The sequence below is a fragment of the Pieris rapae genome, chromosome 19 (genome assembly GCF_905147795.1).
Source record: "Pieris rapae chromosome 19, ilPieRapa1.1, whole genome shotgun sequence".
Taxonomy (NCBI): Eukaryota; Metazoa; Arthropoda; class Insecta; order Lepidoptera; family Pieridae; genus Pieris; species Pieris rapae.
Window position 1 is genome coordinate 1,259,223 of NC_059527.1, and position 123,760 is coordinate 1,382,982.

Sequence of the window (123,760 nt, forward strand, 5' to 3'; positions counted from 1 at the left end):
TTAGGTGGTCATAAATTATAACAGGGGTTGCGATAAGAATTGACCTTAACGAATAAAATTGAACAGAATATTGCGTGAAATACTCGAGTTCAGTGAACTTATATTCCACAACATTTTAATTGAATATTTTATGTTATGAACGCAGCCTTATCACTCTCGTGAAAATTAATAAACGTGACATTGTGTTTCTAATAGAGGCTAACCTGTAGACTATAGAAGATAATGGAAAAACCAACGGTGTGTATCCCGGATATTTCATCGGTTTTCTAAGACGAGGCGAGCTTGTGTTTCTACCAATCGTAAAATAATTTTAGGGGTTTCTAAACCCAATCCGAGAAACTCCGATAAGACAGCAAGCGACGCAAGCGAAAATCCATAGGTCAAACTGTCCGAAGCGATTCCAATTATACCCCCAAGCAGGCTTGATTGGAACCCGAAGGTAAATGAAAGCGGGGCTATCCCAAGCAAACCTGGAGTCCTACCGTTGCAGATGAGGCAAAGCAAAAAGACTTAGAGCGAGTTGAAATACGAGACTCAAAACCGAAAGCAAAGGAGAGCTACTGTAGACGCCCTCTGACTCATCCAGGGATTATCTAGAACGCTGGTCTAGAACAAATAGCTGGTCTAGAAATCGAAGAGGTATAGATTTGTGTCTCTGAATGATGGATGATCAGCCTCCTGTTCTTGACTTTTAGGTTGGGCAACCCGGTTTCCTCACGATGTATTCTTCAACAATCGAACGAAGGTTAAATGTGTAATTCAAAAGAAAGTCCGTTGGTGCATACTATACAGCCGGGGATCGAATCTACGACCTCAGGGATGAGACTCTCACGCTGAAGCCACTAGGCCAAGACTGCTCTTTAATAATAGTATGTACAAGACGTGATGTTCAGAATGATATCATTTGTATGAAACGTGTACCGATCAATATTTTCATGGAAGTCCATTTTATGTAATTTTATTGTCGCATGCGAGATATTTATCAATTAATTATAGCTGCAATACTTGTTATTATCTATTTTACTATTGTATTTTGCGTTTACTTTGAAAACAAATAGATAACTTCTTCAAAACAATTACGGATTTGACTAAATAAAAATTACCCGAAAATAGGAAAATCAAAATTATGTACCCTGTTTTTGGGTTTTGGGATTTTGGAATCTAAATTATCTAACAACACGTTGAACACGTGTTGCCCTGGATAAATCCAATTTTTACTACTAGAGATTGATATTTCGGTCCATTTCTTAATAACTACTTTTCAATCTGTTTATGTGAACAATCTTTAGGAAGACTGATTAGAATTTTAGATTGATTTTGCTTTCTATAAATAATTTTTGAATTAGACAATCGAATTTTGACAGTATATTAAAATTATAAAGAAATAATTAATCTAAATATATAAATATATTATATATTGAAGTTATTTAAAATTACGATTTTCCTGACCGAATTTGTAAAATTCTGCTGATTTTAAACCTTGGGAATAATTGTTACCATCGACTAATAGATGACGTTAAATGTCTTGTATGTTTAACACCGTTTACTGAAACTTGATCGCTTCAATTACAGCCTTTTCATTACAATGCCCTACATTGCCTAAGGTCATGGATATTGAGCAGTTCAAGAATCCTATTTTCTGAAGAAGTTTCGTAGTCATACAGGGCAAACATTACTACTACACACACACATACACACACCAAATTTATTTTTACGGCTCCGTTTGCAATGTTTTCTTTTAGCACTTACTTATTTTCTTCTATAATTAGGGCATTGTTACAATATACAATATCTTAAGACCTAATAATACAGAGATGAGAGGCTGGCTATCAGTCACTCAGGTCTCTTGTTACAGAGACTAGTCTCTCACTAACACTTCCAAATGTTATCATCTTAGTTTAATCATAATAACCTTGTATGTATATATGAGACGAGAAATAAAGATTATTTATTACTATTATATTATCTGCTAAATTAGTGAGGGGGTAACGATGAATCCCAAAAAAAACAAAATATATTTAAATATAATATATATATATATATATATATATATGATATAAGATATAAGGAATTGACCGGTCCAATATGAGGTATTCCATCAAAGTCGATGTTTTTTGTCCGGTTCCTTTAGTAATGCTGTTGCGTCAGGGGGTGCATGGATTGCTTATGCGAGGCAAAATGGGGGCATAGGTTACGTAACAAGCTATGGCTTACAAACAGTTTGTAAAACAAGAACTTGGGACATGGATAAGCACCAAGATTTACGTTTTGTTTTATACGCGACAGAGGCGTAGCGGGAATTTTCATTTCTCGCGATAAGATACTTCCTAATCGTCGAATTCTGGCTTTAACAGCATTAAACACATTATTTATATATTTTACAGCCTTTGTAGTTCTAACAGCACGCAGCCGCCCCGATCTTTTCTTCGACAGACGGATTTTCAAGGCGTAATATTGTAGTCTATAATGAACTCGAAAAATGTGTGAAATGGCACAAAATCGAACAAAGTTTTTAAAATAATATACGTGTTCCAAATTCAAAATAATTAAAAAGTTGAAAAAAAGAAAAGTTTTTATGTAACAGTATTTATGAATAGACTACAAAGACGTGACAGACATGTTATATACCGCGTTATTAAAATGTTATTTTTATTACCTATCCATAGTAGTTTATTTTTCTCTCAGTATTGCGCTAGGACAGTTTGTTTGTAAGCCGTTGTCATCGCAACGGTATCGTCGCATCTTAATTTTGCGTGCCTACATTTATTTAGAATATGGTCAATGAACTTTCAGTAATGTCAGAGATATTTGGTATAAGACTTGTGCGAAAGAAAATTGTTTTTGGACAACTTGTTTATTGTCTCTGGACTGAGACCTAATTATTATATTTATTTTAGGTTCTGTGGCCTTTAACGAGCTCAGACTACGCCGAGAACTGGCGCTTAATAAATATACCTGTTAAATTTTTTAAATGTTTTATATCGACAGTGATTCAGCTGTACTGCAGTGCTCTGTGTGCCTGATGGGTACATCAGGAGACTTACTTCATCGTCCTCACTAACTGTGTTCTCATAGCTAGAACTAATTCAATGTATTACAGTTTATTGTCCGTTGAGTGAACTGAAAAAAATTCTAATGCATTTTTTAAAGCTTGTTTGTTAAATATAAGAATATATGATTAGATTTTCTTTGTTGTTTAAGGATGTTCTGTTAAAACAGTGTGACGTGTCCAACTCAACTTATGACTTTTCGCTTTTGATTTACATTAGATTTCTTGTAACAGTGATAATGTAAACATGTATATATTAAAATGTATTTAACATTTATTTTGCATTGATTTTTTCCATTTCGTCATTTCCATAAAAGCATCTTAAAATAATTATTTATTTTGTAAATGTGGATGGGATATCGATATATGTTTTAGTAGTAGTGATATATGAAAACCAATTTTTGGCTTAAATATTGGAGAATTACCACTACTACAACTAAGAAACAAGTTTTAATTTTCATCTCAACGACGCTACTGAACGCTAGATGGCGCTAAATAAAAATACAGTTTCAAAATATCGTTTATTACTCAATAATTTAAAACACAAACATTAGAATCATACATTATCATGATTTACACATTATCGACAAAATCTCACAGTTTTATGATAGTATTGTAAAATTAATATTTAAAAAACAGGGCACGTAATACTGTTAGGCTTAAATAAGAGACTAGGTTTTGACGTTTTGATTTGTTAATTTACGGATGTTTTTAAAATCCATCGCTACTAAAATCGTCCCGGGTATGTAAAGTATTGATTCTAATGTAAAACTAAACCTACTATTCAGATCAGAAATAAAATAAAAAAATATAAATTAACCCTATAACAATAAACAAGTCTAATCATACCATTTTATATAAATTTTGTCTCCTCATCACTTAAATATTACAAAAAGAGACAAAAGTGTACTTGAGTTAAAATAGTGCAATTAGACTAATTTGTATTATATGAATTTTGTATTTATTGGAATTTATAAAATTAAAGCAAGCTTTGTGCTTGGAGTACAGACCTTGTTCTAAGATTAACAAATCAATAGACAGAGATTTTTTTGACGTTTCTAGAAATGATACATTTTACCGTAATGGCTGTTGTATACAATAGACAAGACTTCAAAAGACCGATAGCGCATGCGTACAGCCACCACGACTCTGTTATATGACTGACATTGACAATTGACTTGTGTCTGACATTGACATATGACGTGTAACAGCCGGTTTATAATTATTGTAATGTCGTGGATACGCATTTTGGTAATGAATACGTAGAATCATGAATTATTTTATTAGTTTTAATTAAATGCGAGGATTACTATTGGCACTAAACTTACAATTTTATACTTATCATTATAATTATGGAACGTATAATTAAAATTAATAAGTACTTATTTTTAGTGAAAATGCCAATATAATGTACGACTCATTTTTAAATACATTTAAAAAGCAAAAGTATTAGTTAGCGTATAAACTAAATAAAGTATGTTAATTTAATTTCGAAACTTATTCACTAAACACTATTGAAAAAATATTAATTGTTATACAAACTTAATATCTATTTAATCAGATATTGGATACTATTTAAAGGTGGTTCAAATCAATTTTATTTCTTAATATCTAAGAGTACATTTCTATTTAAACAGTCTAAGACTAAGCACACTCAAAACATTGGTCGTTAAGTTTTTTAATAAATAGGTCGTCGTTCTGACTGCTCTAGCGATTGAAGAGTAGAAGAACTAAGCAAAGAAGCAAAAGAATTTAATCGAAACTTAAATATTTTTACAATACCCTACTTGACACTAGATGGCGTTGTTTCTAAACTAGCGCAAAATGTAACTGGTATGGGAAATCGCTTCGTAAACTTAAAGCTAGTCAAGTTTTTAAAACAAAATTCATCCAAACTAGTTAAAGATAGTTTTATAAGAGTATTAAGGTTTTAATCGCGATCCTCCTGTCACCAAATATTGCGTACTGGTCGTGGGATGACAGCTGGTGGCGGCGGTGGTAACATGTCAAACTCTTCCACTATCGTCTTCGGATGGAGAGCACTAATCTTATTGTCTACTGTATACGTCCTAGCGTGAGTGTGGACAATCGCCGGTGGATCGTTTACCAGCCAGTCATCATTTTCTCTAAGGCGTTTCTGTCTGGCTAATTGCCTGTCTCGCAGGTGTTCTAGTCTAGACAGGTGGACTTTGATTTGTTGTGGACTTAGCCCAGTCCGTCCTGACAGCAGAATGTCAGCGTTTTGCTTGTAAGAGCCTTCGGGGTCGCGTCGGTTCCATTGGTAACTGTAAAAAATTGTCCAGAATAAATAAGTCTTATCTTATTTCACTCTTTCGTTCCTTTGTCAAAAACCATCGATAAAAGGATAACCACAGACTATTTTCGTCCCGAAAGAAGATGGGATGATTATGGTTTAACCACATGTTAATGGATGGGTTCATAAAATAATATTGACGAAGATCAGCAAGTACATTATCTAAAACAGGATGGCTTTTTGTTTTGTTTATATTTTGTACTTTATTAACAGAAATCTGAGTGATGGTTACGATTAAGATTCAGGCAATTTCTTTCTTCTTTAGATTATTAAGTCGTATTAAAGTTTAATTTCAGTTTTCTTCTTATCAATTATATTATTTATTTATTAAATTCCACTTATCAGCAAAAGTAAGCTGAGCTCTCAACAATAAAAGTACTTAAACATATTAATGTTTTGTAATTTATATTAACTCCTACTTTTTTACATATAAGCTGTGTAAAAAAGTAAAAAGGTAATGTTAACGAAATCACCAAATAAGAATGCAATACACACAATACTCGTCGAGCGATTTTGCTTATTTTGCCGAAGCCGCGTACAAATTATTTGAAGAAGTCTATTAGGTATGAGAGTTTGCAATTATTTAATCAATTACAATAAATTTGCAATATTGGCGCGTTTCACAAATTCAAAAATACATAAAAGATGCATTTTAGAGTGTACATAGTAGACTAAAATTGGGACGGCTAATGGCGACGTGTATCTCGCTCGTATATACATTAAGTTTCTTATGTAAATAAAAGCCCCCTCCATGGGGGGAAACTATTGTATTCCCATAGGGTGTTTACTTGACCGGCCACTATTATCAAAATAGTAAATTGTCATTTTTGAAAATTTTAATATACATAGAGCATTTTTTTTATAGTACAGGGGGCAAACGGGCAGGAAGCTCACCTGATGTTAAGTGATACCGCCGCCTATGGACACTCTCAATGCCAGAGGGCTCGCGAGTGCGTTGCCGGCCTTTTAATAATTTTCCTACTTACCCAGGGAATGGTCTTGTGAGTCTTCGCTGCGCGTCGGGCCGTGATCGCTTCCTCACCTCGTTCGGTCTCATGTCATACGGTCTCATGTTATTCCTTAGCTTATGCTGGCGTCGTTTCGGCAGTTTTCTTAGAGGGCTGGGTCTTAAATCGTATGACTTTGGGTTTTTGACAGGATTACTGGTGACGTCATTGATTCGCGGGTCGTCGACCTCTCTGCTAACGCTCGGTGCGGTTATTTCGTTGATTTTACCCATTCGTTGGTAACGTCGTCGTAGTTCTTTGAGTTTAGATTTGGGTACTTTTTTGAGTTTCGTCTGGCAGATGAATTGGCGCGGCTCGTAGCAAGTGCGGGCGGCCCAACTGAAATAATTGTAATTATATTATTAATACTTATATAATTATATTCTACATAATTATATTCAAGAGTTGGTGAACATATGTTTAATAATATTAAGGTCATCGATGCTGAATTAAGATAATATTGTATAACATAACTTGTCATAACAAATTATTTAAAACTTCAAAGTCAAAGTCAAATCGTTTATTTGCTAGAATAGTCTTACAATTAGTTACATAAATTACAAAAATCCGCCACATATGAATAGGCATGCAAATGTCATCTTATATTTTATTTATTTATTTATTTATTTGATCTATTGAGTAACAAGGCTAGTTATTACATCTTACATTCCTGACAAATCTTCTGTATGTGTGTTTGTCCTCCTCATCCTTCGGAGCAAATTTAATGATTTTTTACGTGTTAAAGTGATTTCGAAAACAGATAGATTATTTTGGTTCAATTTGTACGCGCCATCCTCTGTCGGGAAGTGGCCCACCAGATGTTACATGATACCGCCGCCCATGGACATTGCCAGGAGGCTCGCAAGTACGTTGCCGGCCTTTAAGAAACTGGTACGCTAATGACGAATATGCCTAGAATTTGTAATGGTCTGAATATGTAACCACTACAGATCAGAGTATTTTATTCGGAGAGGCACTAAACGATGTGTTCAAATACATAAAATTCATTTTCCGATTTGTGAAGGCATACTTTATCGATTGATCGACTCTTTATAAGTGTCACGTATCGTAAAACGTTCATTAGGATGTCGCGATGCATTGTAAGTTGCAAGGACCACACCAGGCGTTGCATTCAAAGTACCGACAGCCATTAAAATTGCATTCACATTGTTAAATGTCGTGCTGAGAAATTCGGCCATAGTAGAAAGTTTAAATACTTCGAAACAGTTAAGCAATTAATAATTTTTAGCATACACTAAATTAGTGTTATAGCTCTGATTAACCTTATAGTAATTTTGTATCACAAAGAACGGTTCGCTGGCCGTCGATACATAAAACAAAAAAAAGATAGTTCATGGTAAATACTTGCAACCTTAATTACTAATTTGAATTAATTAATGTATATATATATTTTCTTTTCTTTTTTTTGTTAAAGAGACTTCGGAGGGCCTCCTTGTACTAGCAAACGTACGAATCGTACTTCCATTTACTGCTATGCATATAGATTTATTACGTTTTTTTTTCCGGGCGACGAGAAGCAAAAAGTTATATCTTTTAAGATTGACAAAGTATTGAACTTCCCGCTTAAAATTTTTAAGTCTGGGTCTTATGACTTAAGCGTCCTAGGTATATGCAAATATACGTATACGCATCAATGCTTTGTGAAACTTATAATACAGGCAAATTTCTGTAAGCCCGCGCATGGGTCACCCGACGGCGCCTTTTAGCCTTGAATTCCCCACGTTTCTGTCATTATATGGATATTTATTCACTCACACCCGCTTTCAACTGTCAAATTGTATTTCCACGTTTGTATAGGGAATATTTCATCGATTTAATATCGACCCTTATAAATCACTTTACACTTATCGAAAACAAGAATAAATGTCGGCAGTTACTTAGATTGCCACATAAGAAATATGTAAAGAAAACGACACTATATACATGTTTTGAGACACTGGGTTCATATACATGCCCATGTACCTGATGTCTCGAATTAACGTAGATTTATGAATTAAATGTTTTAATAATTTTGCTAACATAGTTATACGTATTACTCTACTAACAGTAATTATGAATTCATAACAGTCTGAATTAAATGATTTTTATTTTTATATACAAATGAAAATGAGGTGATTTATGGAATTATAAAGTAAATGATGCTTTTAATAATTAATATATTTTAACAGTTTACTGTAATTTAAAGTTCGTGTTCTAAAGCGTAATTGTGAGTGCTGAAACTATATAACTATTAGCTAAAATGACAGCTCACTAGTGTTTAATTTTGAAGTAGTTCTCTCAACGCCATGAGCTGATGTTGCAACCTTTCGCAAACCCGCTGTACAAAAAGAGAACAATGTGACGCTATTAGGAGTTACCAAGTACCGAAGCAGTTCCGGGGTCTCCATAGGGTCTTCCAGCCGGGTTAATACGCGCAGTCAAAGCTTCGCTACTTTATGGAACCAGCTGCCGTTCCAGGTATTTTGCGAACTGTAACGACTACGGGGCCCAACGGAAGAGGAACCTCAGCCATGGGCTGCGTTAAGCCCTTTAATCTGAAGTTAAAGCCTCCTCGTTTATCTAATACAAAAAGATATTTACCGGTAGAGTAATTCGGGCGTCATAGCAATGCAGTGGAACTGTAGTTCTTCTGGTGTCATCTTCTTCATCTTGCTAAAAGATTGATAATGCATCTCCCTCAATTCGCCGCCCCACTTCCAAGCTTTTGACACGTAGTCATAAATACCGCCGATCCATCGACTTGCTTTCTCTGAAAAGGGTATTTTAAAACATTTAAATTTTCGTATAATAGACTGTTTTAATATACATTCGTCTCTTTTTGACAAATTGTATTTATGAGATGAAAAGTATTTCTGTTGTTCTTATCGCCCCTAGGTGACAAGGGGTTTCCACACGGAAAAAAAAATTGTATGTTAAAAAAAAAAATTAACGATACAGCATTATAAAAAATACATCCCTTTATCGTCATTCCTCTACGATTAACCCCAATTCTATATTTGTTCTTAAAAAACTTATGACATGAACTCTAAGTTTATATAGAAAAAAATTCCCAAATAATAACCAAATTGTTTTCATTCCATAAAACCGAAGTCTCTGGGGTAGTCTAGCTAGCTAGCTAGAGGTACCAAAAAATAGGCTAGTCATTAAGGAGAAACGGAGTTCGCAGGGGCAGCTATCTATATTAGAAAATAAATATTTGTATATGTCAATGACGTAAAACGTTCACAGATTTTTCGATAAACGTTTAATGGTATAGTGGTGCGGTTTGGCGGCTTAGTAAATTAAAAAAAAATCTGTTTTTTTTTAAATATTTTTCTAACTTAAAAGATATATAAGTTGGTTTCATAGTGACTAATGTATAAACATAAAAAGAAAACAATAAAAATACTTACCGATACCAGGTCTGTTCAGATAGTTGCGTAGATTTCTGTCCTCCCAACGCGCTGGTACTGATAAATTTCCACCTCGGTCCTGTAAAAAATATATCGTATTTATTGAACTGTGGCTGGACAATAAAGAAAAACATCGTAAGGAAAACGCATGCCTTAGACCAACAAACTGACAACGATTTGGACAGAGATATAGAAACTTGAATTTCATAATATTTGACAGTAACTCTTATTAAATAAACACGTTTGAATTTAATACCATTATATTAAAATGTACACAGAACCACCAGTATAAAACTCAAAACAAAACTAATTTAAGCGTACAACCAACCAGGCTCTGGACGAAAAACCACTCCTTACATAAAGTGTATTCGTTTTTTACAACAAATTTCCAAGCGAAATTAAAGAATTATCATTAAATAAATTCAAAGTTCTCGATAAACGTAAATTAATCAATAAAGCCTTTATAAATTTGATGAATATTTAAATGATCCTAATCCTTGGGATTGATTTGCTCCAGCTCAAACAATTTTTATGACTCATAACTTAGCGATAGAGAAGAGTGGCGGAAAGTTTCTTGCCAGTTCTTCTTGATCGCCTGCTGACATGCGAACTGGTATTAAATGTAAATTTAGAATTAATTTAAGTTATTTTTCGACTTCAAAAGTTTACTTGTAAAATATATAAATAAAGTTATTTTGAATTTTGACTTTGAACACAGATCATTTTACTTGACATGTTTTAAAATAATATGATTCACTAGTGTTGTAATATGATTCAACATTTTCATATATTTTTAATTTATGTTGTTAACGGCTATTGATTGATTGGTGTCAATACCGTCGTCCGACATTATTTAAACAGTCAAAGCGCACGTCCGGCGCAGTCGTCGATCGAAAAGCAACTCAAGACTCAAGTACTCGTACTCCACGTGCGATTCTACGCACTACTGACATATTGACTTTGACAATTGACACATTGCCATGTAGAACCTGTAAGAAGTCTATGATATTGCGTGGTGTTACAATTCTAATAAAACAAATGACATCGTGTTCTTTTATAACAATATGATCCTGACATGTTTTACAACATTTTGTTGACATGAACGGTGTTGCGTTACCCGTATAAATAAATTATTTTTTAATAAATTTAATTTACAAAACGACACTAATGAATGGTAATAAGAAATGTTCTTATATGCATTTTGTTTAATAATAATTATAATAAATCGTTTATTTGCAAATAAAGAAAGACTGATCGATTATAAAAAATCAGGACAATGAGCCATATAAAAATAAGTATGCGAATGTCATATCATAATGTCATAAATAAGTTATTTAAGGTCTAAATACACTTTGCCTTTACAAATTTATTAGTTTTTGTATTTTTTACTCATAAGATGAGATTTAATCGCAATTAAGTGTTTAGTGACTTTCATGTAAAGGCCTTCAAAAATTGCCTTGTAAAATCCTTCTGGCAATGTGTTAAAGGCGGCGGCGGTATCGTTTGCCTCTCAATTCATGAAAAAGGATTATATTAGCTGTTAGTCTCTTAATGAATCTAAATTTGAGAATGGAACAAAATAATCCTAATGCTATCGTAAAACCTTTTTCAGAAAATAAATTTTGTCGACATTTATCTTTATCTAACTAAAGACCATTTGCAAGATATGGGCACCTAAGGATATTATTTTAAAAGGAATTAAAGTTAGTGAAAAAGTCTTTACTACCGACTACTGGCCGACTACATTTTAAAGAATTCATCAAAAATTTAAAAAGAAATTACCAGAATTCACTTCACGCGTACACGATTATAAGTTACAGACTACATCAAACAATCAACTTTCATTTAATTAACTGAAATCGATCTTACAACGAAAAAGGTGCCCATTTTGCAAAAAGCTTATGTATTTTGCTTATATTCTCATACATTTTGCTATCACGAAATATATAGATTAATCACATATAGGTTATTTCGTTGCACCTGTAAAAAGTAAAAAGGGCACAATTTTTTTTGAGCCAACCCTACTAAGGGTAAACAAGCCGTATTCCGAAACGCGATATCGATGACTTTAACATTCGTACGTAGTGTTTGTGATGTCATCGCTAGGCGGGTGTTTCATTGGCAATTGTTCCCAATTTACGACTTCTTAGAAACCAATATTATATACAATATATTACTATTTGGGTGGCATTGACTTTAAATGATATACACGCGTTATTTCTGATAGTTGCCTGAAAGAGATAGATAGAAACCGATAAGGCAACGTACAGGTTATATTCACCAAAATCAAAGGTCCCGGCTGAATTCTATTGTCTGAATACAACTCCTTTTTTCAGAAATTCTTAATAACAACGTCATCAGCTGTCACCACTATTGGTTTTTACGACCAAATATGAGTAGTTTCTTCGATATCATAACAGATTTCGACTGTAATTTATTACTGTATTCTTTGCAAGGAAATATAAAGTAAAAACTTAAACATTTCATTATGTTTCATAACCTTTATTTTTTCCATGCCCCTGATAATTTTTAATATCCAATAATGAATTGTTTACTACAATAACTAAATTAAAAGTTTGATAAATAAATAACCAGGAAATTGTTAACAAAACAAAGTATGATTTAAACACAATGCAAAACTGAAATTCAACTTCCAAGTATTTATAATAAATGCGAGTAGCCCAGTTCAACAATCAAATTGCCTTTGGTGATACCGACAGTTATTCTGGTCTGATAATGAGTGTTTGGTTCGCGATCCCAAGATTAGCGCCAGCGCTACGAATATTAAACGAACTATTTCGAAATAGTAGACAAAAACATCGGAATCGTTGTTACTATTGGAAGCTACATAGAAAGGGAGTTGTGGATGTAGCTATGATATTATTAATAATTGTTCCGAAGTTATAGTATTATAGTGTGTATAGGAGGGAGGAAAGGATGGAGGAAGCTAAGAACAGATCTGTTCAGATTTCACGTGAATATTCACCTACGGCTGACGCGTAGATGTGTAGTACCTACGAGGCATGTAAAAAAGTAAATAAAATTAAATTAAAATAAGAATAATTTTATAGATACTCCTGACATTTAATACATATAAATTTAACCCCACATTTATAGTCCACTGGCTGGCAATTATACAAGATCCAAATGGAAAATTTAAGACCTTTACCCAAAAAGGGTCCATGATGAAGAACACAAAGAAACCGAAATAACAAAAACTAACGTCGATTAAGTGTACAATGTGTATTGTGTGTATATATATATGAATCATTTGATTTGTATAAATTAATAATATCCTTTTATTATTGCCTTAAGGCTAATATGTTAAACTTATGACAAAAGTTTAAACAATCCATAAAAGTTTAGTAGACAATAAAAAGCAGGAAATTGTGTTATTAACCCAATTTGAATCTAGCATTCTAATGTTTTAACAATGATTCATAGTAGTAAAAAATCGTATTAATCTTTTTATGGGAATGCATAGTTCCCATTTGTAAAACTTTACGCTAGCGAAAATTTTGTTGAAGACTGTAAGAATATGTATTATGGAACAGCAATTTTTAGTTCCTAATTGTGTCACGAGAGGTCCTTTATTACTTCTATCGTTTACCTCGAAACAGCTGTAAAGTTTGACATTGAGAATCACATATTATATATATTTGGTAAGTGTTCACAGATTCAACTGTAGGTTAAAAGACTAAGGGCCTGTTTCACAATGTCCGGATAAGTTCCAAAAAAGCTATTTATTACTTATTGGTAGGATAAATAGTATTTTTGCGTTTCACAACTGTCAGATAGCGCTATACGTCATGAAATGCGAAGAATCTTATTTGGAACTTTTATCTTTCGAATAATTTGTGTTGCATAGCTATTTGGCACTTTATCCATACATTGTGAAATAGGCCCTTAGTATCAATAATAATCAAGTAAGGACACTATACACGCGTATATTAATAATAATTATTGTGTTGGTATCTTTTCCTAAATATTTAGTAGGATAGTGTGACTGCACCCATCATTTAGATGTAGTCCATTGCATGTAACGGCAAGCCTTCCCGCTATGACTATCAGGATTTAATGGAATATATTTGAATGAATAAATGGGTATGAATACATCTAATACATGTGTAATAAATTTAAACACCCATAACCTGTCTAGGAAAATGAGATTTTTAAAGCGATAAAATTTTCTCGTTTAATATTTTAGAAAGTATTTTATAAGGTAATAAATCTGTATAAACTCTCATTGCGTTCTCAGAATCCTTATCGTACGTGGTTTATGATGATTGCGATTTCGATAAGAACTTCGGAATACAAGGTTATGTGAATTTTGGTGTCAATATTTACATGTAAGCGATGACATACAGATCTATAATAGTGCAGTCTTTATGTCACTGTCAAAATTTAAGGATGATAGCCACAGAGTTCAATTTATTTATTTTTAATCATTGTTTAAAACGCTTGTGTGTGCATATAATATAACCTTTATGGTTCTCTAACCCAGAGGTCAAACGCTTGAATCCTATGCACTATTGTTTTTTTTTTTTATTTACAAACGGGCACCTGAATTTAAATGATAGTGTCGCCCATGGACACACTTAATGTCATGCCAGAGCGCCGCTCGCAAGTGCGATGCCGGCCTTTAGAAGAATTAATACGCTCATCTTGAAGGATGCCAAGTCAAATTGGTTCGAAAATACTAACGTGGGCAGATGGTGCCACACAGTGATAGGTACGCGACAAAAACTGCCTTAAAAACACTCAGTTGTGGAATGACGGATGTCGAGGCGATACGGATTATGCCTCGACGACCGGCAGACTTCGTGAAGACAAGGGCGCTTTGGCTATCCAGCTTTCAGGAGGGGGTAACATAGTCATTTACGTTTGCTATCATACAAAGTTGTTATAATATATTTATCAAATATTGAAGGTATTTAAGTTACATAAAATTGTGACAGAAGACGTTACAGAGGCTCCAGGGTCGCTGTCGCATTCTACCGGGAACTCAACCTTCGGTGCATACACTGATAGGACGTAGGAGATGGGCATATTTTTCCTTGTTTACTTCTTCTACCCCTAGGATTTGTCCTACAGCGCTCCCTCTCTGTTTTCCCTGTCCTACCAGGGAGACAGCTCGATGATTTATGAGATTGCAGTTTGCAACCATATGCTTGAAATATATATATATACAAAAAAATAATATTCGAGTTAACCAAAGACAGAAGACGAATTTGCTCATAAAACAAAAGAATAACACATCTGCTAAAAACGTGAAGTGCTACTGGATATATTCTGAAATCTTAATAGATTTCTTAATGAATCCGTAGGAATATCGTTTGACCGTAGACAAAAGTCTAGACTAAAGTAATTTTTAAATCTGCTTCAAAGATACCGCATCTATCACTATCGTTTTGGCGTTGACATCTGTTTATTTTCTTTTACAACGCCGATAAAGTATGAAGAAGTGGTCCCATATGTTACAAGGCGCCAGTAGTTTGTTATAATAATACCTATGCGTGTGATGAAAATGTTTTTTTTCTACTTTTAACTATAAAGTCTACAAAATACTACAAAAATTATAGTAATGTATAAGGGATGTTAGGCAAATATTTTAATATTTATTTTTAGTAAATTTATTTGTAGTAGTATTTAAAGGGTTAGTTAGTGTAAAAGTCACATTACGAAAACGTGAACCGTCCAAATTTCATGAAAATTGCTTCAGTAGTGTTTGAGATACGGGCGAATTTCTGCAGGGTATATATACATATAGGTAAATAGTGATTTATGGTATTTAATAAGTTTATTAAAAAAAACTTCTTTGTAAATTAATTATTATTAAGGTAAAAGCCCCAATAGATTTTCATGGACTTACCAGTCAGTATATGATTACTCCAAGTATTTGTATATCTATATTCACACTATTAACAAAATTTATAATTGCTAATGATAATATAAATAAATAAAAATTAATAAAATGCGACATAATTGCCATCTAAAGTTCTAATATGTAATTACTAATCGAATACATCAACCAATAGCGAGTAATTTTTCTCGATCTATTTTTCTCACTCTCTCTCAATCGCTCTCTCCCTTTTCATCGACAAAAATGCTGCACATCTTCGTGACGTTTTATCCGTAAAAAAAATTTATCCTCATGCGCCTAAAGCAGTTACACTTCAAAAAATGTTTTATTTGCAAAAAGATGCATTTAATTGAAATACAACTAAAATTAATTATAATAAATCACTCTCTAGATTTCCATTATAAAATATATTTATTTCAGATGCAAATACATTAATGGCTGAACTAGACCGTGCGCAAAACTGCGAAAAGAATTAACTGCATTGCAATGATTCAGAGCAATAAATCTAGTATCTTCTAAAGAAATCCTCCCAAGCGTGCCGTTAACCAGTGGCGCTAAAAATTTTTTTAGGTCTGGTCCTCATAAGTCTGCATCTGTTTCATGATACATGCCTTCGACTTGGCTCTGAGGCATGCCATTATTCACGATGCTTTCCTTCACAGTTCGTGCGAATGTTATAAATATACAGCATATGTCGAATGAAACACTTGAGAGCATGGTAAAAAAAAAATCTCTTGCTAGCTGTCTAATATTCTGATACATGTAATTGATATGTATGTGTATGTTGTAATCACATATTATCTTGTATTGTATGCGTACACCTTGTTTTAGAACATAAAAATAAACAAAAAAATTTAATCAAAATCCCTTTTAACCGATATTGCGTGGTACTTACATGGAACGTAGTCGTCTATACGGCATGGAGCGTACATCGTTTGATAAATTATCACAGAATTCAAGTCTTTGAGATTCACAAGATATTGCTCGAAATTATGTCAGGTTACGAACTTTTTCGTCCACCAATACTATACGATTTCTGTTTAAAAAATCGTTTCGCCACATTAAACGATTATACCATCGTGTTTCCACCAAAACCCAAGATTGTGTTAATAGCAATAAATCAACTGTATGTATCAATCAATTGGTTTTAAATACTTGTGTTTTTATAGTTCGGAACATTAAACGTAAGCGGTCTATTTTTGTATGGAATCTCTGCCGCGTAAATATTTTGACGTACACGAATAAAGATCACCACAGATTATAGTAACAATATATTGTATAGTCTCTAGTTAGTATCGATTTTAAAGCAGATATTGCTTTTTTTTAATATGACAGGAATGTTAATTCGTAATTTAATATAAGGCAATAGCACAAACAAAAACAAAAACTCTGTACTGATATAATAAAGAGAAAATATATAGTGTATTTATGTTAAAACTTGCTTACTTCCTACATATATTTTTTCCTGATGTCTGATACTTTCAAAATATATAAGAAAAATTGTCTCGCCGTAGGAAGCCGACAGAATTCGAAAAATTACTAAACAAAGCTTAGTTTTAAAGCCATTGAAAAAAAAACACAATTTTCCGAAGCATCTTCAATTTGATAAACGGCGTGTTTAGTAGAAACCTCTGACTTTGTTAGTGGGTTTTTCAGCTCATAAATCTATAAAGAGCTACATACAGTAAACAGTTGCCATGTAATTCCCGCGTAGAAGTCGCTATGAAAGTGTAAATGTATGTCTCGTCTTCAAACGGTCTGATCATCAAAGTTGTCTAATAAATAATCTTTATGCATTCAATAATACAACATTTTCTCCCGGAGAGTGTAATGTGTATGAATGTGTAACGACATGTTAGGTCTCAGTATCATCATAAACTCTGCGTAAGGTGTGTTCAGAAGCGAGGCCTTTCACCTTTTTCATTATGGGCGGTGAGCGGGTAGAGCTTATTCAATTTATTGTACATGTAGTCTGCATATTGCGTCTGGCGAAGTCAGTCCCTACTGTCTGACCGTATTTTTAAGAAACAGCCTACAATCAAATCAAACATCCTTTGTTTACTTACAAGAGGCAACGCTAGTTTGCGAGTACTAACAACTTTTTTTGCTGGACCTTTGCAATTTAATAAACATAGATAAAAATATGTAATTGTTATTATTAAGTACATAATTATCAGGCATACATTATATATGTCTTTCATAGCTCTGTGATTTATTAAATATTGCTTTTTTTTGTATATACGATTTTATTTTTATCGATTTAGCGTTGTTGTTGTAATGGGCGAAATAAAGATTAAAATCAATTTAAAAAAAATGTTCTACCAATAAAGAGGTTTACAAATTCTTCAATAAGTATTTAGTTTAGTAAGTACCAAAATAATGAATCTTTAGTATCTGAAAACGTATTTTGAGAAATTTATATCTTAGCTTAAATTAATCGGGTTTTATAATAAGCAACTGCTTAAAGTAATCTGTGTAGCCCTTAAGATACATAGCAACATTAATGTCACGAAGGTGATCGTAAACATAAAATGTTGAAGAAGACATTGTAACATATAACTTATTTAATACGTCGCTCACGAAAAATAGATTTCCCGTTTAAATAAAAAAATCGTATAAAATAATAACGAATCTTATAAATTCTTTAATACTGTTTTATTTCAATAATTTGTTTATTTAGTAGTTAAGTAAATAAATATTAAAAAAAGAGTTATTAGAAGATATAAGAATTAACGTGTGTACTTATGTACACACGTTATGATTTTATGATTTTTGGGTCCAAAACAAGCCTGTTTTCGCGAGATGTTTTCCTTCACCGTTAGAGCTAATGTTAAACGCACACATAGAAATATAAGACGTCCATTGATGAACAGCTAACGATCAAACCTATGACCTCAGGGATGAGAGTCGCACGCCGAAGCCACACTTCTCACACGTAAGAAATAGCCGACACGCTTTTCTTAATATGCAGTCTATAAGTAGGTCTAAGTACGTGAAAAAGATTTCTGTTCCAATTTTATAATTTCAATTTTAAAATAGCATTTTCCAGCTATTTCAAATGACGAAGCGGTCCAACGATGTTTACATTACACAGAGCGTGGGAATGCGATTATAATTTTCGCTCTGAATTTTTCAGCCAACTGGGTTAGTCAGGCGAGATGTATCTATCATTGCCAAACGGCTGTTTTGTTTCCATTATGTATATTCGGATATTGTTTCAATATGAATTGCCTTAGGATTATTTTCGGAGTCCTAACGAAAACGGAAATTCGCGGCAAGAAGTGTCTTACACCCGAAGCCAATAATTAATCCACAATCTGAATCCAAATCAGACCGTGACTGTCGATCGATCTCCTATCTGCATCCCAATAACCAAACCCTAAGAAGTCAATCCATTTTTGGTGATGCATAGAATGCAACCTCTTCGCTCTTTACACTCATATTTAATAATTAATACATATAAACCTAGTCTATTCCCATAACAACGATCCTACCTACCACGGATAACTTGTATATACAGAAGGCTATTATAATCCGTCGATTGGTTATTGGCACACTTTTATGAATATGAATTGTAAAAATGGATTAATGTAGGTTATTGGGTTTGGGCGTTAAGCGGAACGCCAGACGTCAAGGTGACAATGATGGAAGATTTATATCTTTCAAAAGAATTTTAAACTATTTTTGTACAATATCGCACACGTTTAAGGCGGAACTAAATTATATACAATTGTTTTATGATGTCAGACTTTTATATAATGAACGTCACATTTGCATCATAGCCAATTTTTTCGACCTATTAACCTTATAACCAATAGACAAAATCGTCTAAATAAGGTCAATCAGGAATGACCCGGTTGCTATATTTCACTATTCAGTAACCTAGAGCTGTCATTCTAATTATCCTACGTGTCCTATTTATTACAAACAGTATTATTACAACACTGATGGCGTCAATAATGGCGCCAGCTTGACGTTGACAGTTATGACAGTCTATGGTTTGAGTTAAATGCGACTTACTCTTTGACGCGTGTAGTGTGTATACAAAAATATTTTTTTAAAGTCTTGTATTTAATTTTATTTAGGTACTTTCATTTTGTCTATTGTAAGTGGTGTGCTATACTTACAATAAAAATTACAGATAAGAACTTCGTTTTTAGATACGGTTGTCAAATCATCTTACAGAATGATATGTGTTTCTTGATATTCAATCCTGGAACGATTCTCTTCAATAACAATTAGTTTTTAATATTAAATATGTTCTTCAACTAATAAAGGCTTATAAGTAAGAAATTTAATTTGTTCGTTAATGATAAAAATTGTACATAAAGGGATCTTATTGATATTTGTAGGTGATAAACGCTTCATAAGCTTTTAACTTGCACCAATTCATCTTGACATTGCTCTTAAATTTCATTGAACGAGGCGGTTACTTCATTGCATCGAAATGTTACGTGATGTATGACGTCATGGTATATAATCTTGTATATAATGAGATTTATTGCATATATCCAATGTTTGATTTAATAATTTTAATTCATATTATATAATATATAATCTAATATAATCATAGGTGACACAACAAATGACATTTTATAGTATAGTATTCTTTAGGTTTACTTTTAAAATTTTAATTATTGCATTACATTTTCAATTAACTTAGAACACAAAAACACCAAAAAACCACTAAGGCCTAACCTTGGTGCTTGAAAGGCACTTGGTCACATCACTATAAAAATATTTATACATATTTAAAAATCAAGGAGTTAATAGAAAAAAAATGTATTGTTTCTACTTATGCATTCAAATGCATACAGAAGCGAAACGAAAACATTAAATAAACAGAGATAAATAACGTTTTTATACTATATACATAACATCAACTATAAATTTGTGGAGCTAAGTATTTTATTTTAGTATTTTTATTAGTTATCGTTTTCTCTAAATATATAAGGTTGCTGATATAGAATTAATATCATAGCGGTTGAATAGAATTTATACTGTTAAAACTGTTATTTTTAAGGTTTCATTACTTACTTTATTGCCATGTATTTTTCACATCATTAAATTCACGGCCATGAAACAAGATTAACCATACTTTTCACGGTTGCCATATTTGGTGGTTTATTCGATGTATTGAATATATATAAATTGTTTTTGCTGGCGTATAATTGACTTACCACCCTTGGGACAAAGTGAAATTGTTAAATATCTCGTTACACGTATGTTAATCAATATATTTTTTAATAAATTTATTATTATTTAAACGATCCTAATCCTTGGGCTTGATTTGCCATTCAAATATGTATGCCTTACAAACAATTTGTATAACGCAAACCTTGGTGTATAAATGAGTGGTCAGTTCTTGGCAGTTCTTGTTGCCCGCTCTACGCCCTTGATTTGCGAACTGATAGTAAATGTTAATGTTCTTATGAACACAAACATAAAATAAGTCAATTTAACATCTTTTCTGTTGACATTCATAAGTGTACTTGGTTATCTATATGAATTAAATTATTTTGAGTTTGAGATTGGTAATGATTTTGAAGTTAATATTGATAAAAACGGTATAGGTAAGAAACGAAATTAATAAAACGCACTTGCGAGCCTACTAGCACTGGGAGTGCCCCATGGGCGGCGGTATTACTTAACATCAGGTGAGCCTTCTGCCTCCTCCTGGAATAATTTGAGATATAAGTGTAATTTGCTTTATAGTCTCTTTTTATACCTACCTCTTTTACTACCTATACTAACGGAGGATTTAAATAAAAAACTAGTTTTAATTTAGTGTATATATTGTGGTTAAAAGCTTATTTATTTTTAATATTTAAATCAGTATCAACGTGAAAGCCTTTTAGCCTCGATTTATGTTACTGCCAGCTAGTCTTACCTAAAATAGCAAAGGACTCTTGTAATATGACGTCAACTCCATTGTCTTGTCAGTCATATAGATTGTTGATATAAGTAAAAGTTATAATTTATAGTAGCAGTACTAGCTGATCCGTTTGAAAAATCCTCTAGTTCGACCTAGATTTCTTTTAATGCATACAAAATTTTACATTTAATTTTCTGTCTCTAACACATTAAATTTAAAAAAATGTTAGTCTTAATTAAATTCCGTTTTAATTTGTTTTTAATAGATTGCAATAAATTAGAATTCGCCGTGTGACAGATTCAAAAGCAATGTCGTCAGAAGATATTAGGCAATCAAATTTTTTTTTACCATATACCTAACCTATATAGTAATAATAATAATTAAAAATTAATTAATTAAATCAATTTTAAGGTTAGTTATTAGGTATATTATAGGCCCACTGGTGAAATAACCTGTGAAAGAGGTTATTTCACCAGTGCAATCAGTCAACCCCCTTCCTAGTGGGAGTGCCATGCTGTTGCTTTCGGGCTTCAGCCAAATGGGCAGGCACGACCGGGGCAGTACCACTGTCTCACAGAAAACCGGCGTGAAGTGATGCAATAGGTTTATCTTATTGTACTCGCGTTTCGTTCGGTGAGTGAGACTCCCGGAGCCCATCCCCCCCCCCCCTTCCCCAGAGTATGACGGTGCAGTTTAAAGAAAGATTACCCCAGGGGGGTACCACACGTGGAGAATCCCCCTCTGGGCGTCCATCATCGGAACAATCAGTATCCGGTGGTGGATGCACAGGCTGCCCTTCGTATTCTGGGGTGGGCAAAAACTGCGCTCTAAACAAAACATCCAGTTCTAGTTTCAGGTTTCGATCTCGGGGCAAACGGAAGAATTCGCCGAAGGCAACCCCTTCCACGCTCACAGTGGACTTCACCAATGTTAGGGGGCTCAACTCAAACCTAAGCGCGGTTCACTTTCACCTTGAATCTGCGAAGCCGGCCTTATTCTTCCTCACTGAGACTCAGATATCCTCCCCGGCTGATACTTCTTACCTCTCCTACCCGGGGTACAAATTGGAACATTCATTTGTGCCGCGGGCGGGAGTTTGCGTGTACGTCAGAGAGGATATCTGTTCTCGTCGCCTCGGGACGCTTGAAGGAAGGGACCTATCTAACCTCTGGCTCCGCATAGACTGCGATGACCATCCGCGATTCTATGCGTGCCTGTATAGGTCCCATAGCGGAAATGACGAAACTGACCGACTCATCGAGCACATCCAAATGGCTACAGATTCCCTGCTTGAAAGGGTTCCTACCGCCGAAATCGTGATACTTGGCGATTTTAACGCCCACCATGCCGATTGGCTCGGCTCTGAAACCACCGATCACGCGGGAAGATCCTTTCACGACTTTGCTTTAGCCTACGACCTGACACAAATGGTCCCTGCGATTACGCGAATACCAGATGTGGACGGTCATAAACCCTCTTTGTTGGACCTTCTGCTGACTTCGCATCCGGAGAACTATCAAGTCTCCGTTGACCCGCCATTGGGTTCATCGGATCATTGTGTGGTCCGGAGTACTGTGCCATCTACGCGCCCTTCGCGGTCGCGCTTTTTGGGTTTTCGCCGTATTTGGCACTACAAGTCAGCAGATTGGGACGGGATGCGGTCTTTCTTTGCGTCCTACCCTTGGGGGCCTATTTGCTTTTCGTCTGAAGCTCCAGATTCCGTCGCTGCCTCTGTCGCCGAAGTGGTTCTGCAGGGAATGGAACTCTTTATTCCTTTTTCTGCGGTGCCGATCGGTGGCAAGTCTCAGCCCTGGTTTAAGCGTTCTTGCAAGACAGCCTCGCGTCGAAAGCGAGAATGCTTTAAGGCATGGGCAGAAGCGGCGAAATCTCGTGATGCTAATACCAGCGAACTCAAAAAAGCATATAACTCAGCCTCCAGGTCCTTCAAACGGGAAATCACTAAAGCAAAGTCAGAGCACATTGCCAGATTTGGCGAGAGATTGGCCCAACTCCCTTCGGGGACTCGAGCCTTCTGGTCTCTAGCCAAAGCTGTCCAAGGGAATTTTTGTCAGCCCTCCATTCCACCATTGCACAGGGAGGATGACTCGCTGGCCCACACTGCGAAGGAGAAGGCCGACCTTTTAGGCTGTCTCTTCGCGTCCAACTCGACTTTGGATGACCGAGGGAGATCACCACCGAGCATTTCACGGTGTGATTCTTCGATGCCGGAAGTTACATTCCGGCAACGTGCTGTCCGTAAAGCATTATCTTGCTTGGACATACATAAGTCGAGCGGGCCGGATGGTATTCCTCCAATTGTGCTGCGTACTTGTGCTCCTGAGTTGGCTCCGGTCTTAACGCGCCTTTTCCGGTACCTGTACTCGCTTGGCACTGTCCCGGAGTGCTGGAAGATCGCATCGATACATCCGATCCCTAAAAAAGGCGATCGCTCCGATCCGTCCAACTATCGCCCAATAGCGATAACCTCCTTGTTCTCCAAAATAATGGAATCCATTATTAATTGCCAGCTCCTGGAGTATCTGGAGGGCCACCAGCTGATAAGTGACTCTCAGTACGGCTTTCGTCGTGGTCGTTCGGCTGGTGACCTTCTTGTATACCTTACGCATAGATGGGCGGAGGCAATTGAGTCCAAGGGGGAGGCTCTAGCGGTTAGTTTGGACATAGCGAAAGCCTTCGATCGGGTGTGGCACAGAGCACTGCTCTCGAAGCTTCCAGCCTATGGGCTTCCCGAGAAATTATGCGATTGGATCTCCAGCTTTCTGGCCGATCGGAGCATCAAGGTCGTCATCGACGGAGCATGTTCCGACCTTAAACCCGTGAACGCTGGGGTCCCACAAGGCTGTGTTTTATCCCCGACCCTGTTTCTTCTGCATATCAATGATATGTTGCAACTTAGCAACATTCACTGCTATGCGGATGACAGCACTGGGGACACTCTTTACACTGGCCGGGCAAGTATTTCTCGGGCAGATGTCGATGAGTACCGGAACAAACTTGTGTCTGAAGTAGAAACCCTACTACGTGGAGTCTCTGACTGGGGCAGACTAAACCTAGTCCAATTTAACCCCAAAAAGACACAAGTTTGCGCGTTTTCCGCTAAAAAAACACCCTTTGTCGCTACTCCTCTTTTCGAAAACACTCTCCTTAAAGCCACAGCCAGCATTGGAATACTTGGCGTTGACATATCGAACGACGTTCAGTTTCGCGGTCACTTGGAGGGAAAGGCAAAATTAGCCTCCAAAAAGCTCGGTGTGCTCAGCAGGGCGAGACGGTACTTCACTCCGGGCCACCGCTTGCAACTATATAAAGCGCAAATTCGGCCCCACATGGAGTACTGTTCCCACCTTTGGGCGGGTGCTCCCCAGTACCAGCTTCTTCCACTTGACCGTATTCAACGAAGAGCGGTTCGAATCGTTGACGACCAAAATCTCTCCAAGCGGCTTGATCCTTTGGCGTTGCGTAGAGATGTGGGGTCTCTCTGCATCTTCTACCGCATTTACCATGGAGAGTGTTCAGAGGAGTTGTTCGGATTAATACCTGCAGCTGAGTTTCATCATCGGACGTCGAGGCAGAATACGAAATTCCACCCGTATCACCTCGACGTCCGCCGTTCCACAACTGCGCGTTTTTCCAGGCAGTTTTTGCCGCGCACCACCACTCTGTGGAACCAGCTGCCAACTGAAGTATTTCCGAACCAATTCGACTTAGGGTCCTTCAAGAAAAGAGCGTACCAATTCTTAAAAGGCCGGCAACGCACTCGCGAGCCCTCTGGCATTGAGGGTGTCCATGGGCGGCGGTATCACTTAACATCAGGTGAGCCTCCTGCCCGTTTGCCCCCTGTTCTATAAAAAAAAAAAAAAAAATATTAGAATTAATATGTATGTGTAAATTAATATGTACAATTTGTTCAAATAATATTATATATGTTTATATCAAATGTATAATTGGTAACATGAAGTTACAAAGCTTGTGAGTCATCGGCTTTTTTAGTTTTTGTCTAATATATTCACTTCAATTAAATATGGATGAATAGAAAATTATAACAAATTTAAAAGTTTAGTCTCTGGCAGTGTACCGTTAATGCTGGCAGCATTTACTTGCTGTATTGCTATACTTATTCGTTGAGCGAGGAAAACACCAGATCTGGAGTCACGGGTTCTATCTAGTAGCCAACTTATATCTTTAATGAACGCCTATGCACTCGAACACAACGGGCTAAGAGTCTCCAACTCCAAAGGGAACAAAATACATTTTCAAATAATTTAACTGGTTTACTCTTAGTATTGTCTTTTATTAACATAACTTTTACACATTTATATACCAACTCCGGGGAAATAAATACAGATAATACAACATTTTCTACAGCTGTGATACTTTTTTGACATTCAACACCTTTTGTCTTCAGTCACCGTGGCCACGCACGCTGTAAAGCACGCGAAACGTCGGTTAAATTTAAAATTATGTTTAAATAATTATAAGTTTACAATAATACAGAACTTCAATCCGTTAAAAAAGTGTTTTCCTTTAAATGGTTAACTCTTTAGGTGCTTGTAAGTCAACCTGTAGATATCCTCTATTTGTGTAACGTTGAAATGATTTTCTTAGACGATTACAGTCGTTAGTGGTGTTATTTTAAACCCATCAAGATCACGGCCTCTAGTTGTATCAAGCTGTACTCATTTTGTCTGCACTTAAATAGATTTGTATCTTTGTCATACAATAATTTTCAAATAGCTTTCTTGTTTTTCAAGAAATTAAAGATATCAGGTCATGTGAAAAGATTCTAATTTGATATGTTTTTATTAATTTTTTAAAGGTTTTTTTTATATCTTTGAAGACAAAGACAACCTTCACAAGGAGTTGGCACTATATGAAGAAGAGGGCAAAAATAAACATTATTTCCTTTATATTTTTTATTATTAAGAGCCTATGTATACATTTATTTATATACGTAACAGTGAACACTTATTATCAATATTAAAAAAAGACCATGAAGTAAACTTTGATACTGTTTCGTTTAACAAATATAAAAAGCTTCCTGTCCTGACTGATCTGTCATCTATAAAATAATTACCCATCAAAGGAGACATGTCAACACTCAACACACTAATAAGCGGTCATCAACGTCCATCAATTTGTCAAAATTTTTGACAGATGTCACGCCCGAATTAAGCACCAGTTTGCTCATTAATTAATTTATGGTGGCTGTCAGCTGTCATTCAATTAGTTGAATTTTTGAACATCTTAATTTCATCGTATGTTTCCTTAAAATGCTTGTGCGTGGAATTGTTATCCTTGAGGTCGTGGGTTTGGGCCCAGGCTGTGCATGAATGGACTTCTATGTGCAATTTTCCTTTCAAAGGAAGAAAGACTTCATGCCATAGACAGAAAACTTAACGGCGTGTGTCAGGCACGAGACTGATGAGCTACTAGCCCATTAAAAACAAAAACGAAGCAGACATAGATCAAATAAACGTGAGGCCATGATAAAAGGTTATAGCGCCACTGGGTTTTGTGTTAACAAGTACATGTCTTCATAAACCTTCATATATATATATTCCATATATATTTCTAGCGAAATGTCGCTGTTTCGTTTCTGTTCGCCCGTTTTATACAATACAATAGTATTCGTGGGGAAACGGGAAAGTAAAATATCATTGACAATCAAATGTATCATTGTGGTAAATTTACTCAAATTATAATAAGCCCAGAGACTAATTCTGTCATTATTTTACCTGAATGTTTAAATACATATTCAAAGAATAATTTAACTAATACGGGTTATTTCCTTAATGTACAGCAGATCGTGTTAGTAGGTATATACTAATTGAAATAACACGCGAAAATACTACAACCCAGCTAATTCCGCTAATACACTTGACCCGAAATGATAACTTCCAAAAATATTCTAAGTGCCAAAGATACCACTTACTTACTGTGCATAGATGCTATCTTTTTAGGATTGCGGATATAATTATAGCAATTTAACTACGCAAGTGCACAGTGTGTATGCTTGATTACGATACATGTACTAGGAATTCTGACATCTCGAATAGTGCCAATGTTTATAATTCATCCCGTACGTTGGCACGCTGCGCGTGTCTTCTTAGAACGGGGCGAATAAGTCAAAGGAATTTGCGTTTTTTTCTCTTTGATTTTGAAGTGATTCAGCCATAGACAATTTACAAAGCGAGCCAATTTTTTCATTTATCTCTTTTTATAGTGTAGTTGTTTTTTCATAAATAAGAGAGAAATATGTACTTCAAAATTTGGTCGTAAATTTTGGAGTAGTTATGGGTTACTACTGTCCTAGCGAATTTCTCTTGCTCTGGGGTGTGCATACTTTTCAACAATGGCTATTAAAATGGTTAATGAAACAAATTTATCATTTTAATCTCATATGTCAGATAAAAAACTCACTTTAAAATATTACTTTATTGGGTTTTCCACTCACACACTGTGGAAATCTCTTTTTTATAGTACAGGGGACAATCGGGCAGGACGCTCTCCTGATGTTAAGTGATACCGCTGCCCATGGACACTCAAAGTCAGAGAGCTCGCGAGTGTGTTGCCGGCCTCTTTTCTTCACCAACACTGCCTTTTGTCCAAATATATTAATTAGTTGTTTTAATTGTACTACCTTCTCTCTTTACTCTTGATACTTAACCCACTGCAATCAGACATTTGTCGCAGACTAATATTTGCATTACGTGATCTTGAGTAATGAGCCAGCTAATATATTATAATATTTTATGTATCGTTAAATTTAACGCCCCGTCAATTACACAACTGGCTTTTACCGTTAACGAGTTGCTAAAAACAAGATACAAGCCACAGATAATTTCCAGCGCTTTTCTAGTCTGTGGTTTTTAGCAATTTTAAAGCAAACAATAAAAACGTATAGAAAGGTAAAACAATGATTTCAAATACATAACTAAGAAACAGAGGAAAGATCTGAAACTGTATTGCAAGTAATAACATTAATACTTGTGTAGGCAGCTAGTCTCTCCCATTTGACATTTTAATTATTTAAGCTACTTGTGATTATTTCTACATAACACCTACAATTTTATTAATAAACTTCTGTTGCACAAGAATATTTTCCGTTTCGACATAGGACATCAGATGTTTTTGAGGTTATACTTCTTTTGGCGCGATGGAGAAAAATGATGAGAGTAAATTTTTACGATGCGCGCGCACACCAACACCCGAATTTAGGTGTTTGTGTGCGCGCGGTTCGTAAAGTTAGGTCTAGATGGCATGGAAATCGATAACTGTGTTCAAGATGTATATTCTAGTATATTTATATTTAGAACACGTGTTTCGTAACAGTAAAATTAAACAATGTGAATAAATAAATATTATTTTGGTGTTTTTAAATCAATTTCATATACGACGGTGATAGTATTTACTCATAATTTATTTATTTATATAAAGTCTTTTTGGTTAATTTTAATATTTATCGTTAATCACTACTGCATTTTAGTTATTTTTTTTCCAAACGCCAAAGAAGTATACCTTCTGACGCGTGAACGTAAGTACACACAGTATTTTTTTATATTTAATTACACTTTGTTACCATAATATGCATATTGAAAAAAAAAAAAACAAAAATAAGCAGGATACATTAGTTACTAAGCAACGGGCGGCCTTATCGCTAACAAGCGATTTCTTCCAACCCTAATATGGAACAATAAAAAAAGAAACACCTACAGAAGGCAAAGTACAAGAATTGCATAAATAATTAACAAAAAGAAACATATTATGTATGTATAATTTGAATCGTCACCAGATTGTAACATAACACAGAAAATTATATATGATGTGAGTTTAATAAAAATATACTATTAAGAAACACGACAATTGCTCTGGGAAGCATTTAATAATCGTATAATTAATCAATAAACTGAAGGTTTCAGTTCAATGTCTTCGAGTTAATTTAATTGACACTCTCTAAGTGGATCGCTTCTCTATTTTTGTTTTATTTGTTACGACTAATTTTATCTTAAGCTTTCGTCGACCTTGAGTGTCTAATAAATTCAGTGTGACTAACCACAGACAGTTAAATATAACAATAGACTACAGCCAGCGAATCTGAACCCTGAAGTTCAGCTTTCAAACTTCTGTACTTGGCTTAACACTTTTTTGTTTATTATTTTACTACGCGAATTAAGAAAAAAAAAAATTATAAAAATGTATGTAAGTTAAAAGGGTCAGCAAATACAGGGCTTTTATTATTATTACTTGCCTCAACATACTCTGCATGATAGACAGATGCATTGCATCGATACGCCTTTTTGTCGATGTTCCTTTTTTCGACCGAATTTAAATTTATTTGTATGTTTTTTTTTTATTTTTTATAGTTCACATTGGGAAGTACTTATTTACACTGCAAGAAACATAATTTAATACTATTTACGACGATACGACCTTTTCGTTTTTGAGCGATCTCAGGTAACCAAGTTAGGAAAAAATAACATAAGATATACAATTATATAGACAAAGAATTGAGAAAAAAATATACATATAGAGAATGAAAAAGGACACATGATTAACAATTTTAATATCATTTAACATAAACAAGAGGATATATACAAATGAAAAGTTACAAAATCTTGTACTTGATTAGAAAATTATAAATATAATTATATCTTTTGTACTGTTATTTGAAATATTCGTCATACGCCATTGCCTACGATTATGTAACGTTTAATAATATTGGAAAACATTTTCAAGAGCGAAGATAAACTAAAAACACTTGATCGGACATTTTCAATGTTACTTTTTTTAGGTAATGTTTGTTTATCGTATTGCAACTGTGTAATCTTCTTTGACCTTTAAGAGGCGTTACTAATCAAAATTTTACATTCAGTTCCTATAAATTATCATGATGATAAATAATAATTTTTCAGACTTGATATACAGCGAGAAGCCTATAGTCTATGATTTCTGATCCGATCCGATCCGATTCCGATCCGATTCCGATCTATATATATATGATTCCTGCCGTATAACTGCCTGCCTGGCTAATCTGGTTATATTTTTCAGATATTATTGTTATTATTCTTGAAAGATTCTATAATATTAATTGAAAAATAAAAAAACCGACCTAAAGTTTTGAATTTATTAGTTTAAAAAAAAAGTGAATTTTCCGGTCTGTTTGTTTTAGGCCCCTAATTTATTTATTTGAGTAATTATCTATGGAGCAAGGATTTTGCACTGCTGGCACCGTTTGTACGTGTCTTTACTACATGTAACCAAATTATCAAAGCTGTTTGTATCGGCTCGTTATTAAATTTATGTGTTATACGCTTTTCTAATTTTAGCCTCAATAGATAGATGTGCGACTCATGTTATAATTAAAAAAATATATATCTGAGAATCACTTCAAAGATACTGAATTATAACTTGAATTATTTGTAATATATATCTTGTATTTGTCATGTATCTTTTGATTCCTTATTGACACATTATTTTTAATAAATAAGTCAGCGTCTAACGATCGGCATTTGTTGATGATGGAGATTGCCCTATCATCATCTTATCATCATCATATCTCATCAGTTGGAGGCCCTTCCGAGCTACAGCTAAACTTTCGGGTAGGTACATACTTTTTTAATGTTTCCCTATTTAAAAAAAATATTTGCTACTACGTCATTTCGTCGTTTGTTGTCATGAAATCGCAATTTTAATTTAAAATTTAAAACTATCTTTTTAATTTAAAGGCATATAATTTTTTGTTGAACATTTTAGATTTGTTTTTCAATAGTAAAAATGTATGTATATAATTGTGTAATAAATAATTTAAACATGTCGGTAGGTAAGCGATTCCTTTTACTCATTCGGTAAATACGATGTAAATTCACATAAACCCTATTTACATACTGTGTCACTGTGTTTAACTGAGTCATAAAACGTGACTTCTATACAATATGTAAAATCCCAAGAAGGATTTGAACCAGAATTACAAATCTATTTGAACGTAGATTTAACTAGAGTAATTCAAATTTATTATTATATATTTAATATAATTATCGTTATGATTACAATGATCATGAAACAGATAGAAATCTGATATTTAAATTTTTATTTTATACAATGTATAACATCAATCGATATTATAAACTGTATAAAAAACAAATCAAATAAAAAAATATCGGTGATCTGTCTTGATTATTGTGAAGTACCAATTCATTTTTGATTTTTTTCTCACTTTATGAGTTTCTTAAAATACTTGAAATAATTTAGAACGTATATAGTATTCTACAAACACAAATAATTTATCTTTACTAAATATTATAAAAAATATGCGGGATAATTTAATGAAACCTCCTGAGAATATGTTGAGACCTTCCTTCAATAAGTATGTTTTGGAACGAGGATAGAACATGAGAAACTAGAGCTGAAGTTACATAATACACACATAAACATTGCTTGATCGCAGTCATAAAATTATACACCTTGGAATTACAAATGATACAATCACTATTTAGCATTTATTACCTATGACTATGTAAGCTACATTGAAAATTCGTAACATATGTACAATATATAAAACGTAATTTATTTTATTTGTAAGTTTTTTTATTAAATTTAAAGTTAGCGTTTTATTTATATTGTCTATCTTTGACCCAAAAATTTAATTTTTCTGTACACTTTAGATATCACAAGCATCTCATCATCCCATTTGTTCTTCCTTACCGTCCCATCAGAAATCGCATTTTAGCCAAACCACTCCAGATTAAGCATTGTGATAAACGAGATCCGTAATTGCTCAGTTTGAGGTCAATTATTATGGTTCGGTTCTTTTAATTTATTATTTTTATGTGTCATTAAAAATTGTATATTTTATTTTGCTTGCTAAGTATGTATCAGTGTGCCGAGCGTTGGCAAGCTTTAATATATAAATAAAAAATGTATTTAATTTAATATTTTTCTCGTCACAATTGCCCTTCTTTTTATTTAATTATTTAAAACTGCCAAAATATGTTCTATATATAAATGGGTTTATAATTAAATAATACTGGTATAAGGAATAACAACAACATGTCAATCACGACCACGTTGTCATGATTGACATGATATTGGCCTGTTTACCTGCTTGCGGTGATTATCAATTTTGAGATGGCGCGTTCGAACTTTAGCACAAAAAAAATCTTTCTAAGTGCTCGTAGAAAGTAACATATCTCGACCCATGTTTTTTCTATCATTATGGGTCCAAAATTGAAGCAGTGTAGCAATCACAGCTACTATTTGTTTACAGAAATGAAATGAAAATTGAATGAAACAGATTTAGAAATGTGTCAGGCCCGAACTTATTTGCGAACATGTTATAAGTCACGTACGATTTTCCATGTTTTATTATTAACAATATACTCAACAATTGTGTCATTGATATTGGTTTTGCTATAAATCCGTGATGACATCACAGCAGGAAAACATCTTCAATTGACAGGAAGGGCTCATGACATTAACTGTCATCTGTCATATGTCATCAGTTGATCCCAATCAGTCAAGTTCAAGCCTTCAAATATTAATTTTATGAGTTTTATAAATAAATCGTTCAACTACCCGAACTCCCACGATCGGCAACTTCTGCATGTATGTCTAAAGTGTATTGCATTTTGACATACGGGAGTCTCGGTAGGACTGTATCTAACTTTTATATCTTCTTCCTGGTATTCATCGTTACTGAAGGTCATGCCTGTTTTGAAAAGCATTAACCGATAAGTAAACTTGCTGCCTTTACACCTCTCTATCTCCATCTTGTCTTTGTACATTAGGGATATAATTGTTTTTATTTGGTCAGACCGACGGATAGGCGCTCGACCAGAACTTCTCCTGCCAGTGCCCCTCCATTACTAACTTGTCGACTATTCGGCTCAATATGGCCAAAGTAGCTAAGCATCTGTTTGTAAATAATACGACATTTGTCAACCCTGAAATAACTGGAGCGATTTAGTTGTTCTTTTTGTATAATGTCCACGCTATGAAATCTACGTTGTGCGACTCATAAATATATCTAAAACCTTAAACATTAAAAAGAAAACTTTTTTGTATACAAGTAGGCAAGGCAGAAAGCTCACTGGACAAGTCATACAGTTGTCAATAAACTAAGAAATCTGAAGTTGCATTTAGAATAATTCTTTAGCGTAGAAGATGTCTAAATAGAAGTGCTGGAACAACGGACATTAATCAAATAACTAAATCTCTAATCATAAATTTGTTTTTATTAATGCAAGGCGAATACTTTTAAATGAAACGTAAAAAATATTAAACCTTTTAAACATTTCAGTAACTCAATATTGTTCTAATAAGATAATTTTTAAGTGTGTTTTTTACATTTTTGGGTTGTTAAAAAATTGTCTTCTGTTTACCGCCCACTGTTGTCTTTTTTGACTATTGTAATATACAATCAATTATTATATATATAAACGTAATATAAATTTATATTTTTGTTGTTTCTTTTTAAAAGTTATTCTGTTTTTTGAGTTGTGTAACTATTAAAGAAAAAATAATTGCTTATTTTTATCTAATATTTCTTCTGTTTCTAGCAAACTGGTGTAATTTTTCATTATTTTAATATACAAATAATTAATAAGCATAATATATAATTGTAGTAGTATATTTTCTAATGTCGGTGAATGTTACGTTTTATTGAAATGTTATGTTTTTTTTTGGTTTCAGGACTCCAATTATAAAGCATTAGTATAAAGATGAAAATATTGTACTAGGCTGGTATAATTAGAAAGTGATGACTCGGGAGAGAAAATCAGAAACGGATTAGCACCAATGTTCCACGTTCATTGCATGCACCGTTTAAGTACTGGTGACAAGATAATCCCGTTGACTCACAACCAAGTGTCACTTGTTATTATTAACTTTCATTTGTATACCTTTTTTGGTTGGAGAATATATAGAACTGTGTATATTTGTCATATGTGTAATTCATATACGCATATGACATGTGGTTGCGTTTGTTCTTTAACGCATTAAAATTAATTAAAACATTTACCCCGATGTCATTCAGTGGGAACTAAATTTTTCGTAAAATTAGAAATAAAGAAAAAAATAAAATACGTTAATTTTGGAACATAAGATTATCATGGTATCACTTATTCCATGTCATTAAATTTGAACCTGTAGGCATCCATACTCATCGGCAAAGATAACAGAGGGTGTAGGCCGAGAGAATAAGACGGCGTAAAAAACTCTCGGTACTCTTTTAAAAAAGCAAATCATCAAACAATACTTATGTTAAAACAAATATGGCTTATTAATTAGAAGTACCTGCCCAGTACTAGTCCCAGGCCCTTTTATCAACAAGATAATCGCTAACATTATAGTAAGCCTTTTTAGACAGATTTTTTTAAATACATTTCTTACATTTATTTAAAGGCAGATATAAAAGTGTATCTGGGATTTTATTAGAATATCATCAACTCATCAACTATTACCCACTTACCAACATATTGAACATTGTGCTATTCTATCCCATAGAGACTGCTTAAATATCCCGAAGAAAAAGCTAAGTACTTAATAAAACTAAAATATGTTCTAATTGTTCGTTATCTTTGATATTTAAATTTCGAATCAGCGAAAATAAAAATTATACCGAAGTTTTGTTAATATATGAATTAGTAGATTCAAAATGTTTAATATGGAAGTTCACAAGTTAAAAACTCTTGTACAGAAATGATTTTAAAACCAATAATTCAATATTAAATAAATATGTATGGATGTTGCTATTCCAAGAATACATCGGTTACGAAGGCCGGCTGAGTAACACTCAAAAATACCTCTTATTACAATACACAACTAGTTATTTATTAACAGTTACTATTGGCAGCTGTAATAATACATAAGAATATGCAATGGTTGCGAAATCAGCTATTCTCGCAACATATAAAAACGATAGGGTGTGTGAATTCCGCGTTGGTACTATGTAACTTCCAATCCACCGATTCCAAATTTTTGTATTCAGATACGTTGTAGTTCTCTTAATATATCGCTGATCATGTCATATTGGTTTCCCCGTACTCAATATGAAGTCGGGACCGCTTGCTGGCTCTCCCGATGTTAAGTGATATCGCCCATGACCCATTGCCAAGGCCCGCAAGTGAACATTTTAAGAATAAGTACAATCTTTTCTTGAAAAACCCTTAGTTTAATTGGTTTGGATATACTTCAGTGGGCAGCTGGTTCCTCATAGTGGAGTTTCGTATTATGACGACGTATGGGGAAACTCAGCTGTAGGCAGAAGAATATCCATAGTAGATGGAAAAGAAGAAGAGAATACCGATGCAGGTTTATTTTGATTAAGTAAGCTTTTTCATTGGCCTTAGATTGAATCTTTGATCTAAAGGCTACTGATCTACCGTATTTGACAAACGTTTATATATGATCAATCGCGGTACATGCAAGGGTTGGTTATATAAAGAAATATCCATTTGTTCACGGGTTTGAACGCACGACTTCAAGATAGCTATGACCAAGGTTATGATATATTATACAAATCTTTACAGAGTGTAAACAATCCGACAGTGTTTAACATTTAAAACCGATCGGGTTTCATCAATATACTTACATTACGCGTAAATGTTTACACAAGGCCCTTAAAATGTTATTCATTAGATTGAAGATATATATACCTAATTTCTGCGTCAGAACGAAAATCGATGTAAGTTATTCGGATATATCAGTACAAATTCTCATATCAATTGTAGTCGAAACTATTGGAACATACAGAGTACGCTGCTTGTATCATGATTTATATTCCCAAATACAATTTTTTTATTTTTGTACACACAAATATACAGTATTTAGAATATTTTTAGCTTAGTAATAATAATTATACATGGATAGAGAGAAATCTTAAATTCAAAAGGTTTGTTTCCTGTGGCACTTTTAATGCTTACTGTACGAAACTTATTCGCTGAGCTTGGAAAACTCTAGCTCTGGGGTCACCGATATTTACCAAAGGTTTTTTTATAGAACAGGGGGCAAACGGGCAGGAGGCTCACCTGATGTTAAGTGATACCGCCGCCCATGGACACTCTCAATGCCAGAGGGCTCGCGAGTGCGTTGCTGGACTTTTAAGTTGGAAGAACAACTTATATTTATTTTGAGCTTGTTCTTCCTTCCCAAATTCACTTCGTCATCAGCGACGATTCAAGTTAATCATTGTGGTTTAAATGTTTCTTTGATTTTTGTACAACCTTGCGAAATGAAGAATACGACTAAAAAAACCTGTATTACCATGTAGTAATCAACAACTGTCATAATTGCTGAAACAATTTAATTAAAGCTGAATCTGTAAAAGTTTATTTTAGTCAAATCACCTGCGTTTTTTGGATATACTTTAAAAATTTTAAACACACTTTGGTTCTATTTAAGACAAGGTAATGATCTAGTTAAATAAATTCTCGATGTTCTTGAGTAGTTTTCGGCGAATTCTTTTATACTCTTGATTCAAAATATAATTTACGAGCACTGTCGTGAATTATATCATCATAAAGTACGGAACAAAGTCAGGATTTCACGTCAAACTAATAAACCGTATAATTATATTTATTTAAAATGAACAGATAGCGAGTGTTCCCGAATAAAAAGCCACTAGTCGGACTTGCTAAGGGAGTGTTTAAGTATTACGTCACACAATTTTTTGGAGATTCTTGCCCCCCCCCCCCCCCCTCAAGTAATGAGCAGTAACGTTTTTCTGCACCCAATAGTAAAGCATTTCGATACCACTCAGTGACTTATTATACCTAAAACTTACCAATCAAATGGTGTATGGGAGAGTCGAAAATAATATTAACAATAACGCATTATTAATATTTTAAAATTTAATGATAATTTTATAACAATCACTTAATTGTATTAAAATGTAGTAAAAATTGGTATACATACGTAAGCCCTAAAAAACATAAATGCTATGCACATAATTCATTGTTATATATAAATAATAATTATAGAAAGACACTCGATGAGCAATAGTTAATACCCGGTAATAGCTTATACCCGGTGATTTTTCTGATAGAAAGTTCCGTTCGTTTGGTTGAAATTGGATTTGGGATCGGCCAAACTATAATCGGTGCGATCGACAGCTCAAATGAGTGACGTGCCAATAATAACTTACCTGGAACTGTGAATGTTTGGCGTAAACTGAGTCTTGATTTTTGACTTTCGCACCGAGGAAATATTTAATCAATGAATAATTAATAATAATATTTACGGACATAGTCGGCAATATTTTCCAAATTACTTCTGCCAAAACCAACCTAGGAGTTCAGGCATCTCTCGTACGATAGTATTGTCTTTTATTAACATAACTTTTACACATTTAAAGAAAAAACTTTTTTACGGATTATAGTTATGTATTATTGTATTTAAACTTATAATTATTTAGACATAATTTTAAATTTAAACCGACGTTTCGCGTGCTTTACAGCGTGCGTGGTCACGGTGACTGAAAACAAAGGTGTTAAATGTCAAAAAGTATTACAGCTGCAGAAAATGTTGTGTTATCTGTATTTATTTCCCCGGAGTTGGTATCGACTAAAAGATGTAGGGTTTTTGCAGAAATTGCTCACGGTGTCCTCCATTTTCGCGGATTGTTTATTTTGAGATTTTAATTTGGATATTATTGGATCCCAGGTGTTTGATAATTTTAGTCTCTCGTACGAATTCTTGGCGATTTTAATGGATTAATCACAGCTTATCCGGAGCTGGATATATTCGGTAGTGGGCTGATCGGTTTTCGAGAGAGCATTGTTGGGTGCCCTCTCGAGCCTAATTCGCTGTTTTGCCGATGATTTTGCATTCTGCTTTAAGTAACAAAAAAAATCTGGTAATTTTATTTTGTTTTATTGTGTACTTATCTCATGTTATATAATATGTTTTATTTTCTATTTTCATCTAATAAATAAATATACGATCCGATACGATACGATAGCCTGCCTATTTTGATATTAGGTTCGTGTTGGTGTAGCACAGTGAATAATAAAACGTTTCATTCATTATATAGCAAAGAAAGAAGATAATATTAAAACGCTATCACTCTTATCAAAAAATGGGGCCATCTCATATTCGTCAATAAGAAGTTTGATATAACAATAGAAGCTGCTATGATTAAAGATACACTATAAGCTGGATAATCATAAATGCTTTAAAGACCAAATCCACTTCTGTCTCATCTCGGATATGGAAGCCAAATATGAACGTCAATAATCACGTTTTTAAATATAAAGAAAAATGTTTATTAAAAATAAATTAGTGAAATTCAAAAATCGGTCCACTGCATTTTGACGTAGGCTGATCGATAAAGTTTTACGATCCTTCCTGTTCTGAACCAGGTCGATTCAACTTCGCTGCAACAAATAATTGGAACGATATATTTAATGTGAAGGGAATGTGGGTCATCCCTTGACCTATTGACAATTTATTTTGATCCATTGCTGTTATTAAAACTTTATATTACGAACATAATATTATTTTGGTAAGGTAGCTGAAAATATGAAGAGAAGTGATAGCTTAAGCCTCTATTAGACGGGTTGAGTTTAGATTACGGTTGTGCACTGGACAACCAAGAGAAAGAAGGAGAGGGCGCCCCAAGAGAAGGTGGACAGAAAAATTGAAGCGGTTACAGGAAGCGAATAAAAAAAGAAACCCATGGACAGCGTCAAATAGAAAAAGTTGGAGGTCTTTACCCGCGAACAGTTCCGATCGACGGTACCAAATTTAACTAAGATGTAGGATATAAAACATGTATAAAATAATAAATAAAATAATGTATACAATGTGAAAAATATAAGCTGTATGTATCTAACATGAAAAAGTAAAAATTAAAAATAAATTAGTTGTTAATTAATTAATTACTATTAATTGCAGCAGGCTTATGATGGCAGAGGTCGTTTTATTCTCTGGTTGGAGGTCTGTTTATTATATTGAAATAAGCTTGTAAAAAATTGTTTTATCTAAATAACAGATGAGGGTATATTTTTCTAATCCCGGCTCTTAGACTATTATGTCAACTGGATTATATCTGCAACGATGTTTTGATAAATACCCAACTTCTAAGCAAATAATTTTACAGTATGTGTTTTTGCTTCAAAACAAGTCTGGATATCATTTTAATAGTCAATATAAAAATAATAATTATCGAACAGTTGAATCGTTCATCCAAAAGAATTCCAAGGTTCCAAATAAAATGCTTAAAATTGCATAGCAGTGACCGATTAATGAGATGGTGGTTTGATAAATCGTCTCCAAGAATCGCCAACTGGTTGAGACGGTCAGAGGATTGCTTATATTACAAAATGCTTTTTTGCCTTTTCATTATATTAGTATATATTTGAATTATTACAAATGATTATAGTATTTTAAACAATACATATTTAGGTTTTAAATTACTGTCCTTATTTTTTCACAAAATTATGAATATGTATGTAATTTAATAGATTTTTTTTCCTTCACTCACAGTGGTTGCCTAGAAGAGATTGCTCAAAAGTGATAAGACCAGTTGCTTTCCTTTTCATTTAAATTCAATTCAATTTTTAAATTGTACTATAACGAAGTGTTAATAAATAAACAAAAATAAATAAATATTTTTAAGTGAACGGGAATGGACTATTCTCGAAGTAGACATGGGGAGAAATTGGCTTTGCCAAAAATTGGAAAACCATCTTTTGTATAACAATTAAGGTTTTTAATAATTTTACAAAAATATGAAAACAAACAAGAGTTTTTAAAAATGGACTTAAATTATTATTTTATTTTTGGAAAAAGAATATTATTCTATTAGTGATTATTTGCATAGAAATTGTAAGCAATATTAATTTAATAAACTTATAAATATACTTTAATAATGTGAAGAGTGACTATAATTTTATATCTTTGTAAAATTCCTTTTAAGACATATTTGCACGAAATTAAGTGTTTCAGAAAATGCGAACTTAGATTATACAACGATAAAATTTTTGCAACATATTCTTGCAAATACATTATTATCATTAACACAAATTTAAATATGTTGCCACACTGGAGTTAGTGCATATGAATTATCGCAGAATAAATAATTTAATTAAAAAAAAAATTTTTGAATTATATCTTGCTATTGGCCTTAAGGGCCTTTGGCGAGGTTGAGTTTGGGAGCTTGACCTCGACTCAGACCTTGGCTTGGGCCGCCCTTCAATCGCCCCAAGGGCAGGACGTAAGGTCAAATCAGGCGCCAGAGAAGGCGGTTCTTTACTCTTGTCTAAATAGGAAAATATTAATAAATAATCTAATGTTGGCTTTGGAAAGTAATCAATGGACTAGTGGATATTTCAATATAAATGTTGGGGTTTCCCCTATATAATAGAATTGATAGTTCAACCGTATACCCCCCCCCCCCCGCTTTAGTCTCTCTAGGTACGTCCCACTTTAAAAATCAGCATTAGGAGATACATGGAAGAGCAAGAAGGAAGCGTTCTGTATTGGTTAGAATACGCAAGAATATTTATCATTTGATTGGTTATTGAAATATTGAATTTACTATTTCTTTTTATTTCTGTTATCTTAATAATAATACGTATATAATATACATTTATTCATAATAAGTAAGCGGTCTCAGTGGTTTTCGACTTTATACTAGCTTTATAGTTAAAAACTAAAGTTATTTAAAGTGTCAATACATTAATTTGTACAGTTCATGGTTTGTTTGCACGCCCAATTATTATTTGACAAATATGAAAACGCTATATTTAGCCATTTAATCGAGGTAAATACTTTTCCTTTAGTAGAAAAGTGTTTCTATAATTTATTATAGGAAAAGGATTATATATAAAATATTTGTAATGAATAAAGTCAAAACTACTGGAGTAATTGCAAAGATCACCATTAAAGCCTTTCTCCCTGAGTAACATTGTTTTATTTCCGAAATAATAAAAGTAAATTCCATATTACGCCGGGCTGTTTCCATTATAGTCAACATCATAAATTGTGAAAGAATTTAATTCTAAGCCGGAATTGATTTATAGTATCTCGACTTTGTATAACATGTGGCCACTATCATTGTGTAATATATTGTCTTCCATATGACATAATAAACGTGTTTTGTAAGTGTACTATATATAAAAAGGTTACATTAAATAGAATCAGTGATTATTCTTCCACATCTTACTGTTTTCAATGGAGGACTTGCATAAGCGGTCCAAAACGTAACTGACAGTCTAACGAGAACTGCGTTTTCAAAAAGCCGTTTTTAATTGGAATGTCGTTGTTGGCCTTATGGGCCTTTACAGCTCAGTTCTCGCTGTTTTGTTTAACGAAGCTCGGAAGGAATGAGCATGATCTCGCGATGAGTCCAAGGGCGTCTCCTGCGAGACTCGGAGTACGCCTTGAGGCTTCGCGTGGTGGTCAATCGCCTGAAGGGTAGAACGGAAGCTCACTGGAGTGAGCAAAGTGCAAAGTAATGCGGGCCCGGCATAATATAATTAAACATATATTGTTGCTGTCCTGATTTATTGGCGTTGTTAGCAATTTCTTACAAATAACAGTGCGTAAAAAATATAAACAAAAAGACATGCCTCCTCAAAATCATTATTGCAACAATAGGTTTTCTTTTATACAATTCACACACATCCATAGATAATGTTTATTGTGTATTTTATTGTGGTTTGTCTGCATATAGACTAAAGTAGTCGAGTACTAACGGGGTCGAGAACGTATAGCTATCTGTGGCTACGTGACTTATCAGTATATCTATAGTTTAAGCGATTTTGCTTAGTGTTGTTGCATACATTAAAGTTTTTTATCTGTATAAATGCATGAAAAAAAATGAAAACCTCCAAACACAGACAAAAAATGTGGAGAACTAGATGTGGCTTAAACTTAACGGCCTTTTATTAGAAGAAAAAAAAACAGGCTACTTATTTAAGTGTTTATTATCTATTTTATATTTCTATGTAGTTATGATTTATAAAAGATTTATGTTGAAATGAGCAAGAATATATAATACACAAACAAATTTATCGTTAATTTTTATGATATTGTAACAGTAGAATTTGATATGTAATATAAATTTATGATTAATAGAAATTTGAATACAGCTGTTAACACAATTTACCTCTCGTCGGAAACAATTTAAATGAAATACACAGACACGTGCATCATACATATGTACAATACATATTCGAAGAGCTATACCCAGGCATATTTGCATTACATTTAAGATTCTGCGTAGAAACCGGCTCCATTTCTGTCATTCATAATATGTAAATGCTTCGAATTGGGTATGTATTATATTCAGGAATATTGTAATATGTTTTTGGTAATTTTAAATTATGTTTCAGATTCAAGGAAGCGTTGGTATGTGTTGCGTAACAAACACGTTTGCGACACAAAAGAATCGTCTATTTTGCGTGAAGATCTTTGTTTTTTAAGCTGTGGTCAAGCATGAACGGCGAATGAAGAGCGAGTGAAGAGTTTTTTTATTGAATATTGAATGGTATTTTGCAAGCTCTTATATTTCACGACTCTATTTTTGTTAGATATTAAAATAATCGGAATACTTCAATTATTTGTCGTTTCTAGAAGATTGATATGGCAGCCTCTTGCAAAACGTCTTCTAGAAAGCAGTTTTACAGAAACGTTGTGTAAAAGAAAAAATTTGGCGATTAAAAAGAGTGGGCGGAGAGTTTATTGCCAGTTCTATCCTTCCGTTCTACACCCTCGATTTTAGAACTGGCAGTAAATGTATAGTTAGAATCATTCAATGTATATTTCTTTTTTGACGTTCATGAGTGTACATTATGTTACCTACAAGTTTAAATGATTCTTGATTTTCGCTCTCGAAACTCCAAGTGATTTCAGGAATATTTTCTTGTTTAAGCGATAAAAGTAGTTTTATTTCAGGGATATGAACTCCAAACGGCCATTTAAAAATTGGTTTTGGCTAATCAAGGGGTGCACAGAAAATACTAAAGTACAAAAGTAATTATCACTATATTACAATAGGAAGAGAAACAATCGTTGTCTGTCAAGTGGACATTAAAACAGCTGAAGCAGAAATATCAATAGGTCGATTAAATCGTTAGAATCACAAATCGTGCGTGTCGTTCGAAAATAACAGACCACCTCAGTGCGCGTGGGCAGAGATATTACTAGTATTTGCCGGTCTAATTTCGTATATAAAATTCTGCTATTGAAAGTAGTCTGTATACATAAAATGTTCAAATGAATGTAACCAGGGAAGTTTAGTGGGTATTGCTAAGTCTTCTCGCTGAATCTGACAGAGGTCTTCAATCATAGGAGTCATAGACTAAGATTAAGTCATAGTCTAAGTAGAGAAAAAGCTGATAGTGTTTACTATTAATTTTTGGTGGGTATTTATTTTTTAAAATATTAAATCAATATAATATGAGCGTTAAATTCAACCGTTTTCAGCGTTATGATTTTTTATCATAATTAATTTGAGAGAAAACTATCGCCAGTGAAATAATTTATCATTTTGCTTTTAGTACCTACATAACCCAGTGATGCCAACTCCTACAGAATCTACCCCCTAAGACCAACTTCAAAAACCCTTGATATCAATATTGATTATAATCGCTTGAGTTATTATTTGAAAGAAAACAGCGTGTCTAAACCGACATATTTTAGACACCAAAAGAGGCCGATCACCTACTTGCCAGTTGGAAATGATTGGAAAATGATCATGGAACACATTCAGAAGTCTGAGGCCAGACCCGTAAATATAACCATCTTATAACAATTGAAGGACAGTCTACTTAACGCGCATTGTCTATACATTTACCGACAATTATTTCGGCACAAGATCTATATACAATAGAATAAACAGAGGCGTGATTTAATTGTATTGAAGATAATACAGTATAAACATAGATACTAAAATATATCAATATACTATTATATATCAATATACAATATACTAGGTCTAGAATGGAAACAAATGTATAATTACTAATCCATATATGTTAAGGGAGTCTATTAATGTTTATGACTATTGTTTTATTTACTAACCATACTATAGGACTAAATGCCAAACCAGAAACGCTACTGCTAATATGCTGTTTTGCTGGTAACTTTTTTATTTTATTTTGATTAAAATTACTGTATATTACTGCTTTAATTGTCATACAATTTAGATAAATTAGTTTGTAACATACTTTAATAAATAAATCAATGCTGTGATGAATTATGAATTATAATTATTATCAATTATAAAAGGAACGAGTGCAGTGTTAGCCTAGTAGCTCCAGCATGCGACTCTCATACCTAAGGTCGTAGGTTCGATCCCAGGCTGTGCACCAATGGACTTTCTTTCTATGTACGCATTTAACATTTGCTCGAACGGTGAAGGAAAACATCATAAGGAAACCGACACGTCTCAGACCCAAAAGTCAACGACGTGTGTCAGGCACTGGAGGCTGATCACCTACTTGCCTATTAGATTTTAAAATTGATCATGAAACAGATTCAGAAAACTGAGGCCAAAACCTAAAGAGGTTGTAGTGCCACTGATTTATTTATTTTTATAAAAATGACGATCGTTAAATACTCTAGTTTTCTATAAAATATGAAATTTGTTGTCAAAACATATTGATACAAATTGTATGCCTGCGAGTGTATTTTATCATTTTACACATTTCATATATTTGTTCCAACGATTGTTTATTTCTCACGCTGAAATATCTATTAGCACTTTTTAAATTGGTTCTAAAATCTTTCTTAAACATCTGATTTATACCTCGTTTAAATTTCGTTTTAAATTTCAATATCACTACTTAAGGATAGTTTTTAAAATAAAAGATTTGTTTTATGTTAATATAATTTCGTTCCCACATAATCTATTTTGTCTAGTTTCGTAGAAACACACATTTTAATTTAATGTTATTTTTATACCTCATTAGCAAAAAATATTTGGTGTTTTAATAAAATATAACAGGGCCTTAGAGTTAATTAGATTTTTATGGTTCTTTCGGTGGATTTAATTTGTGTAGAACCGCTTTGGCAGTCTGTGTGTGTGTAGTCTGGCCGAGGTCACACTGAGATGCCAGTTTATTGTAATAAATGAATGTACTACTAAAAGTGTTCAAAAGAAAATTACTATACTTTTAATTGAATTTTAATTATGACGATTTCGTATGTATGTAATTATTTTAATTTAATTGACAAAATCCAACACACAAACACACAGTATTTACAATATTCATAACGTACAAGAAAATAATAAGTGAAATTTCAAATGTACCAAACATTTGAATTATTTTTGGTGTGGCTGGCACGAGCCCTGTGGTCACCGGTACTATCTGCCTAGCTCTATTATATATGTTTCGAGTTGAATATCGGCTATGAAAAGTAGAATCCTATAAACATTCAAGAGCTTACCTTGCACGAGAATAGTGCGTTCTGCCAGGTAGCTTTGTTTTCACTGAAGAAATAGCAGCTATGGCCCAATCTGATGAACATTGGCGGGCAGACATACGACATTCTTGTGGAATTCTTGCCTTCGACACCATTGCCTGAAATTATATACACGATTAATTAAGAGCACTCATTGTAGGTTATATCTAAGTATGTGATGTTTGAACTAAGAACAATAAATATGCATTTATCCTTTATAATTTCAATGGTTGACTCTATTTAAAAAATAACAATATACATTCCGCGTCACAGAAAAAACACAAAGCCATCTCTAACTTTTGTCTAATTTCATATTGATTTAATCATGGCGAGTATAATGGAGTAATACTGTTTGCTGTTCATAAGTTGGGCTATTTATTTATATATTATGTACGTATATTAAATGTCAAAATTCCGTAGTTCATAGGTTTACAGTGTCCCTGTAAAACGACGCCTTTGATGGCCGATCTAATTTGGTTTTATTTTTATTATTTATATAGAACAGGGGGCAAACGGGCAGGAGGCTCATCAGATTCATTAATGAATTATTATTATAAAATAGCCTGAAATTAATTATGCCAGCTGCTAAATGCTAAGCCAAAACATTTACATTAGTAAACTATGGGTTCTATGATTCTATAGTCTAATAAATGTGGATTACTCTGTGTATTTCATTGAAATTTGTAAAATAATAAATCAGAAATCGAAAACCAATTAAAGCTTTATGCCTGTGTATAATAATAATAATAATCATAATCAGCCTCTATATTTAGCCTATTTCTGGACATAGGCCTCCTCCATTTTCTATGTTAACTACGTTTGCGTGTTTAGTAAATATAAAATTTTCACATTTATAAGCCTCTTTTTTTCGCATTTACGAACAGCGCTATATGGCTGTAGGCAAACTCAGTGGACGGGTCAACAACCTGCCGAAACTTATGTCAAATATTTGAATTTAGAATCGACCATTGCCTCTTTATTAGTCTGTTGTCTTTGTTGCTTAAGGGCTAGCGCGCACTGGTGACTTTTGTCACCGTGACTGTTTCGTCACTCACATCATGTCTATGAGTATGTATGGAGGAGCGCGCACGTTACGACGTTACAATTGGGTGACACGGGCTTGTCCGCCGGTCGGCGGACAAGCCCGTGACGAAACTGTCGCCGCGCCGGTAGGTTTTTATAGCAGCGCGCGCACGGGCAACAAAATTGTCACTCAACACGTAGTTCTTCCGCCATTTGCATTCGGACCGTCGTCTTTAGCGCACGCAAAATGGCGTCAACGTCTACGCAAAACGTGAAAGTGCATGAAGAGGATATCGATAATGATAATGACAATCTCATGTTTGTATTTTCGTATGTCAACGCAGGTCCTAAGTTGCGAAGTAATTCATCAAAACTTCTAACACACATTCGAAAATACCCAAAAAATTTCTTTGGATGTTCCCGAAGTTTATGAAACATGGTTAAAATTCTTTTCGCTTTTTTTCTCTTTTGAGTTTCCTTATAAGCTCACAGATGACGACCGAGACCGTCGAAATCCAAATGAAGCTTTAAAAAAAAATTGTCACTGTCACCTTTCGTGAGCGCACCTCGCTTTGGAGGCGTGACGTGACAGCGACAAAAACTTTTTTGTCATGTTGACAAAAGTCACCAGTGCGCGCTAGCTCTAAGGCGGCTACTACTACGGCGTTAAGTCAGTTGGGATGCCAAGTTCCAAAGTGTTCTTATTTCAAATTTTTAAAGTAAGTTTTTGGTCTTCCCTCTGTGTTTAGTCTACGTTCTAAATAGTATGAGGATTAAAAGAGACATGAAAATCTCTCTTAGCCTTTATGCTTAAATAACAATAAATATTTCAAAATTATTTATAATAAATTATTATTAGACGATTATTATATAATTATTTGTAAATTTATATGCGACCAGTTAGATAAAAAAATATTTTAAACGCTAACAAAACTGCTATCGAAAATGGTATTAAATTAAGTTTATTGTTTTATTACTATAAATCCTAATATTAAAAATAGGTGCGGAATATTTTATGTTGATTCTCCGGTCAAGGATAAACTATCAATTGACATTTCTATATCATACCATTCACGTGTATAAAGAATGTTAATCATCAGAAGCTTTGCTAGCGTAGTTACAATTTGATATTTTTCTAAGAGAATCTAAACGGGCCATTGACAGCTACTTAAATCTCGAATTGGGTAATACACGGTATCTTAAATCAAATAAACGTTAACCAAATGAATTTTTGTGCCATACCTCACATCAGCCAATCTAAAACCTACTCATGCCTTCCTAAGTAACATATATAATTTTTAATATAAAAATTTCAATTGTTCACTCAAGAAACTTAAATGATAGGGATAGGAAGAAATCACTAGGAAATTGTAAGTAAATTTTCAACACGTGGCGTGGGCGCCATGTTGGGAAACACTGCATTGGAGTGTAAGGACAAGAAAGGTGAATCCCGTAGATCGAAATCGCATTCAAATTTGACATACGATAGACCTTCAGTTCAAATGATGTAGCAATCGAGTAATAATATTATTTTTAGAACTTGCCCGCAGCGACATTATCTAGTTATAGTCGTAAGGAGGTTAAAAAAATTATATAGATTGAAAAAGAAGCTAAAGCTTTATGTTAAAGTCAAACTTTTAAGTTATATCTTATAGCATGGAATGTAGACTTGCCTTTATACAGATACGATAAGCTATGATAATTTATTTTATTATGATTCTTCTATGACAATCGCTAAGCTACTAATGCCGAGATCTATAGAGCGCGCTTTGACTTAGCTCAAACTTTACTAACGAAAAACTTAGCTTAGTGTACACTTAGCATAAACTATGATTTGGTATTTATAGACATTTTAACGGTAAGATTAAGGTAAGCACAAGCTAAGACAGAAAATGACAAAATACAAAGTGATGTTTCATTTCACGGAATACCTTCTTTATTATTCTTTAAAAAAGTATAACAATAACAAATATTTAAACGTCTAAAACGATACACATTTATTGATATCTATTTATTTTATTATTGCAATGACTAGAATTTTACAAGTTTACCTTTAGAAAAATTATTTAAAAGTTAAATGACATAATTACAGAGATGACAATAATTTTTTGTTATGTAGAACGGATCGCATTGTTATGACAACTTGTATTTACAATTAAAAATTTTCAATCGCTTTTTCACTTTTGCTGTTTTTGTTTGTGTGAGCTGTTACAAATGTTTAATTATACTTAAAACAACGACTGGCTTTGACTTGGACCTGGACCTAGCTTTATCGAAAGTGACATAATGGAGAATATAGAGAGAGAGTTCTATCTTTAATAGAAAACATTGAAAGGGTGGGAACTGCAGCCGATATGAATCCCCGAATATCAAAAGTATATGTTCGGAACGAACACAACCAAAATGAAGCTAGGACTACGGTCAAAATTGACAAATACCAGTAATATAAATATTGCTTATGCTGTACTGCATAATATAGGTATAGAGAGATGGGATGCTTATGACGATGGCGATCTTGCTGATCAGACACCAGAAGTTGAAGAACACAAAAACAATGAAATATATCCTACCGGTCTAGCATTCCGGCAATCCGTGATTGCCCAATTTAACTACGTTTTTGGTAATAAAGAAAATCAAACAAAACTTATTGTATTTTTAATCATTTATTTTCCGATTCTTTTTTTAACTGTAAAGCTTCTAATGATAATTTATTTTTTTGTTGAAGAATCTATTTCTAACTGATTTTTTAATTTTAAATGTTCCATTTCTATCTCATATTTTCTTTTGTTGTTGTCCAACTCTTGCCACAGCAATTTTTTTTAAGGTCCTCAAATGAAGGTTTATTTTTTCTGCTTGCTGATTCACTTTTAGTGGTGACTATAACACTGGTTTCCGTCAACCCAGCTTCTTCAGTCCAGTTGCGGCTTGTTCCCGGCTGATTAACATATTTAAATGTGGCATCTATAGTGGACGCTCTTGCCCTCTTTGGTCTCCAGCTTTCACTATTATTGTCATGATCAGTACCAGCTAAAAAAGTAAACAGTCTAATAAGTAAACATTTAGGAATGTCTTTTATTGGCTAAGATAACCATTAAATTTTTGCCGCGGGCTTATACCTAATTAGTGAATGAAGTGTATGAAGATCTTTGTATTTATCTTACAGCATATTGATATTTATAGATAGTGTAGATACTTACAGTATGTGACACGGTAGAAAAGATTAAATATCTAAGATATTAATATTTTTAGGCAAACGAAAATAACAGATTTGAAGCGAGAGTTGAAGTTAGTTTGAATTTTGTTGTCAACATATGTCACTGCTATAGGGCAGATACGACAAAATAAAAAGTCAAGTAAAACATATGATGGCAAAGTAAATTTTGGGCCATTATTTTTGTTAGGCTTATAGTCAAAGTTTTTGGTAAGTCGTCGATTTCGTGGACTTGAGATAAAGCTAAGCCAACACTCCGAGAGTTTCGTAGTTTGCTCTATAAATACCAAATATGACTTAACTCGATAGTTTAGTCTGAGCAAAGTGTAAGTGCGCTCTATAGATCTCGGCATAAGTGTTTCGAGGCTTTTTTTGGCGGAAATAAATTACAAATTATAGGATGTATTTAGCAAAATATTCTTGCTATATTTATTTAGAAATAACAACGTTTTTCGGTATTTTAAGTTTATTTTTATTTTCATTGACACTGCACAATGAAAAGAAAAAATAGGCATAGGCATCGGCATAGTGGCTTCAGCGTACGACATTTCTGAGGTCGTAGATTCGATCCCCGGCTGTGCACCAATTGACTTTCGATGTATGCATTTGCATTCGCTCAAATGGTAAAGTAAAAATACAGGGAAATGCTTGCTTTAGGCCCAAAAAGTGGCGTCGTCGACGGCGTGTGTCAGCCACAGGATTGATCCTATTCGATTGTCGACTGATCATGAAATAGAAACACCCAGACTTAAAAAAGTGGGATCAGAATCTACGGAATTATTAACCCGAAGAAATACTTTTATCGGTGTACTCGGAGAAAAACCCAACGAACGAAAACATAGGCCTATATACATATGTTTACCTTATGTAATCTTTTAGGTTTTACAATGTGTTTTATTTCTTTACACGATTTACGTACGTCTTATTTAGGTAATAAAAAACCAGAGTCTGATAACAATTAATAAGTATGTATTAATTAAAAAATATTATGTAATAATTTGCAAATAGTTATGGTTAGTAATACTTACATTGTGACAAAAACACTATGAATACAATCGCCGTCAGGGCCAAAAAATTTCCTCTCCTTTCCAAAGCTTCCATTATTATGTATTTAGTCTTTTTGCACACACTTAAAACATCCATCAACACACTGGATTAACTGGATTAAGTCATAACGAAAACACTTAAACACTGGTTCACGGCACCTGTAACAAGAAAAAGATGTTAAGAAATTGATTTTGATATTGACATATTAATGTGTGTATGTTTATTTTAAAAGTTAATAAAAAAAATGATCGTAAGTTCAAAATTGTTCTTGTATAAGAAAGTCGAAAAGTTGAATCTGATATATTTATATTTATGTTGAGCGCATAGTTTGCTGGCTATGATTTAATTCACAGTACGAAGGGAGAAAAGTGTTCGTTATCAAGTAATAAATATATCAACTTATGCTTGAATAAATAAATAATTATATATCTGAATTTCATATGCACGATCTTATTGTTGAGAAAGCATAATAACACACTCTTTGTGTCTGAATCTTGCATCTTCTTTATCAACGTGCAGTGTGTGAGAAATGGCTTTAAAATATTGCTCATAGTATAAACGCAAAAATTCGTTTAACTATACACAATAAACTAAAATAATTTATTGTTTAAAATATTTGAAAGCGACAATAAATGATACAGAGTATTTAGGTTATAGAAAGTCTAGCCATGAGGAGAAATCTAGATTTTAGACGTTAACACCTTGACTTAAACACTAGTTACTACTTAAATTTATTTTCACATTTAAATGTTGTTTCTACTCTGTAATAACCATACGTCTATTTTTGTGGGAAAAAATCGTGGGGAATTCGGTAGATCTATAAAAAGTCGACGACGTGTGTCAGGCACAGAAGGATCAACTAATTGCCTATTAGATCGATAAATGATGATCATGATAGAAATCTGAGGCCCAGACCTAAAAAGGTTATAGCGCTAGAGGTATAATTTTTTATATTTCCAGAGAGATAAAGACATTTTCTACCCTAAGTTTTCTGTTAGAACACAAAGACCCATAGAAATCTCTAGAAATAAAATCATGTACAAACCAAGGATTGTCCGACATAGACATCAGTCTAGCCAGTGTCTTTGAACTTGACGTTGGCGGCCGTGACGAATTCGCTAATGTTTTACGAGAATTATTGCAAAACAATTTAGTTCCACTTTTATATTGTTTACGATAAGGTGGTGTATTAAAAATCACTTGTAACTGAGCAATAAGAAATTCGATACGGGCTTTGAAGAACTTATCGTTTTCTTTTAAGATTACATTCTTAATATTTAAAATAACATATTCCAAATACAAATGATTGCCGCTGAAATGAAAAAAGCAATTAATGTAATGATTCTCTCTCGATAGATCTAATTACATTAATTGCTCAGAAGATAAACAATAAAAAAAAACGTAATATATATTTATAATGGATTCGCGTTTATCATTGTTCTCGCTACCCCTCTGAATAGCAGAGGGTTTTGAGTGTAGATCCAGCCCCACAGTCCGCGCGTCAAGTTCGATATTCTTCATGCGGGCCTGCATTAGTGCATTTCCACCTCATTAAAAAAAAAGTTAAGTCTTTACTGCCACCCATGAAGACCTGCAACACCAGGAGTCTGCACGATCTTCTCCTAAGTCGTAATATTATTTGTTATGATGAAAAGTACCAATAAATACCTATTTAATAATTATAAGAAGATTTCTTGATGATAATTCATTCAAAATCCCCCATCTAATGATAGATCATGAAGCTAATAATATCTGATCTAATGATAGACACATCTGGAATGCGAGACCGCAGGCCACGCGCGACTGACCAAGTTCGACGGCATTTGTCTTGTTTTGTTTTAAACCATTGAACTTCGATGTTATTTAATACATTAATAATTAACTGGTTAATTCATTATAACAATACTAGTGACCCGCCCAAGCTTCGCACGGGTGCAATGCTGATGAAAAGCAGGTTTTTATTATGTATTGTTATTTCCGTCACTGGAAAGCTCCGATAATATACGCGACATATACCATATAGACATATACCATCACGGACTTTTCTGTAAAACTTTTCAATGTGTATAATACTTGGTACATTATTTTGATAAAACTCGTAGGGTTTAGCCTGCGTTTGCAATGTAAGCGGAAATAATGTAATTATTTTCATCACATTTGAAACCATAAAAATAACAGTACTTCTCCACTATTTAATGGATGTTATTGTACATTGAAACCTTCCTCATAAATCACTCTATTTATTAAAAAAAACCGCATCAGCGACTTTGTTTTATACTATGTAGTGATGATGATGTAGGGTAAAAAAAATATGTGTCTCGGCTCTTTAATATTTAATCAAAATTATTTTTAAAGAAAACACTTTTTTAACGGATTGAAGTTATGAATTATTGTAAACTTATAATTTTAAATTTATCCGACGTGGTCACGGTGACTGAAGACAAAAGGTGTTGAATGTCAAAAAAGTAACACAGCTGTAGTTTACAATACATAACTTCAATCCGTTAAAAAAGTGTTTTCTATATGTGTAAATTTATGTTAATAAAAGACAATACAAAATTATTTTGTTCTTTCTTTTCAATTAAAATTTTGATCGTATCCACAAATTCTTAATTTGAAATAATAATCCCATCCTATCTTTGCCTCATATTGTACTGTTAGTTTGTATCTATCTCATATTGTATATTTTTTTACGATATGTCCCAACACATGTCGATTTTTGGTCTAACACACGTGTTGACAGATGATGCCCTCACCGGATGAGGAAGTATTAATTGCGCACATGTAATAAAAACTCCTCCAATCCATATACTTTCGCTAACTCTGAAGTATTTCCGAACCAATTCGAGTTAGGGTCCTTTAAGATAAGAGCGTACCAATTCTTAAAAGGCCGGCAACGCATAGGCGGCGGTATCACTTAACATCAGGTGAGCCTCCACTGTAGTTTTAGTGAATTTGCAAAAATGGTTTTATCATAATGTTCATAGCTACATTCAAAAGATGGCATTCAATAATGACACGATATCAATCTATTTTCTATTAGGTACAAAGAAGTACAAGCGATCTTGTGATCTAAAATAATTATACTGAATTGTGTGTGTGTGTGTATGTACTCAGCATAGCTTCCTAATTACGATAACGAATATTAACTATAACATTTAATTCCTGATGGTTTACATTTTTTGTAGATACAACAAGCCTTCAAGAATATATTGACCGGATATTGACATAATATTTAGTTCCTTAAGCTCATTCCGTACCGACTCCCTCGGAGAAACACAAAAAATACCCCGAACAGCCCGCTTCTGCAACACAAATATGGATTGAACCTCTGCAGCAGCACCCCACAGGAGAAAACCGTACGACATAACGCTGTGAAAGTAGCTATGGTTTTTTTTTATAGAACAGGAGGCAAACGGGCAGGAGGCTCACCTGATGTTAAATGGTACACAATTTTAGCCATATCCTTATCAGTAAACTTTCGAATTTTCTTTAAATAAATCACTTTTTTAACGGATTAAAGTTAATATGTATTATTGTAAACCTATAATTATTTAAAGATAATTTAAATTAACCGACGTTTCGCGTGCTTTACAGTTTGGTCACGGTGACTGGTGGAAAAGGTGTTGAATGTCAAAAAGTATCACAGCTGTAGAAAATGTTGTATTATCTGTATTTATTTCCCCGGAGTTAGTATCGAATTTTCTTTACTGCATATATAATAGATGTAAATCAAATGAAGTACTCGAATGAACGATATTTTTAGTTTTTTTTTATTTATAGTATCAAAGTTCTGATTGAACTTAAAGTAAGTTTTAAGTCATTGGTTAGCTAAGATGATTATAAATACATGATCAATGAGTGGTTAGAATGTATTGATTTCATGAGTTCGTACACCTTAGTTTTATTTCTGGATGGCTCGCTGGATTAGTTCGTGGTTAAGTTCATATTACTATAATTAAATTATGATTCTATTTGCTTGGAATTAAAAACATCATAGGATCCTGGAATTAGGAAGGAAAAGAGGCTGTCAAATAAAGAAATGGCAAGGCAACTGAAGAGACGGAGAAAATCAGCTCGTGAAAGACAATCAGATTAACTGGATGCTGATAACTACTGTCGATATAAGAAATAAAAATATAGTTAACAAAAAAAAACAAATTTTTAAAGGAACCTATAACAAGTCATCAACAAAATAAATATATGACAATCGAGTGACAATTTGTACTTCTATAAACATTATTTTATTCTAAAACTCAATTGTTTTTTTAGTAGTTCATTTACTCATTATTTATGTTTCCCACAGTATAAACTTTCACTGAATTTCAACAATTACAATTATTTTAAAATTAGCCAAATAAATCCAGCTATTCTCGAGTTTTACGAATAGCAATTTATATACATTTTTAGATATATTTTCTTCTATTACAAACACAACGTAATCAAGAACACGTTAATTAGCAATAACCATTTCCTCTGACCTAAAATAAAGATTCATATGAAACCCTTGAAGGTCGGAAAATATCCGTCGAACGTCAACGATATAAAATTACGACCTTTACACAAACAATCTATTTTAAAATGCAATAAACCAAAAGCAAATGTTTCATTATGTTTTTATAAGAAAACCTACGTTGGGTGTAACAATTACGTCAGTCGATTTGAAATCTAGTAAGCTTATTAATCGGAAATCAATCAGAGAAAAATTTAGAAACAGAAAGAAGACAAAATAAAGAACGATAGAAACCAACTTGACAAATACTCTTTGTAGCGCGCAGATGACGACTACAATTATTTAAGGCTTGAACAGTGCTCAAATCGGTCAACTAGCCCTAGTTTAAATTAAATTGTTGGAAGAACTGTCGCTCATATGCATTTGAAAAAAATATATATTGTGGGTTGAAGCCTACTGTATCGATTGATAAAATCAAAAAAGATAAAAGCAATACCAATTTCCCAAAAAAAAATTTACCATCGAACCGTAGATTAGACATAAATTACAAATTCGCTCCAAAACGGTTTATGCGATTTATTTTAATCTTACACGTATTATTAGATATAGCATATATTATTATTTTCATAAAAAAAAATTGTATTAATTCGTTTCCTGGGCATGGAAAGTAATAAAAGGTAAATAAACTCAAGCGCAATGGGCTTCCCTCCGCAATTTCACACCCGCGAGCCCTGCATGCGGCTTGTCTTCAGTCCACCTCAACGCTTTGCGACGGGAGGACTACGCTTGTGTGTCGAAGCCAATAATAATTAAATATTTGCGTATTTTAGTTTTTACCCGCGGACTTTTTTAGAAATGCCAAAATATAAAAAGAAATATCAAGTGAGGCGAGGACATGAACTTCGGAAATTATTGTATGTTATAAGTATATGTATATAAGTACCTACCCAAACAAAACTCAAATTTAGAGTTGTCAAGTTTCAAGTGAAACTTGTACAACCAAGTAAAATAAGTTGCTGAACCTGATACCTGATGGAATCTGAAAGTGGGTACTGGATCTCGAGGATGGTAAGCAGTAGACATACCGTCATTGAGCTCGTTGTAATCAGCTCAGCGAGACGATACTTGAAATGTGACTAAATGAACCTGATGATGGACTCCGAAGGTGGGTACTGGGTCTCGAGGATGGCAAGCAGTAAACATACCGTCATTGAGCTCGTTGTAATCAGCTCAGCGAGACGATACTAGAAATGTGACTATATGAACCTGATGATGGACTCCGAAGGTGGGTACAGAGTCTCGAGGATGATAAGCATTAGACATACCATCATTGAGCTCGTTGTAATCAGCTTAGCGAAACGATACTAGAAATGTGACTAAATGAACCTGATGATGGACTCCGAAGGTGGGTACTGGGTCTCGAGGATGGCAAGCAGTAAACATACCGTCATTGAGCTCGTTGTAATCAGCTCAGCGAGACGATACTAGAAATGTGACTATATGAACCTGATGATGGACTCCGAAGGTGGGTACAGAGTCTCGAGGATGATAAGCATTAGACATACCATCATTGAGCTCGTTGTAATCAGCTTAGCGAAACGATACTAGAAATGTGACTATATGAACCTGATGATGGACTCCGAAGGTGGATACTGAGTCTCGAGGATGGTAAACAGTAGACATACCGTCATTGAGCTCGTTGTAATCAGCTCAGCGAAACGATACAAGAAATTTGACTATATGAACCTGATAATGGTCTCCGAAGGTGGGGACCGGATCTCGAGGATGGTAAGCAGTAGACATGCCGTCATTGAGCTCGTTGTAATCAGCTCAGCAAGACGATACTAGAAATGTTACTATATGAACCTGATGATGAACTCCGAAGGTGGGTACTGGATCTCGAGGATGGTAAGCAGTAGACATACCGTGATTGAGCTCGTTGTAATCAGCTTAGCGAAACGATACTAGAAATGTGACTATATGAACCTGATGATGGGCTCCGAAGGTGGATACTGAGTCTCGAGGATGGTAAACAGTAGACATACCGTCATTGAGCTCGTTGTAATCAGCTCAGCGAGACGATACAAGAAATTTTACTATATGAACCTGATAATGGTCTCCGAAGGTGGGGACCGGATCTCGAGGATGGTAATCAGTAGACATACCGTCATTGAGCTCGTTGTAATCAGCTCAGCGAGACGATACAAGAAATTTGACTTTATGAACCTGATAATGGTCTCCGAAGGTGGGGACCGGATCTCGAGGATGGTAAGCAGTAGACATACCGTCATTGAGCTCGTTGTAATCAGCTCAGCGAGACGATACCAGAAATGTGTTATATGAACCTGATGGTGGACTCCGAAGGTGGGTACTGGGTCTGATTGACTCTGATTTCATTTTCGGGCTTAGATATAACATGCTGCACTCGTAGGTTTCAGAACCAAGAAAAATATTTAAAATTTCAACTGGAAGACGAATCGTTGAAATTGATTATTTTTTCAATAAACTCAAAGAAATATAGTGGTATTATAGTAAATATTACCTAATATTTATTTAATATTAAATATTAATAAGTTCATATAGTCACATTTCTAGTATCGTCTCGCTGAGCTGATTACAACGAGCTCAATGATGGTATGTCTACTGCTTACCATCCTCGAGATCCAGTACCCACCTTCGGAGTCCATTATCAGTTTCATATAACACATTTCTAGTATCGTCTCGCTAAGCTGATTACAACGAGCTCAATGATGGTATGTCTACTGCTTACCATCCTCGAGATCCAGTACCCACCTTCGGAGTCCATTATCAGGTTCATATAACACATTTCTAGTATCGTCTCGCTAAGCTGATTACAACGAGCTCAATGACGGTATGTCTACTGCTAACCATCCTCGAGATCCAGTACCCACCTTCGGAGTCCATCATCAGGTTCATATAGTCACATTTCTGGTATCGTCTTGCTGAGCTGATTACAACGAGCTCAGTGATGGTATGTCTACTGCTTACCATCCTCGAGATCCAGTACCCACCTTCGGAGTCCATCATCAGGTTCATATAGTCACATTTCTTGTATCATCTCGCTGAGCTGATTACAACGAGCTCAATGACGGTATGTCTACTGCTAACAATCCTCGAGACCCAGTACCCACCTTCGGAGTCTATCATCAGCTTCATATAGTCACATTTCTAGTATCGTCTCGATGAGCTGATTACAACGAGCTCAATGACGGTATGTCTACTGCAAACATCCTCGAGATCCAGTACCCACCTTCGGAGTCCATCATCAGGTTCATATAGTCACATTTCTTGTATCATCTCGCTGAGCTGATTACAACGAGCTCAATGACGGTATGTCTGCTCCTTACCATCCTCGAGACCTAGTACCCACCTTCGGAGTCCATCATCAGGTTCATATAGTCACATTTCTTGTATCATCTCGCTGAGCTGATTACAACGAGCTCAATGACGGTATGTCTACTGCTAACCATCCTCGAGACCTAGTACCCACCTTCGGAGTCCATCATCAGGTTCATATAGTCACATTTCTTGTATCATCTCGCTGAGCTGATTACAACGAGCTCAATGACGGTATATCTACTGCTTACCATCCTCGAGATCCACTACTCACCTTCGGAGTCCATCATCAGGTTCATATAGTCACATTTCTAGTATCGTTTCGCTGAGCTGATTACAACGAGCTCAATGACGGTATGTCTACTGCTTACCATCCTCGAGATCCAGTACCAACCATCAGAGTCCATCGTCAGCTGATGATGATGACTCGGTTTCGGTATTTTAGCAATACTGATATTAAAAAGTTTTAACCTCAGAACGAATTAAACATGTAAAAAAATCATGTATGTACTAGTTAAATAATTGGCAGCCACCATTTTTTCTAGACCAATATTTATTTATAAATTTTTATATTTAGCTAATAATTGGTTTCGTATTCACGTAGTTTTGTTAGACTATTCACTATTTTGTTAGACTAGATGGCGTTAGTAAATTATTGTTTGTAGTAGAGGTCAAATCCTCAAAGTCATCGGCGTATGTTAGAGTCTTAAGCTGAATTTGCTTCAAAGGAATATTAAGAATATCCATAGCGCTGTATCACCTGCATCATGAGCACCCCATATACACACCCTTACTTTTTCACCATCATCCAAAACAGCTGAATTTATTATTACTTAGTTAATGTTTTTTATTTATGTTTTCCTTTCCTAAATTTTTAAACCCTTTTTAAATTATATATAGGTTATATTTTTAGTATAGTAGTATATTAGTATTTTTTTTATTTATAATTTATTTAAGCTGTTCTAATAGGAAATAAATAACTAGAAAATAATCCTAAAGGCTGTTGTAGCACTAACAGAAACTTATCTCGTATCAACAACCCGTATCTAAGTATTAGCTTTAGTCTTTAAATCTGATGGTTTAGACTAAGTGCTAAAAGTGGCGTTTGATAACAACGTACTGAATATATAGGGTTAATAGGGGTTATTTATAGGGTTAATCCTGACTCTAAATCTTATTTTAGTGCTAGGTTGCGCTTGGCGCTATGGATAACGACAAATTCATTTTTTTTTTTCTATTGTGTAAGTTACTAAATATAACTGTTTCCAAATATAATGTCCACGTGTCTAACAACAGTGGTTGGTTAAACGAAATTTATGACGATAAAATTACGTCAGTGTCCTTCAGAAGTCACATGAAAACCAGACTTTAATCGAATTTGTTTTATGTTTCCGTTGAGACCACAAAATACGTTCATTCAAGAAACGCGTATTGTGTAAGAGGCAATTCTTGAACGTATTGGCTTTAATAATAATAATTGCTTTATTTGCAAGGAAGAAATGGAATATATTCACTATACTACGTTCTTTTGATAGCTGTACAATTCAGAGATTTTGTATAGAGTGGTGGAGAGTCTATTACCAGTTCTTGTCTTCCGTTCCACGCCCATGATTTGAGAACAGTGATTATGATCTATATTTTATTGACGTTTATAAGTGTACATTGCCTTTATTACCTATATGAATATATTATTTTTGACTTTGATTCTACATATTTTTTTAATGGGACATGAGGTAAACGTGCAGGCGGGTCACTTTAATAACAGTGGGACTGTTAAAAATAGATAGATAAAAAAAAGTCATAATAAAGTGAAAAGTTGCTGGCATCCATGATGATAGTAGACATGAATGAATAGAGATGAGATTAAGGAGAGAGTGTCTCCGTACAAGAATCGTCAGTTTATAAACCTATTCAGTTAACCGCTCAAACCGAAACAAATTTAACTTAATATTTCCGTTGTTAAAACCATCAATTAACCTAAAACACAAATGTAAATTCAGCCAAGCGTTACATTGCGATACGTATTTAACTCATAATAAGATTTAAAATAAAAATCCACGAATTCAAATTTAGGTTAGGGACGCAAGCTAGTAATACTTATTAAGAGGTAACAGAGAGAACTTATCGGACTGACACGGGGAGTGACTATCTTATTATTTCTGTGAAGACCCTAAATTTGGCGATGCTGGAAGAAATGTAAAATTCAAAATCAAATGGATCTGAATGCAATATGGCATCCTTTCCATTTCAACGCCTGGTATTCCACAACACTGCGCCTTTGTTTTTCAGCTGCCAGGTACGACCAAGCAATTAATACAAGGATAACCCTGGAGCTGTTAGCAAAAATATTAAAGCCCTCCAGGTCGCACCTGGAAGTTTTCTGCGAAATAGCTGAATTCGTGAATGGGAAGGAAGATGAAGCGAGGCCATGCTGCCTAGCCGATAGATATTTAAAGAATATTGTCAGATAAGAGAGTTCGTACGATACTCTTAACAATATGCTATAGAAGTTGTGGTTTACATTGGTCATATCGCCCGTCGTGAACCAGATAACAGAAGAAAATTGTTGTTGTCGGCAAGGTGGAAAGCTAAAAGCCGCAGTGCATATAAAACCCCAGGGCAGATGACCAAATTGCAAGTCTACAAGGGCCCTAAGGATAGCTACAGACCGAACAATGTATAAAGATATCTCTTGCAGGTTAGCAGAATCTCAGAGAAGAAGATATGAAGAATACGACTAAGAAGAGACGGATATGATGCGCGACCGGTGTCTCGTGTATCTCGCAGCACCATCAAAAACTGTAGGCTTAAAATATCCTGATGTAGGCCATCTCTCTTGGAAACATAAAAAAATAGCTATTTTACTTGGCATACTTTAAAAACTTTCTTTAATTAGCTTTGCAGAACGAGCTTTAAGTGTACCTGCAAATGAATTATGAATCATTCATTCAGGTGCTTGATCACAAAAACGATTTCCTGTATTATCATAGTTTTTCATCGGACGACATTACGATTGACAATGTTGTCAGACATGTTTGAAAACAGATGCTTTAATTACTATTATTTTGTTGGTTTAATTCGTTATCCAACAGCATATAAATTATTTATAAAAAAATATATACAGTGGTGTGGGAATTATTTTGGAGTTCTATCGAATTAGTACTAACTGTTAAGGCCGCACTTGCGCGCCCTTTGGCTATTTAAGGTGGACGGCGGTATCACTCAACATTTTATACGAAATTAAACTGAATTAATTTGTTTGAAAATAAAAATAAAATACGTTTATTATGGAACATAAGATACACAGGTATCACTTATTTGAACCTGTAGGCATCCCTACATATGCGCAGAGAAGATAGAGGGCCAAGAGAAAAAGCTGGCGTAAAAAACTCTCGGTACTCTTTTAAAAAAGCAAATCATCAAGCAACAGACATGTTTAAGACACACTGCATATATTTGTTAGCTAATACACATTTAAAACAATAGCAGTAATACAAAATGTACTCGCGTCAAAAGATAACTATAGACTAAAAGCATAAACAAACATCCACAGATATGATATTTCAATTAATCGTTATTCGATAATGAAATAAACCGTTCATTTTAATTAGGCTAAAGCCATTCACTGAGATATATGACGCCAGACTGTCTATGACAGTCGCACAACGGTCTCTTTGATCTTAGGATTGCATTTATCATTCTGTTTCGATTATATTTTCTGAATTTTTGATCGACTCCAAAAAACTTAGATTATCTATGTGACCTGTATGAGATATAGCTTTTCTTGATCAATTGTTTTCAAATTATTTATCAATTAAGCGTCTTTGGCGTAACAAGATTAAAATCTTCAAAAATTTTGTCTTTCGCCTTATTCTATGTTTGTAGAAAAATCGATACTAACAATACAAAAACTTAAAATGTTGACTATAGCTAACTTCAGGGTGTCGGTTTTTTGTGACGGTGCGTGCGTGCGTGCGTCTTCACTTTTCCATTACGCGTTTAAAGTAGCATAACTTTTCTCTCTTTTCTAGCAAAATTTTTTCGTATTTTTTCAAGTACGCACCGGAAGAATTGATTTCCAACGAAAATCCTATTAATAGATAAACACTTTACATGAAATTGGCGTCATTTTTTCGCATTATTCAAAAGCTCGAAGTACCAAATTTAAATATTTTTCATATTAATTGCCTTAGCAATAAATTAGCGTTGGACCACCTACACGATCTTTAAACATTTCAAACAAAACATTAATTCCATTAAATAAGATATATTTTCTAATGCAGCTTGCATTTCGAATACGACCTTGAACTAATTCTGTGGTCTTTGGGAGGTTTGTGTATTTTAAATAAAGGTATCGTTTTACGTATTGAATCATCGTTTGTTTTTACCGAGCGTAGAACAGAATCTAGTTGCCTGTGCGCAGACAGGCACTTTTACAAAATCCACTTATAAGGTAGGCATGTAAGGCCGTCAACGCACTTGCGAGCCTTCTGAAAATGTGACCATGGCGGTATCACTAGAGGTCGTTCAAAACATCGTGAGGACATGTCTAAGACCCAAAAAGTCGACAGCGTGTGTCAGGCACCTGTTTGCCTGTTCGATTGAAAAATAATCATGAAACAGATTCAGACAAGACCCTGACCTAACGATGCTGTAGCACCACTGATTATTATTGTAGGGGGCAGGGGAGGGGATTTCTTGATATTTGGTGAATACGTCCACAGTAATTATTAACTTTTTTATGACATATTACCCTATGCATTGCCTATGCTTGAAAACTAAATGCATTTTCGAGGATTCCTAAAAAATGTCCGTGTTGTAAATGCCCGTTTGCCACCTAATAAAAGAAAAAATATTATTATAATAATAATCAGTACAGGAGGCTTGGCCTCAGATTGCATGCTTATCATATTTTTTATTTCAGCCAAGTATTCAGTCTTGATTTTTGAGATATGCTCCTTTTCTCGCGGTATTTTCCTTCCCAAACGAGCGAGTGTTAGATGCAATCAAAGAAAGTCCTTTGGTGCTGGGTATCGAACCTACTTCAACGATCCGAATCCAACACTGCTTATATGATTAAATAATATATAAGCAGTGTTGGACTCTGAATATGATATAATAATAAAATTAAGGTGACAGATCGCAATATTATGCCAATATTATAATATAATTTGCTAAAAACATGACCCTGGAAATCGCAGTTATATGCGTTTAAGTTGGTAGGTTATATTATAGTATTTTTATCAATCGGATGTTAATGTTATGTATTAGCTTCGCTTTGGAAGCTAATACATAACATTAACATCCGGCAACGCACTCGCGAGCTTTCTGGCATTGAGAGTGTCCATGGGCGGCGGTATCACTTAACATCAGATGAGCCTCCTGCCCGTTTGCCCCCTGTTCTATATAAAAAAAGTATTTAGTTAGTTCGTTTTAAAGTCCATGTCATATACATTGCCTGGTCAACTAATATATAGCATTCATTAAACACGAGTCCCGCTAGTTTATATGTAGTTACATTCACCGTTTTGCATTTAGAATTTCAGCATTTTACGAGCTATCTAAGATTAAACCTTATTTAATTGGTGATAAAGTTTAAATAAAATAATCATAGTAGATACAGCCTTTTATGGGTTATTTGTATATCGTAATAAATAGTAGCGAGCTTTATAATGCTTCCGATCGCAGCTTTGCGATTTCGTTTGTCAAGTTTGCGACCGTATTTTAGTTTATGTAACAATGAATTATCTTTTAAATTCTAAAGAGTCATATCTATTCATGAACCTTGAACTTGAAAGAAGAAAATACTGTTCCTTTTCCAGAGATTCCAAGAAATACAGTTGTTTCATCCAGATTCAATTCCAAGTCCTTTCTTAGTCTAGTATCTCGCTGAGCATTTGATTAGAAGTAAAACGGATAAATGGATGATATGGAATGGACATAAAACGCGAGGTAAAGGTAGACAACATAGTAGATGGTAAGATGATATTAAAAAGGTGGGGCCACATGGAGGAGGAAACCAATACATAGATCTTTGTGGAGAACACTTGGGGAAGCCCATGCTGAAAAGCAAGACAATAAAGAAAGTGTTGTCTAATATGAAATAATATGATAATATTTACATGGAATTCTATTTCATAAGGCAATGCATAGTATTATAAATCAATAAAAACGATGGTACATTTCTATATGGCTTAGAAAAGCTTTCACATCGTATTTTGAAAATTTGGCCCCAAAAACGATTTTCCTGTTCACAGACCTCAAGAGATTGCTCGTTTGAGATTTTGCCCTGGTGGAGTCGCGGCAGCTGAAGCCTATTTTGAGGCTAAATAAAGAGTTCAATGTAACTTAATCTTGGGACAGGGCGCCTATACTGCCAGAAAACGAAGACTTGCCGTAATTTTTTAGATTTCAGTAATCCGCGTCATACAGTATACCTTAACGTATCCGCAAAATGTTTTTTAAGTAATGTCCTTTATATCAAATTGAAAACAAGATGACTATTATCCAATTTTGTGTAAAATGAAGGAACATCGCGTGGAGCCGGGGCCAAAATTAACGACGCAAGGCGCAGGCGTACAACGCATAAAAACATGGCGCCAAAGGATTATTATTATAAAACTATACTATCATTAGACTAATGAATGTTAATTTTCGCTTTTTCTGTTTTTAATTTCTTTTTTAATTAGAGTTTTTTGTAGAGTACTCCATGATTTTCAATGGCTATAGATTTTATAATAATGTCATTTAACCATAGCGAAGGAATCGCAACTTAGGGATACTTCTTTTGGCGCGTTGCGCGCACTCGCGAGCCCTGTGGCATTGAGAGTGACCATGGGCGGCGGTATCACTTAGCATCAGCTGAGCCTCCTGCCCGTTTGCCACCTGTTCTATAAAAAAAACGTAAAAATGGTTGAAGTTTGTTTTAAAAATGCCCCATCCAAAAGTTTATAAATGGAAAAGAATGTGCTATAAACTCCATACTTACTCCATACTTAAATAGCTTTTACCTACAATATTGTGTAAGAATTGAAAAACGTACTATTACAAAATATACAACATAGGCGCACGGTGTTATTAAAAACAAGGTTGATAATAACATTTGGTGTTTAATAAAAAAAAAATGGTTTTATTGTGTCTTGTCAAATTGCCTATTTAATTCGGTCGAATGTCAAATATTCACAGTTACAGAGTTTAGTGTATTCGTGTTTGACACACCTCAAAGCTATGCAAAAACATTAAAGCCAATAACCTTTAAGCAGAGCGATGAATAGCGATTATATAATTATAGTTATCGTACACTAACTTATGAACTGCCGTCAATTTGTAATATGACATAATTAGCTTTTGTTTTTTACACTGTTTAATAATACGTTTCGTGATTGAGTTTATTCTGTATGTCATTAAATTTTATAGTACTTTTAAACTCTCTTATTGAATGGGAAACAAAAACATATGTGAATAATACATCACTACATAGTATAAAACAAAGTCGCTTTCTCTGTCCCTATGTCCCTTTGTATGCTTAAATCTTTGAAACTACGCAACAGATTTTGATGCGGTTTTTTTTAATAGATAGAGGAAGGTTTAAATGTATAATAACATCCATTAAATAGTGGAGAAGTACCGTTATTTTTGAGGTTTCTAATGTGATGTCGTAAATAATTACATTTTTTTCGCTTACATTGCAAACGCAGGCTGAACCCTACGAGTTTTATCAAAATAATGTACTAAGTATTGTACACATTGAAAAGGTCTACAGAAAAGTCCGTGATGGTATATGTCTATCTCTTATGGATAACCCACATTTTTATATACAACGTTCACAGATTTTCTGTAGTGTATTTAGTATTAGCATTGCACCCGTGCGAAGCCGGGGCGGGTCGCTAGTATAAAATAAACCATAACCTTAGACCTTGAAATTTAATAGTTGCTTACACCTTACCATATGTAGGTTTTGAGACAACTTTTAGGGTGTCAATATACAAGTATTTACAGACTGGCTGGGTATCTCGAATTCCGAGATTCTTACCTAATTTAAGCTTAAATGACTGGACTATTTGCGTGTGTTGCCGTTTCCTTGGCCGTCGTGGCACTTATTGTGTGACTACAAATTCAAAATTTACATTTGTTTTTGTACTTAAGATAATTATATAACAAGTCAATAATACATCGTTTTTATTATTAACGTAATCCAAGGAAATACTGGTATTACGAGGTATTTTGTAGAATTCTCGACCACCTACGTGGATGTGTAAACAGCATTAGCGACGCAATCAAATGACTTTTTCTCACGTCAGCGATTGATATATAAATATTATTTTTAGTGTGGGATCTATTGCGTTTTATTTGTACTCTATACGGAAAATATAAAAAAGCGAAACCAGATAAAGGAAGGAGATGAAACATACAATGGAACGAAAATTAACGTATACTCGTAACGAGGGGAGACGATTGAATATAGTTTTCCAAATCTAGGTTCAAACCATTTTCTCTGTTTATACAGTTTGGCATATATGACGGCGCTTAAGACGAGGACTTAGGATATCAATAAAACATAAACTAAAAGTTATTGAAATATTTAAATAGTCAGGTTTATGGTTGAAATTTGGTGCCTAACAAAGGTAGGTATATTTTCTTCCAACGGCGCTGCGAACTGTTTAGGTTTGATCCTCGGACTTCCGTATGTGTTCTAGGTGGTAAGCCTCCTGTGCCTGACACACGCTGACAACTATTGGGTCTAAGGAAAGCCAGTTTCCCCATGATGTTCCATCACCGTTCGAGCGAGTCCATTGGAGTCGCAAATTGACAGACATGCCGGCAAGAATAATTCATAGACAAAAATATCATCATACACTACAAAAAGTTTTTTGAGTTGGATGAGAGAAAAACAACAGCATTAAACATCATCATATGACAATCAAATATGTAACTGAAAAGTTCTGATAACAAAACCTAAATTAACAGACACTGGCGCCATATTACATATTAATGTAGGAGCACCATCATTTATTAAGGTTTTCCTACGACCAAAGATATAAGATTACATAACCAAAATCTTATAGTAAAGCATTCAAACTCCTTTATACTGAATAACTATTACAAACATAAATCTTACAAACTATTATTTTTATATATAAGATTATTGTAAAACTTTGCAAAGAGTAGCTCTTTATAAAGCGGAGTATTTCGACAATAAACGAGAAACAAGACCTTTTAATACAAAATTTTCCCTAAACTGATCCTTGATCCTCGATGTGGCCTATGACCTTTCAGAACATAGGCCACATCGCATAGGCTTCTGGAAGTTCACCTGTAAATAAGATATGCCCAATACACATAATTAAGGTGGAAGTAATATTGAGTAGTTATTAGACACATTTATGCCAGCTTTATTTAAGTATTTCAACAGTGCAAATAACATAAAATCTTATATATTTTGTTTCCTTATACTTTTCATAATTCGGCCATACGTTAAAGCGATAAGAAATTGGAGAAACCGAACCGAACCGTGGTTGGTAACTCAGAAGGGACATCTCCATGTCCGTTCACCAACCAGATGAACCGATCAAACTCATTGTCTATGATAGAGTAGCTGGACTGAAATCGGTGGAAGCAGATTGTCCAGATGTTTCGTTGCTGACACCCTCAGACATTAATTACAGATGTTGAGAGAAATTATAATGTTGCAATGTTTGTAAATGTTATTAATTTTTTAAAGTACTTAAAAAATCACGTGTTTTATAGTATACGTAGAAAATACTCTAAATACATTTTTCATGGTCACTCTACACAATAAACATAGAAGCACTCATCCATTTCTTTCAATTACAACACAAATAGCTGACCTTGGGGAGCTGCCTAGATACATCGCACGTTACAGAATAATTTTCCCTGTACTATTTCTATTATACGCATACATATTAATTACAGCATGTTAGATGTAAATAGGTTTCGTATTTTTAAAATAAAAATCTGGAAAATTTGTAATTAATTTTGAATTGAATTTGGAATACTATAATGTTAAATAAAGAATACTAAAAGCTAACAATAGCTATCCGGCCAGGTTAGTCTAGGTATATACCGCTGCACGAAGATGTATTTTTGCAGTCTGTTCAACAATATTTTTTAGGTTAAACCAGTTTGAAATTAGAATAGCCAATCTTTCTTTTAATCTATCGTTTTTAGATATTAGTCTAAAGACAATAAACGGTCTTTAATAAGGATATATCCTGTGTAGAGAATTGGCATTGAACGAATATGAAAATGAAACTTTATATATTTATCTCATAGTTAAACCGATTCACTCACATGACAAAACAACACTTATATCGATACTTAGCTGGAAATAAATCATTAACAGCACGATGTCAGTAAAAATCCTTGCCTTTTACATTCTTCCGGATTACCAGCCGGTAAAGAAATCAGGATCTCCTATATGTATCGTAGATTGATTAAAAAAATTGTATCCAGAGTACACATTTTTCAATCAATCTACATGTGAACACGCTTTTGCTAGCGAACCTCACCTGCTTGTGTAAAAGGCTTTTATTACGTAACATTGCCGCTTCAATTTAAATAATTTTTAATGTGCCTATATTTAATTTTTTTGTTTTTTTTACTGAATATTTGCCTCGTAAATCTCTAAAAATAATAGCCTTAAGTGTTTACGTGGAAGCCAAGGTTGCATCGATTGGCGCTGGAATGCAAGTCTGCAGTCCAGACTGTTTCTAGGCGATGTTTATCGGAATGTAAATTTATATCTAGGAAGTTGAGAAGGTTATGCGTGGGAGTATTTTTTAAACACTTTTATAACTTATTTTCTAATTGATGTGCATTCAATATTGCCAATTCTTTAAAGGAATATGTCCATAAAGAAAAACAAATTGGTATAGTTATAGGTAGGTGGTAATGGTACATATCTGTGGCTTAGCAGCTACCGCGAAGAAAAATAACAAGAGTTTTTTTCGGAACACTTCAGGCGCTGACTAAATGTAACATAGTTCGAATATTGTACAAACTATATATTTTGTAATGAAAATAATATGTATTAATGTACGAATACTTGACGAAATCATCCCAATGCTTTTGGTAAAGCCGATAAAATATCAGATAAGATAATTATTAAAATACCGACCTTTCATAATTTTATTTCTACATCTTAATTATAGTACACCCAATTTTTTTTTATTTTGCTCTATACAACCAAATTGTCTTCTAAAATACTATATACTATTGGCGGCAAAACTGACACTTGACGCATGACTCAGATGGTATTCTTGACATCTCAAGTGCTCTCATGTCGGGAATGTTAATTGTCAATCATTGTTTAGTGTATAGTAACAATTGTTCTGATTGTAGTTACTAAAACATCTTTGTTTGTAAATGCATTCCTCTGTAAACACAGTTAATAGAATATCCTCCATTAAAAAACTTAAATTACAGGAATCGGTACAACAGTGTGCAGGAGTTACAAAATGAACTTAGACGTATTATTTCAAACATCCACCATGCAAAAATAAGTAAATCGACAGGGAGAGAAATTATTAAAAGAGTGAGTATTTGTATACAACAGAACGGATCACATTTTGAGCATTTGATAAAAAAAAACTGTTTAATAAAATGTAAAATTTATGTTTTTAGTTTCATTTAATATGCTAGATTATTAAGGAAAAAATAATGCTTATGAGTAGCCCTTTCAAACGCTATTATAAAATACATGTAATTTTACTGTCACATTTGGCGGGTTCGATTCCCGGTTGAGGTAGGCGATTTTAAAAAAATCTGTGAATGCAGTTCTACTTATTATTAAAAATTAAACGATGTCTTCTTTCAGTAAAATATCCTATCATTAATATTTGAGGTACTTTCCCTCCGTGTGGCATCGCCGTGGGACGCCCTGTATACACATATAAACATATTTTATTTTTTATTTTATTTTAGGGGATTAACCTCCTGTGCCCGACACTCCGTTGACGTTCTCGGTCTAAAGCAAGTCGGTTTCCTCAGGATGTTTTCCTTTACCGGTCGAGCGAATGCTAAATAATTATTGCATACGAAGCATTGTAATTTGAAACCTACAATAAATTGCATAAACACTTCATATTATAAAACTATTTTCTCCGTCACATATTGTCCATACGTTCGGTATAAACTATACGGTTTTCTCTTAATAACGCATGTAAATTGCATGTTTTAAAATTAGTGTGATTAATAAGTAATGTTTTATATATGTCAAGATTTGAATTGTTGATTTAACTATTTTGTTGTCATATAAAATGTTAAAGACATAAATAATAAGCTAAAATCCTCATTTTAAATATATCTTATGTAAATAGCTAGCCATTTGGACATGTCAGGACAGGTTATGTAAATATATATAATATAGATATAGACCACTCCAAGCAGTACATAAAAAAAAAACAACTACTCAAAAGTCTCCGAGTTTTTAGCTAGATATTTTGCGATTTATTTTTATAGATTTTAAAATATAAGACGGGATCTTAAATCTGTATAAATAATGATTACTGACTAACATTCTTACAGAAATTAAAACTTATTAGTATTTTGAAAATGTATATTAAACAGTTGCTATATATATGCCGTCTTCATTTAGCGCACAATAAAAAAAAGTCATGTCTTGCTGCTTAAAAATAAATGTACACGCTGATTATTTTTTTTTCAGAATTGTACGTGTCTCATTATCCACAAACGCGATAAACGCGTAACCCTGAAACTACATGAACGAAATGAGACCCAGTAACCTCGGATCGTAAATTAATTCGAGCCGACAATGTCTTAACACGAATTTTACGATCCGCGAATATAGAACAATAAAAATAATTAGCGGAGTTAAAAGCTTGCGAGTGGTTCAAGGAAATCGTTTGTACATAGAAATTTATGGGCGAAAGCGAAGTAACCTAAACTAAAAAAACGTGTGTGTAGTTGTGTATGCGTAGAAGTTATCTTTGGTACAAGATAAACATCTTTTAAAATTTTTTATCTTTCGTCTTATTGTACGTTTATAGAATAAACGACAGTAACACGACAGTAAAATGTTGATTATAGCTAACTTCAGGGTGTCGGTTTTTAGTGACGGTGTGCTCAAAATTTACTCACATCACTTTTTCCTAACACACCAAAAGATGTATAAGAAAACTACTTTTATTAAAGAACAGGAAGCATGGAGGCTCACTTGATCAAAAAAAAAAAAAAAATTATTTATTCATATAGGTAACATAATGTACACTTATGAATTGATGTTAAATGATCACGCCCATGGACACTCTCAGTGCCATAGGGCGCTCGTTACCATCCTATTAAGAATTGGTACGCTTTTTTCCTCAATTGGAATTTCTTCGGTAGTACTTCAGTGGACATGTTTCACATATACAATAGTGGTTGTGTGTGTGTGTAAACTGCCATAAAAAACGCTAAATAATCAAACTCATTTTTTAAAGACCAAACTAACAAGAGGCCTAATGTCAAACATCACACACACAAAGCTTTACCGGCGTTTTAATATACCGGAAACGTCTACTTGCGGTGCGAGCAAAGTGTCTTCGCTCGATTGTGATAAATAAATACGTCCCCTGCCGCGGAACTGTCCATGTGACTCAGTGGTATGGCTATTTAGTTACCACACCGGTTCGATGATTGTAAAAGAACTGATATATAATACGAAAGAATGTTTACTTCATGTCTCGTTGAGTTTTCGTTTTTACTAATAAAGTAAGCTTTGTTTGAACGCGCTTAAATAAATATTAAATAGGTTGTTTGCAAGTATATTATTTTTAACAAAATTGTCCTTGATGTCATTTCAATTAAAAGAATATTTATTTATGTATAGTATTACGCCTTTTTCCCACAGCCAGGTTTCCACGGATCTTCTATATATACTGCATACTCTCTCGCTTCATCTTCTTGACAATCACCATGCAAGCCCGTCGGTTATGTACTTGCGTGTCCCTGCTTTAGCATCTCCTGGATTTATTTAAAGAATTTTAATTTAATTTAATTTTTTTAATTTTAATTTTGCAGTTTTTAATTTTATTCTTTTGTTTTTCTTTTAAATGACACTTTGTCTTTTAATGCTTGTTTTCTGTTTTTTATTTAATCTGTGAAATCTGTTTTGGCTTTGTGTATTGTATTTGTGTTTTGTATAATAATATGTGTTAAGTAGCTGTTGATTACTTATTATTAAATAAATAAATAAATAAGAATATCTTAGGAGATAATTTTAATAATCAGAGTAGACAATTTTTGAATTGCTTTGCTCATAGTTTATACATATAGTTAGTATAGTACATATATTATTATTATTTTTTGGTCACTTAGTTCGCCATATACTTATTGTTTTTCGTTATTTAAATATGTATGTACAATATCGAATTACCCTTAAATTTAAATCAGCAGAAATAATATGGTAAAGTACCGAGTACAGTGTGTTAACGCAGGTGAAACCGTGGGTAGAAGCTAGTAAAAAAGGTTATAATTATACGTTCTATTTCCCTTATTTCAACCGGACGATATAAATCGATATAACGTCTATTAAGAAAACACCAGATGGTATGATTTGTTTATATGTATTTGAATTATTATAAATGGTTCGGAATTCTATGTTCCATATTATACAATTTTCAGCAACACCTGTTAATATATTTCCCATGAAATTCATCTTAATTACCTTACATACTATTCCCCATATCTATGAGGTAAACGACTGTCAAAAATGACATACCATACGTAGCGCTCAATTTTGTCTAAGAATCCTACCCATAGACAAAGACTTACTTCTTAGCATTGTCTCTGGGACAGTTTGAAACAAACTTACGCAAGAGTTATCACTTCGAAAGCCTTCCTCCTGAGATGTGGAAAATAGTTAATAATTGCGGGAAAGGCCAGCAGCGCACTTCCGAACCACCTGGCAATGTGAGTGTCCATGGGCGTTGGTATTACTTAACATGTAACTCCTGCCCTGCCTCCTTAAAGATTGTTGCAGTGGCCCCGTTTCGAATACGTCTGATAATTTTTTTGGTAGATGAATTCTAATGCAGTATCATGCGTGGTATAATTTACTAAAAAAAAAAAACTTTTTGTTGTTTTTTTTTTTCATGTGGAAATGTATGTAATGAGAATAAACTTCTTTAAACACACAAAATCACTGACAGTGACACTGTGGCGACCGTATTTATTATTTTTAAATTTAATTATTACGGTGGCGAAAGTAAATAATTTAGGTCAATGATACTTCACCGGTTAATCATAGTTTTACAAGTTAAACCGGGTAATTAATTGTCGTGTAAAATCGAAATGTCACGTCAAGGTCAATTCGAATCACAATCGAAACTATCCATGATTCTGTGGTTAATTATTTTCGTGCGAGATACAATTTACTTAAAAAATAAGAAACCTTTTTACTTTTTAAGGTAGTGTACGCATGCAGACAGTATTTCAATACTTATTCTTTGAGCAAGAAAAGCTTTTGTGTCACTACTAGGTACTATCTGCCAATTCATTTGAAGATTTCATTGAAGTCGGTTTCAGTATTATAAAAGCGATTATGTCAATTCCCAAAATACTATTAAGAAACTGGTCACGTTCTACAAACATACATTTTCATGAGAATGACCAATAAAGCCGAAGGCCGTCTGGACTTACTCATTCACAAATGCATCTGTGTATATATTTAATATTAAATCACTTGTCATAATATAACTTGAGTCACTTTTCGAGTTGTTTGATTGGTTCATTCATGTCTTTGATAAATGGAATTTATAAGTTAATTGTTAGCTAATATTTATCTAAAAGTTTACAGACACAGGCTTTTTGGGAAAATTAGATTTTGTGATTAATTAAGCATGAAAACAGAATTAGAGAAGATTAATGTATCGCAATGTAAGGAATCTGCCATATCGTAAAACCCAAAAATCCATGACACGTGTCAGGCACAGAAGACTGATCACCTACATGTCTATAAATATGCTAACTGAAGCCAAGCCCCATATAAGGTTGTAGCGCCACTGCATATTTCTTTATGTTTATAATACATAGCCACGAGTGAAACGCGACATATGACATACTATATACTCTATACTGACATATACTCGACGCTTTCATTGTCATGTAGATTTAAAAGGCATTTAACCCATAAATATTATCTGTAACATGATTGTATCTATCTCATCATCATACATGTTTATGTATTCGTTCATGAAACATGAACATAATTTGAGAGAAAGAGACGTAAGTTACTAGTTTTTATAAATTTAAGTGACTACCGATTCGATTACGGCGCAAGTGCACATTTTACAAATTCACTTTAATGTTCCTTTTAAACCTAAAACTCCTAAGTTAAAGCGCAATTGTATGTAACTTTATGGCGGTAGTTTCGATTTGCGTTCCCTTGACAATCTAATTCTTGTCTACTCATAAATCTGAATTCTAACACGCGTCCTTTACTATGCAAAGTCACCTGCTGACCTCTTGATATCAGACGAGCTCGCATGAGCGAGTCGAGCATGTTAAATCTTTAAATTTATTTAAAACTCTTTTTTTTGAGCATTTAACTCGTGCCTCGTAATTTGCGACTTATATATATTGATTGTGACTCATTTGTTTAGCTATATTATTATTTTTAGAGTTTATTTATTTTTTTATTTTTTGTTTATCTTAATATATATATATTTCTTGTGTGCGTGTGTATGTGACTGAACTCCTCCTAAACGACTGGACCGATTTAGACGAAATTTTTTGTGTGTGTTCAAGGGGATCTGGGAATGGTTTAGATTCACAATTTTGTCCGCTGGACAATGTTTTTTTAATTAATTTTCAATTTATTAGTTGTTGTTGATTTTGGAATGTTTTACATTGGATCCGACAGACGGCGCTACCATCGCAGTGTCAAATTTTAAATAATATTCGAATTTTAATTTTAGTCTGTCCCGAAATTTAAAAAAAAGTTTTGTTATCATTGTGTTATATCGTGTGTGACCATGTGCTGGATCGTTAGATATTGTCATAACATTTGAATAATAATTTTCATCAAAATGGCTTATTAAAAATTGAAATTTTGAAATTAAAGACGTGTAGACAGGACAACGTCTGTCGGATTCGCTAGTTATATATAGATTTCTTGTACTTCACCCTGTGTAGGTGTTTCTTTTTGTCCTAGGGTTGCCTGGAAGAAATCACTTGTTCGCGATAAGTCCGCCTCTTACCAAATATCACATATAACTATATATAAAAATATGTTTTTTTTTATATGTACGTCTTTGTATAACGTAACTAACGATAGGTAGGTAACGAACTGTAAATAAATAAGTGCCACATTCATACAAGACATAAAATAGTCTATATGAAAATATAATGGAATCGAGATCGGCCCTTATGGCCAGAAACAAAAGACCCGTTGTGTTATCTGTACAATCTGTTACACTTGTGCTATAAATCTGCAGACCTTTCACTGAGCCTGAACGGAGCTCTGTGCTAACTGTACCTAGGATTTAATTTAAATACATAACAGGATTAATCGGTGAAGCATTTTTAAACATTATAAATACCTTTATCGTGACGAGACATTATTCGTTCGATTGCAATTTCAAAATATGTCATTATATACAGGTCATATTTAATGGATAGCCTTACCTGTATTCAAAGGGGATATGAGGGGAAATTGGACAATTGATTAGGTCTGTTAAGATTGTCGATAGTAAAGATAGTATGTGGCTTGAATCAGTTTGGCTATTCAACCCATTTCAAGAAACTAAAGAGGAGCTCTTTGAAAAGGAGACACCAACAGGCATTTAAGATTTATTTGTCAGCGTTTAGTGAAAAACTTATTTATTATATAAAAAATAATGACGCTACAACCTTTTAAGGTCAGGGCATCAGATTTACGTATGTTTCATGATCATTTATTAATCTTACAGGCAGATAGGTGATCAGCCTTCTGTGCCTGACGCTTTTGGACTTTTTGGTTCTAAGGCAAGCCGGTTTTCTCATGATGTTAACCTTTACGTTCGAGAAATGTTAAATGCGCTAATAGAAAGAAAGCCCATTGGTGTACAGCCGGGTTCGCACCTATGACCTCAGATATAAGAGTCGCACGCTGAAGCCACTAGGCCAACACTGCTCTACTATTTTATTATATGTATGTAATGAAAAAGTCGTCAATCAATAGTACAATAAACGTTATCTAGATTTGCAATATCAAGCGATAGTAACGAATTACGAGAAGCAATATATATGCAAAATTCAACTAGTTTATTGCCTATTGCTGTAAGGGATAGTCGTGGTACTACGTGATAATCTAAAGTTCGTATATTCTGCCACACATAAAGGTGTGCAACTTCGTCTTAAAAGACGGAAGAGAAGTTATACTCAAATTTTATATAATTAACTTCAATTAAATAAATACATAGACTATTAATAAGTTTTACAATCTCGCTCAGTCACGTACACAGTCTACGAGGATATTGATAACTGACAGCTGACATATGATAATAGAGTTAAATCATCGATTCCCAACCATTTATGTCGCGACTTACGAAAAAGTTGTAAAATTTTAATTTAGTTTTAGAATATAATAAACGAATCTTTTTTCCTATATTTCCGTAGTTATTTAATGTAGCTTTTATTAATTATTTTACAACAGATTGCGACCCCCGTTAAAAAAAATTCGACCCCCAAGGGTCGCGACACCCTGCTTGAGAAACGATGGGTTAGAGGAAGCTAAGATTATCTCTGGCACACGTTAATATACAGTATAAACGGAACTGGTCTAACACTGGTATTTTTTTGTATTAGGCAATTAAACTACCCAAATTGAGTGATTTATTCCAAGCCAATTTAATCCTTATCTTAATTGGATTGTGGGTACATTGGCATACGTAGGCGGTGAGATTTTTCTTAGACTCCCCTTGACCGTTATGCGGTGTCATTTGAATAGCCGTGCGTTGTAAGGTTTGCATATTTTAAGACGACACTAAGACAATTTATGCTTTGAATATTTTGCAGTCGAGGAATTTAGAGACAACATCTCGAAGATTTATTAATTATTAGTATTTTTAAGGTAGCGTAATTATTTATTTGTATATCATAATTATTAGTCATTTCAGTTTTTCAATTGCCGAACTCTAATTGCCATTCACAATTGTAGTGTCTAAGCGCGGAAGACTTCACCCAGATATGATGGAGCTTTGGATAAGCACGAATAACCGATAACCAGTAACAGCAGTGTTGGCCTAGTGGCTTCATCCCTGAGGTCATTTATTCAATCCTCCTCTACCACCACCAATGGACTTTCTGTCTATTTGCGCATTTAACCTGTGCTCAAAAAGTCAACGGCGTGTATCAGGCGCAGGAGGCCGATCACCTTGCCTATAAGATTAACTAATGATCATCCGATACAGAAATCTGAGCCCTGACTTAAAAAGCTAGATGAGACGGCTAAGATGATATCTTAACCCTTAAGTTTTTAAGCATTAGGAAGTGCCTTTGTTTGAATCTATTTCCTAATCGTTGTTAATTTTGTAACACTGTTATCTGTTATCACTTATCTGCGAGATACGCTATCAGGTAAGCCCTACTTACGGTATTTTGCGTTATAACCGACATATTTTGACTTTGTTCCTACTTACCCAGTTGGCGTTGGCGTTAATGTTACATTCATTAGTACATGATTTTCTCATACGCACCCGTAACATCAGCGATTTAGAAAATTTATAAAGATGTCACTCCGTTTCATATTACTATATATACACACTTACAATACTTATGTATTTACTTTTAAAAAAATTGTAACATTTATCTTTATTATGATAATTGTCATGTATTCTGGGAAAGATAGTTTGTAACTGAAAAAAAATCTAAAATTTATTGAATAAATAAAGGAATCTGGAGTGTCAAGAAAGGGATTCAGTAAAATTACAGATTCTCCGGTGAGTATTTATTTTTGTTGCGAAAATGCAAGTCACTAACGAAGTGGAAGGAAAAGTAGTCCTGTCAAAAGAGATTGGTTAATTTGTCGGATTTCATGTACAAATATAACTGTAAAATTAAAAATTAAATGTTATGTAAGTTATTGGAGAAATGTGTCGACGTCGTTGTTATCAGTTATTTTTTTATTTTTTATATTTACACTTCCTTGTAAAAAATACACGGTACACAATATAGTGCAGTTCAAATTTTTTTTAAGAGGTCTTTTCTTATGGAGCCGAAACCACGACGCTTACAGAAAATGGAGAAGGTCTACGTCCAGAAATGAACCAAATAAAGAGGCTGATGATGATGATCAGACGAACATGTGCATTGTACACACTGAACAGGACAATGAAAACGGATACCTTTATAATGAAATTTAAAACATAGTCGCGGAAGTATATTAAGGTTAAATAAAGTAGCTACTGAATATATTTTGGCTCCAAAAACTATCGTGGATGACGATAAAGCTAAACAAAATATTAACGTCCTATTAGTTGCGTGCGATTGTAATTGGTCGTAATAATATGACTGTAACATGTCGCTTGACTTAGAGATCAAAGGCGGCTTGATCGTTTTTTGTTTTAAAATCCTATATTAAATCCAAGTTTTCGGTAATATGTATTTATCTTGCAAAAATACGGTTTGTGTAAAGTTCAATAACTGGCAAAATAAACATTCCTAAAAAAATCCTTATCATGACAATCTTTGATGCATTTTAACCCAATTTTTACCGATGAACAGATAATTCGCAGTCGAGATTGTTAAAGATAAATGTATCAAGATAATAATTTAAAACTAACAGGTTTTAATATCAAAAGTCATTTGTTCAGTTTCTATAACTAAAATTGTGTATAGTCTGTATAGTGTAGTAGCCTGCACAAATTATATTTTTTGTATGTATTACTACTCATTATTCAAAAGGAAAAACGTGATAGAAAAGGAAAAACGTGATAGAAAAGGAAAAATGAGAACTTATTTATTTACTTTATTTACACTTCTTTGCAGTTAAACAGACATACAAAACACTTAAATAATTAAATTGAAAGGTGGCAACTGTCGGCCTATCGAGGCAACGGTGAGAGAAAAATCACTTAGATAAAACTAATGGAGTAACTAAAATATATGTAAATACTGAAAGGGACTATAATATGGTATAGAAAAGAAAGAATCGCCATTATTTTATATCACTGAGTACGAAAGTACGTACGTACAGTTAAGGCGATTGTTAAAAAAGGCGTTAAATACTGTTAAAATAAATTATTTACAATTAGTTAATTTACAAAACTATTGCATATATAAATATACATTTATATATTAATTAAATCTAAGTAAAGTAAAATTCTATTTACGTGTCTTAAATGTTGATATGAATAAAGTATTTTTGTATATTTATCATTGTTTTCTCTTGAATACTAAGGATTTATCTATTAATGTATAATATTATTAGTGTATATAATATTGCGTAACATTGTCAAGTTGAAAATGGTTAAGATATTTCATATAAATTGCTCAGCTCGCCCACAATATTATGAGTGGGATAATTGCCATTCTACGCCTATTTAGTGGCTTTAAAACTCATCATTATGTTTTTGAAGAATTTATTGATACCTAGAGTTTTTAAATTATTAATTATATGGCTTATCTAAATAAAAATAACCACCAATTCGAGTATTTTTAATATTTCTTGAACTCCGAGGAAGGTTTTTATGGAGAATAATTTTAAAAATATAAAATTTTGTACTTTAGTACTTAGGGTTTTGTTTTAAAAATAATAGTCTTTATGGGGTAGCAAAGTAAAATGTGTCACATGTTAATATGTAACTACTAGTAAAGGCTAACTGAAAAGATCGTATGCGGGGAAACGAATATCGCGAGGCTAATAATTAATAGTTTTATTATGATTTTACTTAGGGTTTCAACTTTAAATACTGCAGTATTTCCGAACCAATTCAGTTAAGGGTCCTTTAAGTATTCACCACCATCAATTCTTAAATCACGTACCAAATCTTAAAAGTCGGTAAAGCCCAGTTAAAAAAACAAAAAAAAAATTTTTTTGACTTAAAAAAATGCCTTGCTCCATGTAAAATTTCATATTGTAAATGGGTAGGTTGAGACTCTATGAAGGAAGACATAAAAGGCCGGTAACACACTTGCGATGTGCCAGCAACGTGAGCGTCCGTAACACTTTACATCAGGTTAGCCCGTTTGCCTCCTATTACATGCTATTGAACTCACGAGTGTAACCGTCTTTAAAACTTATATACAATAACTAGCGGATCCGACAGACGTCGTCCTGTCTACACGTCTTTAATTTCAAAATTTCAATTTTTAATAAGCCATTTTGATGAAAATTATTATTCAAATGTTATGACAATATCTAACGATCCAGCACATGGTCACACACGATATAACACAATGATAACAAAACTTTTTTTAAATTTCGGGACAGACTAAAATTAAAATTCGAATATTATTTAAAATTTGACACTGCGATGGTAGCGCCGTCTGTCGGATCCAATGTAAAACATTCCAAAATCAACAACAACTAAGAAATTGAAAATTAATTAAAAAAACATTGTCCAGCGGACAAAATTGTGAATCTAAACCATTCCCAGATCCCCTTGAACACACACAAAAAATTTCGTCTAAATCGGTCCAGTCGTTTAGGAGGAGTTCAGTCACACACACGCACACAAGAAATATATATATTAAGATTGTATTCTGTGATGATTCGCCTCTTGTATATAATTAATGAAGTAACGCAAGAATCCTAAATATCTCCAACCCGGATCAATGATGCTGATCTACGTGCTGTGAATTTGTGACCTCACGGAGATGTGTCACTCAACGTTACGTCGAAAAGATTTGTACCGTTACGATTATATGAAGCAAGAATTGTAAGTGGGCGGATTTATAAGGCTTTATTCTAGAATTTTAATATAATGTTTACACAAAAAAACCAGTGGTACTACAACCTTTTTAGGTGTGGGCCTCAGATTTTTGTTTCGTGATGTATTTATTTAAACTTTGTTACATTAAAATAAACTCAAATAATATTAATGATTAGGGATACAATGGGCAGCCTTATGGTTACAAGCGACCTCTTCCAATCCATTCCAATACCGAAAAAAAATTACAATTAAGGTTAAAGTGCAAGTTATTATATATATATTATAAGTATTATATACATATACTTAATAATAATCTTCCTTCCTTAGTTTGTTAATTTCTGAAATAAAATCAGAACGTTTTAAGAAGCTTTAGTACGTATTATCCATTCACTTCAATTTCTTGATACAAAAGGAACGGAACGCCTAAAGAGATCAATACGTTTTAAGTTACTAGAACTAGTTAAGTGAATATAAGTGCAAGTTCGGTATATCGGATACATGAACATAGTGTCAAAATATTATACAAAATATTATAACACAGAGTGTTTAAAAAAATTACCTTAGTTTTAACTATTTATTAGTATTGTAGAAAATTAAGTCAAAGTAATATTACTTATAAGCCATAATTATTGTATAACAAGATTGTAATTCATGTAAATAAAAAAAAATAAAAAAAGATCTATTTTGTGAAATTTATTGTTGGAAAAAAATATTTAAGATCTACTTCATAAAATGGTAAAAACAAGAGACGGACAACAATAATGGTAAAGGGTTAATACAAGCACAGTCATCCTAATACGGTCTGGACGATCTTCATTTAAATAGTAATTATTTTCCCAAGAAACAAAAAAGTATGCATTCTTAATTGTTGTTAATTCATGTAAAGAAGCATTCTCTTTGGTGACGTTTATTGTAAAAAAAAATATTATATAAATAGTTCCATTATTCATTTAACAAATTTTAGAGGGACTTTAGCTCAACATTTTTGTAATAAACTTTTCAAAAAACCCGTGATGTGTACACGAGTATATCGCGAAATTAAATCTGCAAAAGAATCTAGATTCTCAGACAACTGATTCAATAGATTGATATATCTAATAGATATAGCAATCTCACTGATTACGATTGATGTGCTTTTCAGCAATCGGCAGTGGGATTGTATGTGTAATTAATTTTCGTATACTCGTATACCTATCTGTCAGTTTTGTAAACTTTTGATTGCTTATATCACTGGCACGAAAAGTGGATACTAAGTGAAAAGAAAACAAATGAATTCCATCTATCATGAATCATATGACACAACATTCCCAACAAGAACTCTCCTACAGATTCTAATATCTGATTGATTGACAGCTATTCAATTCGATAAAATCATGCGAACAGACATACAAAACACTTTTTAGTAAAACATATTTTATTCACTAATTATATTTTATATTTGTATTCATTAATGTTCTGTTATGAGAACCTTATCTTATAAACCATAATTAATATATTCGTATACGAAACATGAGGTTCCTTTTAGGATTTTTTAAAAGTTTGTTAATTAAGTATGAAATACAGTTAAATCGTTAAAATATCTTTGATAAGAGCCGCCTGTAAGATATTCTGATAACTCGTGCCAAGGTTTGCGATATGAAGCGGAACAAAACGCATTTATAACATGTTTAATTATCTTATAGTGTGCATAATTAGCATCAGTTTTATTCAAAATGGAGTGAGACATTTTCAGATATTTTTAAGGTACCATTTAGAGTTGAAACACCGCTGTGTTGACTTATTCTTAGAGTCAGATCTTTCATTTACTTTACTTAACTTTAAAATAATATAAACCTTAATCTTTCATTATAAAACTCGAAAAATTCTATAAAACGCACAGGTAGATTAGAAGTAGTAAGTAGGTAGACAGTTACTACTCTCACACATTATCAAATTTGCTTTAATTTTTATATATTTTAATCTCTTCGTGTGTGTTATGCCAATAATAACTTTCAATTTAATTTTTCTTGCACAATGTATCACTGTGCCGAGCGTCGACTTTTGTAAATAAAAAATTAAATTTATGTTATCAACTATAACGGCAAAATTTCTGTACCTTGTGTGTAATGATTGTTGTCTTACATAAAATAGATTAAATAATTCTCTGATTTCATGTGGAACGAAATATGAATGACCTTAAATTATGCTATTTTTAACCTTAAAATGAAAAAATAACGATTTTTTAAACCAACGTTATTGATGTCTCAATGAAGCTATGAACTGGCTGACGTAATCCAGAGATTGCGACATTTGTTGATTACGAAATATTTTAGGATTTACGATGTCATAGTTATTATTTTAAATTCGTGGTATTGAGCATTTCTATGGGCGGTTTAATAGTATCTGTTAATTTTGTAACGTACTAGTTGATTTAAAAATGAAAGAGACAAAGATTTGTTTTGCTCACATGAACAAACACAAAACATACAACGGCCAATATTTAAGCCTTGACTTGTTTAAGCTATCATGAAATATGCCTAATTAAGAATATCCGTGCGATAAAAAACTTGCATCATGCGCACACCTTACATACAAAACCTGTGCAAGGAACAAGGAGGTATCAAATAGCCACTTCTTCCTTGAATCTCCACCCTTTTGTGTACCATTCTTTGTTTAGCTTATAAGCCACATTTACTCATCATAAAGACCCATAATACAACACTGTCAAATTAGGTATCACTTAGTTAAATGTATTTGATAATTTTTATTGATTTTTTCCTTTTTAATTTTCTTAATGTTTGAACCTTTTTGTATGTATTATGTGTTCCATCTTTGGCTATCCTTAATATAATTTTTGATAATAATTTTTGTTAGCAGTAGCAAGTTGGTCAAGGTTGGATCTACTAAGGGATCTCCTTCACACATTGCCTTGATACGTATGGAGTCCTGTGCCTAGTGCACAAATAAACAGTTAAAATCGCGTTATAAAAAGGATATTTCTATAAACTAATAACATTGAAAATTGAGATTTCAAGGTATTCATTTTATACCTTCATTTAGGAATCTCAACAGAACGTAACGTTTTTTATGCCACGTGTAATGCCAAGAAATATCTACTAATATCTTGAATAATAGTTACATAACAAAACTGTTAATATTGTTTATAATAAACACGTTCGGCCTTATAAATGTGGACTAAACATCGATTGTTGCCATGGCTGCGTTTTATATTTTTTTAGTTTCATAATGACATGTTTTTATCTCTGTAAGTAGGTTACTTGTAAGCGTAAGACTAAGTTATCAATTGTCTCTTAATTAGCGTAACGTTCATGTTACCTTTGCTTTTTTAAAAGGGCCATTTAGTTAAAGTTTGTTTTAATTTAAAACATAATTTTTGTACCTAATTTATTTACACAGCTAAACACAATAGAAGAAAGTTTAATACCTAGGTATAACACTCCGAAGATATGTAAAGAAAACATTGTAAGAATTTGTTTGAGATCGCTCTAGTCTATAATAAATAAATAATTTATTTGCAATAAAAGTGTTACATTGAGATCGATTAGTTATTAAAAAAAACGTTTGTGTACTTATGCAGACGCATTAGAAGTTATACTTCTTTGTTTTGTAGACTAAAACTAACTATAGAAAAAAGTTAATGAATAAAGTTTATTTGAATATCACAAAGAATTGATTTCTATAGCTATTGACTAAAGCTAACTTCAGGGCGTCGATTTTTTGTGACAGAATATTTTTTTCCCTAACGCGCCAAAAGAAGTGTTAACGACAAAAATGAAAGATTATTAATCTATACATACAATGTTTCAAAGTTTAGTTAGTTATCCTATATCAAAAACATTTTGAATTATTTCCTAGGCACGATTGTTTAAAATATACGATCCTACAGAAATACGCTGCCCTTGACTTAAATGTCTAAATGCCGATGACGTGGTCAGTGATGTCATCCCATGTCACCAGTTTTAGTAAGATCGTGTTAATTTTCTTACCTACATGATACGGGTCTTACCTGAAAACAAAAACAATTAGTTGAAATTTTTGTTGATGGATATGATTTATTTTATACGAAGGATACAAGTCAGATTACTTTTACTTATTTCCAAACCGATTCGACTTATTAGTCGAGTACCCTTTAGTACCCTACTTCAATTACCAATTATTAAAAGGCCGGCAACGCACTTGCGAGCCCTGTAGCCATGTCAGTGTTAAGGGGTGGCTTAACACCCGATTGCATATAAAAATAACGTTCAGGTATAGGTGGATGCAATTTTTTTGTGTTTAATAAAATTTATTAGTTTAGATTTTCCGCTAAAGATGTCTTTAATTCCCGCTTTTCAGTGTTAGAAAAATTCAGCTTGCGAACAATGCAGAAATTTACTCTCAGTTTTAGTCACCTTTAACTTTTAATGAGACAGCTGATCATTAATCAGATTAGATATTGGCAATGAAACTGAAAATTTTTACGTTTCTATTAATAAGTCGATGTTTTTATTAACGAAGTTTCATCGCTAACTTCGCTTGTTTTTCTATTACGCTTGCGTGCCTTTATTAATAAGAATGTAATTACAACCACATTTCTCATCACACGAATAGTGATTATTTAATTACGAGACAACTTACATACGGGTTTAATTATATCTTTATTACATTTTATTTGAAATTATGTTTTTTCTTTTATTTCTTGACAATTACTGTACTACATCACAGCAGTGTTTTTTTTTATAGAACAGCGGGCAGACGGGCAGAAGGCTCACCTGATGTTTTCATAAATTTTATTTTATGCCTTATTCTACTTTTGAAGAAAAAATGACACTAACAATAGAATAAACTAATGACTACTCGTAAAGCTAGTTAGCTCGAAGGGTGTCGGTTTTGAAGACGGTGTGACACAAACAAATTTAAAAACTTAATCATATCTCTTATTCATATAGGTAAACATGTACACTTATGAACGTCAAGAAAAACAAATTAAATTAATTGTAAATTTACATTTACAACGAGTTCGCAAGTCAAGGGCGTAGAGCGGATAAGATGAACTGGCAAGAAACTTTCTTAGTCTAACTTAGTACTAACTTAGTCTCTGTGGCTGTGTATTTTTAATGCTGGCAGCATTTCCTCACTGTACTGCGATACTTATTCGTTGAGCGCTTCCACTAGCTCTTGGGTCACCGGTACCATCTATCTGGCCCCAGCTTAATACATGTGCACTTCCATCCCTCTTCTCCAAAGGGAACCAAATCAAAGGTATGTTAAATAATGAACACTTTATTTACTCATATGTATAGTAGCCAAAGGATACAGTTCACACTCCATTATTTAAAATGATAACAATACATATTATTGCGAATAGTATAGAATTGCTTATTCATACATCACAAAAGATCATTTAGATGTAAGATAGCTGTGATTGATGACTTGCAGAGCAAATTGACTAAACTGCCATTTAATGATCATTTAAGGGTAATGAATGGTTCCATAGTTTTAATTGCTAACATTTTTCTATTTGGATTTAAGTAAATTTGTTGTTACCTGAAATTAGCATCATGTTGAATGTATTGCATTCGTAAGATTTTTTTTATATGTAATAATAATAAAATAGGATATTGTTGGCTTTGTTACTTCAGCGTGCGATTTTAAACCCTGAGGCCGTAGGTTCACTCTCCAGTAGTGCAGCAATGCACTTTATTTCTATGTACGTACGTACAGAAATCTCAGCCTCAGAACTTAGATGGATGAAGCGCTACTGATTTTTTTTTACATATTTTTAATAATAAAATAGCATAGCAGCATTTCTTTGAAATATTCAACATCAAAAATATTTGTATATGATTTTTTTAAGTAAGCCTACACACACTCACACAAAAAATTATAGGTCTTTATAAAATTGTGCAACGCAGCGATAAATACATTATATCTGGTCTAAGTAGTCTGGTATAAGTGGACTAAATGTAAATTGACATTGCCTAAAATCCTGTTATAACTGAGGCTTTATTGCAGAGTATAGTATCTAATAATATATATGTATGTATAAAATAAATTAAAGTCATGTATTTTATATAAGGGCTCATCAACAATAAGGGGATTTTTATCACCCTTCGCCAATTACAAATCACCCATCAATTAGGGAATTAAGGGGACGTGTGAAAAGATTATTTACGCACGCGCAGATATTATGGAGCTCATATATCAATTGTATTGTGTAAAATTTGTCCAATCCCCTATATTTTTGTATGGTTTATACTATTGGAAATATTCTAATTTATAAAATGAAACTAAAAGTGTTGTGATCACAATTTAGGTATGCATATTGGTGCACACTCAAATCATATGAATTTATTATTTTTGTGTGTATATAGCAATATCGCAAGGTAAAAGCCTCATATAGCGATTATTTCATTTTTGTTTTTTTTTAATTCTCGCAAAATATTTTGTATATTAAGTAAAATGTTTTATCGTGACAGAAAAATTGGCGTACGCCTCGTGTTCAGTGCGGCAAAGCATTTCTCTTTCTATATGCAAATTATTATAACGACACAGATATGTATCTTAGGCCACTAACACTACTAGGGGTTATAGCTGTAAGAGGAGGGCCCATGGAAGTTTCTATAAATATATATCAGGTAATATTCGTCAATATGTCAAAATGAGCGCTTAAACTTTTAAAACAAGCGTTTTGATTTACGCTTAGGTACGAATAGGCTAAGACTGCATTATACATCTATTATTCTTAACTCGACCTACATTAGCACAATACGGACTAATATCCCATTAATTCCATTTCCTGAGAGTGAAGTGTTTTATAAATAAATTTTGCAACCCAGATCTCCATGATGCAATTGTTCAAAGTACAAATTTCGTAAAATTATGCAACATTCATGTTATTCCTTTTCTATAATTATTCTAATAATATAAAGAGGAAACGAATGAATTTAGTAACAAACGCTTTATATATATATTTGTAATGTAAACACTAGTGGGAAAACGGGACAGGTAATTAGATGCCTTAATTACTCCGACATTATGATACTAAAGTAGCTAAATTTTCCTATCTTTGTAATCCTATAGTAACTAGAACTAAAAGTCTTAAATAGACTATCTCGCTCTTAGAACTTAATTAGCTTTTAGTTTATTTTATTACTTTTTTTTTTAGATTAAGTTTGGTAATTCATGTTCTTTCAGTGTGTAGTTTTGTTTTTTTGTTATGCATACAAACAAAAAATATAAAGTTTTAGTGAGGTTTAAGTTTCTATTAGCTTTTATTTTTTGCTGTTTGTTTGTGATAAATATTTCCCTTACTAATTTGAAATTTTAATAGTCTAATGTATATTTGTGTAAAATTTGTAAAGTCATATTTTCTTGTATATTTTAAGGATACATTTTGTTTTATATAGAAATACAATTTACCGTTAGAATACTTAAGAATAAGACGTTAGTCAATATTCTAATCTATTAAAGCTAATTGTGAAACATTGAAATATTACCCAGGACTACGCTATCACTGTCAGTCTAACAAATGATGGCATATCCTGAGCACGTCTATTCAACATAAATTATTGTCATTCGAATGAAATAATGCGGAAACGTTGTGATTTAGATCCAGGTTTTAGACTGCTATAATATTTTATTGAGAACTGAAGTTGGGCACAAAATTGCTTAATATCGCAGGTATATTTGATGCAATATTGGAATAGAAGATATTTTTTCTTACTCTCGAACGGTGAGGGAAACCGTGTTGCCTTAGACCGTAAAGTCCACGGCGTGTGTCCGGCACAGAAGTCTTTGTCGTTGGCAAATGATCATGAAACAAATACAGAAGTCTGAAACCCAAAAAAATGTTGTAGGGCCACTGATTTATTTTATGAAATAGTAATATTTACCGTCCTAGATACAAAAAAAATATTTTAAAGAAGTATAGCTATATAGCTATAGTATTTTTTTCAGAATATGGCAAATCAACATCAGCAGCAATTCGCAACCCGTTCCATATTCAAAATTGAAAAAGACTATATAGAAATCAACCAGCTTTATGGCAATAAGATTCCCCTTTTTTTCTAAAACAGGAGAGAAAGTAGGCTCATCTGATGTTAAGATATACCCTGGACACTGAATGTCAAAGTCAGTAAACAGCATTACAGTTTACAAGTAATTTTTACAACTTCTGTACGCAGCAAAGATAATTGACGGCAAGAAATACTTGACAGTAAAGTTGGTGGCACTGAGAATCTTATCATCAATATGCCTACAGCCCATAGAGGGCCTTGCTTCCTCAAAAATATTTTACTATCACAATCCATTTATGTGTTAAAAAATAACTTGGCGATTAAAAAAGTGGGCCGAGAGTTTATTGCCAGTTCTTCTCTTCCGTTCTACGTTCTTACGTTTGTTTTAATTAATGTTTATTTTTGATATTTTGATATTTATGACTTCAGTCTACCGAGTTTTTTCTTGCCACCAGAGCGTGATGCAATGTGTAGGCAAAAAGGATAAAATACTGCATCGTACATATAGCATTTTAAAATTAGAACAACTTATTCAAATGCATCATAGATTAAAGAGCGTATACAAATTTACACAATACCGTCATTCTGATATATATTAGTCGAGCCTAGGTTTATCTAGACTAACCTGAGTGACTAAGTAACCTGATTACTTGTTTGTTTAACGGTGTAATTAGTTTCGCGATAAAGATAATACAATAATATAGTTCATATTGCACACGTAAATTTAATTTTAGTAGCAATTCTTATCATCATTTCAATTTTGGCCTATATATAAACATATCTGTATATTATATCTCATATCTATATTATATAACTATGAATTCGAACTGTAGATAAGATATTGAATATCTAAAAATATTTTCTCAAGTGGTTGTTTAATAAAAAAGTATAGAACAAAAGGGGCAAGAGGCTCACTGATGCTACAGCCCGCCATGGACACTTTCAATGCCAGACGGCTCGCGAGTGTGTTGCCGGCATTTTAACAATTCTGTTTACTTGAAAGAATATAACACACGCTCGAATGATGAAGGAAAACATCGTGAGAAAACCTGCTTTGTTTTAAACCAAAAAGTCGACTGTGTGTGTGTGTCAAGCACAGGAGATCACCTTCTTGAGTACTAGATTTAACCGAAGATCAGACCTAAGAAGCTTGTATTTTTTTTTATTCAAAGCGCTCTAGTATTTATAAAAGTCCGGTTTCAATATGCTTTTTACTTAAAGGGCAAAATAGTTCCCAGTATTAATAGTTTTTTATACAGAAAAACTAATTTGTATTCTCCAGTGCGAAGCAAAAAATATTTTTGTATTCACGTTACGCTTAGAAACACGTATTGTAAAAAATTATAGGAAAATTCATCAATTGTTAAGTTTACGGTGATTCTGACTAAACTGCTAATTTTTACAAAGTTGTTTAGAAAAGATTTGGCTCAAGTACGACCTCATATGGAACTGATCAATCTCTGGGCTGGTGCTCCCAAACACCAACTTCTTCCACCTGACCACATTCAGCGAAGGGCTTGTCAAATTGCCAATGTCCAATGTCTTACTGATCGGCTTGATTCTTTCTTTCTACGCAGATTGCACCGCTATGCGTATTCTACAAAGTTATGGAGAATTGTTTGGGCTGAACCCTCTTACATTTCAATACCATCAAGCCGTATTAATTGAAAATTTCATCAGCATCACCTTGATGACTCGAAGTCTTTCAAGGTCTGCATCACAGGACACTTTCTTTTACGAACTAGCGAGCTATTGAAATGAATCCACATAAATGGAAGTGGAAGTGATACGACATCCAATTATTTAAATAAAGAGTGTACTCCTCCTTCAAAGACCGCATGCTGTGTTTTTGTGACTGGCAGAGTGGAGGGCACCGGACCTCGACGCTGATCAAGTAAAGACATGTCTTACCTGGGTAATCCCTGGGGCAACTGCTTGCCGAAGACACATGAGAGTTGAGAAAGTCTTCTTAAAAGGCCTCTGTCTATTGTCTTTACCATTAAGAGTGTCCATGGGCGGCGGTGTCGCTTAAGGTGAGACCACTGCCTGTTTGCCGCCTGTTTTATAAAAAGTTCTGCGGCGACTGAAGATTGAAGAACTACCGTCTCATAATCAGTAAAACAATATTGTTTACTTTAATTTCGCTATATACAATGTTTTCACACATTCGTATTAAATATACATCCAACGTAAAGTATCGCGAATAGAACATAACTATAAATTTATTCAATCCATGCTTTGGATTTTATTTTTCATGGAAATGGTTAAACGGCGAAATTTTAAGATCTTTATTGCGTGATCAGAATAGTCTATAGAGAACATAGTAATAAAAATGGCCAAATTATATTAATATGACACGTCGTTGGTCAGCAATTTGGCTATACATATACGTGGACATTACAAATGCGTTTATTATTTAAAATAACTTCATATGAACATTCAATCGCATTTTCCTTAAAACATTTTTTCCTATCACAGGCGGAAAGCAGGCCTAATGTTCTAAATTTAAATGTGTGATACTAAAAACCCCATTCTATATTTAAACTCTAATGACATTTAATTGGTGATTCTGTGTCAGGTCTATTTTTAAATAACGCTACGCAAGTAAATATACAATCTACTATGACCAATGATCTGGCATTATGGGCGAAGGAATGACTTCAGAAAGGGAAATACGTCCTGTTTTTACTTCACTCACCGCTCTATCAATGAACAAGTGATTTACTTTTCGTCTGTTTTAAATTCACTAACATTGTATTGGAAGTGTCCAAATTTCACCCAAATTATTCGTTCGATGATTATTGATACTGTTTGATTTACGCCACTATCATTCAAAAGCTGCCAAATTTATTAAGATAACTATCGGATTAAATTATATTATATATTTCGTATGTGTCATGATAATTTTAGTCTGAAATTACTGAATATATTTCGTGAACACTTTTTAGAAGCCTTGCCTTCTGTGCCTGAACACACCGTCGAGGTTTGGGGTTTAACGCATGTCAGTTTTCTTATGATCTTTTCCTTCCCAGTACAAGCTAGTATTATTTATAAGGCCAGTCCAATTGAGCACAGTCATGATTCAAACACACGACCTCACGGTTGAGATATGCACACTGAAGTCAAAAATAAGCTTAACCTAATATTACAAGCTATAGATTACACAGTAATCTATGTAATTTACAATAATTACTCGCTTTATCAAATTAATTAACGTAATAATTCATCTATAAAATTATTATACTACGAATAAATGGTTTATCCTTTCGTCCCTGGCACACATTACGTCATCGTTGAACTTGCAATAATAATACAGCCAGTCAGTCACTAAAGGGCTACTGAGAACCTTTATTTAATGACCATAAGTAGATTTATGGCTAATTCGTATATATTTAAATATTTATTACTTCATTAATAACTTGTAAATTTATCTTACAATGTAATATAGTTGTATATTAGCTGCGGTAACTAACTCTCAGTCACGAAAGGGCTGTGATAACATTCAATAGAAGTTCTTAAAAGATTTAAATTAAACTAAGTTGCTCTGTTATATAGCACCATAAGTCAAAGACAACGTAATGACAGCTGTGTGTATATTAATCTGTCAAAATCACTTTTGACAGACGTGACTCACCAAGACTAGACGAAACCGTATGGGAATGACAACAGGTCACGTTTTGTCACGTGACCATTTCTATATAAATTGTATTGTCGTTAATGAGTGGTTGATGGAAAAAAAATTGTCTTTTGGTTTGTTGGTCTGTTGGCCTTATACAAGTTGGTACAATCTTTTCTTGAAAGATCCTCAGTCGAAACGGTTAAGAAATACTTTAGTATGTTCCAAATAGAGGTTGTTTCGCAGATGGTTTGCTGGCATTAAAACTTCTATGAAATCCTAAATAAGAGAAATGTCATGTTTTCCCTATCTAATATTGTTAGTGTCCGTTTTGTATGAATAAATTCCTTGTTTCGGAATCTTAATTCTTATCTTATCTATATATATCTTGTCTTCTTATCTTAATTCTTTAAAAATTCCTGATTGATGAATTCCATTTTGAGGTTGATAATTAGTAAAGAACTTATTTTTAAAAAATATCACGATTAAACCATCTTGATCCAATAAACCATGCTGTATGTGTGTCAAAGTTGTTAGCTGATGGTATTACCTGTAATAAAAATTAATAATTTAATAATTAAGTTATTAAAAAAATCTTAGTTTTTCAAACTGTGATTACGATTTACATTTTTTTTTCGCTTCTCCCCGTATGCTTCAGGCAGAAAAATTACCTTTCCTTAACAAAATGATAGATCTTCAAAGTGAAGTCTGTGTGGGTCAATTCTTTATTGCTATAACACTTATCAGTCCCTGTCGTGTTTTATGCTCATATCATTTATTGTTTTTAAATCTACATAGATTTATTCCATACTATCACGAAACGAGACTTTTCGAAAGTAATAAGTAAATCGAATGGATTTTTAAGATCACCTAAAAAACGCACACACACGCACTTACACACACGTCAATCATTAGTAAATTGTCTTGTTTAGTACATTTTGGCTATATTTTTAATGTAATAATTATGATATTATCTTTTATTCTATATCAATAAAACAAATTAAAAGAAAATATTAGTGCAGTATCTATTACCCATACACTGTAAGATATATAGACAAGTTATCAATGAACTGAGAATTATTTTAATATAAAGTTATCATGACCATATATCCACATATGGTCATTTAATCGTGTATATTTACAATTTATTCCTCATCTGTGTGTCACGGTAACTAAGGGCATGATAAATAGATTTGAACAATGACAGAGTGTTTAAATTGGTTTTATTTATAACGATTTAAATATAAAATTACAACCTTGTTAAGAAGATTAATTATTCCTAAAATAATATTTAATAATGCTTTTCAATTAAAAGGGGTTTGGAATAAATTTTCTTCTTATGCGTAAGACACTCTGTCATGTGGTTGTGGTGAACACAGGGCAGACGTATTTTAGTTTTTTATTGATAGTTTTATTAGTTTTCTTTTATTTGACTATAATTTTTCCGAATCTACTCGATTCAGATTCAAGAAAAGTACCAATTCCTAAAAGGCCGGCAACGCACTCGCGAGCCCTCTGGCATTGAGAGTATCCATGGGCGGCTGTATCACTTAACATCAGGCCTCCTGCCCGTTTGCCCCCCTTTCAAAAAAAAATGATAATAATAATAACAATCCTATAGAGCAGTGTTGGCCTAGCTGTTTCAGCGTGCGAATTCTATGTGCACATTTAAAATACATTCGATCGGAGAAGGAGAACATCGTGAGGAAATTGGCATGTCTTAGACAAAAAAGTTAAACCTTAGACGTTGATCGGTTACAGGAGGCTGATGACTTGCCTATTCAATTGACAAATGGCCATGAAATGGATTTTATAGACAAATAGGTACCTCTAGTAATGGAGAGGCACCAAAATAAGAAGTAGCCAGAGCCTTTTGTTTTCCATTTTGGAGATTTTCCGGCTTACTCGAGATGCTTTCCTTCACCATACAAGGAAGTTAGATGCGCACATAGACAGAAAGTCCATTGGTATTGGTACAGCTGCGAACCTAGGACCTCAGGAAAGAGAGTGGCACCGCATTGTAATTGGTTTATTACCTACATATTTACGATATATACTTTTTAAATAGCTTATGTTCAGTCGTTTAAGGGCACGAATCAATTATATCACCGATATTCGTCGAAACATGACATTTCCAACATAAGTGGTCACGGTCGCGTGTCTGAATTATGTCAGTTTCGTGATAATCACGTCATGTAAACATTTCCAAATATAAAGTATTGGAATGACAGTTAAATGACATAAATACCGTATTTTACGGATTTTATTATTTAAACAATGCTTTAATTTACTTATACTGACTTTACTACTGATTTTTAATTCTGTAGAATTTTCTACAGTGACATTTCCTAAGTGTTGCTACTATAAATGTCGGAAAAGGGATATTTTTGATATATTCGTTAAGTAAATAAAATGCTACGTATTTTTTATGTTTCATCTGCAAAAGGTAAATCTTAATATATCGCAGTATAATTTGAGAAACTATTAAATTTGCTATTATTACTAAAAACCTGGTGATTATGTGAAATAATTATACGATTTACATTCAGTAAACAAACTGTTAAAGAAGTATATTAATCTTGACGAATACTGTCGACTTTTTGGGTCTAATACAATCTCTCACGTTTTTCTTCATCTAAGGAGGAACCTTTCCTTCGCCTGTCCCCTATGGAGGCTTAATTGGAGACAGCCGGTGTTCCTAGGTGCCTACGACCTCGAACGAGCCTCAGATATTGCACTGATTTGCAAACTTTAGAAAAAAAATAGTGAACCAAAATTATAATTGTTTGTATCACCGAATTAAGTAATTTACATAAGCATGTTTTGTTTGCGCTTAACACGTAAGCTGCGAGATGCGATTTTTTGTTATTGATTGGTAAATTAAATCGAAACGCATTTAATTATCGATTCTATGCTAATAGCCTTGATGTCTTATAATCCTTGGGAGGTGTAAAAGACATATTTGATGTCAAATTGATATAACCAAATTGTGTGGGTGATACAATGTCGCGTAGGCGGTTAATCTATAGTAATACTTCGAAATGTTATTTTTTCGATTTCGCGACTGTCATCTATTATTGCAATGAAATTAAATTAATTAAATATTGCAATTGGTCATGTTCAATTTCGTTCAAAATTTTTGCGTTGATGAAGTGGTAATCCCTGAAGCTTATAAAAATCGTATCGCTCTCGAAGGCGATATTGAAAAATCAAATTTATGAAAAAACAATTTTCCAGTGTTAGCTACCAACTATTTAGCTTACTTAATATAGAGACATGGTTGGTAAACTTCATTTTGTAAGAATAAATTTGATTGATTATTTTACGTGGATACTGTTACTATACTGCAGGAAAAGTAAGGTGACTTGGCTAACTTTTCAGCCTACTATTTAATATTGTAACTTTTCTCGTACATAGATTTATTTATTTATTTCGTAATCCTATGCGATATACTAACATAAATAATGCTTACATAGATTATATATAATTACAAACAAATACACTGAAAATATAGCCAACGATGGAATACATGATACATTTTACAACAAACAGGTTCAAAGACTTACAAAAGGGAACAAACAAACAAAAAGTATTCAATACATTTAACTAATTGTGATTCAATTTATTTAACTAAGCCTAATTTGGTTGTGTTGTGTGATGGTGTAAAAGTGTGGGTATGTACTTAATGTATGTGGGGTGTGCTCATGATGCAGGTGATTTTGCGCTATGGGTATTCTTTATTGATAATCTTGATAGTTATGTATTTATTATATTAGATTCGAATCCGATACAGCTTTCCAAGCAGGCCTGATACCACTAGACTAATGACGAAGCTCACGGATTTTTGCAATACCAAGTCGAGAATTGACTACCACGACTATTGACTTGAGAAAACCAAAATATCCCGTTCACATACCTTGTTGACTGTCCTTTTGAAATATTAACTCAGATGCTTAGAGTTAAATAAAATGTTAGTTAATATTCATCATACGTCAGCGTTGAAGATTAGGAATTTAAAGTTAACGGATTAAGACAAATAATGTAAAACCGTACTTTAACCTCAGTCACGGTGGTTATAGTTAAACTTGATTTTGATTTATGTGATAACTCATCGGTTTGGAAGGTATAATTGTTGTTTGGAGTTTTGTGATTCCCCCTGTGGGGATATATATAGATATATTTTTGTTTTAATTATATTTTTGTGATTTGAAATATAAATATAATATGTTTATTTTGGCATATAAGATACAGGTATCACTGATTGCACGTCATTAAATTTGAATCGGTAGATATCCCTACTCATGGGCAAAGAAGACAGAGGGTGTTAGGCCGAGAGAAAAAGCCGGCGTAATAACTCTCGGTACTCTTTAAAGGGGAGATTTTAACTCTCCCCTGCTGCTTAGCCACTCGGTCACAAAACAGCCTGATTGCTTGCCTGATATGCTAGGATGTAGGGGTCCCCGTAAAATAAAATAAAAAATTGCACATCATCAATCAACACTTATTTTAAATCAAACATGACCAATTAATAAGAAGTAGTTATGTAATAGGCGGCAAACAACCAGGGGGCTAATGTTAATGACACCATGGGCACACATTGCCAGAAGGCTCGTAAGTGCGTTGCCGGTCTTTTATGAATTGGTACACTCTTTTCTTTCGGAAATATTTCAGTGGGCAGCTGGTTCCAGTAGGTGGCACTGCTTTAAACACTTAGTTGTGGACCGATGGACGTCGAGGTGACATGGATGGTAGTGAAACTCATCTGCAGGCCCGAACAACTTCTCTGAATACTCTCCATGGGAAAATTGGTAGAAGATGCAGAGAACTCACACCTTTATTATTTATTTAGGCCTGTAGAAGGCTGGGAATATTATTTCGATTTCTAATAATAATCAATGCATATTGATTAAGTTTACATTTTTTACTATTGTTCAAACTAAATTCGGTAAAATCTAAGGTCAATCTGCTTTAAAGAAACAAAAGTACTATAATTATAACATTGACTGTACGCAAAACGGACCAAAGAGTCTTAAATGCGGAAAATGAGTCTACCTACCTAACATTGGCTGTATGATCTCTTATTTTCCAGATCGCCCCACCATTTTTTTACTTCATCACAACCTACTTCATAGAATGTAAATTAGTATCAGTAATATCTTACTTTGAGTTAGATGCTGAAACTAACTATACCTATTTATTTTTAGTTGAGTTTTAATTCCCGCAATACCTAACGTCAAGCCAACTTCTTAATATAAAGATCTCTTAAAATGATGTAATTGGTTTGAGCGCAAGTTTTCAAATAAATACATCGTTGTCTGTATTAATATTGGGACTTTTCTATTATATTAAACTTTACATATTTATTTAGGTATTCCCCGATAAACGTGTATCATTGTTAGATAATAACTAATCCACTATAATCAAATACGTGATAAAGTGTATTGTTTTGGTGATACGTAAATTTATTGATATATTATTTTAACAGCTACTTACATTCGTAAAGGGCTGCAATTTCAGTTGCCCTATATAGAAATTATTTAAGCCCCGCCTTAAGGCTCTTTTAACTCATTTGCCCCATATAGAAATTCCCTCTCAGAGATTTGTACGAAGCTTTTATTGGATAATTTAGAACAAGACCTCCTTTAAGACTTCAAAGGAGGTCTTGTTTAAAGATTTCTGTCATCTCTTATTGGGTTCAATCTAAAGCCTCTTTTGGCAGATGTGCCCCATATAGAAGTTGCCTCTTTTTAACATAGATTTTATTTCATAATTTATGACAAGGCTTTAACTCCTGCCTTACCTTAAGGCTTGAGAAATCTGTGTTTACGTTATGTTTTTAAGTTTGTTATCACCATTGATCGGGGCACTATTGGACTCATTTCTCTACCCTTTACGACCAGTTTTTGTAAGAGATGACTAATAGTTATAGTACGTGATGTGGAATTAGCATTGATAAATTAAGCTTACACTTTCAAAAATGATCTCATCCACCTTGAGTTGCATCATGACAATAAAGTTGCCTTTTTCGTTTTCAATTTCACCTTCGTACGCACTGTGACTTTTAAGAGGCATTAGGTCGTCTAGATCTAGGCTAGATTAAAACGTTTCTTTTATTTATTTAGAAATAATTTAGAAAATAAATAATAAAATCATGATATGCGACTATTCGAAACCATTGTGGTTTTATAGTCACATATCAGGGATGTTTATCAGAGCTGTGCGTTACATCTCGGGTCTGTAAGTCATACGAGTAGTAATGGTTTTTTTTATGTCATCTGGAATATCTGAGTCTATTGCTTTAGATATTTATGATTTAGACACATACATTTTTGTGAATGTAATGTACGAATTCTTAGGTGGAAGATTTCATACTTAAATTACAATAAAACCTAGGCATTCAGACACCTCTCCTTGGAAATCTTTGCGAATATGACAAAATAAACATTACTTTTTTAAATGCCTATATGGTTTATAATTAATATTCCATTTGCAAGCAGAAAAATACTACATTTATGTTTACTTACCATAATTATCATGAAATATATAACTTGTAACATACACTGTAGATATAATATTATTTATTATATGGTGAACTTTGATAAATAAATTAATGAATAAAATTTTAAACGTCATTAATTAGGTTACCATGTCTCTGGCGACCGGAATTCCAATGCTATTTTAAAACTCTTTTATACCAGACAGATTTAATCGCATTTTTTGGACCGTTTATATTTACGAGTGTGACTCAGATTTATTTGGTGAAAGATTGCATTCAGTTGCGTTCTTGATTTTTTAATGGATACCTGATATCTGAACCGGTATACATTTTATCGCCAAATTATCAAAATTTCTTGTTCAGAACTATCGTTATTAAATAGGAGTAACAGTGAAAAGGTTAGAACACCGTCAGTTAAGTGATACCGCCGCCCATGGACACTCTCAATGACAAAGGGCTCGCGAGTGCGTTGCCGGCCTTTTAAGAATTGGAAAGGCTATGGAGTTACTAGTTCTAAAATTGGTACGCGTTTGCCTCTAAGGACCCTACGTCGAATCAGGCTGTCTGACTCCATACGATTGGTTCCCTATCATCATTTGAAACTTTTCTGTATAAACATTCCTTAACCTTATCCTATCCAGATCAATCGTGACTTGTGCAACTCTTTTATTTCCTTTTATTATATTTTGTTTTGTATCGCAACGAAATTTATGAATCCGTAAGATTAGCTTTTTAGTTTTTGGTTCGTTATTAATATCTTTTTGTATTGCTTTAGGTTAAACTTCTATAATTTATTTTTATATAACATCAATTGCACACATCAATTTTTTCTTTTTACTTTTTTTACTAGGGTTGTCTGGAAGAGATTGATTAACAGCGATAAGGCCGCCCGTTGCATTTTTTATATATTGAGTTATTTGTGTTTTTTATTGCAACGAAGTATGAATAAATAAATAAATAAATATGCATCTATGAGCAACTGGTTTTACAGTGACGGCGTTGCAAAAACTTCCTTAAGAAACACAGTGAGTGACTTTCTAAGGAGATATCTATTAGATAGTATTTTAATAAGTCCGCAAAGATAAAATGTTGGCGGCTCGTAAACCGCGGAGATTACCAAACGTAATTCATACATGTGTGGGAAGAGCTAAAGCATTAAGTGTGAGTATCTATTTCCGTTTCCGGTGTAAATATTATTCTTGACCTTAACTATAACCTTAATTCGTATGACATCCTCTCAGAACAGTGTTAACAAATATACAAGCTTTGTGAACATGAAAAGATTTACTAGCCACTCTGGTAGTAATTACAAAATTAATAATAAGACTTATTTGGTTATATACAGCTAATTTGTTAATACTATTTGACAGGAAACAAATGAATAAGGTTTTTTTCTATTAAATAACACGAGTGAGTGTTGGTGCGTAAGACTCTTTGTGAAGGACTAATGAACCTAGATTTATAACTAGGTTTATTATGCCGGTTTAATTATTCATATAAGTTTATGGTAGACAAGACATTCTAAAAATAGTACCACAATACAATAATTTCATCTTGTTTTTTACACGTTGCGACGTCCGACATTACGGCATTTAGTTAATTAATTAACTTATTTTAAATAATATGTAATTCATTATTTCGTATCCAAGAATACATATAGAAAAGAATACCTTTTTTTTATAGAACTGCAGGAAGCAGGAGGTTCCCCTGATGTTAAGTGATACCGCCGCCCATGGACACTCTCGATGCTAGAGGGCTCGCGAGTGCTTTGCCGGCCTTTTAAGAATTTAAAAGGCCCGCAAATTAAATTGAATTACCTGTTGCAAATTATTTATACATACATATAATAATTGCCCCATATGGCACACACATTGGTATCTGTTTTCAGTTCTCCTAGGTAGTGTTGGAAATCCCACGAAATCGATTTTCGATTAAGCAGATGTAATACGAATGTCGATAAATGTTTTAAATTAAATTTTCTTGCCACATCTTATCACAATTTAAGTCGTTAAATACGAAAATCAGCAGTATAGAATTCCTGATAAGCAACTGTGCAAACAGTGTCGACTCACAATACCAGGTAAAACGTCGTCTTTAAATTCACAATACAAGAGACAGGGTCTGAATATCTTTATAATGATATATGTATACGGTATGGAAAACATCGTGAGTAAACAGGCATGGCCAATGCCTAAAATAGATGCCCAGATTCATGCACAAAATTTGATCACCTACTAGCCTATTAGTAAAAAAAGATCACGAAACGTAAACAGAAATTATGAAGCCAAGAAGACAAAACAAAAAAAAACAAAAAACAAAAATTTCCTTTATTAAGTTCCTGGTCTTAAATATACATTTTAGTAAATCCCTTTTAAGTTCTATAACCTGTGTTAGGGATGCACACTCAAGAAGAAGTTTGATGCCAAGCGTCAGGCATAAAAAGCTGTTCAACTACTTTAACGCCCAAACCCAATAACCTATCTCAATTCGTTTTGACCATCTGAGATAGAGATCATAAACCAAATATTGATAAAAGTATGCCAATAACCAATCGACGGATTGATATGAAATAGTAGTTCGCTCGACTGTACGGTCTGATCTCAGATTAATTATTAAAAATATCTCGGTACTCTTTTAAAAAAAGCAAATCATCAAACAATACCACAATATTTAAAACGAATATAGCAAATTAATTAGAAGTAGCAAATATATTATTTAGCAATGCAAAGCCTATTCGATATCGGAAGTGGAAATGCATTTGAGCAAATGAAGCAGTGGTATATGGACCATATCATAATCTCTGCTCATTAGAGACGGGACCTTCAAAGTCACCTTGGGTAGTTCGTACAAGGCCTTAAGACAGGTTCTGGTCGACAAACCGAGACTGGTTGCATTAGCGAATTGTAATATTTTACTAAAAATACCATAATATGTCACTAAGGAATACGTAGTGTGAAATACGACTCTACTTAACCTATATCACACATTACAATTAATTACACAAAAATCTACCATAACATATACTAGTAAGACACAGTATTGCGTAATCCCTTGAATTTCTACATTTCGTTGGTTGAAAACCCAAAACAATATCAAGAGTTTCTTTGTAGTTTTATTGACAATATCGTGACCAGTCACCACGCATTGTTCTGTTCTCGCTATTTATGGTGTTTATGGTTGACCGAATTCTGCGGTATGCGGTCGACTGCAATTCATTATAATTTCTATACTTCATTTGCCCACTTCGATGTTCTCGTAGGTCGATCCTCGGAAATGATTTTTTCCTATGTGCGTATTCGTTGAATTATCACGGTTTCTTCTACGGTTAAATTGATGAAGATATCGTAAATACACTTTTATTAGTACCTAGAGTTTACGCCGGCTTTTTCACCCTCTGTCTTCTTTGCCGATGAGTAGGAATGCCTACAGGTTCGAATTTAATTACATGGGATAAGTGATACCTTGATGTTCCAAAATAAACGTATTTTTTATTTTATTAATAAATAAACAACTCCAACCAGGTTTTAAATAATGTTCAATTTTTTTTCCTTCCATCACTTCGAAAACATGTAGACAGAAAGATCTATCTAAGAGTGCAGAGAGAGATATCTCTGTGTGATAGCCTCATTTAGTTTTTGTATGTGTCTCTATTAAAATCTTTAAATAAACTAGAAAGTTTAAACTACTATAGTCTTTATTAGAATTTATTTATGTCCATAAACCAATGAATGTATTTTATTATTTTCAAACAAACTTTTATCGTCTCACTCGACTTGAAGATGTACAAGTAGCCCACCTCTGGAAAAGAGACAACACTGAACCTTATTGCTTTCATTGAAGGTTCAATTTGATTATTAAAAGGTTATAGTGCACAGCTAATTGTATTGCATACAGAAGAGGTGATATGCCTTTGGTAGATGAAAACTATAATAATTTTAATGTCATTAATGTCCTATACAATAATTTAAAATACATGGTTCCTGTATGTCTCAATCAATACGTTTTTGGACATACTTTTCTTCTACTTAGTCGCATTCTTCATTGCTGAAGGTGGAAGAAAGGACTATAAGGTTCCTGCTAGTGATAACTCTTCACTTTATTCATCTTCTCTTTGGGCAGGTGTAATGGAGAGACCCGTGCGAATCGTGGCATAGTCACAGCACCAGGTTGGTGATCTGGACATTGCCATCGGCAACCAGCTCATCATCCAATCAAATCATCCAAGACCAAAGAGCTCTTCTATAGCACGAACTCTGATGTACTACTGACTATGAATATGTAATTAAATATTAATAACTTATTGGTAATTTGTTTGGCCTGTTATTCATCGACCATTATTCACCATCACCTAGCCAAAAACGTTGGGATTGGAATCGCTCATGCTATTGGAATATAAACGGGCGAAGATTCGGAATTATAAAGTTTTCATGTCTTCTTACTTATGCAGAGGCATTCGTTATTTGATTACAAATTCAATAACTTACGTACTTTTAAAACAACTTGTTAAACAACTCTGTTTTTCTTTATATTTTCTTTTGGCTTTAAGTATATTTTGATATTCCTAAAAAACCAAGCATCTAAATAAAATCAATTAAAAAAGGTTAACAAACCCTGATTCTCCGAGGTGGTGCTAAAGGAATTACTTCAGACGCCAGCAATTGATTTACAGATGGTGTAGTGGGATAGTCATAATTGACTGACCCATTTTGCAATTATTAAAACGCATTACGCATTGTGAAAGTTTATACATAAGCGAGAAATTCTATACCGATTTTATACACGTAGCCTCTAATGGGGCATGGGGACACATTTCACTTCGCTTCAATGAAAACTTGCCAAGGTGATGAAGCCTGTAGCCGATTCCTCTTTAACTTATAGTTTTGCCTCGTAGATGTCTAAAAATGAAATCTACACTAAGTATGACTCCTGCAAAATTCAATATTCTAATGACATACGAGAGTTATATTCAGGACCAATAAAAATATATTGAGCAATGTTCGACTATTGACTTCAGTGTGCGACTCTCATCCCTGAGGTCATAGGTTCGATCCCCGGAACATTCGCTCGAACGGTGACAGAAAACATCATGAGTAAACCGGCTTGTTAGACTTAAACACTCGATGTCGTGACGTCACAGGAGTCTGATCACATACTGTTGATATGTATTGAGAAGTGTTATCCAAGTGACTTAAGCGTGTGGGTTTTCCTTGGTCATGCGCGTTAGATCCAAATAGTCTGATGAGGAAGCAGACTTGGCTTTTATACAAATATCAAGGAACTGATACAGAATCCGACCTAGACTTAGACCATAACCTAGAGGTTAAGGCCAGTGTTTTTTAAAAAAATTTCTTGTTGAATCAAGTCAATATGTAGCGTTGAATGTACCCTAAACTTTGGGTGAGTTTCTTTGTATTATATACGCACATGTGCGTTAAACACCCATATATCACGAAATAGGAGGGTCGGTTTGACATACGTGTCGAAAAGTGATATTTTGTGTCATTATCGACACAATAATGTATTAAAGTACAGGGACGTACTCGAATATATCAAATGTATTTAAAATAAACGAAACCATAATTCATGTATTCAATCGCAATTCATTAATCCGTGAGATTAGAAATGTATTATTTAAATTTAAGGTTGGTGATGCCATATTTTTATAAGATTTTGTTATGCACTTCTTGTACTTTTTGCATCGCTTGCTAGCGATAAGGTCGCCCGTTGCTTCACTTATGATTTTTATGTGTTATGTTACATGTTCAAGGCAGGAAAAGGTAAGAAAAGGTTAAGGAAAAGGTGTAAATAAATAAACCCTTTCGTACCACCAACACATATGTTGGCGTGTAAAAATAATAACTAAGCAGATTAAATGTCAATGTCATATCAAAATTATTATAAAAATACTTTTATTAATATTTATTAAATATTTTATTATTATCAGCAAGCAGCCAATAAACGGAAATAAGATATTATGTCAATGGGATATGCTTAGGCTTTCCTTTTATGCAATGTAATTTATTTTAATTGGTTATTATATATTATATATAATTGGTTGGCATATTATGCAGATATTTTTACACTTTGTTTTATACAATGCATTATTATCAATCATTCATATATAATTATTTAGTCGTACTAATAACTCCTAAAATAAGAACGTGACGTAATTTATAAGAAAGTTGTGGAATTGATAATAGCAACGACGTACACAAAAACAATTCTGATTACACAAAATAATAAAAGAATCCAAAACATTTCGTTCATATTTATTTAAATATGAACCGAGTTTAAAAGTCTTTTTAATTATACCGACTAAATGGGGTCCAAGCCAACAAATAATACAATTATTGTAGATTCGGGGCCCCAAATACGTCAAGTACGTATCTGGCGGCACGTGCAATCCATTCACAAATCTACGATAATATGATCGGAGCGTTTAACGATAGAAAAAACCTGCATCTGTTGTTAATGCCATAAGTCTGCGCTCGCGTTGACGTGTCTCGTGTTTCTGATTTTCTCATTTCGTAAGATCAAAGACATTTAATTGATAATTTTAGATCTGTTTTGATTTTTTCTTTTCAAACCTTTGCCGCTACAACGCCCTTAGATTGCATCTAATAAATGTGTTGATAAGGAGTCGGTTTTATACCTGGGGGTATATGCGATGGCGAAGACCAAGATTATTTGTGATGCCAAGGGCCACCAGCCTGTTGCACAGATCCCCATTAACAAAGACATTTCGCTTTCTGAATGCTGTCTCCGATACTATCGACATATTATGTATTTATATGTTCGCAAGATTTACTGAAGTAATATTGTGTTTATTATATTTTTAATATTATATTTTTATTTTGAAAATCGTAAAAGCTAAATATGCATTCTTTGGGAATAAATAAATCTTTTTCTTGTTTTGTGTCTGACTTACGAACTTGAATACAATGCAAACTGATACAGACGCACAACTTTGTTTGCATATACGGTTATGTCTGCGGGAATGAATTATTTTAATTATTGTGACACAGTTCTAGAAATTGTGAATCTCGTATAAGCCTACACATTTTACATAACTTCCGATGGCTGTCAAAATGTGTGATAAATCAATGCCATAAATCAATTAGACGGACCCGAATCTAATTGAATTTAGTTTTGGACTTTGGAATCGGGACGGCTAATGTTTAGAGGCATAAGAATTATGTCCAGCGTCGGGGTGACTAAAATGGGAATGTGTGAAATTACAAATAATTTCTATTAAGGCCAAAAAGTTTACACGTTTCGATTCAATGTTTATTGTAGATTAAATATGAAAAGATTAGAATATGCTCTGAATACACTTTTATTCAACTTTTTTGCTTTCTGTTTAATGTTTAGTTTGTATTATTCCTATAAAAGCTTTAGTTAGTAAAGAATTTCTAGTTAAAGACGTTAATGATAGTTTAAGTAGGCTAACTTATCTTTCAGGTACCCTTTTAAAAATGTTTAAGCAATAATAAAAATACAAATATAAACTAAAACTACGTCCTAATTTCACACAAACAAAACACAGGAAATTGCTTATTCTAACAAGATAATATTGAATAAATCATAATTCAAAATAGGTCGATCACTGTCACAAACTTTCCAATTGGGCACAGAATCAATTTAGCCCATTAAAAAATTGCTGACATCACCGTTTATTGTATTTATTGGGAGTTGAAATATGATGAATTGAATTCAATTGGCTCGCGAAAAATAACTATTGTGATACCACAGCAGTATCACAGTTAAATATTTTAAAGATAGAATTAAAAATAAGTCGGGAGCCCCATGGCATTGAGAGTGTCCATGGGCGGCGGTATCACTTAGGATGGACAGTTTAGGATTCTATCTTATAAATCAAATCAAATTAAATCAAAATATCTTTATTTATATACGTAAACATGTACACCTATGAACGTCAAGAAAAACAAATTAAATTAATTGTAAATTTACATTTACAACCAGTTCGCAAGTTAAGGGCGTAGAGCGGGTAAGAAGAACTGGCAAGAAACTTTCCTCCACTCTTTTCAATCGCCAAGTTTTTAATACAAATTGTTATAATAGACAGACGTTAGTTTCAGAAATAATCTTACCTAAATACATGTAACTGGGCAATGTTTTAATTACAGGATCAAGTCTTATAGATGCTACTCGAAAGAAATAGGTACATACAAAGAATCTAATAATGTAAATCATTCTCGACTCCACTTGAACACATAAAAAATTTCATCAAAATCTGTCCAGCCATTAGGAGTTCAATTACGAACACAAGCACAGGGAATTATATATTATATACCAGCTGTTTAACTGCTGATAAATAACCTAGATACCAACTGCAGCGCCATCTGCCGTGCTCATTTGTGAATCTAATCCATCCCAAACGCAAAAAATAAATTTATTTCAAATCGGTCCAGGCATTTAAGAGGAGTTCGTTCACATACACACTTACAGTAAAATCTCTATATATATAAAATTCTCGTGACACAATGTTAGTTCCCATACTCCTCCGAAACAGCTGGACTGATTCCTATGACATTTATACAAAATATGTCGGCTACTATCTATCTTTCGAACCCCTAAGCGATACGGTTGTCCAGCCCAATTTTTTTTTAACAGATTTTTTTATGATACAGCATTCAAAATACCACCCTTAATTTTCACCCCTCAACGATCGACCCCTATTTTTTTGTTATAGTAGATAGTTTCTTTGAACTAAATAGATTTTTATTGAACTAAAAATTTATTTGAAACATGGCAACACGCCGGGTTTGCCGGGTCAGTTTGTTTTATGAAGATAAAACGGAATCTTACGTACTTGGCGATCAAAGATCTTTTTCATAGTTTGGTAAAAGTCAAAGTTATTTTTTTTTTCATTTTATCACTCTTACATTAGGGACCGAAATAAATAGAAAAAACCTAATGTTTACATTAAAGAAATGAAGCTATTAATATACCAAAGCTTAGCATGCTAAACAATCCTCAGGTATTTTGAGGCGGTCTCAAATAACTAATAACATTGAACTTGAATCCAGCCATTTCTAAGAACGCAGATTTCAAACATGTTTGTATAAGTTACTTGCTGGGAATCAATTTTACTGTTTCATTCTCCATTATAATCCTCGTAAAGTACTGGAACCCAACTGACACATCATTTGTTTTATTGATAATTTGTAGGGCAAGTATTTGTTAACCAATTCCACTTAGAGTCCTTCAGAAAAAGAAAGTATTGCGAGCTCTCTGGCAGTGTGTCTATGGATCACTCGGCATTACGTAAAACGTCCATCCCTATTCTGTAGAAAAAAGTAGATGAAGTTCTTGGACTCTAGTCCGTTCATGTATAGAATGACCATTTATTATTTGACTCGAAACGGGACATTGGTCAAATAATAAGAAGATATTGCAAAGTAACATTTTTTTTTTCAAAATTATCAAAAAATATAGGTACCCAAAATGTTAAGTTAGTTTATCAGAAGAACTAATTTTGTTTTAATATAGCTGGTGACGATTTTAAATGTGAATTAATCTCTTGGCACCATTTTTTTATATTCTGCTGCTCAAATAGTCGCGTGGTCTGATAATGGGACATTTTTGCATCCCACAGTTCATTTAGGGAAACCGGGACTTGTAATTGGAAAGGGGCAGTCCCGTTCAAAACGGGACGTTTGGTCACGTTATTCGTGCATATCCCATGAATGATTTAAATCCAGGAAGGAGGTATAAACATGACGATTAAATCCAAATTGATTAACAGATAGGCCAGTAAATAAATACCAGTCAATTTCAATTTCACAGCCGTATATTTTATTTTATATATTTTTATGATTTAATTTAAAAATATTATTTTATTATTCTTTATTACTCAAGCTGTCATATGGGACATGGTGTAATGGTTGCAGCTCCTTACAAACATTGTGTAAAAAAAACTTGGCGATTAAAAAGAGTGGCGGAGAGTTTATTGCCAGTTCTTCTCTTCCGTTCTACGCCCTTGATTTGAGAACTGGCAGTAAATGTAAAATTAGAATCATTTAATGTATATTTCTTTCTTTTTTTGACGTTCTTAAGTGTACATTATGTTACCTATATGAATAAATGATTTTTGATTTGATTTGATTTATTCTACGAGCAGTTAATAAAGAAAACCATTTAGTATTTATGTACGCCCCGAAGGGGGAATTGAATTTAGGCGAAAGTTAAAAATATATGCTTACTATAATAAATATTAAAAATCAGGGCTTAGCATGGAAGCGTAACCTCACTTTCGTATTTGTGATAATTTACATAAAATATTAAGCCTCATTTTAAAAGTAATTCTATGACATAATAAGCGCTATAATTTATATCATCATATTCACTGCGACAAATCTTATATATATAAATCTCAAAAATGTCACGATGTTTGTGCGCGATTGACTCCTAAACTACTTAACCGATTTTAAATTAAATTGGCACACCGTGAGTAGTCTGGTCCAATTTAAGAGATAGGATAGCTTAGATTAAAGAATTATAGTCACAATTTTATTTTATTGCAAATTATTTGTCTGTAATAAGTTGACAGTCACAATTATCTGTTAACTCCAAAAGATTCTAACAGATTTCGAGTCTCTATATTTTCAAGAATTTAATTTGTTTTAAAACTTAAAGAAATTAATGCAATTTATTACATATTATCGAGAGAATACGCTGTCCACTGAAGTAATTTAACTGTGATTATCGCTCGTAATACCTCAGCAGAAATGCAACCTTGGTTTAAAATCTTATGTTAAAGTTTCGACAGGGAACAAAAAAAATATTACTAATTACGACACATAATACATAATTAAGCCGGCCGGTTGCCGGTATAATGATAAGAATATTTAAATGTTTTCTAAGGTTTTCAATTACCGAAATTTTAAGTGTGTTTTGTTCAAGATAAACTATTAATAGATAAAAAGACATATTTTGTATAAAACAATCAAGATCTCGTATAGAATATTTATACTCTATGATTAAAAAGTAATCTTTATCAAATCAAATCAACGTTCAACACTTTTCAAGCATTATAATTTCTTCTTTACCCTTATTATTTGATTTAAGCAATTTTAATAGTATTTTCAATATACGGCTACACAATTATAAATTAATTTTATAGTAACAATGATTCTATATTACAAAAAGTAATTTAACTTTGAATAGTGATTCAAACGAGAGAAAACCGGAGCGATTTAGTTTAAATATTTATTCATGAGCCTTTAAACGTGGTTATTACATTAAAAACCCTTATAAAATCTACCAACCGTGAACACTTGAAACACATTATAAACACTTAGTTATATTTACCTTTTCGCTAACGTAACACTTCACAAACACTAATAAATATTATTTCGCGAAAAGTCCGATCGAAACGCGAACTAGCTGCGCGTGCTCTCACCACAATGTCTAAAACAGAACTGGCTACCGTAGGCTGTGGCTGATTAACGAAAAGATAAATTTTCAGCGTATCGTAGATGACGTAAGCTTTATATTTTATAGCTCCCTCAAGTATTCAATGGAATTATTCATTAATATAGGAGGTATATAGGGCGATGTCGTAATGATTTGGGAAGCTCTGGGAGGCTGTCTGCCATAAGTGGAGAGATCTAGAAGAGATGGGTGAAATTTAAAGAGTAAGCGAAGTATGACTCCCATCTGTAAAGAACGTTGAATTTTGATATATAATAATTATTGCATGTTTAGTATTAAACCTAATGGCTTCCAGGGTAGACAAAATATTTTCCTTGGTATCACGGAAAAATGCTCTTCACACAATCACAACTGTGGTTATGTGTGTAAATGTAACTTTTTGCATTCGGAATCGCTAGTAAGTTGTTGCCTTCCTAATTATATAATTAAGGTTTTATATGCTCTCTTACTGCAAAAAAAATAGTGTTCTTCAAATATTTTTTTAAGATGTATCTACAATAGTCGATAATACAGTCAACTTAAAAAAAACTAGGAATAGGAGGCTCACCTAATGTTAACTGATACATCCATGGGTGGACACTCTCAATGGAAGAGAACTCGCGCGTGCGATCCTTTTAGCCTTTTAGGAATGGGTAGGATCTTTTCTTGATGGAAGTCTTCGTATTAGTTCTTAAATACTTCAGTGGGCAGCTGGTTCCACATAATGGTCATGCGTGACAAAAACTCCGTGAACCTTACTAAAATCCGTTTGCATTTTCGTCTTTATCACGTAATTAACACGCGGCCGGATGACTTTATAATATTAAAAAAATTCAATACATATGATATTTATATGTGAAGATGTGCCAAATTATATTGACCGATAAGTCAGATATCGGAAGATAACAGTACTGTTTCATATTTGAAAACGAAAATGGCGATTGCGAATCTTGTCAACATAAACTGGACTGAAATTTCGTTTACGCGTTGATAAAATAAATTACATCATTTGCAAAACACTGAACGGGGTGTACCAGTAATTATAATAAAGCCTTTATTGTTGTAACAAGTTTTACAGAGGAGTTTCGTGTGCCTAAAATTAATTTACTTATGACTACTATCTAAAGAAACACATTTTGACTATTAACTAGAGTTTAACAAATATACTAACAGTTTTAATATCTATTGATTATCGGCAAACGGTAGTTCAGTTACTAGTTGTCTTCCGACAAAGGCCTCCTCTAAAGCTCTAAAGCTACCAGTAACAGTAACATCCAAATAATCCAACGTTTCAAAACAAAGTGCTCTGGGGAATTGTCAATGCTCCCTGGTACAGACGCAATCACGACCTCCATCGGGACCTTAATATAGAGGACGTCGCCACATTACTAAAAAAGACTGCTGAAGTCCACGAACATAGGCTCTACCATCACCTGAATATCGAGGTTATTTAACTCCTTAACACCATGGGCCTAGTGAGAAGACTGAAAAGGACAAAACCATTTGAGCAAGTGATTTAGTGTTAGTGTTTATATTAAGTGCTAAACAGTGAGTGAACAAACACAAGAACAGAGTGTCCTCCCTTTAATAGAAACTGAGAGACTAGACACTTAAATTACTTATTATTTTTAACTTAGGCCAGATCGTAATGTTACATGTCTACATGTCTAAAAATTAATCCACAATCTCAGATTGAAAACCATCTGTGATCACACCGTGAGAATCGATCGATTTCCTACCTGCATCTCAATAACCAAACTCTACGAAGACAGTCCATTTTTGGCGACGAATAGAATGCTACCTCTTTGCTCTTTACACTCATGTTTGATAATCAATATTAATAAGATAAAGTTAATAAAACCGTACAAGTAATATTAAAGTATACAATTATCTATGTTTAGAACATATCAAATAGCTTTTTAATTATTTTAAAACTGGTGTAAGTTAAAATCTTAAGATAGATATTTTCACAGTTGAACTGTCATTTTCATACAAAGGTCTATCCACATACACCGATCCTATCTACCATGGATAGCTTGTATCGACAGATGGCTATTACAATCCATCGATTGGTCATTAGCACACTTATCAATATTTGGATTAAGAGATGTATCTCAGATTGTCAAAATGGGTTGGGATAGGTTATTGGGTTTGGGCGTACTACACGCTACAACCTGGGTCTGGGCTTCTGATTTCTGTATATGTTTCATGAGGTAATCAGCCTCCTGTGCCTGACACACGCCGTCGATTTTTTGGGTGTAAGGCTAGCCGGTTTCCTCACAATGTTCACTGTTCGAGCGAATGTTAAATACGCACATAGACATAAAGTCCATTGGTGCAAAGCCTGGGATCGAACCTACGATCTCAGAGATGACAGCAGAATGTATGTATTAATCAGATTTATAAATCGTCTTAATTAAGTAAATTTCTCTAGCTTTTCTTTGTGAAACTGTTTAAAACATAATTTCGTTTTAAAAATACCCACTTTCTATGCATAGTTATTAAACGAAATGTGAAAATTGTTAGCATAGCTGTATTTATTTTTCTTTGACACAACAAACAGAATTTCTAAACGTTTGTCGCGATGTAACTTTTAAAATACAAACAAAACTCAATAATATTTTTAACAAGATTGGCAACGGAATTATGAATTAGATTTGTTTGTCCATGCACGCCTTCATTCATCATCACGACAAACACCATATAAAAGAAATCGTTACATACACACATGTCTATATGGTATTAACTTTGTCTATAATACCCATACACAATTATTTATTTATTTACTTTCACTTTGTTACCTTACAAAAATCATACTTACATATAAAAAAGCATTTTACATAAGTTACTAGACAACGGGCGGCCTAATCGCTAACAAGCGATTTCGTCCAAGCAACCTTAAAAACACTGCCTGTAACTAAAATCAAAAGATAAACAGAAAATAAATAAATGAATAATAATATGTTTAACAAATATAAAACCTAATCAAAGGGTTAATGAGTCACAATTATTATATTATATAAGTAGAAGCTAATTCATTTATAAAAAAAATATTGTTCAGCCGGTAAATTTTCGGTTATTATAAATCTATTAAACATTGCCTCTTCAATGAGATATGGAACTTTACGATCTAGTCTAACTTAAGACTAATAAGTAATTGTAATTTTAATTAAGGTATTTAGGGTCTGTTTCACCATATCCGGATAAGTTCCAAATAAGCTATTTATTACTATTTTTATATTCGGTCTAAGAAAGTACGAGCTGTCTCTACGTTCTGTAAGCGGCTATGCTGGTTTACCCATTCCTCAGCGTGGTCCTCACGGTCTCCATTACTTTCATCCTAATAAATAAATAAATTAAAATTACTTAGTCAACTTAGTCGGACAGGAGTTCTATCTAGTAGAGGAGGATTATCGACATGTCTTGCATATACAAGCCAAAATTAATTAAATTTATGGCAAAATGTGTGTTCCATATCTCAATATTTATACGTTTATAATTGAAATAATTCTCTATTTGAAAAAAATCCTTCGTCCATTTGTCTATGGATTTTCTAAGAACGGATACCAATCCAGTGAAGTCAAAGTTATGGTTTGTTTATTTTTATAAACTCTTTGATGTTGCCGCCTTAACCATATTGCGTGCTTGAGATTAGATTAGTTAAACAGCTCAATTTGAAGCCAGATTTGTGTTTTTTTTTTATTATTTGAAGATTCTAAAGTTATGGCGTATCGTGACGAATAATAATAATAATAAAAAGGTCTTCTTATATGCGGTTAAAAGAGTATTTACAAAATATTGTAAATAAACCTAATAAGGCTTTAATAATATTATCCAACACCAGCTCCTCATCTTTTCGCTTGCAAAGAGTGAGAGCCGTCCCAAAAATTTCCCATCATGTTTGTGAATACTTAATAATTTCAGAGGTCATCATCTGCCACGCTATATTGCAAATCTCAGCGAATATAAATGTGAATAGATTATTAACATAAGTTGTAAGGGAATCATTTTCAGCTACTTAATTATTATGTATTGAAGAATATACATATTTTATAGATGTAAACTTCACGTGTGAATGATTGAATTACTGTCAGTATTGATTAACATCCCAGCTTTTGTAACTAATGCATGTTACTAATATTGGCTTGACCAGCAGGATATCCCATAGCCTTTTGAAGATAGTTTGAAATGTATATGGTGACATCTAGTTTTGTATATAAGAATAAAGAAAATTTTATATTATCCTACAGATGGCGCGGAAACAGATTTTGTTAAACTTGTATATACAAATACAGAGGGCGCTGATATCATTATATAACAAAAATAGTCTTGCTACTTATCAATAGATGACATTAAGTGAAAGTTTATAGTATAAATGAGAATAATTTTTATCATGAATAATACCAACAATTTGAATATGTATAATAAATAAAACAGCTTAAGAATTAAAATCTTCGAAACTTCTAAGTTATCTTTTAACCAGAACGCATTCTGATAGTTTCATTTTTAATAAAAAAACAACATTTTGTTTTCTTTTATGACGAATAGTACTCTGCATAAGAACATATCAAGAAAATATGAAGAGTGTTATCTCTTTTATGTAATTAATATATTTATATCTTTTTGATTAAAAATAACGCACTACTCGATTAGTGCGGTTCGTCGGCTGGATTCATATTTATGTACAAATGGCTACATGGCACTATTATGACCCGGGACGGAAAAAACAGTTTATGACTAACTTGGAAGAGACCGTCATCTCAAACTCCGAAGAAAATTAAGGCCGTTAGACCATGGGCAGTCTCTTCTGGGACAGTCATGGGTGGTAATGATCATATAGCATTACAAGGACTTTGCAGTTTGATACTACGGAAGCAACGGCGTGTTAACCTCACTGAAGATGTTTTGTTGCACGAAGAATGGTGGCTGCCATTCAAGAAGCGGGTTTGGAATTTTTTTAACCTCCTCCATATTCACCAGACCTGGAGATTACTACAAAACTATAATATATTTACGCGAAGATGATGTACATGTACACGATTTTTTCAAAAATTAAGAAGAATATTTTTTTAGATTTATACTCTTTAAATAAATTACATATTCCCTACTACATCACAAATAAAACATTTAATAAAAGATAATTGCGTGATGCGTAATACTCATGATTACTTTTATTAAACGCTCCTAGTATAAGAATCTTTAGAGACAAAATTATGAGTGTGATTGTGGCAACAAAATAGTGTCATAAGACAATCCTCTGATCTCAACGGGATTAATATGTCCTATGTGAAATGCCTTTACATCTTTGACATACAACTGAGCATGTAAAAGAGTACCGAGAGTTTTTTACGCCGGCTTTTTCTCTCGGCTTACACCCTCTTCTTTGCTTCTTCGATGAGTAGGGATGCCTATAGATTCAAATTTAATGATGTGGAATATGTGATACATGTATCTAATATTCCAAAATAAACATATTTTATTATTTTTTTATTTTAGTACTAAGTTCCAGTAATGTAGTGGTTTTTTAAAGGATTTCTAGATATAGATAAACACGATACAAAAATTAACTTTGTAATCGTATATGAGGGTCATAAAAAGACAAGTGGGAACAGCAAGAATTAAATTGACCTCTCAGTGTCAAACGATTTAGCTGTTACTGATACAAATTGTTTACGTAGTGGTGTTTATTTATGTATATTTTTAGTATTCCTACAGATAGTTTTTATAGTATATATATATATATATATATATATATATATAGTTTTCAGTTTAGTATTTAATTACACAATTCATAACGCCAAAGACCGAATACATGTTACACACATATATAACGTCGACAGTTATAATAGAGAAAAAGATTTTTAGTAAAATAAATGCTGTTTAAAATAATTATTTTGTTTAAAATAATAATGAACAACAATTTTTTTTGTTAATTATTATATTTTTTTTTATTTTATAGAACAGGGGGCAAACGTGCAGGAGGCTCACCTGATGTTGAGTGATAACGCCACCCAAGGACACTCTCGAAGCTAGAGGGCTCGCGAGTGCGTTGTCGGCCTTTTAAGAATTTCTACTCTCTTTTCTTGATGGACCCTAAATAATAATAATATTAAACAATTATCTATTGTATTCCTTTATCAGACATGAATATAATGCCTATGTACTTTTATATTTTTAATAAAATATGAATAATGCAATTATATAAATACAACTTAATTTTTGATTATATTGAATATTTACAAATATGTGATCGAGATTATACATTATTATTCATATTTCTTGATTCTTCATAAATCAATTCAGACATCTTTAGTAAAATAAATTCTACATGAGTTTGATTGTTTAATTTTCTTAATATTTCCTTGATGTATATCGGTGATAAATAATATTGTAATATTAATGAAACTTTTGAAAATTTTCCAAGAGAAAATATACCTAGTTTTTCCGTTCCAAAAATTCTATGCGGCAAAGCTGTCTGCATAAAGAAAAAAAGCTGCGGTATTTGTGATTGGAGAGCTTGCTATTCGGAGCTTTTGTGTGTTTGAACGGAAGTGATACATTGTCGAGGATGAGAGACGCATTAAAAGAACTTTTTTCAATACAGATTTTTATTTAAAACTCGCTGGTTATATTGTTGTTATGAGATGGTCGCTACCTACTCTACTATCTCGACCTATAAACTTGTACGTAATATATCAATGAGACAAATAAAGAAAGATACATAAAACTTTATTGCACATAATACAAATAAAGTTTAGTTAAAAGTGAACTAGCCCCCACTCAGATTCCCTGGTGGGCAGCCAGTCTTTCCATTTGAGATATTATCAGTGGTTGACATAACAATTTCTACATAACACAATTTTATTAAACTACTTCTGCACAAGAATACATTTTGTTTCAGCATAGGACAGATGGAGAAGGTGTTATTTAAGATTGTAAGTACATATTATTATACATGATAAACTTTTGAATCGTTAGTGACAAATCAAATCAAATCAAAATTTATTTATTCATATAAGTAACAATGTACACGTATGAACGTCAAAAAAAAGAAAAAAAAAGACAGTAGTAGTAGTAGCAGTAGTACAGACAGGATACCGATATTCCAAATTAAAAACTTCTTCTTCCTCTTTCTTCTTATTCGGTACGCTCTTAACAGAACGGTCGTGATCGCTATGAGGTAATAGAATGGGCAGATGTGATGCGCTTCACGTCGTTCCGCCGTCGTCGCCTATTGGAGGTCATCCTGCTGCACTGATTCAGTGATTCTCCTACGGCAGACTTAATCTGAACAGTCCAGCGTGTAGGTGACCTGCCGCGCGGTCTAGTGCCTTCCACCTTCCCCTGGATGACAAGGCGTTCTATGGACTGATCACCATGCCTCAAATCTGGCAACAGCATCAATCGAATACGACAGAGAAAAGAAATATAATGGGGATGTGAAAGGGGGTGTGAGTTTTTGGCTATAGAGATCTCTCCATGTTAAACCCACTATAAACACCATCGGCTGCATCAGGCAGGTGCTTGCGGGCGCATTAACTATTGTTTTCGGATCAAACTTGCGTGTTTTAAGGCTTTCTCCACGCATGACCACAATGTGGAACCTTTTAAAGAAAACATTTTTTTAACGGATTATAGTTATGTATTATTGTATTGTGTAAAAGTTATGTTAATAAAAGACAATACAATGTGGAACCTACCTAATGAAGTATTTCCAAACCAATTCAACTTATGGTCCTTCAAGAAAACGTATTGATTCCTAAAAGTCCGGCACTGCCTTCTGGCATTGAGGCTATAGGGCATCACTTAATATAAGATGAGCCTCCGTTGATCCGATGAACATCCGGTCGCCCTTTTCTATAAAAAAAAACAAAACTTTTAAAAAGTAGGTAATTCTACTTTGTTACCATTGTTCTATTGAGGATTTTCATTCTATATTACTTTTTATAAAGAGATAATTTTAACGTTACTATGCACCGATTTTTTTTATACTAAACTTATAAGAAACATCAGCGCATGTTCTCATGACAAAATAATTTTCATATAAAGGTAAGTTTATAAATAGGCTTTTAAGTCCAGGAATCCAAGCCCACGTAGGCTTGAGGGTAACGAACGACCTCGCCACCGCATTTGCGAATAACTTAAACTTAGAATAAGTTCTCTCGATTGTCGAATCGGTGTTTATTTGAATTACAAAAATATTTTCGGATTTCTAGGGTTCTCTGTTGTTTAACTACAATTATATAGTATTAAAAATCCTCTTTAAAAACATTTGAAAGTTAAATTATTAAAATATTTATGGTTTATCAGCAACGATTCTATAGAATAAATATCCTCTTTAAAAACACGTAAAAGTTATATGTACATGATACACCCTTAATATATGAAAGGGGCTCTTAGCTACTAATTTTAATATAAGACAATTTAGCCTTTGTGCTTTGAAAGCACGAAGTGCATTTTAATTTCAAAGTTTTACACTAGCTTTATAACAATGAATAAATTGTGACATGAATTGTTTCATATTAAAAGCATTTTAATAGACTTAGGGCCTGTTTCACAATGTCCGGATAAGTTCCAAATAAGCTATTTGTTACTTATTGGTATGATAAATAGTATTTTTGCGTTTCACGACTGTCAGATAGCGCTTTAGGTCATGAAATTCGAAGTATCTTATTTGAAACTTTTATCTTTCGAATAATTTATGTGTTGCATAGCTATTTGGCACTTTATCCATACATTGTGAAACAGGCCCTAAACCTAAGTTCACAACATCTGTGATCATGCCTTCGATTCCTGACTGCGCCAATGAATTGTTCGTGCGATTAATCAAAATCTGACACCGGTCAGTCTTAGATCAAGAGCACAGACATCTCCGCACTCCTTGCTTTGGGAATCTTCTAAACCTCGTGTAGTTGGCGATTAAAAAGTGTTGCTGGGAGTTACTTGCAAGGTCTGTTCCAAGTCTAAATTATCAAATTTTATTTGTATAAACATAAGGGGCGCTGCAGGTCTGGCCCTAATGTTTTTAAATATGTTTCTGATCATTTGTCAATCTATTAGGCAAGTAGGTGATCAGCCTCCTGTGTGAACCGGCATCGTCGACTATTTGAGTCTATGCAGCGCCGGGGATCGAACCTCAGTGATAACAGTGCTACTAAGCCAATACCTAAATCCCATATTTTAACTTTGAATTTATGCTATAATTTCTTCTTAGTCGAATTTTACTACCTTTAGTTTCTTAACTGACTGTCAGTGTTATTTTGATTGCTTAAATTTTTATTGTTTTTATTATTTTTAGGTTTTCCCATTTGCTTATCATTTATATGTATATTGGTTTAAATAAATGATATATAGTATCATTTCTAATAATTGTAGTTGTAATTGTTATTACCATGAACATTTCCTTAAATATTAGCATAACATGTTTAAGGATACTTTTGTGTCATTAAATTCGTGGAAAAATTTAGTCATCTACGCCAAATGTAGGTTGCATTGTAATATGTTACAAGAAACGTGATTAAAAACATGAACATGATGTTTCATTTGTTTTCAGTCTATAATTGATGCATAAAAATAAATAAAATAAAATAAAAATCCTTTTAATTCTTGCATTCTATAGTACAGTTTCGTACAATTAGAAAGAAGTTAAAATGAATGTGATTATGATTAAAAAATAATTAGATTATTATAATTAATAATAATATATTCAAATCTAATTATCTAATCTAATAAAAAATGTTATTTTTTGTAGTTTCATAAAAAATATATAAATAAGATTTTTAAGTTATTGATTTAATTTGAAGTTGATTTTGTAATTGAATTGATGCATAATGTTAAAAAATATTTGGGTTGATCCCTCTTGCCTCGTAACAACACCGTACGAGCTGTTTGAATTCAACATTTAATCAGTATCACATTGATGACAGTGGATTCGACTCCTGGTGGGGTCTTCCCTGAGAGATACGTCCTCCAGTTGTTTAGAGTAACAGTATGCATGGGCAGCGATGACTTCCTTGTTTAAAAACAATGATAATATATAATAATATGCGTTTGATATTACTGCTTTTGCCTTATTTATTCGTTTATCTAGATTCCTTGGCTTTAAGTAAATAATAATAATATATATAATAGTATAATTTAGGAAAAGAACATGGATTCGACACATTCAAAGGCTATCCGAAAAACTTCTAACGCAGAAAATTTTAGACATAATTCGTTATTGTAAGGTATTAAATTTCCTTCTAACACTTAAATATATTATATTATATATTTTTAAACTGATAATGTTATTTCTACGGCAGTACTATAACCATAGATAGTTCACCATACAAAGACAATACAGTTGCAGTCATATCCTCGCAATGGAATTAAATCAAATCATATTCTGTTATCTGACCGCGAATGGAACGACATTACAGTTTACCACATGGTACACGACGTTTTCCATCGAAAGTTAATCGAAAACTGTTCTACAATCAAGTCTAAGAACTTCCGCATTGCCGGACAGAAATTTTCTCATAGTTTTCTACTTATTAACTGTGTTCACACAATTAGTAGTCAATTATATTAACATGCTTGATACGTTTCAATGTCGCAACTTGACTAAATTAGCAGTGAGTCAAACAAGAAAGATTTAGAGAATCTCTACCGTACATCAATAAAATATAAATCTAATGGCGATTAGATATGAAAAATACATATTTTCACTCAGCTATTCCGACTGCACCAGCCCTATATGCTTGTTTAAAGAAAACACTTTTTTTTTAACGGATTGAAGTTATGTATTAATGTAAACTTATAATTATTTAAACATAATTTTAAATTTATCCGACGTTTCTTATAATATGCTTGTTGCTGCAGTATTCTTGACTATGTGAATGCTGAGGCATACCAACTTCTTGACACGACAGGTATAAGATGATGATGATGATAACATTAGCTTAGTTTAGCAAATTCATTAGTATTGTAGAAAATGAAGTGAACATAATATTACTTATTAGCCATAATTATTGTATGGGTTAGATTGTAATTCATGTAAACTCGCACTCATTTGTTTTGTTGGATTTGGATTTCACCTGGAACATTAATAGTTGATAGAACCTTAATTCTATTGATGCTTAGCTTTATAAAGAAAAATAATCAAAAGAAGGAACAAAAGAAATATTGTAGCGATTCTGGTAGATGATTGATTAATCAGTCATACTCTTATACTAATCAAGGATGCCGTGGGATGATAACTAATATTTTACATTTCAATATGCATAAGTGTCTATTTATGTTTGTCTTATCTTTTATTATTTATCTCAAGTAGCTAGGTTGTAGAAAATCACTATTATAGCAAAGCAAAGCTGTCAAAAGATATGTGTGAATTACGTATTGTTTTATGCATTTAAATTCCTTGATTAAAAGCGATAAACTATGTTTATTGGTTGCATATCGTTGTACATATTACCGTTAGCCTGACCTCTGTACAACTATGTATTGCGTTTTAAGACTAGCGTCGTGCGTTCAAACGTTTAATTAATACATATTTATTCACACTACTTCAACACAAAAACACAAATAACACAATACAAAAAAAAATTAAGCGATGCAACGGGCAGACTTATCGCTTACAAGTGATCCCTTCCAGGCAACCCTAGTACGGGAAAAACGAATAAAATAAATATGATTAGTAAACTGCTAAAAGTCAAAATATTAACTCTAACACAAGATCTGGGGGGAGAGGGAAATTTGATCAAACTATAGTACAACAATCTAGTAAAATCAGCTGTTATTACTGTTTGATTAATTATTAAATTAATCACGCTTGTCCCTCGACAAAGGCCTCCAAATATCGCTATTTTAAGCTATTCTAAGCCTTTTGTCTTTGCTTTCTTGTGTCATCCTACATATCGCATAAAGTAATGAAACTGAAAAAATAATAGAGAAGTAGAGTACCACGGGTTTGTAAAACGAACCAACGGAAGACAAAAATTATTACATACAAAACATTACATACAAAAATATGATTTAGTTAAATTTGAGATTAACTTATATTGTATCGCAAACCCTCTAGCATTGAGAGTGTCCATGGGCGGCGGTATCACTTAACATCAGGTGAGCATCCGGTCCGTTTGTCCCCTGTTCTATAAAAAAAAACTAATCTTGAAAATTATATAAAAATTCGTATGTTTATTAACAATAAGGTATACTTGTCGACGCTTCTATATTATATATTGAAGTGAAATACAAACCTTTTCAACGAATTAAAATTTAAGAAGACTCTACATCAACGAAAGGTTGTTTATATATCAAACATAT

General features: G+C 33.2%; 1 protein-coding gene across 1 annotated transcript; it reads right to left on the reverse strand.

Moving 5' to 3' along the window:
• Positions 1–4,153: 4,153 nt before the first annotated feature.
• LOC110997869 lies at positions 4,154–111,478 on the reverse strand. Its single transcript, XM_022266225.2, has 7 exons — positions 111,356–111,478; positions 51,210–51,386; positions 45,933–46,066; positions 9,784–9,862; positions 8,972–9,140; positions 6,350–6,709; positions 4,154–5,334 (listed from the first exon to the last, which is right to left on the reverse strand). The coding sequence occupies exons 2-7, from the start codon at positions 51,322–51,324 to the stop codon at positions 4,998–5,000; spliced, it is 1,194 nt and encodes a 397-aa protein (XP_022121917.2). The 5' UTR covers positions 51,325–51,386; positions 111,356–111,478; the 3' UTR covers positions 4,154–4,997.
• Between the last annotated feature and the right edge of the window lie 12,282 nt (positions 111,479–123,760).

Coding starts and splice junctions, on each gene's coding strand:
- LOC110997869 (XM_022266225.2), bottom strand. CDS start 51,324: ATGGATGTTTTAAGTGTGTGCAAAAAGACTAAATACATAATAATGGAA. Junction 9,141..9,783: donor TCTGAACAGACCTGGTATCG/GTAAGTATTTTT, acceptor TACCCTTTTCAG/AGAAAGCAAGTCGATGGATC. Junction 5,335..6,349: donor CTCACAAGACCATTCCCTGG/GTAAGTAGGAAA, acceptor AATTTTTTACAG/TTACCAATGGAACCGACGCG.